Source organism: Pteropus medius, unplaced genomic scaffold (assembly GCF_902729225.1).
Source record: "Pteropus medius unplaced genomic scaffold, Ma_sr-lr_union100, whole genome shotgun sequence".
NCBI lineage: Eukaryota > Metazoa > Chordata > Mammalia > Chiroptera > Pteropodidae > Pteropus > Pteropus medius.
Genome location: NW_024344240.1, coordinates 15,545,180 through 15,689,358, shown reverse-complemented (window position 1 = coordinate 15,689,358; position 144,179 = coordinate 15,545,180). Strand labels below are relative to the sequence as shown.

Sequence of the window (144,179 nt, the reverse complement as noted above, 5' to 3'; positions counted from 1 at the left end):
CATTATATTATATTAATTTTTACAGAGATTAATAATCATGCTTTAATTCTCAAATTGCTATCCTAATAAGTAAATATCATTCTATCTATCTATCTATTTATCCATCATTTCTTTTTTTAGATGGAAATTTAGGTTATTTCCAAGTTTAACAATAAACAATACTGTAATGGACATTTAATGTATAGAATGTATTATTCTCATATTTATAATTTATTTTTTAGGATTCTCAGAAGTGAAATTACTGAATCAGAGTGAGCACATTTTCATGACTTAAAGTGTAGTTGCCAAAGTGCTTTCCAAAAAGAATATAAAAGTTAATGCCAGGAAAATAATTCTACCCCTATTTTAGCTTTATGTAGGATCAGCTCTGCATAGAAGTTGAAATTAAAGCACTTTTTAAGTTGCTTTTGCTTCCTCCACTATTTTGCTCTGGGAAGTAAATTTTATGTATGTTCCACACTGCTTTGTCAAGCCTGTTCTAAATTATTGTTATAGATACAGTTAGTCATCTTGAAATACTTTCTGGAATTAGGTGGAGTATAAATAAATACAAATTATATTCACCAACCAAGCACATGGCAGGTTTCTGAAACTGTTTTAAGAGTTTTATGGGAACATAATCTTTTGGGTGTGTGCACTATACTCTAAATTCCAGTTGGTGAGTAACCTCAGATAAGATCAATTTTTTTCTATAACTCCTTCTGGAGAAACTGCTACTTTATTGTCACAAACAGACAGTGCTCAGTTAGCATTGTATAATAGCACAATGATTTTGAAAAACATATAAAAATAAGTTATCAAAAAATACTAATATTCTTGGGCCCAATAATTTTGCTCTTAAAAATTAATTTTAGAGAAAAATGTTTATTGGAGCTAAATGCTCAAAAACAACGTAAAGATTCAACTGTAGAGAAATGGATATGTAATTCATGGAGAATCGGCTAAATAATAGCAGAAGTGAACATTTATGATGTTTTCCTGCCCAACATCGACAACCTCTTTTTCTAGTAACAATTCTCTAATTAGCCTTTACCAGATCCTGGGCATACAATCAAATCTTTCTAAATGCAGTAGAGATGTCCTGTGCTACATGAAGTGAGGATGTTAAAATGGCACCATTCTTAAAATAGCCAGGGGTAATTGTTATACACATATAGCCAGAAAGATTTTGTCAAATGTATTTCACATGGGGAAAAATGTAAGGATTAAACCTGTGAACAGACATAACCATTCATCCTTTCTGTGTCTTGATTCAACAGCAGTTCAGACCAATATCAAAGAGTATTTGAGCTGAATAAAAAATAAGCTAGAATGGAAGCTTTAAAATTACTTTGGTAGAAACTATGTACTGTTGAGAAATGTAACCCTATTTTCTTATACATTATCAAGGTAAATTTAATATTTATTTAGCATTCATAACAATGTTTTAAAAATAAGTTAAAATGATTATCTATTTATACACATATATATTTCATTATCATAATCAAAAAATAAATAATAACATGCCATAATAATAAAAAATTTTAAAGATGATACATTCTCAGTCAGCTACATTAAATATATTCTCAATTATCGATATTTGATAAAACTTTTTTTTTAACTCTGATTTTCTGAAGGGATTCATTCATTAACAACCCTTCATTTACTCAGTCAGCCAGCATATATTTCCCACTTACTATGTGTAGGTATAACTTTAGGTTGCCTCATTTGTGTGTATTTTCCAATATGTATTCTTCAAAAAGGAAACTGAATTTAATGTTAGTCCAATAAAAATAACTGAGAAGGCAAGACTGCAATAAGAAAATCATACAGACTACTACAAAATCAAAAATTTAAAATTTGGATATTCATTTAAATTCTATGCATGAATATATATGAAATTTGTATATTACCAATGTCTACCACTCTGAAATTTAATTTTTATAAATAGTGCTCAAAGATAAAGGGGAAAATATAACATAAAGAAAACTAAAAATTCAAGAAACACTATAACTCAGGACCACATAAAATAGGGGAAAAAATTATTCCCTCCACCCCCCTCCCCCCAAAAAAGAAATATAGCTATGACAGAAAACAAAAATTAGATTTTATTTGAAATCATACACCACAAAGTGTATTACTGGTCTAAAGTTCACTCATTTCTTTGGAAAATATTTGCAGAAAAGGCAATGGTGTGACTATGCAGAATCCCTCCGGGCATTCATTTCTAATAGATATGACATTTGTGGAAACCAGTGTCCTTGATTTTCATAGGTCCTAGAATAATGTTTACTCCAAAGCCTAAATAATCGCTTTTAATGAAATACTATTCTTGAAAGAAAAGTTTTGTTTGATGTCCCACAGGGAAGACAAACAATGCCTTAGAAAAGAATAAAACCCTTAGATTTGTAATATAATGTCATATGGAAGTGCCGCCTCCCCCAACCCTGCAGAAGCCTTAGCCATGCTTTCTAACACAATCTCCCAGTTTATCCTTCAAAGCTGCTCTTATCTTGGCAATGTTTCTCCAAGCAGCTGTGGGCCTTGCTCTTAGTGACCTCCCCCATCTTCATTACAGACGGTGCATCTTTGACAACGTGCCTAGAAACTTTGGCAAAAGCTCTGTATATTTAGGAGAAGGAGTCAACACATTTCTAGAAGCATAAGAGCCAATTACCTTTGTATCTGAGCACAGGGCAATTAATTGGTAGTAGAGATGGACCAGAATGCACTGAAACAGACAGTAACCTGTGGTTTAGTCCAGTTCAATCCTGCAGAAAGGAGAGAGATAAGAAGCTACTTTATGTGATTAGGGGAAAGAAAAATCCATACTTTCCATATGGGAATTCCTCATGTGTTTTCTTAATGAACACAGAGAGAAGTTGAGAGAGACTTTTAAGCTGTTAAAACTTTTAACATACTCTCTATGGGCCTCAGAGAGTATGAATTTCCTAAATTCATCAGACCATTAAAGACATCAGTTTTTTTCTTTTTCAACAAAGGAAGCGAAGGGATTCTTCCTTACACTATGATTTTGAAAAGCATTAGATTGCAGGATAAATGTTTTGCAATTATGCTGTACAAAAATATATACATATATATTTCTTCTCTTCACTCTAGAAATGATTCTCATTGTAGAAGTTCTAAAAGCTCCTTAAAGGCTAGATAATTTATTGTAATGGAACATACTTATGAATTTGCATTTCATAATAACTGGGAGGTTATATTTTCTCCCAGAAGTTTTATTTATTTCTTCTTTACTTTAAAGGATGCCTTAGCCTCTGAGAAGATTGAATGTTTTTATTTCAACTATAAACTTAAGACAAAACTAAGGAATGTCAAGAGGGGCCCATCCCCTCTCATGCCATTCTTTTTTCAAGATTTTATAAAAAGGGTCTTTTCCTCACCTAAATAACTAAGGTCAAGAGAAGTAAGAGGTCAAATGTCAGATAAGCAGACCAGAACTAGGAGACAAGTTTTGAAAGCAGGATAAGGAATATTTTTCAATGCCCAGGTAATATGAAGTGCAATAAAAGGAGGAAAGGACAAGCAGGCATGGAAGTACAAGGTCCTGAAACCAGAAACAGCAGGGAGCTACACCCTTGGAAATGCAGGGCTACAAATATTTTGTAGATTAGGAGAGAGAGAGAGAGAGCAGAAGAAAGCTGTAGCTATTGTGTTAGCAGAGCCAGGCAGAGATTCATTTAAACAGCTAAACGGATACAAGCACTGGGATTTTTGTTTTTATATATATATTTAGGTATAATTTATTTGAGTGAATTAAGTCAAATGAAGCATTTGTTGAATTCTGACCACTTTCTGCAATACATATATATACATGTTATATAGATACAGTGTATAGTTATAGTACTAGAGAGGAGGCAAACCCTAACATTGTAATGAGCTGGACACTGTTTAACATGTTTAGTCAATAAGTAAATCTCTCTTAAATAGCAATATACTTAGCTTTCTAAAATCCTACTCAAAAATAAAAATTAAATTATTTTTCTTAGGGCCTTGGATTCATTACGGCATAATTAAATATTTATAATAAAATGTATGGAATGTTTTTTCATACAGTAATTAAACAAGATTAAATAGAAATTTAACTTATTATGCTACAAAAAATACCAAACTTTTAGTTTTTAGCTTATTATTTATTTATTGTGGTTGATATTTTAAAATATCAAATTTTATATTTAATAAACTCCAGATAATATCTTTACAATTATTCAAAAAATAAAATGGTGAAAGAAGAAGTCTCAAGAAAATGTTAAAATATTCTGAACTAAATGTAATAAAAATAAAACTGATAAAATTGTGGGATCCAGGAAAAGCAGTACCTAGAGGGAAAATTATAGTGCTGGAAGCATGTATTAGGAAAGGAGAACAATCCAAAATCAGTAATCCAACATTCCAGTTTAGCAAAATAGAAAAAGAAAAGCAATGCAAGCTTAAGGCAAGTAGAAGAGAAATAATAAAAGTTACAATGAAGTCAATGAAATTGAAGAGGAAACCAGTAAAGAAAATTAACAAAAATGTAAGCTGGTTCTCTTCGAAATGACAATAAAATTGATAAACCTCTTTCTAGCCAGGCTAACCAAGAATTAAAAAAGACACAACCTAAGAAATCTCTACACACAAAATCCCAGTTCTAGGAGCTCACTTTTTAAACCAGAAATAGTTAAATGTTCACTTAGGAGTCTTTAACATCATTGAAGTAGGAATGATTACTAAATCAATGTGACAAGACAATCAGATATAGAAGTAAACAGTATTTACTTTTTCTCTGGGTTCATCAAGAAAATAAGAAATATTTTTCTCTTCCCTTTCTAGAAAACAAGTAAGATTTCTGTTTTCCAGAGACTTTTGTTCTGAAATTTAATTCAAAAGAACCTGGATTATTTTAGAAAGGAAAAGGTTTCACAGGGATGAAAGAGAGAGGAATGTCCTGACTTCAGAAGAAGAGGAGATCTCTGGGGACTGAGGTACATCCTGGGAGGGAGCAGTGACTCTAATGTAAGTGAGCCTGGAATGTCTGAGGAACTAAGCCCTAAAATCCAAAGCCTTGGAAGTTCCATAGAAGGTCCAAGAGGCCAAAAATGCACACCATCAGCTGCCTTACAAAAGGCCACACGAGTCTAGGTAATAGGCATGTTTTGAGGTGGTTTAAACCCTATTAACTCTAAGGTGAGGGAGAATGTTTAATGTGATTAAGAAAAATTAAATCAGTTTGTTTTAGAAGTAATTTTTATCTGGAATAACAATGTAACAAAATCCAAACCTATCCTGAAACACCATCCTGCTTCCTTTGGAAAGATTAAGTGTGACCATGAAGTTCTAAGGGCAGAGTGAACAGTATCTTATTGACCAAACTGCAGAATCATAGAACGATGGCACTCAGCAGTTAGAAAAGTGGTTTAGTACATGTTACTAAAGCATTTGATAGAACAGTTGGTAAAGCCATGTTGTTTATTTGGTATATGATAAAAAAATTAAACTCTATCTGGCCAGGCTAACCAAGACTAAAATAATAAAATACAAATTCTAAATGGTACTGAATAAATTCACGATATTAAATGGGAGTGTTGGGAAATAAATAGATAGATCGTTTTCCATACCAAAGCCAATCATGAGATGGTAGAGAAACTCTCTCTCAATCTGAGATCTTAGAACAGAGTGGACCACTGGACAGATGGAAACAACCCATGTTTCCTATATTTCTCTATTAACTTCTAAAAGAAGATGAAATATATGCCCTCTTGTGGTAGGAAGTAAAAGGGGGAAAAGTGTAAAAGATTTTGGAATCTTAATCTATTCCAGAGGTTGAATCTGACATTGAGATATCTGTAGACCAATCAGGTATTCTGTGGGAGAAAATAATTGTTTTTTTTATTCTTGTAACAAAAAAATGCTGAATGAATGATGACTTAGAACAGAGTAGTCTAAAATATACTCATTTCAAAACACTCAATGCAATGTGAATCATTTATTTAGCCAGCAAATCATTATCAATGGCCAATTGCATGCCAGTCACCATTCTACCACCTCTCTCTTTCCCCCTTTCCCATATCTTATCACAATCAAAAAAGTAATATTATAACTACATCTCACTTTGGATGTTCTCCTCTTATAACACATTTACTTTCTAGCATCCATTCCCTGCTTTGGCTAATGCTAATGGCTCTCATTTCCTCAATACTCCTTAGCTGAATTTTGTCTTAACAGGGCATATAAACCAACAGAAATAAGCAGTTTGGAATATATAGTATTTCTAAAGTAGCTATAGAGATCACAATTATATAATACTACAGATAATGTAACAAGAGTAGTAATAACAGTCAAATTACTTTTCTCTGGACTTGGTCATGTTAAAGACTTATTTATACTTTAATTTCATATACTAATATCATCTCAAACAACAATCTAAGTACATAAAGAACTTTGAATCAATTATATCCTATTTAAAAAAAATCTCCAGAACTTTCAGTTGATTGCTTTCTTTGAATGGATTTTTTTTCCCAACAATTCTACTGCCTACCTGGCTAACTGTCTTAGATCTTTACTGCTCCTCAAATTCAAAAGAAGAAGGAGGAAGTGAAAATAATACTCGCTGAGTATCTCAGATATTTCAGGAAAGTGCTAGTCATTTTACATACATGTTTATTATTTAATCCTTTCAACGATTCTACACAATAAGTATAATTTTTCCCATTTTTAAAAGAAGAAAAGGAGATTCTGAGAGGTTATAGAGCTTACCCAAGTTCCACACAACTAGTAGTAGAGCAAAGAGCCAAGATTAAAACCTGTCTCCATGTTTTTTCCAAAACTAAGTACTTTTGCTTTTTCCAAAACTTTCCTTCCTTTCTTTCCTAAATTAAATGATAACACTATTCATTCTATTTCTCAAACTTAAAAATTAGTCATTACCATCCTTCCTATTCCATTATATCTACCCCCTCTTCTCTCCTTCATCAGTCACCAGTTCTTGTCAAGCCCACCATCTTCAAACAGTTCTCATATCTTACCTGTCTGGTCTGTTTCCCTGTGAGTACTGCTTGTGAGACTTTCCCACTGCCTATCAAATACTATCTGGTATTCCTGTAATTGCTCTTTCTCAAAGGGGTTCATTCTCCTTTCTGTTACCAAGGTGATTTCTCTAAAACATGTCATTTCTTCTTCAGCTTAAGTGTACACTGGACCTTTGCCAATGTGCCCCCAGTCTCATTTCCAACCTCACCTCCTGCCCCATAGGACTTCTCACCATTCCTCATGCTCACTCTACTCATGAATTTGCCTTCAACTAAAATACTCTTTTCATTATTCTCTTAGAATCTTTCACCAACATCCTCTTTCCTCTGTAACCTTTCTCAGCCATCTCAACTCTACTTAAACAGAATTTAGTGCTTCATGATTTGTGAGTCTCTGACACTGTGCATACTTCTTTTATAACACTTAACCAATTAGACTATAATTCTTTGTCTACAAGCTTATTTTTCCTCAAGACAGGTACTGAACACATTGTATGGTGTTCTGTAGGTGCTCATATTTATTATATTTTTAAACAGTTTCAGCTATTGTTAAACAGCTAAAATCTCTGCAAAAGCAATTATGTAAATTATAACTTAAATTCAATGCCCTCCTTACAGAGAATCTATTAAAGAGAACATTGCTAAGTGAAATAAGCCAAACAGAAAAAGTTGAAAATCATATGATATTACTTCTTTGTGGAATATAAACCTAAAAGCAAGAAATGAACAGGACAAACAAACAGAGACACATGGACATGGACAATAGACTAGTGGTTACTAGAGAGGAGCGGGGAGGAGGGAAGAGGAGTTAGATGGGGTAAAAGGGGTCAAATACGTGACGATATTAAAGAATTAAAAATAAATAAATAAATTTTTTAAAAAAGGAAAAAAGCAATCACTGAATACTGCAAAGAGTTTTGAAAAACAAAAAGTTATGATCATTGAAGTATTATTTAAATTAGAGGGGATAAATGATTGTGCATAAATGTTTTTTAACATATTTCCTCAAATAACTGTCTGAAAATAACCCTAATCAATGAAGGCACAAAAATTTAGGATTCTGACTTTTATTGAGATCAAGCACTAGACGTTTCAATAAGTTCAGTAATTATAAGAACTTTAAAATTTTAAATCAAATTTCTTCCAGAATGTCCCTTTGTAAGGGGTGTATTAATGAGTCTAAGTTATAAACTCTTGTAATAAATCAAATCATATAGTAGCTGGCAGTAGCATTTCTGTTTTATAGAAAGCATTTAATCCATTTTTAAGAGAGTAAATATATATTAGATAAAGCACATAAAACACTCCATAAATGTTAGACAAATAAGGAAATTAGAGTGTCTTTGTCTAAAAAGAATGGATTAAATTTAAAAGCAAAAGAAAAATGATCACCTAAAATGTTTTAAAATAGTTGTTTAAAATTAAAACTAAGGCATTGAAGGCATACAGATGTTTCTTTATTCAAAAAAAAAAAACTGGCACAGAATTTCTTGGCCTTAAATAAGCATTTTAAAGACATTGCTTAACAGAAACACTCAAACATTCTTATTCAAACAGTAACTGTTTTCCAAACATTAGTTTAAGAAAGAATGCCTCTCTAATGCCTTTCTAGATTTTTTTTTTTTTTGCCTTAGAGTATTTTACTGTTATCAGATCCCCCTCTATCCCCTTCCCCGTGGTCCCCCTGGCCAAATTACATTCATGTTTGGACCCAGGAGAAAATTCTTTCCTCCTAGTAGCTTCCCCTGGCCCTCCCCCGCCATACACGGGGAAGCAGTTAATTGCTCCCCAGGCTGCAGTTCCATTGCACTTTATAGACACCATTATTATACTTGTCATTTTTAATTATCACTGTTTATGGAGCTATCAGTCTTTCTGCTGCTAGACTGATAGCTCCATGCAGACAAGGACCAGTTCTACCGTTAGGCAGCAAGGAACATAACTAAGAACAAACCATTCCAAGGTATCAGTGGAACAGCCGGAAATTGGCGGAACACAAATGAATAGCAGTACTATTCCTGTAATCAAAGAAAAATTATGGCAGTGACTTTATCCTGTCACCATAGCTTATAACTGTAAAAATCCAGGCATTAAAAGAACAGAGGCACTCAATAAATGTTTGCTTAAAATCATTGAAAACCCTAACACCGAACTTTAATGCCCCCAAATATAGGTGGAGGGAGAGGAGAGATATGTAGGAGGAAGTGGGAAAAATATATCTTTTACTAATATATATGCTTAAGAAAGACACAACACAATATACATATGATGTATTATTGAACTGTACACTTGAAACCTATATAATTTTATTAAACAGTGTCACTCCAATAAATTTAATTAAAAAAAGAAAGAAAAATAAAAGATATTACATGTTAATTAATAACCACTTTATTGAAACAGCAATAAAATAACAAAAAATGAAAACAAGGTATTATAAAATCTGATTAAACAGTGAACTTGTATATGCCCCACCCTGAAAGCTTAAAGACTAGAGTATTTCCTTAAAAAATAATGTACAGTTATCCTTAACCTTTAGCAATTTTTCTCAATCTGAAATGGCAGAGGTTTGACATATCCTCCTGAGGAAGAAATATATGTAACCTTCTCAGTTAAAGAGAAAAAAATTGGTTGGTTAAGAAAGTGCTGAGATACTGCTGGGCTCGACAAAGCAAACAATGATTGTGACAGTTGAGACCTCTTCCCAGGGCAGAAAAGGAACCAGTATGTCTTAAAGAACCAGCGAGTGTACCAATTCCTTAGGACAACTATCTTTTTTTGGTTCTGGAATCTTTTGAAAATCTGATGGGAAAAAACACATGATCTGTTTCCCAGAAAAAAGACATATATGCACTTTTTTTTTTTTGTAATGTCATGGGATTCCAGCGTCTCCGGAATCCCCTCCATTCATGTGAGGGTAAAGACCCCTGAGGAAGTCAGAAGCAGCTCCAGTAGAAGCAGCCAGACTGGTGGGCTTTGGAAATAATGAGAGCAATGGTGACTTTCAGAGGCTGGGTGTAATCTTCCAGAGACTGAGTGGGTCCTCTAGCCGTCAAAGAGCAACAGCTGGGAACTGAGCAAGTGGCTGCCAGATGCTAAAAGCATTTGGGGACTCCAAGCCAGAGGCCAATAGGCATAGAGCTACATGAAATGGGCCTAAGGTAGGAGGTTTCAGAGCAGCACTTCCCTGCTCTGGTGATTTGTTTAAATGGGGTTGCCTTGGGACAGTTTCTAGACACATAAATGGGAATGGCTCTTCTTTGCTTTCCCTCTAGGAACTCTCTCTTTGAAGAAACTTAGCAGAGAGTGAGTACAAATCTTTGAAACTAGTGTTTTTATAGTTGAGCATAGCTCTTGTTGCCAATCTCTCGAAAAAGCTAAATAGGTGATTATGTTAGTCAGGGTTCTCCAGAGAGCCAGAATCAATAGGATACATATATGTATACATATACATATAAAGAGATTTATTATAAGGAATTAGCTGATGCAATTAAGGAGGCAGAGAAGTCTCAAAATCTGCATTCCACAAACTAGAGACTCAGGAGAGTCAATGAAATAGTTTGGATTTGAGTCTGAAGGCCTGAGAACCATGATTGCTGATAGTGTAAATTCCAGTCTGAGTTGAACTCCAAGAGCAGGAGGAGACTGATGTCCCAACTCAAAGACAGTCAGGCAAAGGGAGAAAATGATCTCTTACTCAGCCTTTTTGTTCTCTTAAGGCCTTCACCAGATTGGATGAAACCCACCCACATTGAGGAGAGCAATCTGCTTTACTCAGTCTGCCAATTCAAATGTTAATCTTACCTAGAAATACTCTCACATCCAGAATAATGTTTAACCAACTATCTGGGTACACCATGGCCCAGTCAAGTTGACATGTAGAATTAATCAACACAATGACCTCAGATGGAAAGATGACCAAGGAAACTTTTAGGGGAACCCAATCACACCAGAGCAAAACAAAAAAGACTCAAATGTTATTGCTGACTATCATAGATATGGTTAACAAAAGAGGCAAGAGGACATATTGATACTGTTCCTCTCCACCATGAGCAAACTAAAACAACTTAAAAGTGTGAGCTGCTTTTTAGATCTTATCACCAAATATAAGCAAACATATTTTCTTTCTGTATTCCACTTAAGATAAGCTATGTACTGAATGTCTACCAAGAATATATTGCAATGTCTGCCTTGCTGATTGTGCTTTTTACAAAGAGTTGTTTTCTTTTTATTTGTTGTAAGTTTACTTTTGGGGTTGTTATGATAGTTTAGGGGGTTACACAATATTTATCTGGGCAGAAGTGGCCCAATTTTTACAAAAATATGTATGTAATATTCAAACCCACCATATCATAAATACAGAAAAGTAGAAGCTTTTGAAAGAACAAATTTTTCTAAAGCTATTGCGTGTATTTTAAAATGAGATCGAGGGTGATTCTAGAAAAGTATTGAGTGTTTGGTCATTTAAAAATGCATTTATCAGTGATTTTATAGCATTAGATAATCTTGTTTATTCTATAAGTTTCAGGCACCAGAATTTGGTCAACTGGCAGTCATCCATGTTAATGAAGAAGAGTAATTTTAACAACAGAAACAATCTCAAACACAGACAATCTGAAGCATGCTGTATTTTATTTTAGATGCTCTGTATGTCTGAGTTTTGTTTTTCACACCAAACTCCTATGTTTTGCTGACACAGCCCACAGTCTTCTTCGTAATTACATATTAATTGCACAATGGAAGGAACCTTAAAACCCTACTTAATATTTGGATCTTAAATTAAAAGGAAGTCTTATGTAACCCATGAAGTAAATAAATCTTATTTAGTTAATTTAAAATGGAGTATAGACAGTAAGTCCAGCTTAAGAAAATTCTGGTGGCGATCTTTGTAAACTAAGGCCGCTGGGAACTGAAGGAAACAGAAACATCCTCATCCTCTTTACTGTAAGTTTCCTCGCTAGCATCTCCCCAATAACGCCAATGCACTTTGGTCCACTGCCATGCAAGGCTTTAATGGCAGAAGAGAAGAGGATAAGATTTTTAAAAAATAATGATTTAAGAAAAATCCTCTGAGGCTTTTCTCCATTAAGTTCTAAAGACTGGATAAGAAGGGAAAAAGGGAATTGGATTTTCATATCTAATAACTGAATTTATTTTTACGAACTTTCATTATATATCTTTATAGATATTTAATTACCTATTGGGAAACCTCTGATTTAAAAGCTATTAAATTACAGAAAGGTTAGGTGTGGGGAAGGAATGAGCATACACTAGCTGTTAGGGGAAACGCTGAAACGGTCTCCTTAAGCATACTCTTTCTGCTTTCTTTCTCAATCTCTTATTTTTTCGGGTATCTCTTCCTATCCAGTTCTCTCAGCCTAACTCTGATTTTTCAGCTATGAGGTTTTCTTCCCCTGGTAACACCCATATTGTCCCTTTTTGTCATGACTTCTTGTGAGGAAATCCCTCAGTTCCCAAGTTTTCTTTCTCAAAGCCTTCCTCCTCCAAGATTCCCTTTCTAATGTCCACATTTTTTGAGTTTGTGCTCTCTCAGGGTTTCTGCCATTGGGAGCTTGTTTTTTAATTCTGTCTCATCATGGCCCCTCAGGAAGACTTCTCAAGAATCACTTTGCACTTTCTCTCAACTACTGATGAGGTTAAAATGAAGAAAGGGAGACCAGAAAATTAAAGGAGCACAGAAGCAAAAAGGCCAATTAACAGCAAGTTTATTCAGTACCGGCTGTGTATCTCAGGGCAGGGGATAGGTCAAAAGATCCAGAAATCACTTTGACAGAGCAACAGTGGTCATGACTGAGAACCAGGCCATGTCTGTGCCTGGCGCCAGGCCTGTGGCACCATTTATATCTCCCTTTAAGACCCCTGACTCCTGATATAATCACTGATGTAGGCCACGCAGTGTCAGCCACAATTAATATCCACATTTACCTTCCAATCCCGGAACTGGACTATTGACTAGGAACAAAGATTTCTTTTTCCTCAAAGATTAAAAATAAATACGCTTAGTGAATATTATCTATACAGCCCTCACTGTTAGGGCTAGATGATGCTAATATGACTAAGGTAATTTTTAGGTTGATGGCAATAATTTGAAACAGTTAATTTAATCTTCCCAGAAGTATATTTATCTTTAAACTGAAAAGCTCAAGGAGGAGAAAAAAAATTCAGACCTCTAGAATGACTATGGGTTGTGAATTTTTTATTCATGAATCACTGTTACTGAGTGTGGCTTTGTATTTCTTAATCTGAAGAGAATTTTAGAGTATAAAGCAGTGACTAAGAAAAAAAAGATTGAAAAGCAGGCATTGTATCAATGAAGGACTGAATTCCAGGGTGATAGTGGAAAACAACACTGTGACTGATTACAAAGTCAGATTGTTTTTCCATCAAAATTCTCTTTTATGAGATCTGTCAATCAAGTAAACTCCATCTTTTAAAAGTTAGATGACCTCTAAAAGTTCAGTCTGAGTCCAACATTAGTCATCTTTTTCATTGCAACCAAATAGTGGTCGTGAATATCTGAATCAAATTTAATACCCATACCATCACATAGGGTATAATCTTATATAAAATCACTTTTAACAGGATATTTTAAAAGATATTAACTTATAGCATGTACAAGTATGCTATTCAAAATGAGTGCTCTTAAATGTGAGGAATTTTGAAAATGCAATATACTACGACTGACCTGGGAGTATCCAAGTTTGCAAGACTTCCCTTTCCTCTAACACCCAAATAAAAATCATTCAACTCTCCATCTAGCATGATTGCAGATATCCATGTCCCATTAATGTTCCCATTTCTTAATTTTACAGAGAACTTTGGAGAAAACATGTACATTCTACTAGCCACCCTTGGGTGTCACTACCCTTTTCTCGCTCTTTCATAAACCACTTTCTTTACTACAGGCCAACTCATAGAATTCGAGGCCTGCCGACATGCCTTGGAAGAATGTTGTTACCTTCACAGGAGCCTCAGAAGAAGAAATAGCTACACTCAAAGCATGAGCTCAAAACAACTGTGGTCAAAGAACCAATTCACAATTTCCGTCAGCTTCAACGATTAATAAAACTTACTTGAAAATTTAAGTATAAATGAAGGAATGAAAACAATGAAAAAAAAATTGAGATCAGATATCAGTGCTCCTAAATTTCATAGGCTACATCTTTCCATGAGAAGGTCCCTACTTGTAATTTCCCTCCTTCTCCTCTGGTCCTCAAGACTGAGTCTTAGACCTCTGGAAATCAAGGGCTTTCACTATGTCCCTTAACGTCCCTTGTCTCCTGTTCCTATCATCCACCACCCAGAAAAAGGAGTCAGTTAGCCTAACGATATCTCAGAATTGTCTGCTTACTCAATGAATACTATATTTTTCACTATTTAGCACAGAAATTTTTTCTTCTTCGTGCAAATCATTCCCATCAGAAATACTCTGGATTTTGCCTTTTCATAAGCAATAGTCCTGTTAAGGTGATTCTTCCAGACAAAAGGAGAGTCTCCACTGAAAACTGAGTCCTGCTTCTCTCTAACCTCCCCTCACCACAAAATTTATAAATAGTTGCATTTTAAAAAATGTTTTCCCACTGCATGATCGCATCACTGCCGTCTATGAAAAAACCACTATTGGAGCTCAACAGTATTAGACATGCCAATTTTCGAAGAACGAAGGAAGAGAGGAAGAGAAGGAGGGAGGGAGGGAGGGAGAGAGCAAGGTAGGGCAATAGTTCTAGGACTAGAAAAGAAAAAAGGGAAACAAAGCACAGAAGGGACACAATGTCGTGCAAAATACAACTGGGACTTTGATATTCTACATATCATTGGAAAATTGCGGGGTATTGCTTGTATGTGTGTATATGCATGTATGTGGTTATTTTCATTGTGGTTATGATATACTAGGTTAAACCAAATTCAGTAGAGTATTATACATAACAGTGAAACCACATTTTTATGTCTTTAACAACTGTAATTTTAAACAAATGTAAGAAATTCTCACGAATTTCTTTACAATGAAATACCAAAAGCACAGTAATCTTCCTTCTTTTTTCCTTTTTTAGGTTAGAAGCAGAGCCAAGGTCAGCAAGGGAGAGAATTTCTATCCTGATATTCTCCAACTGCTTGCACCAGCTTGCTCATTAGGGTGTAATTCCAAGGCCGTTTCACCTAGCTAACCATCTATCACTGTGTTGCCGACAGGGAATCTGGTCCAAAGTGCTAGAACAGAGGCAAAGCAAACTTGCAGGAGACCTAATATTCCAGTTACTAAACACAGAAAGGAGGTAGAGGAAGGAATCATACCCACACTAAAGGCAACTTAGGATTTTAGTGACCTCCATGTTAAGAAATTAAGCGTCACTATGTTTACAACACACCCTCTATTCCCCATGCCTCCTCCACCAGCCCCAGCTCCTATCCTGGCCACTTTACAGACACTTCACTCTAAATATTTACAAATTAGGAAGAAACAGGAAAAATTTTGATGACTGCTGTATTACCACCCTGGCAAGGATTCCTCCCATGACTAACACTCATAACCATTAGCAGCAGGAATTTCTGTCAGATATAAGCACATAAGAGTTTGATAAGCTCAGATTTTAAAAGTTTGAAACTATAAACATGATTTCATTAAAGATGTCTTCTTATTTGGTAGGACCAGGCACAAATATAAATATGATAATGAGAAGATTTATTTGTAGAAAAGTTTTTCTTTTGCAGTGCTATGTCATACTTATAATCATAGAAATCATAGAATCCTAGAACAAATCCTTGAATCCTAGAAGGATTCTCAATTCTTGGATGAGAAAGTAGGGGGTCAGAGAAGATAAGCTATTTGTGCAAGTCCACCCAAATGGTAAGTGTTATAACTAAAAGTCAGGCCCTCAGATCCCCATGTTAGTACTCTTTTATATGTACCAGTGATCCTCAAATGTTGGTATACCTAAGAACCACCAACAGTGCTCTTCGAAAATGAAAGCTCCTAGGTCTCATCGTCAGAGCATCCTGCTTGGTAGATCAAGAGTGGGACCTGGGAATCTGTATTTCTAATAAGTGCCACCTTGTGATCCAAATGCAAGTGGACCACACTCTGGGAAAATGTACTACACCCATCTGACTGCTGAAAAGGGCACCAAATTTGGCTCACGATATTTATACATAACTTTATTCTGTCTTTGGTTAGCTTATCTCTCTCATTCCTCCCTTCAACAAGCCTATAAGTAGGCTTGTTGAGCAAACTTGTGAGCAAACTATATTTAGACCCTCAATGCATTATAAATTCTATGTAATATTTTGTGTGAGGACAGGTATAAAAAAGAAAGCCTCTCACATAAAGAAGATACCACATATTTTAAAGAATTATACAAGTAATGCGTGAATAAATGTCATTGAAAAATTTAAGCAGTGCAAAAGAATCTAAATTGACAAGTAAAGTTCTGCCTTTATCTATCCCCTAATCTCACTCCTCTATCCAAAGTTCCTCACTGCAACAGTTGGGTATACACCCCTCGGATTTTTCTATGCATTCAGATATATAGATACATAGGTATGTGTGTGCTTTCTGACCTTTTACTTGTGGAACGTTCTGCTTATAAAATGATCTCAGCAATTTTTTTTTCATCATATAAGTGACAGACAATACTGTCACTAGCACAGAAGAAATCAAACTTAAATTGAGGACACCTCGGGATGTGTGACTGCCCTTGATTTTTTAGAGACGAAGACTTCCTGGACCTCACTCACCTCCTCAGATACATTTTGGTCAGTAAGTGGTGTTCCTAAGACATATAAAAAGTATCTGTGAGGGTGCTAAAGGAAGAGGAAAGGGCTGGCAGTCACATCCTGTAAACTCGTGAATACCATTATAGAGTTCTCACGCGAACACAAGGTGCTAAATTAATTCATCTCGTAAACCTTGCATGACTGAGGATTTGTTTCTGTGAAAAGAGTTGCACAGGGTGGGGCCAAGAGTGCAACAGGGGATACTCCTATGCCTTCATATAAAATGTACAGCATTCATTCTGCTTTCTCACCTTCCAGACTTCATAATCCAGCTGTCACCACGAGCACCCAACTAAAATGTCTCTTGAGGTCCTCCGAGACTCCTAATTTCTGAACCTCACTCTTTTAACTTCTACAGCATTTTTTTGGTTCACTATTCATTCTTCTGCAAAAATTCCCCTTCCCTTCTCTCTCTTCTGGTTTTGGTGAAACTGAGTATCTATTCTCCATCTTTACCATTTTCTTTCTACTATTCATACAACTCAGGATTCCATCCTAGGAGTGCTGTTATTCTTGCTCTGTATCCTCTGTCTGATGGAGCTTATAAAATCCCATAGCCTCAGACATGACACTCAAAGCTTCATCTACAGTCCCATTTTACACTAATCTCAGAGTTCACATTCTGGCAACTCAAACAAGGCAAGCCTAACAGCAAACTGATGTGTCCCTCCCCATCTTTCCACCACACCTGTTCCTTACCTCACGCATTACTCATATATAAGTTCCTCTAATTAGAACCTTTATCACCATTCCCATTCCTTCCTTTACTGTATTCCGCTCAACAAATCCTATGGTTTCCACTTCCAAAATATTTGTTCTATCACTTCATCACTGCTCCTGTTGCTACTACCCTTGTCCTCATCATCTCCATTTGGACCAAAGTCATGGCTCCTTAACAGACACTCCCATATGAAATCTCTTTTGTTCCCTCATCGCAAATGTTTTGCACCAAAAACATTCACTTTTCCGAAACATATAACATATATGTCACTCCTTACTTTATAACCTTAAGTGGTTATAAAACCACCTTAAGTGGTTTCCCATAACCTACAGGATATAAATTTAAAATCCTTAAGATACTTTCTAATCCTGTCCCAACCTATATTTCCAGCCTTATCTCTGGTGACAAAAACTCAGCAATTTCCTCGAAATGCCATAAGCTTCCTCGCCTATGTTTTTAACTATGCATTTCCCTCTGCTCAGAGTGAACTCTGTCAACAATTCCTTCAGTATATAAAATAGATGCTTTCTCTTCTGTAAATCCATGCCTGGCTATACATCTCCACAACCTCTTTAAAGACACGCACACCTTTTCCTGTGCTCCCACTTTATATCCACCTTTATCAAGACACTTATCCCAGCATTCATTCACATTTTCCTTCAGGCAACATGTGAGTAAGCATCTATAAAGTATATCATAATAACACACATCATTTCTAAACCCTACTAACCTTAGTAAACCTACTAACCTAGAACTCTGCACCAACTTCCAACATATAGAACAGTGCCTTGTATACAAAAGATTCTCTACAAATGTTTATTGTTAAATGAATGGACAAATGAATGAAGCATATATTTCCAATAAATAATAGCCCTATATGGAAATTATCTTCATCTTATTTCATGCGAAGCTGGCCAATAAAAAGCCATAGCTCTAAAAGCTATCCTCCAGAATTTGTTAATTCATCCTTTTATTTATTCATGTATTCAATAACTACTTACTACCTACTGTTTACCAGGCATGGTTGTAGGTGCCAGGGATACAGCATTGAACAGAACAGACAAAAACCCTGATCTCTTGCAATTTACATTCTAATCGAATAAAACTATAGACAAATATGTAAATAGAATATATGACATTCCAGTCATTGATGAATATTAGGGAGGAATATTAAGCTGAAAAGAGGATAGAGAATGCTGGGAGCATGGTTAAAGTTTTGAGGGAAGACTATTCTAAATAGAGCAGAAATGGCTTATAGTGGCATAATTCTAGTCTATACTCCAAAGATAACTTCTTACAAAATCCAGGGAAATAGGATATCAAAACTAACTTCCCAGTCTCTTTTCAGAAACAAAATAATAGAATATAATAGTGTGGTAAATAAAGAAACCTATAACTCACAAAGATGCTTACAACCTGCCACCACACACTGTGGATTCACAAGGAACAGGAAGCAATGTTGTCAATCTGGGCATGAAGTTAGAAGCTCATACTTCTCTTGGGAGAGCCTCTGGACTTTATGAGAAAGAAAAAGCTTGAAGATTTAGGGCGTTGAGGTAGTTTTGGAGAAGAGGCTTGGGTATGTTATCAGGGACAGGCTTGGAGCTGAACTCTCCAGTCAGGTTGAGGCAGGCTTAGTAGTGTGAAAAAGCAAAAGTAGCTCAGGATTAAGAGTTATAAAATGAAAAATGAAAAGGGCAGTAGGCTTGGGCAGGGTGCTTTTTAAGTTAATATTTAAAATTTTTGCTTTTTATCTCTTTTTCACCCTACACAAGAGACAGAACCCAGTCATAAACTAATTTCATTTCCACGACTTCTGATGTTTTTACATAATTTTATATATACCAATTTTTTAAATTGTGTCAATAATTTTTGTAGTATAAGGCTGATGAGTGTCATTAGAGAATATTATTTCTAGAGATATTTGCATGAGTTTTAGTTACAACTAACAAAAATCATTTGAAAGGAGAGGGAATATTCTAATAAAGAAAATTTTAGTTTCATTCTCTAACAAAGTTCGGACCCTTTAAATACCGTATTTGTGTTATTGACATTCTGAAAAGCTTTTCTGGGCTTCTCTTACCTTATAAGCAATTGGCAGAAATTATCAAAGAGAGTACCATTACTAAAACTGTACTCTAAGGCCAGACTAATAAAGGAATTGGAATGTTAAGGACAACTATTTTTACAGGATTTAGTAAGTGATGAAAACTATAGTCATCATGTTATTTTGGAATCTTTTTTACTATTATTTAGGTTGTAAATTTCTTCTGGAAATGAAATGATATAAATTCACAGATTTAAACACTGAAACCTCCCATTTTAGAATGTGAACCAAAAATATCCTCATAATTCTATATTTCTGAATGTCATCATTTAGAATGATAGATTGCTTCCAGCAAGGCAGAACATTTATCAAGAAAAGAGAGGGAGAGAGGGAGAGAGGGAGAGACAGAGGGACAGAGAGAGAGAGAGAGAGAGAGAGGAAGACTGGAAGATTTTTTTGCAAATTATTTCATTTATCTCATTCCTGAAGCTGGTTTGAAGCAGGCGACTCACTACCAGATGGAGAAATGCTTTCCTTCAGCAATAACCTTTACATATTCCACATCTGTCAAGCTGTAGGCAGAATGAAGAGTCTAATCAAAGGGAGGAGCCAAGATCTTACTAATGACCTAGAAATTCAGCATACCTACCCAGGAGAAAGAAGACAGGAATCACCATATGATGCTTCTTAGGCCCTCTTTTCTCCTCTCTGGCCGATGCTCCAATTTACCTCCACCTGCTTCTGACCTACTCCCACAGAGATTAAAGAATAAAAACAGAGAGGGAGGCCATGGCTCAGATGATTTTCAACGCATTGCCAGCTTTTTCTTGCTGATGATACTGATATATATCACTCAGATGCTTTGCCTGGATTCAGACAACTTCTCACCCAGTCTCTGCCTAAGTCCATGATCCCTGGGCCATGACCCCTGCCTGAGTTATAAATCTATGTGGCAGTACTCCTAGTATGCTGGAGTTGGCCCACACTGGCTCAGGCAAATGGATTGTGAAAATTTCAAAATTTTTGCGAACCTATTGATGTCACTCTGATAGCCTGAAATTGTTCATAATAGAAGTATATACATCGGAAAAATTGGCACATGTTACCTATGGCCCTCTCCTCCCTCAAACCTATCCCCTCCATGCCCCTCATCACTGCTTTTAACCCACTGCCTAGTTTAACTTGTAGAACTTGCATGCTGATTCCTGCTTTATCTAATTTCCACAGAGGTACAGTAAGTTCTCACTTAACATCATCAATAGGTTTTTGGAAGCTATGACTTTAAGAGAAAAGACTTATAATGAAACCAATTTACCATAGGTCAATTGATATAAACAAGAGTTCAGTTCTTATGATCTATTTCTGGTCACAAAATCATCATATGACTGCTAAGTAATGACCCCAAACACTTCTAATATTAAACATTGAAATAAGTGTGAACTACACATACATTTAAGAAAGATTAATAAAAGCAAGATATTCTTTTCCCGCTCACTTATTCCAGTTCAAGGCGGCAGCAGCTGGAGCCTCTCTCAGCAGCTCAGGTAAGAAGACAAGAACCCACCCTGGACAGGATACCCTTCCATCGCAGGGTGCACTGATACACACTCACGCTCACTCACACTGGGACAATTGAGACACTCCAGTTAACTTAGCATGCACATTTTTGAGATGCAGAAGAAAACCAGAGTACACAGAGAAAACCTAAACACACATGCGGAGAATGCAAACTACACACACACAGTAGTGCCAGCACAGAATCAATTTTTTTTTCTCATCAACATTATAATAAAATGACGTTGAATGAAATGATGTTGTTTGAAGACCTGTTGTATCATCATGACCACCTGACCCTTTCTGTCTGCTAAATTCCGAGTCCTGCCCCTTTAAACTTAACCCTCTCCTGCAGTCGTCCATATCTTAGCATGAGAATATACTCTGCCAACCCTGCTTCAGCAGGGTAGGTAAATATTCCTCTTGTCCAAAAGCGTAATCTGGTTTCAGAGTATGAGTGAACTTGAGTATACACAGGTCTGGTCACTAGCTCTTCAACCCTGCCGCCCCATTTCTGATAACACACTGCTCTTCCTCAGCATCTCTCATAAGACAATATGCTATCTGCTTAAGAAAGCACCTTTTGGCAACACAGGTGACCATTTCAAGGAGGAAAAACTGGAAAAGAAATATTTCTTTTCTCTTCCCTCAGTTTCTCCTACACTCTGTTGCCACATTATTTTCCTAAAATACAGATCTTATCATGACATGAATATGCTCAACACCTTTAATAATTCCCCATTAGCTTACCAACTCAAGTTGAACCACATGAGTGTTTGAGATCTGATCTGATCGCAATTTACCTTTCCAATTATACTCCAAGTACTGGCCCTCACGCGGTACTATTCAAGCCACCCTTAACTAGTCCAATTTTCTATAAGCTGGTATTTTTAGCCATTTCTAGTTTTGTATACATGGTTTTCTTCATTTGGAAAGTTCTTTATCCAAGCCAAATTCTAATGTTCAAATTCTATCCTGTTTTCCAGTGCCATCTCAAATAGCCTTTTACCACTAATATTCCTGGTCTTCTCAGACACATGTGATCTATAAGAATGAAATATATATCCATTGAAAGTGATGAGTTGCCCCAAGCAATTCATCTTGGGTTTTTTAGTCATCTTCTTCTTTTTTTTTTTTTAAATAATTCCTTTTGTAATTCTTTTTTTCTGTAGCTTCTATAATTCTTTTAAAACATTTTGCACTTTATGTTATTGCTGCATGTCTTCACTCCTTTATCTGATTTCAAACTTTCTGATTCTTACACATCATATCACCACTCATAACCTAAATTGTAATATTGTTCAAACATTTATGCTTAGTAAGTAACTAGCATTAAATCAGGTTAGAAAACCACAATTTTAGCAAGACATCAAACTGAATATTTCTATAGCAATAAATTAACATGGGCTATATTTGGATTTTTAAATATGCATCATTATTTATGTATTATGTATTTGATGATAATTTATATTAATTGTTCAAATTGTATTATTGTGCATTATGAACATAGATTTATATTTAAATTAACATAAAGTCATTGTTAAAAATATGCTGACAAAATATCATCTAAAAATCGGAAACTAAAATATCTATCATACCATTCAGTAGAGGCATAAAAATTCTACCAAAAATGTAATAAAGTGTCCCATAGATGCTATATATTTTTGTCTTGAAATTTTATTTGTATAACTCTCATACATCTTTTGTTGATTTTTAAAGATTTTGTAATATTATCTTTCAAACTAGCATAGGTGTATATATATATGTAGCATATAAAGAGGGACATAATTAACATGTATAATCTGAGAGGTATTTATATATATGTGTGCATATATATATATACTTATTAATCCAACAGACTAATCAAGGTAATAAACATGTTCATCACATCAGAAGTTTCCCATATATTTTTGTATCCCTCTCACCTACTCTCCACTTGTGTCCCCAGGCAAAAACTGATTTGGTTTTTGCTGCCATAGATTACTTTGCATTTACTAGAAATTTGAATAAATGGAATCACACAGTGCGTACTCTTTTTTCACTGACTTTTTCTACTCCATATTATTACTTTGAGATTCATCCATGTTTTTTGTGTGTATCATTAATTGGTTTCTATTGATTGTAAGCAGTATTCCATTGTATAAATATATAATGGTTTATTTATCTATTTACCTGTTGGAAATTTGGGTTGTTTTCATTATTTGGTTACTACAAATAAAAAAAGCTGAGAACATCTATGCACAAGTCTTTGTACGATATATACCTTAATTTCTCTGAGTGAAATGATTGAATCCTATGAAAAGAGTATCTTTTAAAAAATTTTTGATGGAAATATATATAATTGATGAGTATCTTTCAATTAATACTAATTTTAATATCTTAATGAGAAAGAATAATTAGTACTATACAACAATAGAAAAAATAATGTAAAATTATTTGGAATCCAAAAATACAAAAGTTGGGTATTATTCACTCTTTTGAATTATTAATAACCTACTACCATTATTGGCAAAGATTAAGAATTAAATGTAATTCTACTTAGTTTGAAATCTTCTTATATTAAAGAATCACACAACTGAAATTACTCCAAAACTTGTTTAATTATAAGAGTCATATTGGGGTCTTGTTAAAAATAATTTTTAAAAAGATTCCTGAGCACTTCTTCAGATCTACTGACTCTCCACCTGAAACATTATAACAAATGTCTTAGGTAATTTTGTGGTCATACAGTCTGGAAAATACTAATTTGGTATAACCTCCCTTTTTTTAATAAATGATGAAATGGATTTAGAAAAGTAAAATATTGATGGTTATCAATGAACTTTTCACTATGTTATATTGGTTTATGTCATAGTTTAAGACAGTAGAATAATCCAAGATTTATAAGGTATTATCTCCACGATAAAAACAGATGGCTGTTTTTTACAGAATAGCAAAAAAAAAAAAAAAAAAGTATTACATGAGAACATCAATATTTACTATATGAATCATTTTCAAGAAATTAAGTAAAATTTTGAACTATAAGCATAAAAATATCAATCATATATTTGAAAAACATACCTAAAAATAGTCAACTAAGCAAATAAAAATAACTGCCATGTTTCCTTTTATGACTTATTCTCAGAAGTTACGTAAGTATCCCTTCTGCTGCATTCTATTTTTTGAGGCAGTCATAAAGGCCCACCAAATTTGAAAGATGTGGGGATTGGCAGGGGTCACAGACCCCACCTTTGAGTGGCATGTTGCAAAGGTCTGTAGGATTGAAAACGTTCTTGTAGCCATTTTTTGGAAAATACAATCTACAACCGTAGGGCTTTTATTGAATGTACCTGGGATGACTTTTAACTCATAATACAATTGTAGATATTTTAGTCTCTACAGAAGTATCCAAAAACTAGGCTGAATGCAGCATGAAACTGTAGGTTAATCTAAAAGAGAAATTTAGTTAAATGTATTTTTTAAAATAATGCTTTTAGCATGGTGAAAATGTGTGATTTGGGTTACTCATTTGGTCACATTTAATTGGTCAATAAATGAATGCATACTTTTGATTGTAAAGTATGAGTAAATAAAAGATAGATATAACCACAGCTGTCTGTTTATTACCCAAAAAGCACGCCACACACACATCTATATATAGAGATGTGTGTGCGTATATACACACACAGATACACATACATACACACACACACACACACACATAGTCCTACTAAAGCTAATTCAGAAATGTCATTTTTTGAAGAAACTTTATTTCCCTTTTCTATTTAAGAGTAAGTGGAAGAACAACTTAAGACTACTCAGTGGTTTTCCTATCCATTCGATGGCCTGAGCAGTGGGGTCTGTACATTGGTCTTTAATGGTGGGCTGAGAACTCCCGTCTTCAGAAGGGAACTGCTGAATAGGCACCAGGGCACTTGCAGGTGAGTCTAAAACCTCAGGTTGAATGCTATTAAATTGGGGATCTGGAGCAGTCCATTCACCCTGAAATTACTCCCTAGTCACAGCCCTTGCCGCAGCCGCTTAGTCTTCCTCTCAATCTCTTCAGGATTGTAGAAGTAGAGATCAGGCGTGACCTCCTGGGGGTGTTTGCGGGGAGCTGGCGACGTGCATGCACAAAACTTTGTGGTCCCTCACAAAGAAGTTTGTGGTCCCCCACATCAAGCTCCTTTTTGTTGCATTGTCTATAGCAATGTCCACATAGCGCAGAGGAGAGTCTGTGTTACATAGAGCGATAGCAGGCAGCTCAGCATAAGACATCTCTGTTAGAGGCTGGTGCTCAGCTCTGGGATCAGTAACCACTGGAAGTCTAAGTTGCAGGAAGGCTACCTGGATCTGGTTAGTGATGCCCCGTAGGTGAAGTGGCCAGCAGTGGGAATGGTTTCAATGGCAGCAGCAAACTTTAGCACAGCTTGCTGCCCAGTATTCTTGGATGATATGACTCTGACATCAACTGGGTTTTCAATTGTAACAATGGCACAGGCTGCCAGCAAAAGCTTCTCCCAGGTTCTCTTCACATTAATGAGGTAATGTCATCACTTTTCCTTTTGTAGATACACTTACTGTTGTTCCATTTGGAAGTTAAGGTTGGCGCCACCTAAGTGGGTTCTTGCTGCAAGGAATTTGAGAACATCCTCCTCCGTTTGCAAGACATTAAGGTCTCCTGACACTTACGAGCAGAACTCAGAACAAGGCTCTGTGGTCACCTCTCTGGATAGCACAGAAAAGCAGGAATGTCATTTGTAAAATTTTTAAAAAGCATATCGGTCAATTAAATTGTGGTCATTTTATATATAGTAAACATTTTTAAGAAGATGCATGAAATTCTAGATCTGGAAGAACTTTCAGCTCTTTGCAGGTACACGTCGCTGTCATGGGGTAAATTGTGTCCCCTCAAAATTCATATGTTGAAGCCCTAAATCCCAGTACCAAGAATGTGACTGTATTTGGAGAGAGGGTCTTTAAAAAGTGATTTGATTCAAATGAAGCTAGTAGGATGGGCCATAATCCAATCTCACTGCTGTCCTAATAATAATAAATTCATACACACAAAGAGATGCCAAGAGCATGTATGCACAGGGGGACAGCCATGTGAGGGCACAGCAAGAGGGCAGCCATCTACAAGCCAAGGAGAGAGATCTCAGAAGAAACCAACCTGGCAGACACCGATCTTAGGCTTCCAGTTTCCAGAATTGTGAGAGAATAAATTTCCACTGTTTATGTCACCTAGTCAGTAGTAGTTTTATACCGTAGCCCTGTTAACTAACATAGTCACTCAATCTACTATTTAAATGCACGAATGGAATTAAATATCTCTAATATTTTTCTAAATATTCTATCAAGAGTTTTCTATCCAAAACTTTAATTAAAATGGGCTACAGTCTATTCTCTTAAAGCTTCATGTTTCTCTGAATTTCCTTCCTACACTTGTGCCCCTCTTGCACTCATATCTAAGGTCCTTGTGTGTTTGGGATCTTTTTATAATAAAAGTTCTGAATATATTCAAAGCATGTAATTATCACAATGTCCTAGAAAAAGCATACATATGGTTTAAGATTAGAAGTTTTATTATGAAGTTGGCCTTAAGTTTAAATATCATTTCGGTTATAATTTATCTTTTAAAAAATAAACGAAAAGCAGTGACAGGGTCAGAGCACTTGAGGCTTAAGTTAATAGCTATGAAAGACTTCTGCGGTCCTCTATGATTATGAATACATTGCCCTTTCTGCACAACGACGATGCTACTATTGCTGATCATTAATTAAGCATAAGTTGGTGGGAGAAACAATAACAACAAATACATTTGTTTCAATTACAGAAGAAAAAAATATATTCATACTTTAAAAAAATAAGTTACAAGTATTTGTGTTTACTTACATAAGTATGTCGTTTTCTTTCTGAATATCTGTGTTAGTATATCGATTATGTGAATGAATTAAACCATTTATGAGCTGTATATCCCTGCATAAATTCCTTAATCTAGCCACAGTTCCTTCATCTGTTAAATGCAGCTAATAAAATGCTACCTCCAAAGGACTTAGGTGGAAGTATTAAAAAATAAAACATACGCAAAACCCTTGGCAGAGTGGCTGATACATAGAAAAAGATCAATAAAAGTTCACAACTATAAGCCTTTTACCATAAAGCTTATATGCTGAATTACTCAAAGGCAGATACATCTTAGTTATCTCAGGGCTAGCATCATGTGCTAGAGAGTAGGCCTGCTGTGAGTATTGTAGGTTGAATTAAATTATTCTAGGTTGGACTGAACTAAAACAGTATATCACATGTATGTAATGCTTTGTATTTCTATTACACCCGTCCCTATTATGCAGTATTTTTTTTACACAAGTTTTTTACACATGGTAAATATGCCCCTCGTTTACGCAGACATTTTTATGCGCTATTTCCATTTACACGGTCTCATTTTACGCGGTTCTTTCTTTTTCATTTCCATTACTGGCGATTACTCTTTCTAAAAACCAATAGCTTAATTCAGCAACATACAAAGAACTAATACTAACACACAATTATTAATGATCATCTCATTCATTGGGTGACTACTGATGTTTTTCAGGATTGGTTTTACAAATGTTTTGCTGTAGAAGCTGAAAATTATATGAAACAAAAATGTCTTCTTTTTAAAATACTTTTACTTTTAGATAATTCACCTGATCATCCACACAATTTAGAACATCCAAGTATGAAAGTTGTATATTTGCCACCAAGCACAACCTCCTTGATTCGACCTTTAGATTAAGGCATTATTTTTACATGGAGTTTTAATGATATTTTTAACAAACTTGAAGATATTAATCACTTACAGAAGCCTGGAATAAATACACAATTTTAAGTCCTATCAAGAATATTGCTTTAGCTTTAAGTGATATACAGCCATCAACTTTAAATGCTTGCTGGAAAGCCAATATGGACAGAAGTGGTTGTAACAGGGAATATGGTTCCAACAACTGAAGAGGGATTAACTGACATTATTAATTTATTACATAAATTTCAAGAAGGCTCTGACAATTTGAATGTAGATAATATTAACGAATTACTCGTTCTTCATGAATTAATTGATAATGAATTAATTCACTTAATAGCTGAAGCCCATCCTGCCGATGAATATGGCAGTGACCTTGAACCAGTTTCATTCCCTGCAGAAAATATTTACAAAGCTCTTCAATTGGCCACAAAACTGGAAACTACAATTCTAGATATTGATCTAAACATCCAGCGAGCCTTAAAATTTCAAAAAGACTTTTTAAATGTCGAAGTGAATATCGAAGAATTTATGAAAACTTAGCAAAGATGAGTTGGAAAAAGATCATCCAAAAACATAAACATAAATAATGAAACCGAAGTAGTACTTCCAAATATTTAGATCGATGAAGAGTGACTTCGTGCCCATTAAAAAGAGGTTGGTTGCTTTAGGTTATGTATAGACACTGACAGCAAATAAAATTTATTTATTTTTTTCTGAATTTTCATTAGCAGTTTTTGAGAAAATATGTGAAATAAATATTTTTATGACATATTGGCCTATTTCTTTAGTATATTTTTTTCTATACTGGTGGACTCTTTTCACGCAGTTTTTTTTCGCGTAAAAAAAAAAAAACGTGTGGAACGGGTAATCTACTTAAATAGAGGGACGGGTGTACTTTTTTAAAGTATTTTAATATTGCAAACAAACAAATGTTATCAAATGTTAAAGTGTTTAGCTGGGTAAAATAAACTATATTAAGGTCTCTAAGTCGGTTTGGGCTTATGAGCCCAATGCTTTTACACAATATGTAGTCAGTAATCACGTACTATAAGCAGACGTAGGTATGTTTCAAAGAAAATTTAATAATTTGTTGATATTCCTATTTTCTTTGTTGATCGATTTTTTTTCCCTTAGCTGTTTAGAGGTGATAAATTTGGTTTGTGATCTTAAAAACTTCAAGCTTTCTGAAAAAATGGCAAAAAATTTTTCTAAGTTTTAATTTTCAAGGGTCTGACATCAGTTCAAGGCTCAAAACTGATAGTGGCACGAGTCTACTCAAATTAGCAAAAGTGTGTTCTCTCTGTTCCTCTCTAAATGTTACAGAGAATTTATTATCTCTCTCTCTTTTTTTACATTTAAAGAGTGAAACAATAAGCCAAGGTAGCAACACATCATGAGCTCATAAGAGCAAAGCCTATTTTGATTGCAAGAATGCTCTTATGATTTACCCTAACAGAGAATTTCTAGAAAGATATGCTAGACCCATAGGACAGTACAAATGTGGTGTAATGGGGACGTCACTAGGACAGAATTTAGGAATACAAGTTGCAGGCCCGATTCCCCTACTTAAAGTCATATCATCTCTAATTGATATCACTAAATTTCTCTGCATCTCAGCCTTCTTTTCTGGAAAATGAGGAGTATAATGTGTGTGTGTCCTTTTCCATAAGAATGTGATTATGCTTTAAAAAATGGAGAACACAATTTATTTTTCATTATTAATTTTTTATTATGGTGACATTGGTTAACGAAATCCAGTATATTGTACTGTGTGTTCACTGCCCATTGTTAGATTTCTTTCTGTCACCACGTATTTGAGCCCTTTTATCCCATCTACCTCCCCACTCCCTCCCTACCCTCTGGTAACCACTAGTCTATTGTCCATGTCCATGAGGGAGAACACAATTTAAATATGAGAAATTATTGTCTCATATATTGTCTGCTCTGGCATATAGTTTTCTTCATGAAAGCAAGTATTTCATAAGCCACAGCCACCAGCAGATCTTGTATGATTTCAATAATGTAGTTTTAGAATTAACTGTATGCCTATTGTGTGCCATTTATTGCCTGGCTACTATAAACTAACACTTGAAATAAATTACTGACTAATCTTTAGAATGCCACTACGAGGTAGTCATTTTGATTACAGATCAAAACCACCAAAAGTAACAGTCTCATGTGTTTTGTCCACAAAAGCTCTAGACTGGAGACAGGAAGCATTCTTATTTCTATTTTACAGATGGAGCTTCTGATGCTCAGAGAGGTTGAGTTGCCCAAAATCAAACAGAAGGTTAGTGACAGACATAGGCTCCAACACTGCCTGGACATAAGTATTTGGAACTCCACTTAACCTATGGGGAAACCGAGGCTCAGAGAAGTTAAAGAATCCGTCCTACATTTCCCAGGCAGAAAGTGGTAGAGCCAGGATTTAAACCCAGGTCTGTTGACTGCAAAGTTTCTTTTCAGTACAACACAGTGTAAAAGGAAGCATGTTAGATAAACAAAATGTTCCTCCTTCTTTCATTTAATAAACAGTTGTAAAATAAATCACTTTGTGTTTTACAATTTCCTTGTTTACTTTCTCCTTCCTCTTTGGCTATAAAGCCTCTCTCTGCTCTGCCACCTGATTTAGCTGTCTCCAAAAAAATCAAACTTGTTCTATTTTCTTTCTAGAGAGGAAGATTTATGTAGCATTATACCTTTTTTTCCAGCTCTCCTTTATATTGCTGAGAGTTCAAGGATTACCTTCCTTAACAATGCCAGATCTTTGATGCATTAGATTTAGGAGAACAGTTTCAGCATACAGATGAATTGACAAAAACTCTTTATTGAAGTTCAAATAGGAAAACGTTGTACCACTGCAAATAATCAAGATTTTAGACAACTTTCTTTTTTCACAATGTCCTATGGTGTTGATACTCTTTAGTGAACCTTCTCCCTAGGAAGGCTTCCTTCTTCAAATACCTTCTTTAGGTTCACTGTCGGTGCTTTAATACCTTGACTACTTTATTTCTGTTCAATGAAAACTTTTTAGTTTCTCTTTTTCTAGTTAGCACCATTGGAAACCAGATGAAAGGCAGCTTCTCACTTTGCACTGATAGTTGATCAAGATAAACCGACAAACACAAGGGTTACAGAGATGATATTGTACAAGCTATACTAAGGTCGGGTAACCAGAAACCCAATAAAGAGGATTAGGGGAAAAAATCAGCACAGATAATCTTCAGCTCCCAATGTTTGCCCTGAAAAGACTCAGCACTAGCCTATTTCCTTTGCTCTTCATGAAAGAACCTTGTTCAGCTTTCTGAGCCCTTCATTGTCATGAAATCAGCCATTTGGATCAAAGTCTTTAAGGACATTTTCCACGCTGCGAGTACTGCTTTGAAAGGTGTCTAATTATCCATAGTCCTGATAGCTGCCCAGCATGCCTTAGGACTTGACAAGTTATTTTATACCTCTCAACCACATAACAAAACTCTGCAATGTAAATACTGTATTATAAGAAATTTAACTCTTGTCTTAGCCCATAAATTCTACTATTTTACGAGAAAGAATCATTAAGGGATGCTGTAAAACATAATGGTTAGAAGGATGAGCTTTCAGAGTCACTCAGGCACAGGTTGGCCACTTTCTGGCTCTGTGACCTTGAGTAGTTTACTTAACTACTCTGTGGCTTAGTTTCTTCACCTGTAAAACGCGTAATTGTTACTGCTTCATAGGTGTAAGTGATCATCTTGCTTCTCTTTCTCTAAATAATGACAATGATTAGCACTATCCTATGCATAGATCGTTCTCTAAAAACAAAACAAACAGTAACAGTTATGTAATGAGTATTATGAGGTTTATTGTATAGATTACTATAAATATTAAATAATATATGCAAAGTACTTGGCACTTTGTAAGTGCTCCATAAACTACTATGAACTGACCTCAAGCCAATTTAACATGCACAACTCTTAGGTTGCTTATGGTAGATAACGTAGTCAACAGATTATATTGAAAGCAAATCATAGACCAAATTCTGTAACACATATAGACCAATATATTGACAAATAGACACAACTGAAGTCATACAAAATATTCTTTAAAGCTTGATAAACTCCCAGCTCTTGGTACAGTGAGGTGCTCCCATTAACATCTTGCATGAATTATTTACTCAAAACAAACTCATCTTTAGAAATCCTCCCAGAACAATGGCTGGAACCAGTCTGTTTATGGCTTGTGTTGAGCATCATTTTTACTGCTAAAGGCTGTATTCATGTCTACACTGTATTCATACCTACACTGCTAACAATTTTAGCCAATCCACATATCCTAAAGAGCTTTAATTAAACCAGTTAGAACTCTCTTCTTGCATTAATGATGTCAATCAGTAAGCTACCATTTTCTCCTCTAAAAAAATGATTTGCCAAATAGCATGCTATTAATGAATAATATCTAACATTCTTATTTCTAATATATTTCCAACATTTATAATTAAGCTAGATTTGGATAGTATAGATATGGATAATAGAAGTGCTTGCATTAGTATCCCCATCAGTCTCCAACCTTTTTGGCACCAGCGACCAGCGCTCCTATGAGAATCTAATGCCTGATGATCCGCGGTGGAGCTGAGGCAGTGATGCTAGTGCTGGGCAGAGACTGCAAATACAGATGAAGCTTCGCTCACTGGCCTGCCATTCACCTCCTGCTTTGCTTCCTGGTTTGTAACAGGCCACGGACTGGTACCTGTCCACAGCCTGGGGGTTGGGGAATGTTGCCCTAGAGCATGGAACTTCTAGGTAAAAAGCTAGCTGGCCAGCCCTGGACTGAAATTCTTGGATAGAATGCTTACAGCACCTGGGATGCACATTCAATCAAATCACACACACAACATCACGCTACATAATTTAAGATAAATAAAATATATCATAGCAATAATCCAATTTAAGCATGTATTACATATAAATGAAAAGGAACGTATATATTTAACAATGGTTATGATGACAATCATTTAATTTTCACCTACTGTCTCACTTTGGGTGTAGTCTTCAGAACGAGAAAGTTGATATCTGGGATTTGCCAAGGGAGCCTCCACAGCATGAAATGACAGCTTTGAATGGAAATGGAATAAAGAAAAAGAAAGTGAGTGGGGGTGGCTGGTATACGTGGCTAACGATAACAATGTCTAAGGCTTACTAATCATTCTAAGTTTGGATCTTGAAATTCTGAAAGCTGTCTCTTCCCTCAGGGCCTTCCCTCAAGAATAGGTTGAAAACTGGTCAAGATCCCCATAACCTCTAAAGATGGGGTCATTGCAAACAGTCAGTTTCTAGCTGAGGGAAAACACCGACAATGAGGTACATTGTTAACAAATGTCTTTTATCCAAACTTGATAAGTGGTCTGATGACGCTGAAGGGAGACTTGAAAATCTGCTACTTGTCTAAGCAAGTTGCACATCCACTAAAAGGAAAAACAAAAAAGAAGTATCTATCTACAATGCTATTTCAGACTGTGGAACCCACAATAAAAAGTAATCTGTTCCCTAGCTGCCTTAATGTCAAATCTATTCTTTATCATTCATCGCCACCCCCCAAAAAGAAAGAAAGTCCCAAATATGTGATAGCTTTTCTTCTGTTCTCTGTTTATAATTTTTATAGAAGAGATAGTCAGGGGAGTAGCATTACATCTTGTAACAGAGCTTTATAAAATAGTATATTCGTCTGTCTCTACACTCTTTATTAACTGTGCCATTCAAGAGTTGTACAACAAACTTGTCAATTAAGAAATAAGCCATGCTCTAGAAACTTCTAAGTAATTCATTATAGAACATGTATTTCAAAAGGAGAATAAAAAAAAGAACATTGCCACAGTTGAAGCCACAAATCTCTTTTAAAATCAGTTAAGAGAATAATCTCACTGCCAAAATTACCAACCTAAATTAATTTATCTAATACATATAAAAGTTATGAGACATATATGAAAGCCATAACCAAGAAAATTTTGCAAAAAATGTGCAGATAATATATTTTTAAATGTCATGAAGAAAAAAACCCGTAGTAAAATATATAGAAGTTGTAATATTTCATGTTATTTGAGTATCTAAACTATATATATTCAATAGTCTCCTATATTCTGGGAATATAGAATATTAAAAGCATATTCTCAGAATACATATATCATTTAGAAAATCAATTCCACATTTTCTTCTTCCTGAATACTCTTAAAATCATTGTCTTATTAATAATAAATCTCTCTTTACTATAAACAGGATGGAATATTTATTCTTTAATCTTGATTCCCTGGAAATAGTACTTCTTGTCTAGCCAGAAAGTGTTTTATAAATTAGTTCTGGAGATATGTGTTCTACTCATTCCAATTAGCACCTCTGTGGCCTCAGTTTCTTCATCAGCAGATTAAATGTGTAAACTACATATTATCAAAATTCTCTTCTAGTTTTAAAACTTACATGTTTGTTAAATAGCTATTTCCGAAATCTCTAAGGATTAGGAAGACATAAACAATAATGTTCACATAAATTAAATGGAATAATTATACTTTTTATTTAAAAAAAATTTTGAGTCAAAATATACTTGTTAAACTTTTAGTAGCAAAAAAGTAACATGAAAACATAGGTAACTTATCAAGCCCTATATGTATATTCTCTCTCTAGAATGTTCCCATCAAATTTCCATTTTGTTCTTTCACCCAGCACATTTTGAGCAACATTCTTCTCTCCTTCACTGAGTGAGGGTTCATGTATTACAAATTAATTTTCCCATTAATTATCGACCTAATTAAGGTTATAAGAAATGAGCATCCATTTGCTTCAAAGAGGAAGTGTTATCTGAACCAGGATGTGAAAGACGAAAAGGAAATTTCAGACAGAAAATAGAGGAAAAACTACTCCATGCTAAATGAACAATGTGAACACAGGAACAAAAGTGTCGCAGAGAAAATGTCGAGAAGTCCAATATGGCTCTTTGGAAGGAAATGGCTAGTATAATAGTTGAGTCTAGGGAGCTATAAATATTGTGTCCAAAATATGAAGAGCTTTGGATTTTATTCTCTAGGTACTGAGAATAGAAATACATTTATAGTCAGAGAGGTGGTGTGATTTGAGTTTTATAGGCACTACTGTAATACTGGCAGTGATGTTGAAATGGACGGAAGTATGAAAAAATCAGAGACAGGAGAACCGTTGGTGAATCTGCTGAAATAGGTTAGGTGGGAATCACAAGACTTTGAAGTAGGGCAGTGATGATAGAAATAAATTTGTTTTAAAGAAAGTCATTTTTGATTAATGAATAAATAATAAGAGTTATTTCTGCAAAGTTGAATTAATAGTTTTAAATATAGTGGAAAATTTACTAAGGACCTATTGGATTTTTTTCATTCGAGTTCTTACTAGAGTTTTTAAGTTTATTCCTTTTGAATTTTTTGATAATCTTACATGTTTATTAGGTCATGATGGCTAATACTTTCTTGATTATTTGATAGAGTGTAATGATCTATCTGTATTATAATTATATACATGAAACACTAATTCCTTTCTTTGTCAATAAAATTCTATTTGATATTTGATCAATATTTATTGATGACACTAAATAGAACATTCTGAGTTTATATTAAGAACATTTCTAGAATTTCACACAAGAGTTGAAAAATTTTTTAAAACTCTCTGGTTTAGTATTATACAGGCTCAACTTTCCACAGGAATGTAATTATTTATTATTGATTGAAGGATCTTGAATAAATTAGTTTACCTTGCTTGTCCTCAGTCTTCTTACTTATCAAATGGAAAAATCATCTCCCTTACATGATTGTTTTGAGAAGTTAGAGACATAGTATAAGCTAAGGGCCTAGCCCAATTCCTGCCTTATGTCTGGCATCAGTAATGTAATTAGAACAATATTTAAGAGATTTACTGTGTTCTGCTCACTATACTGCACACTGAAGATAAAATAATAAGTGAGGACAGCAACAGTCAGTGACTTTTATCAAATAATCAAAAAAAATGTGATTTTTTTGGTAAGTGCTAAAAAAGAGAGGGAATTCATACTGTGTTTATAAGAGAAAGGGAGTTGACTGAATCAGAGGTTAGAGGAAACTCACTTGAGGAAGAGAATAGGGGGAATATTGAATTTAATCTAAAGAATGAAAAGATGTTTACTAGGCAAAAGGAGAGGGTTCACCAAAGTGGTCTAAGCAGAAGCTGAAGGAAGGTTCTGACATGGGAGGGAATTATGAGGAACAGAAATAAAGCCCTTGCTTCTGAAGCAGGGAACACAATGTGAGTTGACTGAAGAGTCAGCAAAGGACCAGACCCTGGAGGCCTTGAAGCCTTTGTGAACGTGTTTACTTCTTTATACCAAGAGCAATGGCAAGCCATGAGTTTTCAGCAGAGAAAATTACATGATCAAAGAGTGATCCTTCTCCTTTTCTACCTCCCTCAAAGATAGGAATGGATGGCCTCGCTCTGATTTGGCTCAATCAGACAATATGGGTTTCAATGTGGTGTGTCATTTTTTAAAAGAAGGATACTGAAAACAATGTGTGTTTCTGCAGCCACAGAGTGGTGAAAAACAAGAGATGTTTCATGTCCACAAAACAAGACTTACAAGATTTATTTACTAAATTAAATCTGTTTTTTTTTTTTTACGACAAATGTTAGAACTCAGAAAATAAAACCATCCAAAAAATAGATTAATCTAAAACAGTATGATGGACCAATTAGCATTGAAAGTATGCAAGGAAAGACTAGACAATCATGGAGAGATTTTCTTCCCAATGTTCCAAATGTTGAACTCCCTGCACCCTATAATGGGAGCCTACTATTTCTACCAAAAAAAAAAAAAAATTCCTCATGTCTCCTATCCATTTGGGGCATAGCTCTGCCTCTTGTTCACTTTTGAGTAGCTTGTTTTCCTCTCCTAAGGGACAGGATACTGACTTGTGTCTCCTCTCAAAGGCCTCCCTTAAAAAGAAATGTCTCTCTGACCCACTGGTGATCTCCTAATGAGCTTGCCTACAATCCTTGATTTGCATACTTGCTCTTTCTAATCCCTTTGATATCTGCTTTTATATTCTCTTGACTTGATTTCAAATAACATGATTATATAGCAAAACTGCGGCGCAGCAGTATGAAGGAAACAAAAGATATAGAGTAATGGATGAGAAAATCAGTGATGACATTAATGTAGGTAAAGCCAATGAACTGTGGAGGTGGGAGGAGGAGACAGGGAGAACTGAAAGGGAAAAGAAGGAAAGAGGAAGGGAAAGATGAGCATGAGCATATGCAATCGAAGATGAATATAATAAGTACTGAGATGAATTATTGAGTTGAAGAGAAATTCAGTTTAATTTTCGATAAATCCACCTTCTGCTTTCTTTAAACCTCTAACTTATTAGGCCATTCCTTCCTACTGGTTTCGTAAAATTAGTATGGTTAGATTGATGTTTCCCAAGCTTTAGTAATTCTGTCAACGTCATGGTTTTTGTCATATACACCTTAATTTAGTAGTAGTTACTTATTTAATGTTGTACTTTAAATTGATTGTAAATTGACCCTTTAAACATTTTTTCTAAGAAATAATCAAGTTGTAATGTTTAATGAGCTATCTATATATATATTTATATATATAGCTATCTATATATATATCTATATATATTTATTTATATATATATATATATATATATATATGTAATATATATAACATGTTATACAGAATACATTTTCCCCCCCTCAGGAAAATGTATTTTATTTATTTTATTATTTTATTATTTAAATTTAAATTTATTTATTTTTTTATTTTTTGGTTACATTAGTTAATGAAATCTAATAAGTTTCAGCTGTACATTTTAACAGCAAGGCATATATATATTTACACTGTGTTCACCTCCCATAGTTAGATTTCTTTCTGTCACCACATATTTGACCCCCTTTATCCCGTCTACCACCCCTCTCACCTCTACCCTCTGATAACCACCAGTCTATTGTCTATGTCCATGAGTCCCTGTTTATTTGTCCTGTTCATTTGTTGCTTTTAGATTACTATCCCACATATATGTGATATCATGTGATTTTCAACTTTTTGTGTCTGGCTTACTTTGCTTAGCATGATTATCTCGAAGTCCATCCATGTTGTTGCAAATGGCAGTATTTCATCTCTTCTTATGGTTGAGTAATATACCATTGTATATATGTACCACAGCTTCTTTAGCCAATCATCTCTTGTAGGACACTTCGGTTGCTTCCATGTCCTGGTCACCGTAAATAATGCAGCTGTGAACATCGGTGTGCAAATATCTTTGGATATGAATTTTCAAGTCTTCGGGGCAAATACCCAGTAGAGGGATTATTGGATCATATGGTAGAGCAATTCTTAGTTTTTTGAGGACCCTCCATACTGTTTTCCATAGTGGCTATACCAATTTGCAGTCCCACCAGCAGTGTATGAGGGTTCCTTTTTCTCCACATCCTCTCCAACAAGTATGCATTTTTAAACGACATTTTAATTTAGACTCATTTGATAAAATAAACAAAAATAAACATTTTTTAAAAATGTTCTCTGTGTACCACCTAAAATCATCTTGGGAATCTTTAGGTATGCTAAACCCTTGATCTGAGGTGAGGTCAGAGCCTACAGTAGAATCTGAACTAGAACTAACCTTCCTCAAACTCATTTCTCTTTCTATTAGACCATAATGATACATTTCAGGAGCATAGCTCTTTTGTGCATAATATATATGCAACTTTTTGGAAGACTCTGACAGAGCAACATTACTCCTAAGGGCTGGTTATGTTGTAGCTTTCCTATACTGTCATATTTGCTCTTGTTTTCAGACTTCTTTCCACTTCTGCTTAAAATGGCTCACAGCACTGGTTTGATACGTAAAAGCAATTATTTAATACTCTAAACTTTTCTCTTGGCCCTTTTTTCTTTTTCTTTTTTTTCTTGTGGTCCTTTTTTCAAACATTTATTTTTGTGACTATGGAGGGGGAGGTAGTCTTCTAGCTGGGAGCTTTGAAGCGACTTAGAGGGAAGTGCTTGATGAAGGGTGACAGTGACATACTGAGTCCATGTTTCTATTCCGTGTTCTCCTCACACTTGTTTGCCAGTGATTGTAGTAGAACAATGACCCTCCAAAGATGTCAATATCCTATTCCCTGGAACCTGTGATTATGTTCTGTTATGTGGCAAAGGGGAATTAAGATGGCAGATGACATTAATATTCCTATTCTGCTGACTACAATAGGGAGATAATTCTGCATTATCCAGGTGGGCTCAATGTAATTGCAAGGTGCTTAGAAGTAGAGAAAGGCAGAAAGGAGGGTCAAAGTGGTTTGACTCAACTCACTATTACTGACTTTGGCAATGAAGGAGGCTATGAGCCAAAGAAGTGGACAGCTTCTAGAAGCTGGAAAAAGCAAGAAAAGAAATTCCTCCTAGAGCTTCTACAAGGAATGCATCCCTGCCAATATTCAGCCCATTGAGATCCATCACTGATTTCTGGCCTCCAAACCATAATAAATTTATGTTGCTTTAAGCCATTAAGTTTGCATTAATTGTTACAACAGCAATAGAAAACTAACACATTGAGCTTCAAATTTTATGTAGTTTCTTGTTCTCTTGGCATGTTCATTTTTAACAAAGCAACAGTGAACTAATTATGACAAATTTGGAATCCTACTCTTATTAAAATACCTATTTCCTAAATTTACACATTATTCTTGTTCCAAAAAATTAATAATAATTGTTCCAACAAATTAAGAAAGGTTTTGGAGAATCAATAAAATAAGTATTTTTTTTAAAAGGCTGTATAACCAGGGCTTTGGATTTAAAAAAAAAAAAGCTCTACCATTTACTCATTTACTAGAGTGGTTTGGGAAAACCGATCCCTCTAAGCCTCTGTTTGCTCATCTATAAAATGAGAATAAAAATAGGATCTATTGTATGGGACCTATACAATAGGTTTGGGGAAAAGATTTAAGGAGATAATCTACATAAAGTCCTTAGCATGGCGCCTGGTATGAAATTAAGTGCATTACATAATGGCGTTAGTTATTATTATTATTGTTGTTGCATTATCTTTCTAGTTTCAAAAACTTTCTTAACAAAAAGTATTCCTTTCAGAACACTTGCTGTGTCAGCGAACTGCACGGTTAATAGTCTATCGCTTTTCTTTCAATCTTAATTTCTAAGAGGCAGCAGTGAACCATTCTGAAAAAAAGCATCTCCCTTAGCAGTACTTACTTAATCCTGAGTCAACAATTCTTTTAATTATTAAATATTCATTCACTAAAGTAATCTTTTAAAAAACAGGGTAGGACAATGAATGGCCTAACTAAATCCTAATTAAGTTTTTGTTTTGTTTTTTTAATTTCTCTAAAGAGGAAGGGGTGAATTCTTTGCTAGGCTCCAGTTGAAGTCCTTTCCCGCACCGCCTCTGCACGAAAGAGGGAGTCCCGGCCCTCGCCAACGCGCGAGGTATTTCGTACGTCCGCGGGCGGTGCCAGGTGAGCTCCCGCCGAACTGAGAGGCCAAGGAGGGACAAGCCGCGCCTCGCGCTCAGCGCCAGCAGCGACTGCAGGTTGTTAAGCTGCACCCTCCGCGGCCCGCGCGCTCCCTCATGGCCTCCTGCGGGTGTGCGCCCAGAGCCCCCTGGCTAGGAGACGCGTTAGGCCTGATGTGTCCAACTTCTGGGGCATTCACAGTGCTCTGACCGCTCCCCTTCGTCTCTACCCCTCCTTCCCACTCCAACCCCCCATTCTCTCACGCCCCCAACGCGCCACAGCCCCAACTCGCTTCCCCGGGGCTCCGGAAGGGAAGGAGGCGTGTCCGGAGCAGGCGGGAGGGAGCTATATAAAAGTGCTGGCGGCGCTCTGGCCTGGGCTTCAATCGCCGCCTTGAGCCGGGACGTGGATCGCAGCTGGCAGCACGGGCCGTGGAGTGGGCGCTGCGCTAGGACTGCCCAATGCGTGGACTATCTGCAGCCGCTGCTCGTGCAATATGCTGGAGCTCCAAAACAGCTAAACGGAGTCGCCACACCGCTGCCTGGGCTGGATCACAGCGCAGCCTTTCCTTATGAAGAAGACACAAGTGAGTAGGGCGCGCCCCGAAGCTCTCTGGCTCTCCAAGAAAATCGCGCCCGGAGGCCGGTGCTTCCCGGCACTGGCTACCTGGGCGTGCGGGGCTGTGCCCGCGGGACCAGCCAAGAAGGTGCGGGGAGGCGGGTGTGGCGTGCGAGTCGGAGCCGCCCGGGCCGGGTGAGCCAGACAGAGGAGGAGTGGGAATGAGAGGGAGCTGGTGTCAAGTTTGCAGCCGCAGCCGTTAAGTTTGGAGCTGTCAAGTTGAGAACTGCAGTTTCTGTAAGGAGGAAGGATCTGCTCTTTGGCCGAAGAGTTTAAGTTATCATGGGGAGGCATGTCTTTGCACGGGAGACATTTTCCCGTGGATTCCGGGGTGTTACCGAACAGCTCCCTGTACGCCACACTTGCTCTGCAACCTAGACTTTTGTGCAGCCCCCAAGTGGGCGCGGGGCTCGTGCCGACGCGGGTGCAGCGGCGGGAGCAAATCTCACCCCGAGTTTCTTGGCGGCAGAGCTCGGTGGGGCGGAGAACCTGCCCAGCCAGCCTGGAAATACTTGGCTCCCCGCGGCATTTGCCGGGTTTGAGGCTCTGAGTGAGATCTCTAGAGAGCTCTAGATGGGGTAGTACCTCCACATTTGCACCCACCTTCTTTCATCACAGAAGAGAAAGGTCTTTTTTTTTTTTTTTTAATGGGCACCTCTGATGATAGTTATTGAGGTAATCCCCAGTGCTGCTAAATTGTGCATTATACAGAAAACACTGGGTAAAGCACTGCCCAGGGGTACAATTAGATTTTTTTTTTTCCCTTGAAGCAAATGTGTGTCTTGTTCAGAAAGGGCCGCCACGCTACTCCCTTCCATAGTTCTTTTCGCGGCTGTAGTTGTTGCCTCTTTTCTCCCTTTTGGAATTGTTCTGTGTATCTGCTGCGGGTTGGGTAAGGCTTCTCTTTCACCTCCCCAGAGGTTCTATCCGACATTGCAATTTCTGAAATGTGTTGAAGGGGTAGAAGTGTTTGAGATAAGAGGGAAATTGGAGGTTTGTACAAGTCATCAGTCTAGAATAAAGGCATCCATGTGGTGGAAATGCTTTATTAAATGACCTGCTTCGTATCGTGTTTTAAATAGATGTCTAGGTTTGGGAAATGTACACACTCAAGGAAGTAGGAAGAACTGAGCTGGTTGCACCGTGTGAAAAAGGGCAGGGGAAAGGGGCAGAAAGATTTGTGTAGTTTCTAGGGCAGCAGCCTAAGACAAAGAGGAGCAGAGTGCAGATCCCTCTCTTGCATGCACGTTAGTTTATAGGTAGAGCACTGAATGCCACACTTGGGATCACCACAGTGAACTGTTGAAATGCAAGTGTTAAAGACTTTGGCAACAAAAGAGGAGTTTTAATGTAATTACTTGATTTGTAATAAAGTAATTTGTAACAAAGCTTTCTGCTTTGAGGAATAATAAGCAAGGGCGGGGAACCAATTTCTTGTTACCGTAGCATCTGCCCACTTGCATGGTAGCCGTGAGGGCTGGATGGAGACACCGTTACCTGCTAGTTGAGAAAAAGAGCGTAAACTTTCCTATTTAAACAAGAACACTGGAGACAGATCAGGTTAATAACCAACACTCCAAAGGGGGCGATGTACTGTCATGTCACTTTGAGAGTCAGTAGGATTGATGATCCTTGCACCCTTGCTTTGCGAAACAAATGTGAGCTCTGTAATCTCTTTTACCACTTGTAAGTCGGATTACATGGAATAATTCCATTGAAAACTAGAAAGAGGTCAATCTAGCCTGAAACTCTATGGCATTAGTGACTCACTGCTGCCGACCAGGGACATTTGAGACAGCTAAGTATTTTAGAAATGTGACCTGCTCGGACCAAGTTAAAGTGCAAGCCCTTTGGGGGAACTTGCTGATGTTAAAGGACTTGCAGGCATAGGAGGGCAGTACCCTTGTTGAATGAAGACATTCATTGCCTGGGATCTAATGACCATCAAGGTTTTCTTTAAGGATACTTCTAGCAATTCCACATTCTTGCCATGGAAAAGGGGGATGCAAGAAATAGCATGAAATCAATAAAATAATTGGTGGAGATAGGGGAGGGGGATTAGATTCTCATTCATATTGCTAAATTTTCTAATCTAAAAGTTACAAAGAAATTTTCTGTGCAACTCTGAATGGAGAGTAGCACAAGGAAATCAGATGCTCAGGAGAAAGATGAATCGTCCTACTGAATCTAATATAATCCTTGCCAAGAAGGGAGATCTATCAAATCAATAGTTTAAATGGTCATTTATAAAGATAGCATCAATACCAGAGTTCTATTTTAAGACAAACAGAACTATATTCTCCTGTTACCCAAGATGTAAAATGAGAATTTGATAATAGTAATAATAATAATAACTTGAATTATGCAGCTCTCCAAGAATCAACGGTACACCAGGCATTCTGGCTTGTCAATCAAGCTAAATAAGTGTGAAAATTCCATCAACAGCCACTTGGGGTTTGATAAATGATCCTTTTATTTATTTAGCATGTGTGATGGACTTCAGTATTTGGGAAATAATTACATGGGCAGTAGTCAGTTGTAACAATAAATTTAATCACTTCCACAGGAATGAATGCATTTTGCGTTTTCAGATTTCTGATTGCATTTTATTCATATTGTGTGGATTTACAGTTTCTGAAGGGAATTGTGGCTCTAGTTTAGAGAGAATATCTATTTCAATATATAATCTTTTATTTTCAATATAATACTCTGATACACTAGTATATTAAATAACAATTGGGCAGCATATTTTTGCAAGACTATTTTTTAAAATGCTGTCATTTTAATGGGCCTGACACTATGCTTATTGATGTTGTACTTACATTTTAGTTTTGAGACGGTTTGTACACGTTTTCATGACTGCTGTCAGAAATACTAAGAAAAATTCATCTTGCAAACAGTGTAGAAAAGGCCAACTTAGGAATACATCAGTTTTAATAGAAGCAGCAAATAGAATGCTTGTTAGCTTTTGTTATTCCAAGAAAACAACTCTTTTGACTGTGTGAAGTTCATCTGGGTGATGGATGATGTAATTTTATAGAAAAAAATTAACATTTATGAAAAGAGCATTTTTTCACCTTGTCCTTAAAATCACTCAATTTGGAATGTGTGCTTTGAATAATTCTATTTTGTGTCGCTTTTAATTTATACATTCTGCCAAGATTTTAAAACTCAAGTGCTAAGTCAATTACATTTAACATAACACAAGGAAAATAAGCATATGGAAATCTGAAGGCCTGAGCCAAACCAATTAAAATTGCTAAATTTTATTTATGTCTAACTGCTGATTTGAACAGAGCAAATTGTGAGTCACATTTGTTCTTTAATGATAGGTGATCGAAATGTTTTCATTGCCAGAAATAATAAAGATGAAATAATCTTTTCATCACCATTTGGCTAGTATGAATATTGGAGATCTTACACTTGGTCCATCATTGAAGCCCACTCCATGAGTGCTTCCTCATCCATGTCTAGGGAGCACCTCAGATATAGTGGAAAGATCTTACATTCTAATTCCCATGTTACCAATGTTGAGACAAATAACCATAGGCAAACGGTTAAACTCCTTGGGAATTCTGTTGTGTAACCTTTCCAATGGTTATAAAATATTTATAAAGAGTTTTCTCACACAGTGGTTGTAAGGACTGAAGAAGATTTTATATATATCTTTATCCCAGAAGAGTGGCTTACTGTAGTTATAGTCTGAATATTTTGTCCCTGAGAAGAGAATTGCCTTCCAGCAATTCTCTGACTTAAAACCTAGAGAAAAGCTATTGCACATAAACGATGCTTAACCAAGAAAGCATAAAAGCCAAGTTTCCATAAATCTGAATCTGTGGATTCAGTACCTCCTATTCAGATAGGATGATATCTGTTCATAGGCGATAATGAACACACATCAAACTAGGATTGTGTGAAAACAAAGGCTACATGTGGCATGAAGGATGTTAAATTCTTTAAAGTTTTCTTTAAATGTGAAAAGGAATGAGAGGATTAAAATTGAAAATAGAACTAGAAAATGGAAATATTATCACCATATCTGATTCACTTCCATAGTTGCACACTCTTGCTTTCCAAGTTCCCCTTGTATGATTCTGAGATTTTATTTTAGGCTAGGGACTTAGTCAGCTTCCTATCCCTGGTGTTCTTACACTTGCTCTTCTGAGTGAAGCCATGCATTCATTTCTGTAGAGTGTCTTTATTGTCTTTCCCAGGCAACTGCATTTAACATTTTTTTTTCCAGTATGCAAGTTTGGGAATTTTTTTTTTTTTCTTTTCTTGATTACTTTAATGTTCTCATTTGTAAATCAGGGTGAGATATTTGGAAATAAATTTCTGAGGAATGATCTTTTGTTTTTGTTTTCTAGTACATGAATCACAAGCAGCTACAGGAGACTCTGGTTTTGGTATGTCACCTGTGTAGTCAGAACAATTTATAAAACAAATTGAAGCAACACCAGGATGCTTTGATAGTATATGCTGTTTTCAAGTTTATTTTGTACAGATTTTGTCTCATAGAAACCTTTGATTGTAGCCTTACTCATTTACAGATGCAACAAAATGTTCGTGCCTTTTCACTTAATTATGGGCACACTAAAAACTGTTTACAGGCACTGGGAGTTTGAGAGAATTGTCATTATACTATCTCTATTCTGTCCAGAAAAAAAAGTGATTTCCTTATAATGTCTTACAATTTTCTTATATTTTGGCCTCGTGGTTCTTTTTTTAAGATCATATTATGTGTCATCTAAAGGAAAGCTGTTCTTTATGTAACTCTGTCTTTTGGCTACATTTTACTGTTTTTCTTGGCTGCCACATTGACTTGGATATTAGGGGATGGGGTTCTTTTATTAGATCAGATATTAAGTTGTAGGACTTTGGGAAGGTATTTGAATACCTCCAAAACTCAGTTTTCTCAACTGAGAAAATCTTGAGGGTAGGGCTAGGTGATTTCTGAGTGCCTTCCAGTTCTAAAATTTTCGATTTCTAAGGTACTAGTCAAATAGATGTTGAACCAGATGACATTTAAGCTTCCTTTGGTTCTGAGATTTATGTAACCATTGCTTTGGTGTGAAGACAAATTATAACCATTGTTTTGTAATTATGAATCAGCGAATGGGAGGAGATGGAGATATGAATTTTGACTGCTCTGTACTTTTAGCTTTTTCACCTGGTAATTGATTATGTCTCTATAACAAGAATGGGATTCACACCTTCCTCTTTTAGCAATGTCCATTGATTGTTGAAGAGGATCTTTATTTTTTCTCATCAGATCTGTAAGTTCTCTAAGTGAGGAAAATCATAAGACAAAGTCAGCCAGAGGAGATAAGCTCACAAAAGGTAATGAATGCCTCCCTCTCTTTGCTTTTCTTTTCTGCTCCTGCAGTCTCCAATGTGTGTGCATGCAGTGGCAATGGAGAGAATCTGAACATGTAGTAGAAAGAGCATTAGTGGGGAGAATCAGAGGAATGGGTACTGCACTTGGTTCTGGCTCCAGTGCCAGTCGCTGAGTCTTAGTCTTGGGCAAGTCTTGGGCAAGTCTTGGGCAAGTCACTGAATCTTTGTAGTATCTCTGGATCACACCCTAGAGTTAATCCTCAGAAGATAGTTGGTGGGGGGAGGGTCTGTAGCTGGAAACAGAGACTGGATAAGGAGGGAGCAGCCCTTCTGCCTCAGGGAAAGACAGTTTCTGTGGAAGGCACTTTGTGGAGGATTTTTGCAGGTCCAGTACCATCTTGCTCTGGATTTTTACAAGTCCAATAACTGTCTCTGGAACGTGTCTCACTTACCTCCTTTCCTTAGCTTCTCTCTAGGACTGATATGAGTTGAGAGTTGGGGCAAGCCCAGCTGCAGATTTTCTTTAGTAAGTTAGAAGTCATGACAGCCCTTTTCTTGTTGTCGACATGGGAATATTCAAAGAGCAGCTGGACCTCTCCTCCAGCCCAGAGACCGTGGATTCCTCAGAAAATAGAGCGGTAGCAGTGACAATAATGCTGTTTTCCTCTAGGCATAGGCAGAGTGTAGTGAGCTACCAATGAAAACAGAGTTCAGAATTGAGGCGATGATCCAGACAAAAAAGCAGTAGCTATCTCTTGGTTATCTGGATGCAGGAATTGAACATTCGACTTTACAGGTGTAACTGTTGCCTTGGGGCTTTGAGTGCTGCTGATTAGAATGTGGTCTTTATGGGCACAGTTAGGGTGTTTTTTCTGTGTTCTGGGCACACAGACAGCAGCTCAAAAATTGGGCAGTGGCCTTGCAAAGAATGCCTTTGCTCTCTAAGGCGACCATACAAAAGGGCGCAAAAGACGAGAGCAAGAGCAAAAGCCACTATCAGCACTCACTTGAAAAAGCAAACCTCCGCCTCCTTCACCTTTGCAGAAAGGGCACCCCAAGTGAATAATGGACTCCTGCTGCAGACCTGGGAGGAAAGAGCATAGCAGGGGTGATGTTGCATTTGTCTTGTTTACACATACTCTGTTGCCCTTTCAGGAGCAGAAGTTCATCTTAACAAAAGCCCTGTGGGTGCTTGAAACTTTTGCCTCTTTTTCACCTTGACATTAAATCTCTGAAGCCAAAGACCTTTCTATTTAGTACATCTCATAATTGGCGAGTTTCTCTTAAATGTGCGTGTTTGAGTAAGCCAGGTCACCTCTAAAAATTACAATTTAATAATGGCAGTCTATTGTGAGGGCCCCCCTTGTGCTGAGTTTTCCACTGTTCACTTGGAACCTCTTTCTCAATGTCCTTTTAGACTACTGCCTTGCGAAAACACATAGATTCCTTGATTTCCAAGAGTGTTGCAGAGAAAGTAGGTTGTGTTATAAAGACCTTGCTCCCCTCCTGGCATGTGTTGTCCATATGGATGACTTAAAATTGATATTCACTGCAGAGCTTTAGATCAGAGGGAAGGAGGAGGGGTAGAGGTGTTTCATATAAAATCATTTCTAATGTGATCTAGAAAACCTAAGGATTGCAAAACAAACCTCAGCAGTCACACATCACTACGTTTCTTTGTAAACCTACAATTGAACGCTTCTGAAATAGTCGACACACTAGAGATTTACCTTTTTCGTGACCAACTAAAACCTCTGTGATTGCTCTGGCTGTTTTAGAAAGCTACTCCGGCCCTACCCAGAGATCTCTGTCTGATGTGTTCTTTTAGACTGAGGACTGACTCTAATACACGGCATTCTACTGCTTGTTAGAAATGGTCACAGTGCAGGGGCATGGCTGGTGCTTTCTGCCTCCAGGTCGTCCAAAATGGGCACCGAAATGCATGGATGATAAAGGAGTTAAAAAACATTCATATAGGGAGGTATTAGCATAATGTTTTTAATATTGGATGAAATTCTATGTAGAAAAGTACAGAACTACAAAGTAGGGTTTTATACATTGTTTTTACAACAAATTATAAACATAAAAAAAAAATTCTTAACCCTTGCCCAAGAAAGTATTTTTAAAACTTCAGTACGTTTGTTTATAATGTACCGTAGCCATAGTACTCTGTATCTTTACAGTACTTATAAAATAGTGGACTTATTTTTTGTCCCCATTTGAAACTTAAATCTTTTTTATTGTTAAAACAATTCAATAGACTTTTAAATCTCAAATGATTTGACCATTTATTGTTCTACTTCTGCACAAATGTCACACATAAATAATTCACCTTGAAGAAATGAAATTTACTGAAGTAAATAGGTATGTGTCCAAACCTAACATTTAAATGTATAGCCATTTTAAAAAACTTTCATCATTGTTTTATAAAATCATATCACCCTGATAATAAAATCATGCCAGAGTGGCACTCAGTAGAAAACAGTACCAAGATTAATTAATTCGTAGAACTTTTCTTCTGGGAGGTAGGTATGATTTTTTTAAGTCCCATTTTACAAATGAAGAAACTCAGATATGGTCTTTCCCCTGCCAACTCCAAGTGTTTATTGCCAAGATTAGCACCCAAAAAGATTTAGCTAGCACAGCCACAGTGCATTAGTGTGGCTTATTCCGTACCTCAAAGATACATATTCTGTTTACAGGAACATTGGATCAAAAACAAATGCAATTCAGATATTAAAAACAGCTGCCAGTAATAGAATTTAGACAACAAAAATTTTATGATTCTAGTTGCCTAGCAGAGTGGTTCGTATTAGATACTCAATATGTTATGGAAGAAATAAATTCCTGATTTAGGTTATTAGGTGCTGATACATTTTTTAGAAGCTTTTAAAATTATTTATTTATTTATAAACAGAAGGCAAATTTTAACTTACCATACTGGGTCTGTTATACACACAAATGTGTTTGGTTGATGCTTTGTTCACCACTCACAGCATTATTTTCAGTGAATGTGCAACATCATTTACTAAGCAAAACAAAACTGGAAGCCGTGTGAGAAAACAAAATATTGGATTGCATTATAGATCAAATGTAGTATTGGTTCTGCCATGTACTAGCTATGTGACCTTCAATAAGTGTTTCTCTCTGAACTTTACTTTCCCAATCTTTAAAATGGATGGAGAAATAACTACCTATTCGTAGTGTGGATTTGATGATGAAGTCACATCGACGAAGGGCACAGTGACTTGCATTTAGTAAATAATCATTTCCTCCTCTGCTAGAACAGTGAATCATGAAACATTACAGCAGATAAACAGGCTGTAAGAAATAAATTCATTGTTAGCAATTCCTGCCTTTGGCTCTAGGGCTTGCATGAATAAATGAATTAAAAGAATCCTTCGAGATTAATACCTTAACTGACTTATTTATATGTTATCTACCTTCTTTAACACTCATAAATACTCTTAGCAAATTAAACAAATTTTCCCCCAATTTTATCTCCTTTACCTTTCTTCTTTCTGTGAAAGGAAATAGCTATTCAAAATAGGCCAAAAGACAAGCAGCCTAAGAAAAAGAGCAGCATATTGAATAAGGAAATAATAAGACTAGTTAATGTTAATACTATCTGTTGATTACTCACCACAGATGAGGCACCATGCCACAAACTGCACAAGTATATCTCATTTGATTCTAGCAAAAAAAAATTTTATAAAGTAGATACTATTGTCGATATCATTCTTTTTTTTTTTTAACAAATAAGGAACCTAAAGTTCAGAGAGATTAAGAAAATTTGCCCAAGATTAAAAGGAAAAAAAAAAATGCAAGTAAATGGAAAAGCTTGGATTTTAAGCCAAGGCTGTTGAGTTGTAAAATCTAAATTCCACTTAACCGCTTTACTAGAATGCACCGTGTTTAGGAATACATACATACATAATCTGTATGGCTTGAGTTTTGTTTTTCTTTTTAACTTGTGTATGTAGAGATGATGGTTTTAGTCCTATACAGGAAAGACTGAGGCAGGCAGAGCTGAGTTTCTGGGGAGTGACAGGTTGCTTCTGACCCAGGTTCCTCAGTCCTATCCTGGAGTGTAAATGGTTGGGAGGAACAGTAACACATACACAAGTCAGGGAGCCTGGGCCTGGTCACCAGCCTCTCCCTACTCGGGCTACTTAGTTGTCAAATGACCGTTGTGAAGGAGGCCCCTTATAAACTGTAAAAAAATGCCACTCTATGGAATTAAGAATTACTGCCAAAACCTTGATGTTTTTTGAATAAAAATGGTACTTTTGTTGGCAGAAGGCAGGTTTTAAAATATTTTAACATTGTTTCAAAATAATTTCTTGGAGAAAAAAGATGCTTCAGGGATCACTTTAATCAATTTGCCCTGACCCTATTTTCATGCTGTTTTCAATGATGATGTTGAGTGTCTGTGAGCATATTAGAAAACTATTTAATAACGATGTCTTTATGTTTACATGTCTGGCTTTTAAAACTACCAGCTATTTAAGTTATGACCTTAGCTTTGCTATTCCTTGTCTCCAACTGCATGAATAGTGAAAATTCATTTTCTGTATTGACGCTATGATTTTTTAAACAAATGACTGTTGGAGTGCCCTTGTCAGCAGCATTGCTCGTAACTTATCAGTTTAGTGGAAATGAAAGTGTTAGCTAAAAAGTCCTGGTATCATCTCAATGCAGGTGTAGGGGATAACACAGCAGACGTGATGAACCTGAACATCAGTTCTGAGTCAATCGGTTTTCATATATTATCTAATCTAATCTTTGTAGTCTTCTGACTATGTCTATTACCCTTATTACCCCCATTATATATATGAAAGTTAGACAGCGTCTTCCATTCGCTCAGCCCAAAATCCTCTCAGCCTCAGTTTCCCCATCTGCCAAACATGGAGAGCAATAGTACATTTCTCAGAGGTGGTTATGAAGACTAAATGAAATAATCCTCAAAAGGCTCTTAGTCCAGTGCTTGGCACATGAGAAATACTAAATAAACAGTTACTGTTATCATTAGCATTAAGCAAGGGGTAAACTTGTCAATAGCGATGACTCCTTACTTAATGAAAGTGACTTTAATTGTAAAGTCTTTACTGTCAGAATGAAAGGGAAAGCTGAAGCAATTTATCCAAATAACCGAGGCTTCAAATTCACTTTAGTCCTGAATAATTTGTTTTCATTTCCTACTATAACAAAAACTGAAAAAGAGCTAAATGTGTATAATTGTAATCACAAGATAGTTTACCTAGAGCAAAGTTACTTCTTTCTATTGTGTACCCAAGGTCACAGAGCTAGTACGTGGTAGAGCTGGCTTCTGAACCAGACGATCTGGGACCAGAGCCTACACTCCTAAACTCTAAGCTTTACCTGGAACTGGGGGGGCCGAACATGAGGCCTTCCCATGAGTTGGTGAGTGATTCCTACTTTTTCCTATCTGGGAGAAATCGTTTTTAGCATCCACAGAAATATAGCCACTTGTCAAAGGAGAATGGAAAGAGCATGGCTTTTGTGTCAAAAGCAGCTAGGTTTTACCTCTGGCTCTTGACTCTAGTTTGCCAAGAGATTTTAGGCAAATTATTTAACTTTGCTTAACCTTTTCTTACCTGAATTTCCACTTCTGTAAAATGGAATAATAATACTTTCCAGTTTTTCTCCCTCCCTCTTTCTCCTCCCTTTTCCTTCTCCCCCGCTCCTTTTCTTGTTCCTTCTCATACCTTTTTAACCTAGAAATAATATACTGTATACTTACTTTGTGATTGGCACTCACAGATTTGTACTATCATTAAAAAGTATTTCTGACTTTTTTTTTATTGTGAAGAGATGTTTATTGACTTGTTCAGTATAATACACAGTATAGAAAACTCAAAATAAAACCCGTGATATAAATGTCACTATAATTACATAATAATTCTTGTTTTCATTAAAGTTTGTTGATAAAATTATTGACAAATTTGTATTCTTGATCAATGTTCAGGAAGAGTAGATGGTAGTATTTTCAAACTTAACACATGATTTCCAGCTATACTACTAAGCCCTAAATTGTATTTGTGTAAAGCGTTTGACCTGTTGGCCTCTATAGACACTCAAAGGAGCTTGGACTTTGGAATTAGAATGTAGCTGAAGCCCCAGCTGTTATTCACCAAGACCATGTGCATGTTATTTACTTTTTTTTTCTAGGCCCCAGTGTTTTCATATGTATAATGAGGTAATGAGGATAATAGACATAGTCAGAAGAATACAAAGATTAAATTAGATAATATATGAAAACCGACTGACCTAGAACTGATGTTCGATAACTCGTATCTCTGATCTTTAGATACTGGCATTGAGCTATGCCAGCAGATAGATCAGTATGCATGAAGCTGTCTACTTGTCAGTCTGTTGCATTTGTTTGATGGTTGTAATAATTTAAAACCTGTGGTCATTGAAAAGCCTAGAGAGATTATGGGTGGTTATGGGAAATGGGGTTGTGTAACCATGAACTGAGATTAGTGAAGGGTCTGAATCGAGGTCAGCATTGCCCTTTGAAACAAAGGATGCAGAAACACATCTTGGCTGCCTTACAAGTAATTGATAGAGCAGTGCTCTAGAGATTGGGTGGTTCCAGTTAAAGGTCATAGTATTATTCTAAGCCTTGAGTAATGAAAAATTGAAACTTTCTAAATACATGAAAGCTTCTTGTTTCTTAATATTTTCCAAAATGAGTCTCAAACTGCTTTATATATGGTATGTGTTAATAGCTTTGCAGACTCATAGATCTGGACTCACCTCTTCAAATTGAATGACTTTAAGTCACTTAATTCTTTTAACATTCTGATTTTCTCGTTTGTAAAATGAGGTTTATAATAGTATCCACCTCCTGTTTTTAAGGATTAAACGAGCCAATAAATACATGAGAAGGATTAGTACCATGCTAGATACCTAGAAAACCTAGGTAAATGCCTAGGTGCTGTCAAGCAAAATTCGTTTTCCTATTCACAGTTTTTTGTTTGTTTGGGGGTGGGAAGCGAGCATGTGTTGAATTTAATTAAATGTGTAGGATCAGCAGTTTGGGATTGTTTTCATTATGAATTCAGGTTTTATTTTCTTATGGGTGATTGTGTTTAGAGTCTAAAGACTTGACTATCCAGGTTAATCTTCAAGTAAATTTTATATCAATCAAGACAGATGCCAAATTACCAAGCATTCCATTCTGTGACAGAACAGTAAACTGTTATGTTCCTTTTGATGGAGTACTGACTTATTCAAAGCACTTTGAAAGACAGAAAACAGCTCCTGTTTTCTGACATTGTATAATTTGAAGTCTGTTTCTAGAAGTTTCTTGACTGAATCTTTGACTCTTGCTACATCAACAATTAAGTTACCAACCCAGAAATATATGAAGTAATTTTGAGTTCCGTTCAGAGTAGGATCTAACTTGAACAAAGACGGTAAAACCAAGAAGTATAATATCCTTTAAATATTGAAAAAGAAAAAAAAAAATAAGTCCATTCTTTTAAGGCCCAAAGGAAAATGGGACAGAATCACTGGCATGGGTTATTTTTATAGTTGCTGAGGAGAAGAGCTGGATTACAAAGAGATAGGTCTGCATCTTTCCCTGAAAATGTGTGCCCTGGAATTTGAGGGGTGATGCCGGAAAGTCTGAAGAAGAACTTGCTGACAACACATGTTCTAGATTAATCTGTGTGGTGTTGATACATGGTTTTAGTCCCCATGAGGACGTTTATTTCATTATCCAACAAAACGAATAGTGAATTCTGTAATTTTAAAGATTCTCTCTAATGCATACAATCTAGAGTTATAATGGAATTTGACCATGTAACTACCATAGTTAAAATCCTCCAGTGACTGCATTGCCTGCAGTATAAAGTCCAAACCCTCAACAGTTATACAAAGTTGTCTGTGATTTGGTTAGTGCTCATGTCCACCACTCCCTGAATGGTAAATTTCATTGCAATGTCACCTAACTATGAGCAGTGGTACAGTGACATACCCACCACACTGCCCTTAGTCTCAAGGGCCCTAACAGCCTCTCCAGTTGTCCAGCCAAGATGGTTCTTCCTCTTGGAAGCCCTCCTTAATATCTGTTTTCCCTTCTTCCTCGCCGCTACTCCCTCTGTTTACTGATCTTACCTCTGCTCCTATAGCATTGAAAAATTCTATACTTAAAACATACTGAAATTATCTTTTTACTTACCTGGCTAAATTGCCTTATGTTGTCATCCCCAGCTGGTGGCACAGCTACAAAATCTTGGTAAAGATCTTCTGAACCGAATTATGAGTTAATGAATCATGCCAGATGTATTTTTGACTGAATCTTTTACTGTCAACATTCCAAACGTTTATCAGCATTCTAAGCATGGATCTGGGTACTTAGCAATTTTATGCCTACTGACCTCAGTTGATATTTGGGGTGACAGCAAGGAGAATGATTTGGAAGGTAGGAGGAGCTTTAGAACCTTACTATTATGCATTGATGTCGATAAGAAATAAATATAACTGTGCATGCAGTTCAAATACAATTCTGTTGGAGAGAGAGAGAAATGATAAATGAGCCGCTTGGGTTACAGCAGAGAGTGGAGACCGGGGATTCAAAAGAGATGAGGGTGGAACAAGTTGCTGGCCATCTCTAAGGAAATAACACAGTGGTTGAATGGTAAGTGCCAGTTGGTGCTTGCTAATTCACGATGTGTAAAGGGTTTATGAGCCAGAAAGATTTTAGGACATAGTACTATCGATGATGATAAAGACAGTGCTGGTTCCAGTGCTCATTTGATGTGCCAGGTCTTGAGCTAAGTGTATTACACCCTTTACTTACCCTAATTTTCTCCACCCGTGAGGGTGGCAGTGCCATTATTCCATTTTATGAAAGAGGAAAGTGGGCTTAGAGAGGTTGAACAAGTTGCTCAGCATTTTACAACTAGTCAGCCTTAAACCTGATCCGTGTGCCCACCTCAATCCCTTGCTTGATGAGGTCATCTTCCTTTTTAAAATTTTTGCCTAGATAAGATGATTTTCTTGATACATATATAGTACATGGGTTCTTCCTCTCCAGCTCACCCACCTTAAGATGCTTCCTTTCATATTTTCTTTCCACCATTTGTGTAGGATAATAGTTAGGCAGTGCAATGGAGAAGGACAGCATGTTGTGTAGTTTTGGATACTGATGTGTATAATCTTCAGAAAGTGATGAAAGACAGTTATGACAATATGAGAAGTTTTACAGCCCAATCTGGATGGCATTTATGGATTTAAGACAGATGTGGTTAAGAAATGTAGCCAAAATGAAGTTTTGGTACTTAAGATGAAAGGTATATTTAAATGTGGTGGAGGAAAGTTTGAGGATTAACAAGAAATGATGTTTTCATATTTCACTTGTGAAGCCACTATGTTAGTGACCCAAGGCAATAATACTACTGCTTTATAATACACTGCTCTAAAGTAACATTATATAGAGATTGTATTTTTTACAAAAGTCAGTTAAAAACTTATAAAACTCTTTTGAGCCAAGTTTTCAAAGTTATGATATTATTTTATAGTTATGCAACCTTGTAGTATGACCTATTTTATTAATTTTTTTTTTTTTTTCAAAAAATGAGGCGAGCTTCTTGGTTTTGAGTATATAACTGAAAGGTTCATATTTCTGGAAAACACCAAACATCAAGAAAGAATGACCTAGAGGTGGGCAAGTTTCAATTACATACTGTGTTGTAGGTCATGGTCAGGAGTTCACACTTCATTGTAGATGTATTGGAAAGGCATTCGGAATTTTACGCAGGCAGTGATTTTTATATTCCTAGAAGACCATACTGTTAGTATAAGTAGAAGCATAAAGGCGAAGGCTCTTTAGAGGGTCCTTGCAGTCTTCCAAGCAGGAGTGAGGGAGCTTAGTATTGATGAGATGGACAGAAGTGAATGTTTCAGGATTTATTTTGCTCTTAGAACTGATAGGACTTGACAGACGTAGACTGGATGTGGAAATAGGGGAATGGAAAGAATCAAGGATGGTGTCCTGATTTTTGGCTTGAACCTTCACACTTCCAGTCTGGAAATGACATTACTAGGGATGCTTGTTCTAGGTATGGTTGAAAGGACACCAGTGCTAAGTGTAGTGCTAGTTGTCAGGTACTACACCAAGTGCCTTAACATACATAACTCTGTTGAGACCTCAATAAGGCTGTGAGGTGGGTTCTGTTACTGTGCACATGTTATAGGTGAGGAAACTAAAGTACAGGAAGATGAAATAACTTTCCAGAGGTCACAAGGCTAGTCAGCGGCAGAACAGAGATAAAAACTTGGGCAGCCTGATTCAAGACTCATTGCCTCCCGACCCCCCACTCAATACTGCTTCTCTGGGCACGAGTTAAACACACTGTGTTTTCTAAAGCTGTTTTGGATTTATTACTAAAGCTAAAGTTGACTTTTGAAACTCTGCAGTTGAGGTTAACATTCACTCATTGCCCAAACAGTTTGGCCTCACTTTTGCACCAGGTGGAGATGAGCCTGCCTGCTTTGGGGGACCCGACCGAATCCAGGATCAGGGGCCAGTTTCATAACCTGTTTTCATCACTTTCCCGTACTGATCTTGAATCTATGGAATTGTGACATTTGTTGTTAGTCGACAATGAAAGGATTAGTAATGATGATAAAATAATAACTGTAGCATTAGCAAGTCATGTCATGACCTGTAATGTGCCATTCCTGTTGTAGGTGCCTTATATAACATTGTCATATTTCATCTTTTCAAAAATCCAAAGAAATAATATTCCACAAGAGGCTCAGAGAGGCTCAGAGAGGCTCCATAATTTGTTTGCGGTTTCGGCGTGAGACAGAGCCAGAACTTGAATCTGTGTCTTACTTTCCTGACGTTCTTGTATTCTAAACATTTTCTCTTTCATAAGCAACGACCTTGGCATTTTATTGTGTTTCAGGTGTTAGGTAATCCAGAGAAACATGTCCTGGGTGTATAAACGGGAACTGCTTTTCTGTGCTTCAAGAGTAGAATTGCATTAACAGTCCCATGGATTGCCAATTAAAAATTGCTCTTAAAAATATTTAACATGGTCCTCATTTTACAATTTGAATTTTGAAAGTTTAGACTAACCCTTATGAGAAATAAACACTTAGTAACTTGGGTTCTTTTCTCCTAGTATTGCTGAAGGTTTAGTTGCAGAAAATACAATCCACTTTAGCTAGTTTAAGCAGAATGAGATATATTGAAATGTATTTGATGGCTTATAAAACCACTGGGAGGGCTAGAGGAATAGGCTGAGTTTCCAGAACACTGTCATCTAGAACCCAGTTAAGTCCACTGCTGTCTGTAAAGTTGCTACAGCTAGTACAGGAAGCTGTGACTGCTACTGCTTGCATGGTCTCACTGCCCCCACTACCACCCAAGAAAATGCTGGTTCTGATGCCCATTCAGTGTACCAGGTCCTGAGCTACGTGTATTACACACTTTATTTCTCCTTATTTTCTCCACCTATGAGGGTGGCAGTGCCATTATTCCATTTTATGAAAGAGGAAGGTGGGCTTAGAGAGGTTGAACAAGTTGCTCAGCATTTTACAACTAGTCAGCCTTAAACCTGACCCGTGTGCGCCCCCTAATCCCTTGCTTGGTACTTACTAGTGCTGGGATCATCCTCCTGTTTTTTTTTTTTTTTTTTTTTGCCTAGATAAGATGATTTTCTTGCTATATAATATTGAATGAGACAGTTATAAGTATAGTACATGGATTCTTCCTCTCCAGCTCACCCACCTTTAAGATGCCTCCCTTCATATTTTCTTTCCACAGTTTTTATGAGTTAATAGTTAGGCAGTGCAATGGAGAAGGACAACATGTTGTGTAGTTTTGGGTACTGATGTGTATTTAATATATATCTAGAAAGTGATGACGGACAGATATGACAGAAGTTTTAGATGGTCCCATCTGGATGGCATTTATGGATTTAAGACAGATGTGGTTAAGAAATGTGGCCAAAATGATGTTTTGGTACTTAAGATCAAAGGTATATTAAATGTGGTAAAGAAAGTTGGAAGAGGATTAACAAGAAATGATGTTTTCATATTTCACTTGTGATTAGAATTCACAAATTTCATCTGAGATTAGAAGCTACCAAAGCAATAATAGTACTATTTTACAATACACTGCTCTAAAGTAACATTAGAGATTTTATATCCTTAAAACAATTCATTTGGGGGATACTCTTGTTGCCAAGTTTTCCAAGTTCTGACATTTTTAAATTTATTATTTTTTTTAAATTAGGTAATGTTCTTGGGTTGGTTGTAGAACTGAAAGATTAATATATTTGAAACCTATACCACTTTTCAAGTTTTAAATAATAGTATTTCACAGATATCAAAGTCTCATCTCCTGCCTCAATTTGTAAACAAAAGCTCCAGAATGTACCATAAATGAGAACAGGAGATAACATACAAAGATTAAGCAATGAAGTAGATATGTAAAATGGTTTGTGCAGATTGGACACTTAATTCATACAGCAGCTGAAACATATCTTTTAAATTTCATTTAGCTGGATTCACTGCTCACAAGGTCCTCTCTTCATTTCCTGAGGAAGTCGATCCCTATTCTCCTATATGGTGAGAGAATCTCTTTGCTATCCAAGTGGTCTCCCTGTTTACATTTATTTCTCCATCCTCATTTGATTCCTCAGTAAAGCAGCTGGTTTGAAAAGATGCCGAAAGGATTGTCACGAGATGGTTACCTATTCAACCCTCTTTTCTGCCCCAAGAAGAAAGTTCCTTTTTTTTTCTTTAGCATTACTTAGAGTAAGGACTTGAGGGTTTAGCAGTAGTCCTCAACCTTTTTGGCACCAGGAACCAGTGCTTCTATGACAATCTAATGCCTGATGATCTGAGGTAGAGCTGAGGCAGTGATGCTAGTGCTGGGGAGCGGCTGCAAATACAGATGAAGCTCACCTCCTGCCGTGTGGCCTGGTTCCTAACAGGCCTCCACGGACTAGTACCAGTCTGTGACTCGGTGGTTGGGGACCCCTGGTTTAAGATACATTTTTTCATATTCTTTTTTTTGATTTTTAAACTAGGAAACATAATTGATAATCTTCCTGAGTCATCTTTGAGGAAGAATTTCAAAACACAATATAGTTTACATTTACTTTGAAGATTAACTCAGCACCTTTTTAAAAAAATAAAAATAAAAAGTGCGATTCCAGTACTCATATCCTGATACATTGTAAAACGTCTTCTCCATTTTGTTGTTGTTGTGCTTCTTCCTTTCTCTACTGATTTTGGAGTTTCCTCCTATGTGGTGGTATTATAGAGAATGCTAAGCAAAACTCCATGATATCCATGGAAAACTGGAATTAAAAAAACAAGTCATGTGAGAGGGAGCAGCAATACTATGCCTGTATTACCTTGAAGAGAAGGTAGCTGTTTTTATTTTTTATTCAAACTAGAAACGATCTGGATGACATAAAGGATTTAGTTCTATGAGTATTTTTTTTTCTTTTCGCCTGCTCTAGTAGGGATGACAGATCAGAGTCAACCAATGCTTTGGGAAGAGATAAGATTAGCATTTAAAAGCTTAATCTATGTCATCACTTCTGAACATGTTTGCTTTCAAGTGAAATAATATTCCTTGTATATGATTCAGTGCCGAATCAGTGTGAGTAATTTTTTTTATGAATGGCTGCTTTTAGAAAGTTTGATGGATTAGAGCTCATTGAAGAGACAGAAATGTACAATTGCATATTATACTGAATTCTAAACTACAGACTTGTAGACTTCTCAGAGACTTCCATTGTATGTACTTGTAGGAAAGTATCTACTTTGTACTTACTGTAGGAAAATATTACATTATTATTATTTTTTTTTAAATATGCTCCTGTAGAGTCAACAAAGTAAAGTAATTCCACATTATCTAGTTCCTTAAGAAAGGCATATTTGGGGCAGCATTTTGGCTTATTATCGCACTTTGGCTGCATCTGCTAGGAGAGGTATTTTCCACTGGTTGTTTATTCATTAAAAATTGTTTCTTGAGCATTTAGTACAAGCAAGGCACTGCCTAGATGCTTGAGATACAATAGTGAGCAAAAACAGTTATATTGTTCCTATTCTTCCTGGAGCTTATAGTCTATCTCTCTTTTTATTTAATTTAATTTTATTATTAGTTTCAAGTATACAGTACATTGGTTAGACATTTATATAGTTTATGAAACGATCTCCCTGATTATTTCTGGTTTTATATCCTAATTTTCCATTTTCATGGAGCTAGAGAGGTATTTAAAGGTACAAAGAAAATGGTTAAAAATTGAAACAGAAGCATTTATGTAATCTCACATTTGGATAATTAAGAGAATATTGCATTATTACACTTGACATCGTTAGGATTTAGCAGTTATTAGAACCAAGAGTGAGATGTATGACAGTAGTTTATACCCAACTGATGACAAAACTCTTAAGTTTATCCTCCATTCATTCGTTTAAAAAAGATTTCTGAGAGGCTTCTCTGTGCTTGGCACTGCTCTACCCATTATGGGCAAAACAGTGAGGAACTGAAAGTACCTGCCTTATGATGCTCAAACTCAAGTGCAGGAGACAGATAAAAAGCAAAACTGGTGGGTGATGTTGCAATTCCATTGTCGGAATATGGACACCATCTGCTGAGGATCACGCGTTATCCAGACTTCATCTGTGCCCATTTCATATAACTGAGTTTATTCTCTTTTCAAACAATTTAGAACTTGCTACCACCATGGTCTACACTGTGTAAAAGGGAGTTTGATTGTAGGAGCATTTTTGTGGGTATTTTAGTAGCAGTTTGTAACACATGCAATTCACAGATGTGAAAGAGCGTGTACTAGGAGTTAGGAGCAGTTTAGCTGCTAGAGATAAGAATGATGAACCAGAGTAATATAACTCACCCTTACATCGCTTACATTCTTGTCAGAAGGGACAGATGATTAAAGAGTAAACTAATTGGGCTATCAAGGTAATTCTGAAAATTTCTGATGAAAAGTGCTTCAGTTGAAATAAAACTGAGATATGAATGTTGAAGCTACTTTGGTTACCTGTGAAAGTTTCTCTGGGAAAGTGATATTTGAACTGAATCCTGAATCAAGAGAAGGGCTTGCCTTTTGCAGAGCTTGTTAGTACCAAGTGCAAGGGGCTTAAGGCAGGAATGCGTTTCAGATGCTTCAGGGACAGAAAGGAGGCCAGAGTGGTTGGAGTACGGTGTGGAGATGGGCAGGTCGTGCGTTACATACTGTACTGACTTGTAGGCCGTTGTCAGGAGTTCACACTTCATTGTAGGTGTATTGGAAAGGCATTCAGAATTTTACACAGGCAGTGGTTTTTATATTCCTAGAAGACCATACTGTTAGTATAAGTAGAAGCATAAAGGCAAAGGCTCTTTAGAGAGTCCTTGCAGTCTTCCAGGCAGGAGTGAGGGAGCTTAGTTTTGAGATAGAACAAAGTGAATGTTTCAAGATTTATTTTGCTCTTAGAACTGATAGGACTTGACAGACGCAGACTGGATGTGGAAATAGGGGAATGGAAAGAATCAAGGATGGTGTCCTGATTTTTGACTTGAACCTTCATACTTCCAGTCTGGAAATGACATTACTAGGGATGCTTGTTCTAGGTATGGTTGAAAAGACACCAGTGCTAAGTGTAGCAGACATCCGTGAGGGTGTGCTAGTTGTCAGGTACTACACCAAGTGCCTTAACATACATAACTCTGTTGAGATCTCAATAAGGCTGTGAGGTGGGTTCTGTTACTGTGCACATGTTATAGGTGAGGAAACTAAAGTACAGGAAGATGAAATAACTTTCCAGAGGTCACAAGGCTAGTCAGCGGCAGAACAGAGATAAAACCTTAGGCAGCCTGATTCAAGACTCATTGCCTCCTGACCCCCCACTCAATACTGCTTCTCTGGGCACGAGTTAAACACACTGTGTTTTCTAAAGCTGTTTTGGATTTATTACTAAAGCTAAAGTTGACTTTTGAAACTCTGCAGTTGAGGTTAACATTCACCCGTTGCCCAAACAGTTTGGCCTCACTTTTGCACCAGGTGGAGATGAGCTTGCCTGCTTTGGGGGAGCCGACCCAATCCAGGCTCAGGGGCCAGTTTCATAACCTGTTTTCATCACTTTCCCGTACTGATCTTGAATCTATGGAATTGTGACATTTGTTGTTAGTCGACAATGAAAGGATTAGTAATGATGATAAAATAATAACTGTAGCATTAGCAAGTCATGTCATGACCTGTAATGTGCCATTCCTGTTGTAGGTGCCTTATATAACATTGTCATATTTCATCTTTTCAAAAATCCAAAGAAATAATATTCCACAAGAGGCTCAGAGAGGCTCAGAGAGGCTCCATAATTTGTTTGTGGTTTCGGCGTGAGACAGAGCCAGAACTTGAATCTGTGTCTTACTTTCCTGACGTTCTTGTATTCTAAACATTTTCTCTTTCATAAGCAACGACCTTGGCATTTTATTGTGTTTCAGGTGTTAGGTAATCCAGAGAAACATGTCCTGGGTGTATAAACGGGAACTGCTTTTCTGTGCTTCAAGAGTAGAATTGCATTAACATTCCCATGGATTGCCAATTAAAAATTGCTCTTAAAAATATTTAACGTGGTCCTCATTTTACAATTTGAATTTTGAAAGTTTAGACTAACCTTTATGAGAAATAAACACTTAGTAACTTGGGTTCTTTTCTCCTAGTATTGCTGAAGGTTTAGTTGCAGAAAATACAATCCACTTTAGCTAGTTTAAGCAGAATGAGATATATCGAAATGTATTTGATGGCTTATAAAACCACTGGGAGGGCTAGAGGAATAGGCTGAGTTTCCAGAACACTGTCATCTAGAACCCAGTTAAGTCCACTGCTGTCTGTAAAGTTGCTACAGCTAGGACGCTGTGACTGCTAATTGCATGGTCTTGTTGCCCCTACTACCAACCACCTAACCTGGCAAAATGCATTTTCAGCCTCCATCTTCTCATGTCAAGGATTTCCTTCTCTTGTCAAACCTGCAGAGTTGTGCCTGACTGACAAAACCTGTTACATCTGCAACTGTAACTAACTGCAAAGGAGTTGGAAAAATGGAGATTTTAGTTTTGCAGCCACTGCAGTACAGAAGGGTTTGGAATGGGAATTGCAAGAGCCAATTTACAGGATACTTCCACACTCACTACATTTAACTTTTCTTTTTTCAAGTTCCTCTAACTTAGGAGCATCTAATGTGTAGCCCTTTAACCAAATGCAACTTTGTATATACCTTTTTAGATATTTTTATTTGTTTTCCCTATTGATATGGCACCCATGAACGAGTAGAGCCTAAAAGAAAACCTGTCTCAGACTTTAAAGAGTAAGAATCACATGACAGGCTTGTTAAAAGTGTACGTTCCAGAGATGTATCTTCAGAAAATTGAATACTACTCACTCTGATGCCCAGGAATCTGCGTTCTAAGTAAACGTCTCTGATGGTTACACTTTGATTTAAAAGTAAGGCAGTCAGCTGCCCTTGTTGCAGTCAGTGAACCTTCCACAAAAGGGGGGAACATTTCAATAGTTTATTCTGTTTAACCAAAGGCAGTTGGTATGTCCAGCATACATTGCATAATTTGTATATATTTGAAATGGAGCTTGTCATCAGATGTGATAAAGAAAATGATTAAGATTGTGAGTGCTCTTTGAGCTCATGCTTAATTTAACCCCACTTGTTTTGATGCTATTTGGAAACAGTTAAAGCCTAGGACATAGATTTATTTTAATGTGATCAGGTACCCAGATAGGAAAAAAACTTCATTGGAGATTTCCTAAACTGCTTCCTGGGATTAAGTTTTCTTAAAATTTAAAGGCCCTATGAGACCAGACATGTCAGACTCATAGTAGCTGATCTGACAAGACATCTGAGCATATTTAATTACAGCCATAGGGGAAAATACACAAGAAGTCCTAGGAAGTTCAGTCCAAATGCAGCACATAGCATCAGATAGCAGCTGCAGCCCTACACTCATTTTTCATATCTCAATTGTTTGGAATGCAAAAGATTTTACAGAATTTGAAGAAATACAGAGCTTTTGATTTTGATGAAATTACACTTTCAGGAGTGAGTCACGTAGTTTGAAGAGTATAAATCATGATTTATGTTTTCGTAGCTGATTTTGGAAAGCTTGTCATGGTGCTTCAATTTTAAGAGCAACTATTTGACGTAATAGTGAACAGTGCTATCCAAAAAAGAACCAGTGTCCGTAAAGTGTTGAAGATGGGTATGTGAATTTAAGAACTGTCATGAATTTTTTTTTTTTTTGTGGGATGTGTGTGTGTGTGTGTGTGTGGCATGCGGTGTGCGCAGTGTGTGTGTGTGTGTGTGTGTGTGTGTGTGTTCCTATACTTGGCCAGTGCTGGTGGCCTCTCTTATTTCTTTGAAAATGTATACTTATAGCAAAAGGAACTGGCAACATATATGTAAATCTAGGTTCAATATTGAACTAGCATCCACAAGTTTCTAGACTTACTCAGTTTGTTACATAGCATCATCTTCATAAAACTGTTTAGAATTAGTCATCGACTGGCATTTCTGAAATACAGAGGATTATACTGTTTAGGGGGATGTTTTCTCTCTCTCTGCTCTTATATAAATGCTAAAGACCTGTACTTATAATGTTACCATTATTTCGAAGGCAATAATCTCTACTGCTGGCACAAATGCTTATTCTATCATGTATGTCTCTTATCGAAAATAATAGCAAAACTTGAGCACCTAGGCCCTTGATTCTAGCCTGAGGTAGAAGTTATTTGTAACTATCTTTACATAATTGCAAAGCCTCTGAGCTCACATGGCTCTCATTAACTACAAATGAGTTGTCTTCATGAACAGACCATTTAAGAAAGAGGAAGGCTTAATCATTTTAGCACGACCCTTTCAGAGCTACTTTCCCTTCTACCAAGACTGAAGTTAACTTTCTAGCCATTCCAGATATTATTCGCTGTCTTCTTCCTTTTCCATTTACCCCTGTGATCCATCCACTATAGTCTGACTCACTCCATGGAAACTGTCACCATCAAGGTCAATTCCATTAGGTGCTCTTCAACAACCATCAGGTTGACATCATTTAGTGCTTATTTTATTGGTCATATTATCCCTTTTGTACGTTCTTTTCCACTGGCCACAGTACCTCACGATCAACTGATTTGCCTCTCTTGTATTTGGCTTCTCATTCTCTAATCCTCTTTGCAGATAGTTCTTTCTCCTCCTGGTGTGGTGGTGGTGGTTTTCTTCAGGGTTTTTGGTGATCACTTCCATTTGCCAGCTTCCACCTCTCCTCCTGAAAATCCTGGCTCAGTGAATAGCACCACTTTTTTCCCGTCCCCCAAACCGGAACCTGGAAGTCATTTGTGGACTCCTTCTTTTTTATCCCACTCAATTTCTGTCAGTCACCCAAGTCCTTCCATTCTACTTTCATATTCTCTTGAACTTGTCTGTTTCTCTCTATTCCCACTGCCACTGCTTAGTTGGGGCTCTCCTCATGTCAATTCTGGGGGTCTGCAGTGACCTCCTAACTGGCCTCAGGCTTGTTGCCTCCCCACAGTCTGTCCTTCATTCTGATTCCCGATAAACCTTTAAAAAATGAATCAGCTCTTGATACTCCCCTACTTAAAGTCTTTCAGGAGCTCCCCAGTGCCTGTAAGATAAAATCCAAGTCAATTAGCAAAATTGAGAGGGCCTCTGTATATTTCTTTAGCCTTATATGTTATTGTTTATTCTTTGTAACTCATTTTTCAATGATATTATAAACATGAAGTTTTGTGGAAATGCTTGTTCCTTCACTTCTCTGGGCATCTGCTACTTCCTTTGTCAGGGGTCTTTACCCCAGTTCCCTTTGATCTGGCTACTTCCTACTTAACCTTTGAAGAAGATATCCTCTCCTCCCAGGAGCTATCTCTGAGCCCCTCCTGCAATTTCCTACCCCCCACTCGCCACCAAAGTCAGGTTTAGCTGTCTCTCCAGAGCCTTCCCCCTCTCACTGCTGTGGTTTCTAATAATTTGAACTTCCAGAGGCCAAAGACTATTATCTTCTATGTCTTTATCTTCTGTACTTATCAGGTACTTCATACATGTTCGTTGAATTAATAAGTAGCTCCTCTTAAAAGTCTGAAAGCACTCAATTTTTTTTTTATCAGAAAGAAAACTTACCACTCTATTTTCTGGGTTTCTCCCCTCCCTCTAGCTATACGATTTTCTTAAAGCTACAGCAAAGTGTAACTCAATTTACCTGGACTACTTGTTTACCTAGCCTATTAATAACGTGGCATTGTGGGTTCAGTTAGAAACTGAGTTAGATAAAAAGACCTATATGCCTTCCATAGCATAGGCATTTTAAATAAAATTAAGTAGTTCATTAAATATAAATGAAATCGGTTTTATTTCTGACTGGTCCAGTAGTTTTCCTTCCAGAATAGCATAGTTCTTGGTTTAAACCCAGCCTGGGGATTTACTAGCAGATTAGCCATGAGGAAGTTATTAATCTCTTTGAATTCTGTTTTACTCACCAGCAAAATGTGATAATAATAACCATCTGGTTGAGGGGAAGGTTATATGAAATGATACCTGCGAACTGCTCATCTTATATGTGACCCTTAGTGGGAATCGGTCTGCATGGGTGATTTCTCCTTTAAATAGCATTTACATTTTAGGGTAAGGACTGACTATATTATAGGGTGATTTTCCTATAGACTGAATATCTTGAGATTCTTAAATTCCCCTTTTACATTAAAACCATTGTCTGCCTTTTTAAATTAAGTAATTTCTTCCTAGGATGTTCAGTTTTTGTTATATGAGCATATTCACCACATATTTTAGTGATTATCCATATTTTAAAATATTTTTATTTCATTTCTTCACAAAAGAATCTACATGAAAAGAGGTGAAAGAGTATCTTCACGAGATTTTACTGTACCAATTTGGACTTAAGGTTGTTTGAGTTTCACTTAGCTATGCTGTTAACATCTATTTTCCTGGTAGCAATACAGTTTAAAAAAGAAAAAAAAAATCTGTTTTCTTTGCACCTTTAAGATTACTGAACAATCACTAGAGAAGAGTCTGTGTAGGAGGATTAGGTATCTTCTCTATAATGTTTAATGGTAAATTAAAAATAAAAAGCCTGAAAGAAGAGGTCATGTAGATTATGGTTATTGACATTGAACAAGAATCTGTTGTTGGTTTCCTTCAAGATTATTTTTGAAGGATATGGTTCATATGACCTCAGAAGACCTGAACTCAGGACTAATTATTATACCTGTATCTTGGTAACTTGCTTTCCTGGCTCTGGGTAGCCGAGCCAATTGGCTCTCTTCCAAAGCACATTTGGGCTACAAGGGAACTGCCTGCTTCACTAGCTGGCATTTGAGATTAAAGAGAAGATGGATGTTGTTTTTGGCAGCAGCTGCTGTTTTGTTCGGGGCAGTCTTAGTACCATTTTGTAGATGTGCATAAAGAAAATGAGTTGCCCAGACACTTCACTACCTTTTTGACTTTGAGGGATCTGTAATATGGACTCTGGCAATGCTTATTTTACAGTCTCTTGTCGCACTTATAGAGAGAAAAGTTTTTTGTTTTTTGTTTTTTTTCCAAGTTTAGAAGATTGGAATCTTGTGGTTTCTTGAACAGCATATGTTTTCCTGATGGTCTTGGGCTGCACACATGTTAATTTCCAGCAAAGGAAAGCAGTCTGGAAAGTCACTTCTGTGTTATAACACATGTTCAGATCAAGTAAATAGTTTGCTTTAGGAGGCTTTGCCAGCTCCTTTTCCTGGCATGTGGCTTTTTAGTATAAGGAAGACTCTTATGTTCAAGAAAAACTGATGATTCCACTGGGGTCTGTCTGCTGAGATTTATTCTCACAAAAATGAGATTTAGGTAAGACCTTTGCCTTCAGGGTCTCCAGCCTCATCTTCTGGTAACTTCTCCTTCCTCCTTTAAATACCTTTCCAGTATTATCTGTCCCTTTTAAAATCTCCTCCCAGAAAAAGACCTTGCTATATCGGTCATTCACAATTTAGTATGAATTTCAGTCACTATTACTTCCCTCTACTAGGACTGTTTCTGTTGCATAGTTCTAACAGTGCGTACAGATTTCTCAAGTTTTTCATTAGGTTAATAATTTGAAGTCAACATTTAGCAATGTAAGTGTTATTGGTATTTTGTGCGTTGTAGGGAGTTTGGGGGACACTTGACAAAACATCTCTAAGTTAAAAAGAAAACATAACAAAACTAGAACTGCCGACAATAAGATTAGCTTAGTGTCTGTGCAGTGAAAGGTTATCATGGAATAAAAGGTTATCATACAATGAGCGTGACCTAGAGAGAAAAGTTGTATGATGCTAAAACAAAGTAACCAAAGAAAAATGTCATGCAGAAGCAGAGGCTGATACAGAAAAAAACAGTGAAGCGGTTACCCAAATGGAAATGATACATTTTAGAGCAGAAGTCCCAAACACAGGGACATTTTGCCTCAACTTTCTATCTCTAATAGGGTGTGTGTATGCACACACACCCACACATTTAGACACCTGTATACCCTTGTTGGAGTTTTCAGAAGTTAGAGAAAGAGGAAGAGAGAAAACAAAGATATATTTTGTTGATATATTAGAACATCTCAATTGGAAGTTAATTGTCTATTAAGAGAAGCTACTCTAGACAGAGTTGAGAACTAAGAAATAAATTGAAAAGGCATCTGAAGTGAAAGTTAACATCAAAATACCCATGTACTAAAGGTAATAATACTCTTTTTTTTCCATGGAGGCTTGACTCTATAAAGTCCTTTCTCCGTTTTATTCAAATGGTTTTGGAGCACTTGTTTCTCTGGTTTCTTAGCAATCCAAAACCCATAAACCACACAGCAAATAATTGCATAGCACCTGCAGTTTGAAAAGTTTTCATTTGATTCTCATCACCATTCCACAAAGTGGGTGAGGGAAAAATTATTCTTATTCTCATTCGAGAGACTTATAAACAGCTAGGCGGAGAGATTAATTGGCTTGTTTGAGGTCACACTGTAAGGGGCTCAGAGGTTTTCTGGATACATGTTCTGTACTCTGCCATCACACCACTGGTTTTCAAAACTCTTTTATTTTTTTACTTTCTTGTCCTTGGAAACCTTTGTTCAAACAAAATCTTACCCAGAAGCATGAACAAATAAAACAGAAAAAAAGCTGAGCTGCTTTGCTTAAAGCAGGGGTCGGGGGCCCAGAATACTGACAGGGAAGTTTATTTTCCTGACCAGGAACAGCTTGAATATTGAGCTCTGCTTTATTTTCCTATTGCTGCCATGACAAATTATCACAAATTTAGTGACTTAAAGCAATACAAGTTTATTATATTACAGTTTTGGAGATTCAGAAGTCCAAAATGGGGTTTACTGAGCTTAAATCAAGGTATCTAGAGGACTATGTTCTTTTCTGAAGCCTTTATCTAAGGGAGACTGTTTTCTTACCCTTTTATAGCTCCTAGAAGCAACTTGCATTCCTCAACTCCTGGCCTCTTTCCTTTCTCTTATGGGCCAGTGATGGCAAGTCAAGTTCTTATCATGTCACATCTTTCCGACCCTTTTTCCATCATTGCATTTCTCTGACCAGAGTTGGGAAAGGTTCTCTTTCTTAAGAACCCAGCTGATTAGATTGGACTTAGAGAACCCAGGAGAATTGCTCCATGTCCAGGTCCTTAACTTAATCACATCTGCAAAGTCCATTTTGCCATATAAGGCAATATATTCACAAGTTCCAAGAATTAGGACGTGGCCATCTTTTTTGCCATTATTCTGCCTACCATTAGCACCCATGATGGATCACGTATTATGTTTGTCATCGAGACTTTTGAGGCTAGCAATAGGCATGTTAGCAGTAACAATATATTGCATGTGTGACTGTCTGGGATAAACAGGTAAACTGAGAATGAAACTGACAAAAACTAAAATAAAAATTAAAAAAAAACCAGTCATTTAAACAAGTACAGTATTTTGGAGCTACTTGGAAGAGGGCAGTCGCAACTATGTAACTAAGATGCTTTTCCCCCCAGATTTATTGTGGCATGATTGACAAATAGAAATTATATTGAAGGTGTACAATGTGATGTTTTATGCATCTATTGTGAAATTTATCATAATCTAACATATCCAGCACCTCACAGAGTGACCGCGCGCACGTGTGTGTGTGTTGAGAACTTTTGAGATCTACTCTTAGCAAATTTCAAGTATATAATAACAGGATTAATTACAGTCACTATGCTGCACATTAGGTCTCCAGAACGTATTCATCTTATAACTGAAAGTTTGGATCATTTGATTAATATCTTCTCTTTTCCCTCATTCCCCAGCCTGTGGTAACCACCATTCTGTTCTGTTCTGTTACTTTGAGTTCTACTTTTTTTTTTTTTTTTAAGATTCTACATATAGGTGAGATCGTGCAATATTTGTCTTTCTGTGTCTGGCTTATTTCTCTTAGTCTTCGCTTTACATGATGAACCTGAATCATCAAAGAAAAGCAGACTTTAAAATTTCAACCCACTGAAATCAGGGAAGCGTGTGTACTATATATTATAAAGATTTCTGTATAGAATAATCACTACTGAAAAATTACTCTTCCATATAAAGAAGTTCTGCATTTCAGCCCTCTCCCAAGACTACCGATAAAAGAAGTGTTGCTGCTGCTCTGCAGACTTCTCAGAACATTTCTCCTCTGCTCCTCAGTCCTCATGTTGACTTATGCCAGAGTGAGTTGTCGAATTTTACGAAAGGTGAATATTCCTCACCAGTAGCAAAGTATATACAGAATTAAATTAAAATATGAGTTTATTTAATAGCTTTAAAATAAAGTGTTTCAAGAAATATAGGTTTGTCTGCAATATTTGAATATATTAAGAGATTTAATTTTAGCCTTGATCAAATAGGTTCCTATACCAAGAGCAAAATCATATTTTTACAGATGTTTATATACAACTGATGCAAAAAATAATATTGATACTGCCCTCTACTTGAGTGCTAGATCTCACCCCTTCTTGCCTTCTCAAGGACATTGCTCAAGGAGTTCCCTCTCTTTTGACCCACATCGCCAGTTGTGGCCTCCCCATGGATCATCCCCACAAGGCGTGTGGACATCCTGGTATTTCTACCATCTTACACCCCCGCCCTGCAACACACACATCCAATTCCTTGCTAGCATCCTACTTTGTTTTTAATCATTTCTCTCTTTTGAAGGACAATTCTTTAAAATATTTGTCTGTATTCCCTGTTTATAATTAGTCTTCTCTCATGTTCTCTTAAACCCACTCCAGAATAGCTTTTTCCCATAACTGCTTTAATAAAAATGTTTTTCTTAATGTCACCAATGACCTCTATTCTGCTAAATCCTGATCATTTCTCAGTCCTCATCTTACTTGACTTATTATGAGTATTTGACATAGTTTAACCTCCTTCTCTTTAAGGTACATTTAAAAAACAAAACAAAACTTGGTTTCTTCTACTTTTTTGGCCTCTCTGTCAAGCTCCTTTGTGAGGTTTCAATCTTTAACCAGACTTGTTAAGGTTAGAGCACTGGAGGACTCGGTCCTTTGTTCTTTTTACTATTTGTACTCACTCCTTTGGTGGTCTCACATACTCTTCTGCTTAAAATTCCAGTTATATATCAAAGGCTATCAGATGTATATATCCAGCCCTAACTTCCCTCCTTAATCTAGATTCAAATATCCTGATCTAATCATCACTGGAAATCTCAAAGATGTTTCCAACTTTGCACACTCAAAACTTAACTCCTGATCTGTCCTTTGCCCTGCAAACCTTCTCTACCCTCAGCCTTCTCCATATCGGTTGATGACAACTCTATCCTTCTAGTTGCACAGGCCAAAATCCTTGAAAGAGTCATCTTTGACTCTTTCAGATCACATTCTAACTGTCAGAAAATTCTACTGTCTCAGCCTTCAGGAGACAGCCAGAATATAACCACTCTGGTCAGTGCACTGCTACTAACCTTTTTGGCTTAGATTAGAGCAGTAGCCCCTAATCGGTCTCTTTGTTTCTGCCTCTTATTAACCTAAAGTCTGTTCTGGCCACATTCATCAAAGTAAACTTTTTTAAGACTTTATTTTTTTAGATCAGTTGTAGGTTCACAGCAAAATCAGAAATTTCCCACATGCCTCCTGCCCCAACATGTGCTTAGGCTCTCCCATTATCAACATCCCCCAGCAACTGATGACCCTACACTGATGTGACGATCACACTCAATGTGATTGATGAACCTACACTGACACATCTTAACCACCCAAAGTCCATAGTTAACATTAGAGTTTATTCTTGGTGTTGTACATTCTGTGAGTTTGGACAAATGTATAATGACATGTATCCATCATTTTAGTATCATACAGAATATTTTTACTGCCATAAAATTCTCCGTGCTCTGCCTATTTATCCCGCCCCCTCCAACTCCTGAAATCTCTGATATTTTTACTGTTTTCATAATTTTACCTTTTCCAGAATGTCAGAGTAGTTGGAATCTTAAGTATGTAGCCTTTTCAGAGTGGCTTCTTTCATTTAGTAATATGCATTTAAGTTTCCTCCGTATGTTTTTATATCTTGATAGCTCATTTCTTTCTAGTGCTGAATAATATTCAGTTGTCTGGATGCACTATATTTTATCCATTTATCTCCTGAAGGACATCTTGGTTGCTTCCAAGTTTTGTTAATTATGAGTAAGTTGCTAAAAAATCAGTGTGCCAGTTTTTGTGTGGACACAAGTTTTCAGCTCCTTGGGGTAGATATCAAGGAGCGTAATTGCTGGATTATGTGGTACGTGTATGGTATGCGTTTTGTAAGAAACTACCAGTCTTTTTCAAAAAATTTAAAATATATTTATATCTCCCCTCTGCTCAAAATCTCGCAATAGATCCTGTTTCATTAGTAACAAAAATCAAAAGTCCATATGATGGAGTATAAGACCCTACACGATCTGGCCTCTCCATTCTCTCTCTGCCAAGCAGGAGTGGAGGGAGGGGAGTGGTTACTCTTGCTGTTTTTAAAATAAAGCAGATTCCTTTAATAGACCTTCGAACCTCTGCACCAGCTTTTTCTCTTTCTGCAGTACTCTTCCCACAGATAGCTGTGTGGATCACTCCCCTAGCTCTATCCAATTTTTGATAAAATATTGCCTTCTCAATGAGACACCATCAAACATCACCCTGTTTACAATTTCAAGCTGTTTCTCCACACATTATAGTCTCTTTCTGGAAAGAAAGAGATCATAGCTAGTTCTGTGGCCTTTTCTGTACACTCAGGATGCCCTGGGGATCTGACCCTCTCTGCAGTCCTCCTTGCAACAAGAACTCAAGCAGTTTGTAAGAGAATTAGCTTTACTTCAAGAGAATCCTGCCGAAGTTTCTAGGTAGCAGAACTAACACCTGTATGTACTTTATTTTTAAGACTGGTACTGGTGGGAGGTAGCTGTGATGGAGAATGAAAGGAAGTTCATCACGTGCCCCTGAGGGGCTACTCAATTAGTAAGATATAAGCCCCTAAAGTGGTCCTGCCCACCCAACATCATCTGTCATTACCACACCCATCCCAAGTATGCAGCAACATGTGGACATTAGAAACTGCCTGGGAGTCATGAGACCTCTGCTGTACTGGTGCTTTGCATGCTCTTTTGTCACGTGTCGCATCCTTTCTTAAAGCTCAGTGGTACACTTGGTGCTGGATGACGCCTCCAGTGCCTCCTGAGTGTGATTGTCAATTTGAACCTAAGACCACCACTGCTAGTAGAGCAGGATAGGCATTTATAATCCCAATTTCTTTTGCTTTGATCTAATTTTTCTTTTTTCCATGGCACTTAGCAGCTTTTGACATTCTGTACAATCTAGTTACTTATGTTTATTGGCTATGGTCTGCCTTCCCTCGCTAGAAGGTAAGCCTCATGATGGCAGGAATTTTTGCCCCCCTTCCCACTTTTTTTTTTTTTTTTTTACTGATATATCCCAGACATCTAGAATAGTGCCTGGCATACACTAGATAGTAAATATTTTCTGAATGAACGAGTGAGTGAACAAATGTTTGTTTAATATTTCTTCAGTGCCAAGCATAGGGCATGGAGAAGAGAAGTAACAGAATTTCTGCCTTTATATTTCTTGGAGCTTAGAATATGAGTATGGTTGTTAATGAGATTGGCCACTTACAAAGATCCTTAGGGAGGATTCCCAAGTCATATCACAAAAGAGAGTTTTGCAGAAATGTATTTCAAGGTTGGAGGGGGGTGGGACGTGGTGGAGTTAGGTAGCAATGACAATATAAAAGAAAGCTTGAGTTTATTTTTTTAAATTTTTAAAAAAATTATTGAGGCGACATTGGTTAATGAAATCAAATAGGTTTCAAGAAAGCTTGAATTTAATCAATTATATTTACATACATGAAAGAAGACTGTTATTAGAGGAGATTTTATATGTTGGCATTGCCCGAAAAGAAAAACCCCCAACACAGAAATCCTTCACACAATTTAATCTTCATTTTGGTCCAAAGGAGGCAGAGCTATGCAGAGTGTGATCCCACAGAGCTCAAAGTAGCCTTAAACAAAGTTAAGCAGGGTTACCGGTAAAAGATCACAGTAGAAAAACAACAAAAGCGTTTTAATTTTTTTTTTATAAGCCATTACTACCTTTGTAGGTATCATTGTAGTCTTAGAAATTTTAGTAAATGATAATCATCATTTGGTGTAGTATCTAGTTAGCTTGCAGATAGTAATTTAAAATAATAATCTAGTTCCTTTTAATACACGGCTAGCTACATAAGTAGGAAAGATTTCTAGCATGGGCAGATGGGCTTTTGTGTAATTTAAAGATGCCAAAGACAGATGTTAACTTATAAAAAATCTCTTACATTTTAAAATACATTTACATCCCCATTCCTATGCTCATGCTGTTTATTTTTTCCTGGACTTATCTCCCTGCCATATCAACTCTTGCAAACTCCTCCTTGTCCTCCAAAATCTACCCAGAGTCACATTTTCTTCTCTGGCTTTTCTTGGCACTGTCTTCCAACCACAGATTTCCCCACTTAAGATTAATTGATTAATTGTTTCCTCCTTTGTGTTCCTAAATCATTTATCACTGGTGTGGGTGTGATTTATTCACCTGCCTCCGAGTTTCAAGGGCATATTCATCACCTTTGTTTTCTCTAGTGACTGGCACAGTCCCTGTCTCATGATACATGTTCAATAAGTAGATATTTAGTTTGAAGTATGGGACTGTTTTTATCCTGGTCACTGATTCATCCAGCAAGTATTTATTAAGGGCATTTTATGTACAAGGTGCTGTGTCATATATTGTAAAGATACCAAAAATATCAGTTGCCTAATTTCTTAAAAACCTAAATATAATGTAATAAAACATAAGTCATGCATAAAAGTAACTATAATACATGGTTGAAAGCGTTATTTTCAAAGAGGTGTGCATGCGCACACACGTGTGTATGTGTGTGTGTGTGAGGTTCCTTTATACTAGGGTTCAAGAATGTTGTCTTATTGACTAAGGATATATTTTTCCTTCTTAAATAGCTAAAAAGCTGTGATTCAAAACTATGTTTGGTTTTTTTTTGATGTCTCACAAATTACATTAAATTCTATCCTAGGTCTAAAAATATCTCTCTCTTCCTCACTTTATCTTGATGTACTGTTATAGATTATTATATTAAAGCACTGCTCAAGGTTATGCTGCTACTTGCCAAAGAGTCCACATTTAAAGTAGAGAAAGTTTCATTTGGTGCCTTAAGGTATGAATTTAATGCATTCCCTAGTTTTGAGAAAACACCTTAAGTGATAAATCCTTTGCATGTTGCTGCAACTTCATTCCTAATTGCCATTAGGAAACTGGCTATAGAAAGCTTTTGACAGAAGTTAACAATAATGTCATTGAAATGAAAGATCCAAACCATATTTAATGGAGAATTTTTTAAAACTTTGGTAAGCATAGTTTGAATGCTCAGCATTTAATTGTATTTAAGCCAGTAGCATTAAAAAGAAAAAAAAAAAATGGTAGATTGCATTTTCCACATTAAGGCACAAGATGTTAATAGTTTAAGTGAATATGAACTTTAATTGATGGTCACCAGCAATTTTTCTCTTTTTATTTAGACTTGGATTATCACTTGCATTTATCTTCAATTGCTCCTATTTAATCCCCTCGTCAAAACTACAGGGATCTGCACGAACCGCATCACTGATGATGTGAAAGACGTTACAAAATTGGTGAGTAAGGAATGCTTTCAATAGTTGTGACTCTTTTTCTTGTGCCTTTTGAAAAAGCTTTTTTTTTTTTTTGGCCTCAAATTGGTAATTTTCTAAGACAAGGAAAGAAATTACTGAGGTATCTAAGGGACTTCTAGAGAGAGCAGGTAGGGAGATATTTAAAGTCATAGAGGATCTGTTGGTAAAATTGGCCCATGGCACACCACTGCAGTGATTTTGTTTCTTTGCTGGTATTTTCATCTCATTCATAGGCAGTGAAGGACACTGGAGAGTTCTCTATGTGCCGATGTGCCAGCTATAGCTTGTTCCCCATTACCTCTTCAGTGGGTTTCGCAGCATGTCTTATTTCCCCTCCACATGCCTTCCTACTCTTCTTTAACAAGCCTAACAAAAAGAGAGCTGAGATGGCCATCCTCCCCTTTCCAACAGCTCGAAGACATGTGAGTGTGTGTTTGCTCCCTCAGTGAATGTAGTTGGACAAGTCATTTGTTGCTCAAATGTTGACCAGACTCATCTCCCACATTTGCCACATTGGAACTCTTTCCTTAGCAAGGGCCATTTCACACTGGTGCCGTAAGTCACTACTGCCGTAAGTCATGCCATGCTCTTCTTAAAATGCAGACCAGAGAGAGAGAGAGAGAGAGGGCATAATGCAACATCTGGAATGCATTGTTCCCAACTCTTGTCATCTAGGGAAGATTTTCCATGCTCATTTGTGCTACAGAGTATGATTCCAGGATGAACAAAGCTTGAGAGGCATTTTTTATAAGCTCCTGGTTCAAAATAGCCAAGTGGCACTCACTTATTTGAATATTATGTAGGGAACAGAGGTGATGCGAGATTAGGAATGATGGAAAACGGGGGTAGTAACATGTAGAAAGAAAGAAAAATATATATGTTGAGATCTTTATCTTTCCTACTCTTGATATACATTTCCCGGTTTATATTTTTATTGTTGGTTCATAGCTGAACTTCAAAACAAATTTAATGCTACGGTCCGAGGCGTATTGCTTAGCCTCAGTGCAGAATTAGTAACACACAAGCACCCACCCACCAGCCCCCCCCTCCCAATTTATGAAGATTCCTCAGAAGGACACCCAGAGGCTACAAGTTTAAAAATATTCTCTGATGCAATACCTGAAGATGTATTAACATGTTTTATCTGAGGGGCTGGTGACCAAAGCAGTGCAACAGATGCCTACTGTGTGTCCGACTAGATATTGGGTATTAGGATGGGAATGAAGGGGAAGTATTTTTTTAAAAAGCATAGATCATGGTCCTCTTTTTTAATTTGCTTATTAGTTTGTGACCCAAGAAACTATATTAAAAAGAAAATATATGTTTATATTCTAAATTTTTTATCAGTAGAAGGCACTCTTTAAATGTCAGTTCGATGAATGAAAGAAATAAGGATGTACTCCACCAGGTCTGAGAATTGTAGTCACCTGTGGCGCTTATTAAAATTACAGGTGTCTGGGCCATACTGATTCGATAGGTCTGAGGAAGGACTCCAGGCATCTACATTTTTAAGATATTTCTGAAAGGAAGTTTAAGATCTATTGCTCTAGATGGTGTATTCTGTCAAACTTTAGAAACCGAAGTGTTTTGACTCTGATTTAATCTCAGTTGTTTTTATGAGTAGTTTTATATATGTCGTACAAATTTATATGGATGTCAGATTAATATGAGTCCCCAAAATATGTTAAAGTAGATCACAGTTGGGTAATGAGAACTCTCATGGAGCTGTTGGTATAACTGTGGAGCTGAGAATGAGCTGGGGCAATCTGCAGTGGTCCTGGGGAGCAAATTTCAAATACGTGGTCATTGAATCACAGTTGGAAGATGATGGTGCACCTGACCACAGGCAGCATATTCAAGATTAATGTAATATTTAAGAAAAATTACCTGTAGGCATTATTTTTTGCTAAGTGTTTTAGTAATACTACTTCATGACTACAACTACCTGTGAAATGTCAAATGCATATTTTCAAGTGGTGTAAGTAGATACTATAAGCATTTTCCAAGATTTTTCATTTTGTCTTTAACCATCCCCCTGTTTTTCGTCTGTTACTTATCAGTTGATACAATGAAAAATGGCAAGAAGCACTGAAGAGAAAGAAGCACCTACAAAAGTTGCTTATTAATATTGGTACTAAAATATAGTTCCTTGCCCTAAGGGCAAATATGAAATTATTAAACTGAAAAAAGGTTTGTTTTTCCTCCCTTCCAGCAACTGACTCAGGGGGAAACCTTTTAATTTCAAGAGTTCATCTAATGAAATTAGCATGTTTATTCAGATTTGTGGGGGAAAAAATGAAGTTAGTAAAAAAATTAGATGCAGAAGATCACTTCTAATTGAATAAAGACCTACATAATGCATAGCCTTTATTTCATTGAGTAGTAGGCAATAGAAAAATATAAAATAATTTCTGATCTCAGAGTGAAAGTCATCTCTGTGAATATATGAATGCATATCACTAACACCACTAAAAACAACACATAAATGGATACCATTTTACAAATGTCATGGTATAACATAGGACTCGACCTGTGCTAATATGTTGGTTAAGAGAATGGATTTTGGAATCAGGCAGACCTGAATTTTAATTCCTAGCTCTTTGATCTTGGATAAGTAACTACCTTTCTAAATCTCACTTCCTACTTCCTAATTTTTTGGTATAGATTAAATAAGAGAATTCATATATAATTTTTTTAACCACAGTTATCATATAACCTCTTTATGCCTCAGTTTCTTCATCAGTATAATTGATTAATAGTACTTAACCTTGTAGAGAGATTACAAGGATTAAATAAATTAATGGAACAGTGCTAGAAACATAGCGCATACCTGCTGTTAGCCATAAATATTGGTAGTAATGGTGGGCTCATAGGATACTGGAGCTGAGAGGGATTTCAAGACAAACTATTTTATAAATAAAAAAAACCGAGACCCAAGAGTGGTGAAGCTGAGCTCCTAGTCCCATTACCAGTGCTGTGTCTTCTAAAACAGTAATTTTCAAACAGGTCCTAGAGCCCACCCAGCTGCTCTGCTTTTACATGTATCTAGGTTTCCAAATAAGAGTTGAGTTTATTGAAAGCCACTGCTTGAGAACCATCCAATGTCATCTCTTAGAGTACTTATTAAAAGTACAGCTGTCAGGGCCCCCACAATCCTACCTCAAAAATGCTAAGTCTCAACTTGTAGAAATGGGGTGGAGGGACCCTAGTGTTTCTGACCTGCATCCCAGATGATAATTATTTGCACAGAAGTGCCAGGACTGCTGAGGCCATAATACTTATAATGTTGGGGTTTTTTCCAGGTTTGGAAAGAAGCTGTACCTAGGAATACCAGGTGCTGTAGGCTTTAAAAAAAAAAAAGGAAAAAAAAAGAAGCTGTGTTCCCATCCTTAGACTAAAATTCATTAATTTCACTAATTCAAACAGCCACATGAGTGACTTTTGAGTTTTATGGGCCTAGATCATTACAGCCTCTCTCTAAAGGACAGTGGGGGAGAGCACCTTGAAGTCTCTAGGAGTACACGATGTTTGAATCCCAGCTCTGCTATTACCTTGCTGTGTGACCTTGGATAAATAAATCTCAATCTTTCCAGGATTCCATTTCTGGTTTTTAAAATGAAGAACAAGGACATGATCAATAGTTCTTAGTCCAGAATTCGTAAACATCAATGCCTTGTAAAATGGAATTCCAAATTATGCCTATGTGTGCCTGCCTATAGTACATTTCTGAGAAGAAGGTGCCTATCTTTCATCTGCTTCCTGGAGAAGTCTGTCACCCCCACTCCCTGAAAAGATAAGAACTACTAAATTAAATAACTTTAGAGGCCCTTTTAGCTCTGAAATTCTTTTATTCCATAACAGTACTTCTTAAGGTTTCATATTTTGGAATAATTCAGTCATGTCTTGACTAACAGAGGTTGTATAGAATGAGAGGAATTTGCTTGGTACATTTTATTTGAGAGAAAGAAAGTGGATTGATAGTACATTTTTGCCTTGCGCTCACACTAATTTCTTCAGCTGAAATCATTCCTTCGCAGGCTCTGCCACTTCCTCCTTTGCGTTAGATGGCAACTCTTACTGTGCCCACAAACTTTAAGTTGGTTTGCTTGGGATGATTGTTATGTTACAGAAGCACATGACTTATGACTTTAGACTTTAATGTCATTTATTTTTTTTTTTAATTTCTTCTTGGACACTTTGTCCTGCCCCTATAATCCCCATGGTTTTCATTTGAAATCCTTCTGGCATGTTTACTCAGCATAATCGTTCATCTATTTATGGAACATATTGCTTTGTTTCTAAAAAATGTTGCAAGACTTGTTTTAAATGGCAAACTCAGACCTACCTAAAAAAGGGTCAAGTATCTGGGAACAGAATGAATCAAACTTCTAGAACTTGCATCTAGATGACAGTTAGGCTGCAGCTTATAATGTTGTAACTGTTAATGTAAGGAGGAGTCCAAATATTGAAATAGTTCAAATTAATTTCCATTTTTCTTTTTCCTGTTGTTCACTTCGTTTGTGGTGATGTTCTTCCTTCATCTGGGGAAATTCAATTAAATGTGTTTGTTGCTTTTTAAAAACCTTTTAGACTTCAAATTTATATTGAGTAATTATTTGTTTTTCTCAAAAAAATGCTTTTACAAGGCAGATGGCTGTCCCAGCTCCATCTTGTAAATGTGAAACTACTCTGTCTTTTCAAGGTCAGGGTCCATAATATCAGTAGAATAGAGTAAAACTCAGAAATTCTTGGTTTTCCTGGTTTTGTGATAGGCACTTTAAGTAGGTTATGTTAATATTATATCACTCTTGGAGTTTAACATAATGGGAGATTATAAAAATATCCTCATATAACAAATTTTCACAGTTTGAATGGACAGTTTTGAATAATTTTAAATTATATTCTTTTTCAAATATAGTTTTCTTCAAGTAGAATTACCACTGCATTAAAATGGAGGATTGGATTTTCCGAGTCTTTCCGTTTTCTAGATGAACTCTAAGCTTTTCTAAGCAAATCATCTCTTTAAAAGCAGAAGTCTCCCAGAATGTCTGACCCTTGAAGCACAATGTTTTCGCAGTTGGAAGGTTTTGAAAGTTTATTTTTATTCATTTGCAATACTTAGCATTTTAATTTCTGCTCTAATGGCCAGTAGAAATTTCTCTATTTAAAGCAAAATTTAGGACTATTAGTATTCAAAGAAAGGACAGAAGTGTATTGGAAATAGTATTTGTGAAAACTGACAACTAGATGGCTTGTTATATTACCAAGCATGTTAATCTTATCATAAAGAAAACATTGCTTGTTCTTTCTTTATGGAATAAACCACTATGTGCTATGTCTTCTACTCTTTGACTTGTAAAAAGCAGTAGCTATTGTGTGAATATCCAGGTAACATGCCAACCCTAGAAGATAAATTCTTTAATCCCCAGTTTTTTAGGAAGCTGAGGCTTAGCGATGGTGAGCAACTTGACCATCCTCGCTTGGAAATACAAAGCTGAAGAGAGGTTTGAACTCATGTCTCTGGAGCATAAGAACCCAGGTCTTAATTGAAGATGTAAATGTCAACTGCAGTTTAAGAATTATCATTGTAACCTCTTGAATTTTATTTCCTAGGTAGTAATCTTATGATTAGAAAGCAATTATGTTGTAGAAGTTCAATCAGTACTACTTAATCGTAATCATCATCGTAAGGTGTTTCTGTGAAATAGATAAAAAATGTTTATTTCTTCTTTTTGAAAGAAGATAAGGGTCATCTAACTTTTTTAAGATATTCTTCACTGAGGAAAGATAACCCAGAAAAGTCTTGTGACGTTGTCATCTAATATTTAATTTTTTAATCCTCAGCTGAGCTATTATTAAAAACAAAAAGAAAACCCGGATACCTTTAAAAACTAAAGATAATTGACCAGGTTACTTAGATTTTTAGTCAATATTAAAAGGAGATCACTTATAAGGAGAAGTAAAAAAGCAAAAACTTTCTCCTATGTTATTTTTGAAGACTGAACAACCAGCTTTTCACGAAGCTGTTGTACATGAGTGAACTGAAATTTAAATACAAGAGTACAGGGATTTTCCCCTTCTACAACAGTGATTCTTAAACTTCTCTAGATCTGATGAGACTCTGAAAACTGAACTCTTTCCCCAGAATATTTCACATGTGCACCACATTTTATGTACAGTGTCAAGGAAATCATGAGTTACTTCTACAGCATTTTGATTCTTACCTAGAACTTGGGAGTGTCTCACCAACGACGTCTAAGCAACCACTGATTTCAAGACGTTTGAGGATCTCGATGACATTTGAATCATGAGATCCAAAGTTTTTTTTAGATCCACGATCTAGAAAGTTAAATATTCTGACCTTGAGTTCTTTTTCTCCCGAGTCCAGGTACCTGCAGGGTATGGTATGCAGCCCATGCCTGTGTGACTGGCAAAGACTTTTTCTTGGCCAATATCAGCCTTTTCTCATGCTCCCTCCCTCCCCATGCCACTGATACGATCAATTCTTAAGACATCCAAAGATAGTAAATGGGCCCAACTAATAAAGTGAGCCCATCCTCAAGTAACCTGTTTTAGGAGTTTTACACGTTTTACAATCTGGCATGGTATGGTATTGACATCTTTGTACTCCAAACTACAAAGCTCGGTAGGATAATTTGGCCTTTAGTAAAATTTTCCATCAGTTAAGTTCCATTTTATTTATTTATTTTTGCCCTGGACCTTTTTTACTAGAGTAGATTTGTTTTCAAAATCTGTAGCCTTGGTTACTTATCCACTTAACCTACCAACAGGATACTTTCCTAAAATCTAAACCGTGTTTCTGCTCTTTTCAGCTTCCAGTCTCTGTATCTACTGAACGCTGTTCATAACTTTTCTACTCGTCTTCTAAACTGCTCCCTATCACTCGTTGTTTTCTCCTGGCTCCAATCCATCCTTCCAGACTAATCTTCCTAACTTACAAGTCAGTTCCCTCTTAAACTAAACATTCAGTATGGTGCTCCTGCTTAACACGAGAAAAATAATAGACTGGATTTTTAGTAATTATCTCGTTTACTCCCTTCATTTTACAGACAAGGAGTAGAAGTTCCACAGAGAGAAAGAGATGTACCTAAGACAGAAGTGACTTGCTGTAGGGCTCTGGTGGTAGAACTGCTCCCACTGACTTCACTGCGTCCCCTTGGGCCTCCTTAGCCCAACATTCAGGTCCCTCTCTACTGTGGCTTTCCTGGAATATTTCTTACCTCTTTTCTTAAGGAGCCTGATTTTTCTGTCCTTGGTCTCCCAAAGGTACCATGCGCTTTCCCATTTTGTCTTTGCATATGACCCTTCCTCCCTAGGCTAATGTCTCACTCCTTTGCAATTAATAATAAACTCATAGTCATTCACATGCCATGCTGAAGCACTAAGTATTTTAATGTTATTTAATTCTCCTTTAGTCTTTAAAAATCCACTAGCTAGATTCTCTTATGTTTTCATTTTACACACGTGGAAACTGAAGCTAAAGTAGGTTAAATTAGCCACCCAAGATCTCCAAGTCAGTGTGTGGCAGGGCCTGCATTTAACCTGAGCTGTGTGTTGCCAGAACTTGTGCTCTGACTCTTAACAGCAAACTAACTACCTCAAAGGAACATTTTGGAAGTTCCAGGCCAAAGGCTCCCTCTGCTCTATCAGACTTTCCACAGTGATCAGTATCCATCACAGAAGCTGAATTTATCACAAGGTTATCTGTGCTTTCAAAATGCTATTTAACATGCCATAAGTGCTTACAAAGTAATATAATTCATGAACTGACCATAAAAATCTACAACCTCACTTCCTAAGTTCTCTTCCAAATGTAATTGGAAAGGAACCAATGCAAGGCAAGAAAGTAATGAAGGGGAAAGAGACTGCTCTGTAGATAACTGTGCTGAGACCAGCACAGATCTTACCTCCACCAGGAACTCCTGATACCTGTGACCTTGAGATGACAGTCAGCCTCTCTGAGCCTCCATGTCTTCATCTGTAAAGTAGGCTTAATGGTATATATCTTGTGGGATTGTGGTAGAGACCATATGTTAAAACTTCTTATAAATTGTAAAGCATTTTTCAAGAATAGTTCTGGTTTTCAGTCCCATTAGAAATTAAATATCAATAAATCAGTTTAATGCAGTAATTATTTTATTATATACCCCCTCAGTGGTAAGGTGTGGAGATTTCAGTGTATTGGTCAGAAAACTTTTTGTAAGGTTTCTTTGACTTCTTTGAACCACTTTTTTACATAAATTAATAAAATGGAATTGACCAGCATATCCCTTACAGTTTCTCTGCTCTTTAGGTGTATGTAGTCAGATCCTAAGTTTTCTGAATACTGATTTGATCAATTTTATATTTCTTTTTTGATTATGTAAGTTAAGCTTAAAAGAGGGCTGGATTGTCAAGCAGTTTGTGTTCAGAAGAAGTGCCACTTCTTGCCATGTTTCTCCATGTGGAATGGCTTTAATTTACATGGTTGGTTCATAATAAAATAGAATGTTGCTGCTCAGTCTGATTCCAGCCTTGACACCTGAAAAGGTGTTAGTTGTGTCTTTGCCACCAAGGCTTACATAAAATGAATGAGTCATTTTGTATGTCAAATACGAAGATCCAAAAGACAAAAGAAATTATGGAAGCATGGTGAGAAGTTTGAGAGGACGAAAGTTAAGTGTAAAGAGCAAGAATATAACCTCTAAATTAAAAATAAAAAATACCACTTTCTGTGGCAGCCCAGACACGTTTTCAATAAGTGGCAAAGATTCTACTATTTTATTAATTCATTGAGGATGGCATGAGGAGGGATGATGGTAAGCCTCATGAGTGGAAAATGCCCAGGATGAGTATGCAGAGAGGAGGTGGAAACAAAATGGAGTTAAGAGGCAAGGGAGGCTCTGCTGTCAGAGATCTGAGTTCTAGTGCAGACTTAACACAAAGTAGCTGTGTGACCTTGGTCAAGTTCCTTCACCTCTTTGTACCTCATTCATCTGTTAATCAGAGATGATATGTCACAGGGATCTGAAGACTGGGTGCGATCATACAACGTAAGCTCTTAATGAACACAGTGCCTGGCCCATAGTAGATATTTGGTGTTAGGCTCGAGGCTGAGATGAGTGAGTGTGAGGTGGCACTGCTAGGGGCAGAATGGGAGTGAACACAGTGGGTTCAGTTACTGCCTTGACTTCCCTTTGACTACTTATTTTCAATCCGTGGTTGGCAATCAATATATGCAAAGGGCTGACCAGCAGTTATACGTGGATTTTCAACCCTGCAGGGGCTAGCATTCCTAATCCCCGCGTTGTTCAAGGGTCAGCTGTATTTACTTATTATGCCTTTGTCTGGATTATTTTCTCACCAAATTGTTCTCAGATTCTAGAAGCTGTTGGCAAGGTCAAGAGGAAACATGGATTGTGTTATGGGAGAATTGTCAGAGATGACCTAGTTCAGCAAACACGCACAAGATCCTAGCTTACTATGGGGAAGAGTAAAGTTTTTAGAGACAGGAAGAAAGGAAGATAAGTCTGCAAAAGCAGACTTTTACATTGTACATTCTTTGAAGACCCAGTGTGGGCTAAATCAGTTGTTGGCTATATTATTCAGATGGGAATTTTAACAGTGCCAGAAGGCTGGGGTGAAAGAGTTGGTGCTGTATGTAGGAAAGGATTTGAAGAACCTAGAACTCTGTATGCCTTGAAGTCTCAGTATGGATTGAGTGTTTATGATGTGTTTGCCACATTCAGTTATCTCAGTTTATGACTATTTGACATGAGTCCTTGGACTCCATTTTATAGATAAGAGAAACCAAAGTACAGAGTTTAGATTTGTTTTAAATTTCCTGGTTCCAAATAAAGTTAATTGTTCAATTTTTGCCACAATGACTGATAAAAGTGTGATAGATATATTTTTAAACCCTTTAAAAGAAACCAGGTAAACATTTGAGGCATCTCAAATGTTTCTTCCTAGGTAAGCGGATTAAATTATATCACAGAACTGAGTTTTTCTAAATTATTTAAATTATAAAGCATCTTTATTTCACAAGTAGCATTGTTCTTTTGAAGTTTCACAGACCCTTTTTCCCAAGAACAATATAGAACAGTAGTTCTCAAACTTGAGCACTCATCATTTTGAGTAAGATTCCGTAGGTCTGGTGTGGCTTGAGAATTTGCATTTCTAACAGGTTCCCTGGTGATGTCGACGTTATTTATCACTTTGAGAACCACTGACAAGAAAAATATATTGTATTCCTGATCCTGCGGAGGAACAAGTAGTAAAATAGTCCTGGAAGGGAATTCTAAGACCACAGATGGCAATCGAAGTTCATTCAGATCATGTTTCTAAAGCTCTGTAGGTTATGTACTTAGCCACCCATAACTGAATTTGGAGTTCAAAAGATTTGCATCATCACCTACTTTATTTTTAGAGATTGCTTTGATTACAAAGGAAATCAAGAATGAAAAATTACTATATATGTAAATATTAAAATTCCATGGTAATTTAAAAACATAACAGGTTTGTATGTGTTTTTCTTCAAGACACAGAAAACAGTATGATTAGGTGATATATATGGATTTTCTTACAGTCTTATTTTTCCTTTTTTTGTTCTCTGTAGGTGGCAAATCTTCCAAAAGACTATAAGATAACCCTCAAATATGTCCCCGGAATGGACATTTTGGTATGTAATCTGTACATTTCTGAGTTTCATTTTAGTAGCTGATAAGAGATGAGGTGATCGTGTTAACATAGGAAATTAGCTGTCATTTAGGTATTTGCTAATTGTCAGAATTTGAAGAAGGTATCTTTGGAATTTGACTTACATAGTTTTATTCCTCAAACAACTGCTAAATTTTAGTCATGGATGAACATTTCAGAACTTGTGTCCTAGATCTGTACTCCTAAAGTGACTAAGATCATCTTCCTTGGAGCTTGCCACAAATTTCTCTTTTTGCTTTAGTCTCTCCCCAACAAGACTTGACTGTAAAATTACGTAAATTCTTTTTTATATCTGAAAAGGTCCTGTATAAAAGTCTCTTTCCAATTTAACTTGAACACAAAATATTTTATCTCAGAATTTATTAGCTTTGTGATAGATTCTTAGAATCTTACAATAAAAACACGAGGTTATGATTATAAATACTTTATTAGTGCAACCAAGAAATCATTTTTCTAATTACCTATTAGATTCATATATGAAGAAATATTTCAAGCATGGGGAATAATGTAATGCCTGTGTACCCATCACATAGCTTGTCAGACCTTATCACTATGCGATATTTGCTTCAAATATATTTTTTTTAATAACGAAACATTATAAATATAGCAAAATCCCCTGGATGCCCCTTTCCTATCTCCAGTAGTCCCTACGTTGTCTCTTAGGGACGTATTTATCTCTTAGAAACAAATATTCTGAGCTGGAATTTTTCATTTCAAAGCATGATTTTAGGACTTGGCATGAAGATAGCCTCCCCCGAAGTCGCGTAGAGCAAAACAGCACACAGTAACCCTCATGCTCTTATACTTTTATTGCAAACTGTGCATCTATACATAAGAGTATATTTTTGCATATTTTCATATCTTATGTTAATGCCACTATACTTCATATACTACTTTGCAACTTGCTCATATTTTGTAACATGCCTTTGGCATATAACATGTTGCTCCATGTTGATTCATTTTCACTACTATATTGTATTAATTTCAAACCATTCGGGTTACCCTACTCTGGAAGTTGACATCTTCCTTAATTTACCACTTACTATACATCTACCTTGTGCAGGTTGTCTTAGGCTTTGAGTGATATTGTGGATGAGTCCATCAAAATTATTACCAGTTTAAGTGTGCTTAAGCACATCACTGAGTGCTTGTGCTTAAAAAGTCTTTCAAAGACTATAAGGTTATTTCAAGAGAATGTCAGAGGCATAATTCTTTTCATTAGTTCATGCTCTAAGGCTTATTTTACTTTGAACATGTTATCTTCCTGTCGAACCAGTTATCTTGAAGTCTAGCTCTGTTTTACTGGATTAGGGAGAGTTCTCTGGAAATAGGAATGTAAAATTATAGCCTGAAAGTTAATTAATCATTCGTTCACTCAGGCAGCAAGTATTTGTTTAGGAAAAGCTATGGAAATAGCACTTCACCACACACTTTAAGAAACAAACACATGTCAATTTAAAAACTTCAGTAATACCTGGGGAGAAATTATTTGGTGTTTATCAAAATGATTTCACATATTTATCTCCTTGGATGGTTAGCAAAACCCTGTGAGGAAGGCAGGATAGATAGCTAAGGTAACTCCTAGCCTACAAATGATACTGATACACAGAGGTTTACAACTCTTCTCCCCCTCCCCCAAGTAATTTTGCCCAAGGTTGTATAACTAGAGAATGACAGTCTTACAAAGAAACCCAGGCCATGTGACTTAACCCTGGGTTACAGAATGTGGTTATCTAAATAATTACACTTGCATGGGGAAAAATATTCTAGTGAAGCATCTAAGTAATAAAGGCACACCCTGCTCTGGATTGTGGAAGCACTTTAGGCCTCCGATTGCCAAATTCACTCAAAGTAATCATGCAGCTCTTTGAAAAACAAGTGTTAAATTGAAAATAATAAAATAGATTATTGTGTGCTGATATAATCACAGATTGTGCCAAATCACAGATTTCAGTATTGACTGGTGATAGCAAGAGCCAAGCTTGTAAAAATAAAGCCGATTCATTGCCACACGTTTTTTTCTTGTTTCTGTAATTGAGAAAAGTCCACTATTATTTGATCTTGGCAAATCGTCCTGGCACAACTGGAGTAACTCTGTTCTTGGCTACCACAATTGGCAAGAAAAACAAGCGCATGCATATGGCTTTGGGCAGAAACATGGTCTAAAGCTTTGTTTTACCTTCATTTTAAAATGGTAGTTTCTGCCAAGATCAGAGGAGTTTCCCAGTGGACCGGCCCCTAGTTATTTGTCAGTGGTCAGAGTCCCAGCTGCTTTATCTTTTGTCTTTAAAATATAAACGGTAGAGTGGGAATCAAAATGGGTACCAGAAAAATTCTCTGAGGCCAAAGCAATAAAATTCTGCCTGAGGCCCTGGGCAGAAGAAAGTTCTAGAAGAGAATACACTATGTTTTACTTTTTGTTTTAAAAATCAGATAAATACTCCTGAAAAAGAAAGGCTACTTTTCTAAGGGCTTTCTTAGAAAATTACCTAGCAGGTTCTTTTTCTCAAATAGTAGGGTGTAATCAAACAGTTGATATTTAAATCTAAGGATAATTACCAATTCTGTTTAAACTCTTTGAAGCTATAATATTGCCAGACTCTTAAGATTTTTTAAGCTCCTAACCTAAAAAAAATCCTAAACATTTCTGAGCCTTTCCATTTACTAGTAATGTCATCGTAGAAAGAACAGAAATTGAACTGCTGAGTTTGTGCTACACGTCTGCAGTCGTTTTCATGTCAATAAAATGACAAACTATGAGTTGCTTATGGTATTTGAGTAAAAAATTCTTTATCAGTTTTTAATTAAAGTTAAATTATATGTTTTAACTATTTGGAAATAATTTCAAACTTACAGAAAAGCTGTACAATACCCACTTACTTTTTAATCTAGATTCATCTAACATTGCCTTGTTTGCTTTACTAGATGCTTGCTTTCCTTGTGCACATGTGTTTATTATTTTCTAAACCCCTTAAGACATCTCTGTTTACTCCTAAATACTTCAGTGTGTATTTCCTCAGTAAATGATTTTCTCTTACACAACCACAGTGTGGTTGTCAGCTTCATTAAGTTTAGGAATAACTGAAATACTTAAATCTACTAGCTGTATTTCAGTTTTATCAACTCTTTTTGTTTGTTTTTGGCACTTCTTCAAGCACAAGAACCAATCTAGGATCAAGATTTGCATTTTTATATCAACCGTGATAGGCAGACTAATGTTTCCTCAAAGATGTCTTATGCTCTTAATATAATACCTGACATGGCAAAAGGGACTTTGAAGATGTAATTAAGGATTTTGAGATGGGGAAAGTATTCCGGATGATCCAGGTGGACCCAGTCTCCTCCCGTGAATCTTTATAAGAGGGAAGGCAGGAGTGTCAGAGCCAGAGAGAGGGGTTTGTAGATATTATATTGCTGGCTTTGAAAAGGAGGAAGGGGACAGAAGCCTCTGGAAAAGGCAAGGAAAGGGATTCTCCTGTAGAGACTCTAAATGAAACATAGCACCATTGAACGCCTTGACCTAATAAGACCTGTTTTGGACTCCTGACCTCAAGAACCGTAAAATAATAAAATTGTGCTTTTCTAAGTCCACTTAAAAAATTAGTTTGTGGAAACTAATTCATCATGTCTCTTTAGTCTCCTTTAAGAGTTCCTCAGACTTTCTTTGTATTTATGATAGTGAAATTTTTAGTAATGTAGCCCTCCCCTTTAAATAAAGCGTTTTCTCTTCGAAACATTTGATGTTTCTTAATGGTTATATTCATTATGCATTCCAAGCTTCTAAACTAAATAAATGATATTCCTCAGGTTATCACATCCAGAGGCACACGATGTCTAAATTCTCATCCTGGTGCTGTTCTGACCACCTGGTTAAGGTGTTCCACTGTTTCTGTATTTACTTATTAGCAGCTAAGAAGCAGCCTTTGGGGAGATACTTTCAGACCATGTACAATTCCTCATCAAAGTTCCGCCCACAGATTTCACATCTATTGATGATTCTTACCTGGACCAGTCTTTACTCCCTGAGGTACAAATTTGGCCTGAACAGAACCCACAAGATTATTATGAGGAGGTGAATGCCTGTCACTCATCACACAATGTCTGCACCTCAACATTATTATCTTCTTTTAGATAGGTGTGCATTTCATAAAAGGTCTTAGGTGTAAGAGGTGTGTCATGCAATTTTGAGGAATCATGGTTTCCTTCACGGTTTCCTTAAACCTTCAGAAGGTTATACTACTTTGATTGAGTCATTTCCAGATTCAAGAACTCTCATTGTTCCTAATGACAGAAGGCTGATAGCCAGATTTCTGAATCTGATATTCCTGACTCTCCACAGTCTTGCCTCACCCTAACCACCTCATCTTAATACTTGTTATTCCCCAATACAGACCCCCCCACCCTAGCCAGGTGCGTTCCTCCTTCTAAAATCACCATGCTTATTCTTAGCTCCAAGACTGTTTAGTTCTACCTCATTTTGCCAGGGATGCCCTTTCCTCTCCTGTTTACTCATCCAAATTCTACCAGCGGAATCACACAATATTTTGGGGCTAAAAACATCTTAATGGACATCTCCTCCAAGGTCAGTTTAAAATCCCTCTTTCTTACAAGGCTATTTACTGTTGTTCCAGACCTGCTGTTTCTTTCTTGTATCATTGCAAAAATTGACATCACTCCTTACAGTGCTTCTGCTTGGCGCTGGGGAGTGCCAAGTGCTCAGCAATACCATGTGGTGTCTCCTCTGTGGACCTTACCTTTTAGTTCATTATCTCAGAAGTTCTATAGAATCAGTACAGAAACTATTCATTTTGGGTACCTGATCATATACTACTTACATAGCTGTTTAAAATTGTACATGTTATGTATTTGTCTCAGGGTATTGTTGTAAAGAGATAGGAAAACTCTGAGATACACTATACATACAATAAACGTCAGATGTCATCATTATTGTTTTGTTATATTTTCTCTTTTTACTGTATTTTATTTATCTAAAGATTAGGGATTAAATCTGTCCCTTGTATTTCCTCACCATTCAAGTAGGTAGTAGCTATTCAAGAACTACTTACCAGTCAGCATTTAACTGTTGGCAAAAAAGGTCTGATTTTCAAATGTTGGAAGAGCTCATCTTGTTTGAGACTCCCTTGTTTCTTACTAACAGTAATGAACTTAAATTTGACAACAGGAAGTCCCATTATTCTAAGGATACTGAAAAATAGCATTCCAGTCAAGGGCAAGGATGCAGGTAGGCCTCATAAAAGGACTCCAGCCAGGATTGGAAAGCTACTGACTTTGTCTTTCCTCATCTCTAAATCTGTGCCTCATTCTGTTCTGTCTGTTTCAGTCACCTGGTGGAATGTAACTGTCTCAGAGCTTTCAGATTTTCAGGTTACAGTTTTGGACCTGCTCAGAGACTAATTATTAGTTCCTATCACCACTACCAGTTTTGGGAAATGACTTTCTGATTGGCCCATCTGGCTCAGGTAGTCTACCACTGTTCAATCATCTGTGGCCGCAAGGCAATTTCACTAGTTCTAAGTATGGATTCCGAGGGTTGACTCTGGAGTACTTCCTAAAGAAATAGAAACCAGACAGGTAGACACTGTACTCATCTATTTCTACCTCCCATATAATAACATTTCTTAAAAGGGTACGTCTAAAATGTTAGCTAAATTAATAGAATATAGCATCGAATGGTATTTTTAAGTGGCTCTTTCATGTGTTTAAACTAGAGGGCCCATCTTACTAAGTGATTATATTAAGATGCTGTTCAGAACATCTAGACCATTACTTTCTTGATAGAAATACAACAGAAGCCATATATGTAATCTTGAATTGTCCAGTAGCTACATTTAAAAAAAAAAAAAACCTAAAAAAGAACAGGTGGAATTAAGTATAATAAATTTTATCTAGTCCAGTGTATCTAAAATGTTATCATTTCACCTTACAATTGATATAAAATTATTAATGGAATAGTTTACATTTTTTATATTTGAAACCTGGGTATTTCATACCTACAGCATATTCCAGTTCAGACACTAAAATTTCATCAGAAATACTCCATATTTAGTCCCATTTTCATGAAGTTTACAATTGAAAATCCAGATTCACGTACCTAGCTCATTTAAACATACTTAAAAGTTTTCTAATCACTAAATCAAATATCGATTTTAAAATTTAAACAAATCGAAGTTAAGTAAAATTAAAATTTTAGTTCTTCAGTCACACTAGCCACATTTTAAGTAATAAGTAGCCACAGTTGGCTAATGGCCCTCATGTTGACTAGCAAAGATTAGACAGATCCCTTTATTTCACAGATAGAGAAACTGAAGCTCTAAATAGATTAACTAACTTGTCTAAAATCACAAAGTGTGTTAACAGAGTTGAGACTGGAAAATAAGCCTCTAGTTCATCATTGCTGCCCTCACCTCCCCATGCGTTTTCTTCTTCACTGTGCTATTTTGTGTCTGGCTCGGGGACCATTTATAGACCTGCCCTGGGAAACAACACATATTTATAGTGTTTGGGCTGATTACCATCTGAATCAGATTGAGGTTTCTACATCACTTTAATTCAAACAAGAAAATGCGATGTTAGAATGCCTAAAATGAACACTGAAAACCCAGTTGTTTAGAGAAAGGACTAAAATAAATCACAACAAAACCCAGCTCATCCAGAAGGGAGTTAAGATTTTGGAGAATATACACTAGTGATGTGAGCACACGGTATTTTGCAGAGTGCTTTTATAGGAATGTTTTAAATTTGCCTGTCCATGGAATGTTTGAGAGAGGCAGAGGATTGTCCTCTTTCTAGTCCTAAGAGTAAAAAACAGGAGAAGAGAGTTCATTAATGGCAATTGACATTTGCTGTTTGGTTGTGATGATTGCTCAGAGAAATTTGCTTTCATCAGTAGAATTCTAGATTCATTGAAATGAGACAAAAGGAGTCATTTCCATTCTCAGAGATCTCTTAATTGAGCCTAAAGAAGGACCAGTGCATTTGGCTCAGATATGAGACCACAAGAATCATGGTGAACCCGGCAGAAAAAAATACTCATTGATGAAAGAACTAGGCGAGTACTGGAGAGTGTTGGTTCCTCATGTTTCTTTGTTTAAATGTGCGGGTAACCTTTTCACTGCTCTAAGCCTTTGTTTTCCCATTTATGAAATTGGTGGGACTGAACCATATGGTGTTCAGTATCCCTTCCAGATCTAAACTATTGTGATTCTAATGGCATGGCTCTAGATTCTTTTGATTTGCTCAGCTGGAGGTAAATGCTGGAAGCACAAGAGGAATGAAAGGAATGCTTTGTGCCCTGGGCATTCTTACCTCTAATTCTGGCAAGACTGAGGTTTGACACACATTAAAGAAAACAAAACAGAAACATTCAAACTGGGTGGTAATGCTGGTAATTAGATTAGTTGAATTAGAAGACTGGGCCAATACTTTCTGTTACTATTCCTCAGAGGCCTCAGAGTATGAGCCAGTGCTTTTGTCTCTCAGAATCGCTAATGGATATTTTACCTCAACTCCTTTGTAGGGAACTACCGTAGGACCACTAAGGAAGCACACAGGTTTCTGTAGGAATAATACCAAATGGAAAGTGGTGCCAAGTGCATCCACGGGGAAATGTTATACAGCAGGTCTTTGAATTTCATTTGATGTTGTTTCATTATTATAATGTTGATGAGATGCCATAGAACTTAACCCTGGTTAAATATAAATGTAAGTGTAAATAAAAAATATATATAAAAATAAATATAAGCTAATTAGCCTATATTATAATTGGTTTCATTATATTTCATTTCTCTTAAAGTCACAGAACCTATTAACAATGTTAAGTGAGGACTTACTGTAGTATATCTTGCCCACATTTAGTTTCTAATTCCATAAAGCTTATAGTGACTGTTCTTAGAGATTCTCTCTGCATCTAAGACCAATGCAGAATAATGTATCAGATTCTTTCAACTAATAAACCAGAACAGTTTCTTGAATGAAGCAGAATGAGGAACAGGAGAATGCATGCTAGATATAGGAATTCCCCAAAATGTTTTCAAAGCACACAATTTATTTCAGCCTGGGTCTCGAATTTACCAATTCTGGGACAGCAGAGGTGTTATATCACACATCTTATGAAATTTTTATATCATCTATTTTATATGTAGTTTTAGAACATGCATGGTTATTTTCATTGTTGGTCTTCAAAAGTGTTCATGTACCTAGTTATGTTTAGAATGCTTTTAATTATACTAGCTATTATATCTTTTATTCAATCAATTAGTTCAATCATTAATTTGGTGCTCGTGGCACTTTAAAATCCCTTAGAAAGTTTACAGTTTTAAACCAGATCTTCAGTGGTAGGAGCGTGCTAGCCAGTCAAGGATATTGATTCAATAGCATTGATTCAATTAGCATTCTAGAATGACACGTTTTAAATATAGAGGAATATAAAGGATATATTGTCTCAGTAGTCCTAGCTACAGCTGCTGTAATTAATCTAGAAAATGTAAGACAGAAGCTACCAAGAAAGAAGGTAAGAAATTTGAGAGTATGGAGTTAAGGAAAACCCAGACAAGTTTTCTCTTTCAAAGCAAGGACTATATATCTTTTTGTATGTATATATATATAGGGGTGAATAAAACTAAATTATATGTACTTCAGGAATTTGAAAGGTATTCATTATGTCACCACTTTGACTGTGGCTTTATCAGATTTCCTAATCCTTCACATTCTTCTAGTGAAATAAAGAACATTACATCTTATATTCTTCTATTGAATGTTTGAGTTAATATTTACACAGAACTATTTAAATTTAAAATGGTCTCTGAAAGATAAGAAATATTGTCCATAGTTACCGTTATTAAGGCAAAGGGAAAATAAAATACATTTGTGAACTTCACAACCTTTAATCATCCATTTCCTGATCATAATCTTGGAAGAGCTGAAAAACAGACAAACCTCCTATCATCTCACACATGAAATATTTAGTTTACCATGTTGTGTTCTCTTTGCAAATCATTGGCTATATTTAATTAAAAAGAAAATACAAAACTGCTTGACGTTCTAGTCAAAACTGGTTTCCTCTCTTGCAGGCAGACAAGTCAGAACTGGCTAATATTTAATATTATTTGTTTACCTCAGTTTTATCTTTAATAAATCCAAGAACCTTAAAGAGCTAAAATATAACTATTTAAACAAATTAATGAAAATATAGAACTTTGAATTTATTATAGTGTCTTTCCCAAGGAAATTATGGCAAGAATGAATAATGAATGAAATACAATTACAGAACTTTGAGAAATATATTTTTCAGCAGTATAGTCCAGAAGTTCATACCACAGCTATGAATGAATTGTTCATTACTTTAAAAGGACAGATATTGGGCTAGGATTAGATTATGAAAGTTGCACGATTTAACTATAAGAAATTACAGGTTTAACTTTGAAAATTGTACTAGAAAGAGTTGATTGCCTGTATCGTTCTTGATAGGTATGTGTGGGTGTAGTTATAGCTAAATTAGAACTTGAATGCAGAATATAAACATGGAGTTCAGTTGAAAATAGAAATAAATAGAATTGTCAACAAGAAGTGGAGTTCCCAGTTTAAAAATAAGATACATATAAACAAAATATTTTTTACTTTTACCACAAAAAAGTAGAGGAAAAAGAACCTGTTTATTTAAAGCAAGACCATAGTAACAAAAGGAATACCCTAGTTCAATTCAAAATAAGAGAATTTAATTTTGGTTTTTCCATGTCGGAAGATCCAGGAAAAGGATAGCTAGACAAATGTACTCAAAGAGTGGAGCAAGGAAAAAGTTTGAGATTAATACATGGATTCTGCTTGCCACAGAAAAATTTGCAGTTACAATAGAATTAACTATTTGGTGAAGGCTCTTCTACCATGTAAATGCTATTTAAACTGTATTTATAGTATGTGCTGTATTCCATATTCTAGGAAATCGGCCCTTGGTTGATGAGTTTAATGCAATGGCCTAATTAAATTAATTTCCACTGGAGAGTTGTTTATTCTGCTATCTAAAGCTAGAGCCAACAATCCTAAAAGTTTTGAATGCCTCTGGGAATTAGAGCTTAACTATCTGTAGATAAACAAGTTTCTTTTGGCTGTATTATATTAAAACTGTTCTGTTAAATGAATATAAGATGGCCCCTTTGTATTTAGAATAAATGTAGAATAAATAAATTATTTGACTTTTCCCCACTTTGTTGGTAAGTAGATAGTGGTTTGATTCATTTTACATGGCATCATGTAAACAGTTACTCTCTATGACTGCAGTACAACAGATGTTATATTAAATTATTTAAGATCTTAATAAGCCAAGTCAATTAGCTGTCCGTAATAATTGTCTTATTTTTCTCACTGTAATGTATTAGAGTTTAAAAAAATAAATCAGAGCCTCTACTGAAAAGATAATGTTAATATATTATCTTTTTAGTATAATATATCATACTAAACATAGAGTTGCGTGTAGTGCCAGATGGGCTCTAGAATAATTGGGAAGATCACTTCATGGATTGTATAAATGTCTAACTTTTTAAAATTTAAAATAAAACTAAAAAAAGAATTACCTTTTTCCATTGGGGTTTTCTGAGAATTGATGAGAAAAAGCTGTGAAGTTTTTTTGGTGACTTATTAAAATATTTTTTATATATACAAACTTATGACCAATTACATTTTAAGTAATATCACATTATTTAAAAAATATTAAACTCCATCCTAATATTCTGAGAAGCTCTTCCTAATAATCTAAACCTTTATTGATCCACAGCCATTTATAGCAGGGGTCAGCAACTATATCCCACAGGCCAGATCCAGTCCAGTGCCTGATTTTGTATGGCCAGCCAGCCGAGATTGATTTTTACATATGAGCATTTGGAGTCTATTTGATGATAGAAAATGCTGACTTTGAACTCCATCTAAGCAAAATGTTGACCCAAAATAAAGAATTCCATTTTCTTGTTAGCAGACCATATTACAAAATAAATTCAGTTATTATGCAAAATAAATTCTATTCAAATATTATTACATTTTTAGTTTTGTAATAAAAATTTTGTGGAAATTTGTTTTCTCTTGTGTAAACATATGCAAACATAATATCCTTGATTTTTACCTCCTGGCATGCAAAGCCTAAAATATTTACTGTCTGGCTTTTTACATAAAATATGGTCCCCTGAGTGTATTTTTTATCATTCATTCATTTTTGATTCACTCATGCATCAGTTCAGCAAATAGTTTCTGAGCAAATCTCACATGCCAGACACTGTTCCTAGGCACACCATGAGGAAAAAGATTTTATAAAAATACTGCCCTCGTGAAACTTACATTCAAATTATATACATTATCTCCTCACAATTACCTTATTCTGTTATTCCCATTCTAGAGATAGGCAAAGTGAGGTTCAGAGAATTTATGCAGCTTACTATACATAGTCTCTCAGCTGAATTAAACACAGTTATGCCTGATTCTAAGACTTGAGCTTTTAGCTAGTAAACAGGGCTGGCATCATGGACTGGCTTCATGGGCAGGATTCCTTGCTTGGTTTAATGCTCTCCTGTCACCATCTTGAAATTCTTAATCCTTTTTGAACAAGTTCTGAATGATAAATATATTTTTATTTTGACCTTGGCCCCACAAATTACATAGCTGGTCCTTCCTACTAAGATAAAACTGCTTCTCTCTCAGACCACATTTCAGCCAGGTTTTTTTTTTTTTTTTTTTTTTGGTAACATACACATGAATTCATCTATGAAGGAGGCTTGAAATTGATCAAACACTTTAGAAAAATAGCTGTTGTTAATCTATCATTTCATATTCCAGTTCAATATTTATTGAAGAATAAATATTCTTCAATAGAATTAAATTCCATTAATATCTGGACCTTGTCAAGGGTAAGAGTTGGCTCTTTCTTGTCTTAATTTACTTCTACGGAAGAGCAAAACCTTTACCATCAGCACTTTCCTCTGATGTATATACATTTGTAAATTTTGAAACAGATGTTAGAGCTGAGTTAAACAAAACACAAGAACTGAACTGTGCTGATATAAGGCACTCCTTTGTCTGGCAGGTCAGTGATGGCAACGTTGATGTCTTTGAAGGGTGATCCAGGTTTACTGTACTTAAAATAAATGCTTTATCTTCCTTGCTTTCCATTTCTTGCAGCCTAGTCATTGTTGGATAAATGAAATGGTGGAACAATTGTCAGTCAGCTTGACTGATCTTCTGGACAAGTTTTCAAAAATTTCTGAAGGCTTGAGTAATTATTCTATCATAGACAAACTTGGGAAAATAGTGGATGACCTTGTGGAGTGCATGGAAGGACACACATTCGAGGTAACTTTGTATTCACTGGAAAGGCTTTTTACTATTCTTTTCAAAACCTATGCTGATTGAGAGTGGGGATGCCTTTATGTGTGCTATTTTTAATGTATAAGCATTTAATTTAAAAATATTTTGAAAGATGAGCACAGAAATAGGTGTTTGTAGTTACACCACAATGTTGAAATGTACATTGACTTAAATGTCACTTACAAAATTGACAATACGAAAATTGATTCGCACAATAATGTAAAAACAGCCCTAACTTTATCTTTATTTCATAAGTGAATGAAATTATCATACCTTTCCTATTAGGTTTCAAATGTTCTTTTACCTTTAAATGTAAAATTGTCAACAATGAACACTTACACTTGACCTCTTAGCCACAGGAATCATGTCATAACAAAGAAGTGCATTTTAACATCCCCAAGTCATTTTATGGTTAGGTGTTACCAACTTCAGAATGTGGGCATGGCAATGATTTGGATTCTAAGCATATTTTAATCACTAGAGATTAAGTATGAGGTGTAAGAGTTCAGATCCTGACTCTGTCAGTAATTTGCTATGTGAATTTAACCCCTCTGTACTTACCTTCTTTATGCCTAAAATGGAACAATGACAGTATCCATCTGACAGAGTTGACATTAGATGATTTCTGATGAGTGCTTTAGCACCGTGTCTGACAAAGAAAATATTAATAAATTTATTATTATTATTATTATTATATTTTATTATTACCATATCTATAGAATAGGTATTGAGAGACCTGCTTTGGCATAGCCAAAGTTCACAAGCCAAAGTTTAGCCTATAGGCCTTCTGGAAGTTTAAACCTAAGATTTTAAATATGATTCTGTACTGTAATATTCACATACTTCCTCCCCATCAAAATTCCAGTTACTCTTTAAGACCCAACATCAGTCCCATTTATGTTCTCCAGTCTCAGAATTCTTATTATGCTAATAACCTGATCACTATATTTATTTACTATTATTTTACATTCTAATTTCTAAGTCATAATGTATCTTACAATCAATGACATCTTAGAGTTAACATCTCTTTTTGTATTGTATTGCTACAAATAGTGTGCTGATGGCATCAATAAGAAGTAGAGGTCACAAAACAGAAGGTATATTAGATAAGGTGTCATGATGGAAATATTATATGCATTGAGACTTGAAAGATGAGTTAAGTGTTCAGTAAATGGCAATGTCAGGAAGAAAATTCCAAATGCCAAAGAATGTGCTTTTAGTGATTGTGACCTTGGGCTGGAACCTAGGAGATTGATCCCAGTGTTTTTCAGTTGTTTCAGAGATTAAGTATATATATATATATAGCACCTAGAAGAGTATATAGTAAGTGCTACATATGTGTTAACTCTTACTATCGCCTGATTTTCTTTGTAGATAATCATGCATTTATGAATTCCTAAAAATACAGCTTTGATTTACTTTTTGGGGGGACTTTATAGAAATTAATGATACTTTTTATTTTTTGTAACTTGCTTCATTCACTCAGCAATATGTTTATAAGATTTATCCACTTTGATGCATATAGCTGTGGTTAATTTTTTACTGGTCATAGAATATTCCAGTGATTCAGTATACCATCATTTATTAAACTACTCTTCTGTTGATTGATGTCAGCATTTATAAACAACTGCTGCTAAAAACTTTTTTGTATGTCTCATGGTGCATAAGTGCAAAAGCTTCACTCTAGTGAAGTATTTACTTAGGAATGGAATTCCTGGGTCACAAGATGGGCATATGTCCAGCTTTACTAGATAATATCAAATGTGCCAATTTACATCATTTCACCAGGGTATGAGTCCTCTTAGCTCCATCCGTGTCCTTGCCAATATTTCACATCATCAGACTTTAATTTTTGCTATTTAGAGGCTGTGTTATAGAGGATTTAAAAAAAATAATAATGATGATGATTTTAATGAGCATCTTTAAAAAGCAATGCCTCTAATTGTCGTTAGGATTATTTTATTGGTATAACACTGTAATTCACATTACTCACCCCCACTGCCTCCCCTATTCCTTTTATCCTGAGTTGAGCCTCAGACTGAACTGGATGGGATCACTACCCTGCTGTGTCAGTTTGAATTATGTATGTTAAAACAGTTGTCTAAGAGTGTTCTACTTGAATCTTTGAAGGACATAGTATATTACTTTGACATCAGTTAAATCTGTAGACGGTTTGAAAAATGTAATTCTATTTTTTTCTTCTAGAATATAAAAAAGTCACCTAAGAGCCTAGAATCCAAGCTATTTACTCCTGAAGAATTCTTTAGAATTTTTAATAGATCCATCGATGCCTTCAAGGACTTGGATATGGTGTCATCTAAAACTAGTGAATGTTTGGTTTCTTCAACATTAAGTCCTGAAAAAGGTAAGACGTATACACATTTCTAATTTAAATGTTAAAAGCAGGTTTGAGTCTTATATATGTAGGTAAGAATCTACCTCTGACTCAAATATATATGTTTAGAGAAAGATATATGTGTATTATGTCTAATATAAAAGCAAATATCAATAACATGAAAGAAATGAATGGTTGTAGATTTGTTGTTTTTCAAGCCAAAACAACCCTCATGATTTTCAAATGAAAGAAGTACATGTGAGTAAACAATAAATGAGATAGTCACTCATATTTTTTATCTGATATTTGCTAGTAATGTACAATTGTTACTCCTCACCCATCTTCTTAATGTCCCCTTCTCAAATCTTTTCCTAAAGGATCTAACTCTGAGTGATGAATTCTGACCTTCACTAGTTACTCTGTATTGACTTTTCCCCTCACTGGTTCCCTATAATACAAAATCTTAATTTCATTGCTTTTTTAAAAAAATTACCAATTACTAACAATTTGTGTAATTTACATTTATCATGTGTAGGCAATGAATTTTTGTTCTGTAAGGTGACTATTGTGAATTTCTTAATAAAAATAGAACAGCAGCAAGACCCAGTATGAAATAAATAGGATCTGAATCTAGATTCGAGAAGTAGACATTGAAAGTACTCTGGTATTGCACTTGGCCTTTTGGGGACACTGTAACTTATGTAAATTGCCATGCAACACTGACACATTATTGCTTTCTATTTAGATTCCAGAGTCAGTGTCACAAAACCATTTATGTTACCCCCTGTTGCAGCCAGCTCCCTTAGGAATGACAGCAGTAGCAGTAATAGTAAGTACACATATCTGATTTAATGCATGCATAGCTCCAGTTAGCATCTATAGGAGTATTGCATGGGCTTTAAAGGAAATTTTTACAATTATCACTGTTAATAACGTTCTATTACTGTTCTGCCTGTTATAGCCTCCCTGAGAATTAAATATTAGATTTGTAGAGTTGGGTTTCTCTCAAGTTTGAGGTAATGGTTAGAGAATTGGGCCAATAAATTTTTTGCTAGGGTTATTTTAAATAAGGCATGTAATTACATTTAGAAATATTATTTAAGCTTTCTTTTATCGTTGACTTAAACTATATCCCATTTAGAATTTGCCTGACAAAAATGGAATAGTAAAGTGAAAAGTACAAATGCTGATTGTATGGAATTCCAGGGATATTTTAATTTTTGTGTATATCACCATTTAGTATTGTGTGTTTGGAAATTTGATGATTTTGTTATTTTTACTATAAAATTATATGTTGGAAGAGAATATGCTTCTTTCCTTGAAATTTATGTCCACGCTGGCCAAGAACCCAGTTTCTTGGAAGCCTAATGTCCTCTTTTTAAATCTAGGCAAAGGTTATTACAAAGATCATTGGATTTACTAAATATTCTGACTTTCCAGTTTCATGGAAACTGTTAAGAGGAAAAAATTCATCCTGTGATCATGGCTAAGAAAGTCATCCCTTAAGGCTTAGTAATGGGGGAATGTCCTATGTTCAGGGACCTAGAAGACCTGTAAAAAGGAGGAATCAATTTATTACAAATCCACTATATCAGTTCTGCAATTTGGAAATTTTAAAAAAAGAACCTCTAATATCCAATTTGTTGTGGAATTTTTGCCATTAAAACCTAACCTGAACTGAGATGAGGCTACTTATAGTCTTTGTCCCTCTAAAATTATTTATACATTTCACTACAGAAATATTAATGTGTTTGATTTCAGGGTGCTACACAGATGTGAGGATATTAAACAATATATAATATCTGTAGGACAGAACCTTCTAAAATCTAAAATTCTGAATTACATAACTCTTCAGAGCTGATAAGTTTTGTAAAGGGACAGTGTGTGTTGTGTTAGTCAATAAACATCTTTTCAAAGAAGCAACTTTTAGCTTCTTAAATTCTGTTTATATTTTATTGACTACTAATCTTTATTATTTCCTACATTCTACTTTGGGTTTAATTTTTTCAACTTGTTCTAGCTTCTTAAGGTCTTAAGGTGGAAAAATTAGATCATTGATTTTAATCCATTCTTTTCTAATATAAGTAACTTAAAGGTATAAATTTCCTTGTAAGCAGCTTTAGCTGTATCTCACACATGTTGTGTTTCTATGATCATTTCTTTAAAAAGATTTTTAAATTCTTCCTGTGATTACTTTTTTGATTCATGGGTTGTTAGATATCTAAAAATGTGTTTTTTTCTAGATATCTTACTGTTACTGGTTTCTAAAATAATTCTATTTTTAGAGAACATACATTGCAATCTTTTGAAATTCGAGACTTATTTTGTGTGTATTATTCAGATATCAGGTGTAGCATTCTCAGATTTGATCAAAGTGGTTGATAGTGTTATTCATATCTTCTATATCCTTATTAAATTTTGGGGGGTCTAATTTTTTTATCACTTAGAGAAATTAGAAATCTTTCCTTTTGATTGTGGACTTGGCCATTTTTCCTTTTTAAAGTACATCTCTGGTAGACAGGATATAGTTGATTCTCGCTATTTTATTTAGTCCTTTTAACTTGACTGTTTCATCTATTTATATTTAATACAATTATTGGTATGGTTGGATATAGGTTTTCCATTTTGTTATTGTTTGCTGTTTGCCATATTTTTTTATTGACCTTCTGTACCTCCTTCTAGCTCTCTTTGTGGTTAAATTGTGTGTATGTGTTCTATTTTAATTACTTGGTTGGATTTTTAACAGCACCTCTTGACATCATTTTGTGATTGCTTTAGGAATTACATACAATTAATTTGTGATTTAGGAATTGCATACATCTTAATTTGTGACATCATTTTGTGATTGCTTTAGGAATTACATACATCTTAATTTGTAACATTTTACTTAGAATTGATATTGTAGCACTTCAAAATATATACATAAGAACCTTGAAACAAGATCGTGTCACTTACCCACAACCATTTTTGTGCTGTGGTTGACATATTCGTGAAGTCATGAACTCCACAATACAGTCTTTAAATTATTGCTTTAAGTCATTATTGTCTTTTATATTTCCCCACATATTTATTTCTTATTCTCTTCCTTGCCTTTTGTAAATCAAGTTTCCATCTAGTGCTCATTCCTTTCAGGCTGAAGAACCTCCTGTAGCATTTCTTGTTAGTGCACATCTGGCATTATTTTTTTTTCTTTTAATTGAAATGTGTCTTTATTTTATCTTCAGTATTGCAAGTACTTTTTACTAGATATGGAATTCTAGGTTAACAGAATTTTTTTCTTTCATTTCAAAATGTTACTCAGTCCTCCTGCTTCTCTTGTTTCTGACAAAAAGGCAGCCAACATTTGTATTACGTTTTTCCTCTGTGCTGGGTAATTTTTCCCCCGCCTTCTTTCAGAATTTTCTTCTGTTTAGCAGTTTAACTAAGATGTGCCTAGGAATGGTTTATTTTGTATTCATCATTTTTGTTGTTTGTCAGGCTTCTGGGATAAGTTTATTTCCTCCAAATTTGGGGGAAATTTGGCCATAACTTTTTCAATTTTTTTTTTCATTCTCTCATCTCTCTTTCTGAGACACTAATCGCATATTTTGGGCAGTTTGATATTGTGTCACGAATCATGGAGCCTTTGTTAAGTTTTTTTTTTTCTTTATTTTTCCAACCTCTCTTCTCTGTATTCTTCAAAATGAGTAATTTCTACATATCCATTTTCAAGTTCTCTGACTCTCTTCTGTCATCACTAATCTGCTAAATTTTTATCTGGTAAATTTTTTTTTTTTTTTTTTGCTATTTAAAAGTTTTTTAATTGGGAATTTATTATTTTTTTTAGAGCAGTTTAAGTTTCACAGCAAAATTGAGGGGAAGAAGGTACAGAGATTTCTCACATACCACTGCCCTCACACATGCATAGCCTCCCCCATTATCAGCATCCCCCGCCAGAGTGGTACGTTTGTTACAATTGAAGCTACATGGACATACCGTATTCACCAAAGTCCGGAGTGTACACAGGGTTCACTCTTGGTGTACATTCTGTGGGTTTTGATGCAGTGCAGCTTTTCATTTCTAAGTTTGTACTTTGTGTTATAGAATTTCCATTTGATTATTTTTATATTTTTCTGAGATTTTACTCTGTATATTCATTACTATATTTTCTTTTTTGGCCCTTGGATATAGTTATAATAGCTACTCTACAGTTCTTGTCTCCTAATTCGAACATGTAGGTTATCTCAGAGTTGTTTCCTATTGACTGATTTTTTTTTTCTCCCTGACTATGGATCACGTTTCCCTTTAGATGACTAGTAATTTTTAAATATATACTGGATATTATGGATACTGTGTTATTGAATATCTACATTTTGTAGCATTCCTTTAGAGACTGTTCAGTTTTGTTCCAATGGCAGTTCAATTACAGTTGGACCCACTTATCTGTGGTTTTTGCTTTCTGTGGTTTCGGTTACCCATAATCAACTGTGGTCTGAAAATAGTAAATGAAAAAATTCCAGAAATAAACAATTCATAAATTTTAAATTGTATGCTATTCTGAGTAGTGTCATTTAATCTTTCACCATCCCACTTGATCCCACAGGGACATGAATCATCCCTTTGTCTGGTGTGTCTACCTGCCTGTAAAGTCATGTAGTAGCTGTCTTGATTATTACACCAGTTATCAGAGAGAGAGAAAGTGAGAGAGATGACACTCACATAACTTTGATTATAGTATATTGTTATAATTATTCTGTTTCATTATGTTGTTAATCTCTTACTGTGTCTAGCTTATAAACTTTATTATAGGTGTGTTTGTATAGGAAAAAGCAGTACATATAGGGTTTGGTACTATCCACGGTTTCAGACATGCACTGGGGGTCTTGGAATGTATCCCCTGTGGATAAGGAGAGACTACTGTACTGGCAGATCAGCTTTATTTTTCTTTCTAGTCTTGTTTTTAAGCTTCTTTAGAGGGAACTGGAAGAATAACCTTATTCCAAAGCATGGAATACTTTCTGAGATATCTCTTGAGTGCCTAGGAAATCTCTCCATTCTTGCTCATCAGAACTCTTTCGTCTCTGAAAGACACCTAGGGTCTCTGACAAAGTCATAGCTTCTCAGGCATCGTTCATGTTGGGTTTCGTGAAATCTCTTTCTGTGAGTGTACAGCTTATTATTTGACCAGTGACTTAAGGAGGCTCCTCTGGAAATTTCTCTGCATGGCTCCTTCCCTGCCTCACAAACTCCTGCTATGTCAGCAACCCTGAACTTCAGTCTGATGCCCTGTCCCAGTGAGAGAGACAACTGAGCCTTACTTGGGTTCTATATTCCATGACTGTCTGAAGGTGCCTCCTAGCCAGAAAGTCAGGATAATCGTGGGACTCACCATGTATATTATCAGGAATTACACTCTTGTGCTGCCTGTTGGCTAGTGTCAGAAAATAGTTGCCTCATGTAATTTGTCTAGTATAATTATTTAAGTTGGGAATGCAGAACTGCTGCCATCATGGTTGGAAGCAAAAGTCTTTTCTATTTACTTTAGAAGACAAACTGAATGCAGAATACATATTCAGGTCTGTGCCTCTGAGTCCGAAGGTACTTTTTAAGTTGTAGAATGAGTGGCCAGTCTTCTTTTTCGTTTTGCTTCTTTTTTTCTTTATTGTAAAAAATATGAGTCTTGCACAATAATCAGCTTTTGACCTGGTGCTGTCACTTGTGAATATGTCACTTAGGTATCCATGCACGAGACTAGCTCTTATGAAGTCTGCATTCTCATAAGAGAAACAGACATAAATGAAATTCTCAGTATTTTGTTATATTTATATATGTATTTATATATGTAACACATATATAAATATATATAATACATAAATAACCCCCACATTATTCAAGAGTCAACTATATATTATAGTATGTATAATAATGGAAGTATGTTAGTGTTTTTAATTATAGCATGGAGGAGAAAAGACTGTTTTGGAAATAGGGTCAGGGAAGTTTGAAGAAAGCATGCTAGTTTCAAGGATAACACCCAAAAAGTGGCCATGCTAGCCAGAGGAACAGGGCATATGAAAGAATAGTCCAGAGATATGAGTGTCCTCTCTGTAGTCTGCAAGGGAGAATTCAAGTTAAATGGAGTTGTATTTTCAAAGTGATAGTAACATCTTTTGTACTAGGCTAAATGGATATTTAAAAATGTTTGTTTGAGATCTCTGCAGACAGTATTTAAATAAAATAGAAGGAGATCCTTACTTTGACATTACCGTACACATCTTCAAGAAGTACAGTCTGAGTCAGATTGCCTTGGACTTATATCTCATCTGTTGGCTAGCTGTGTGACCTTGGGCCAGCTACTTAATCTCTCTGGACTCCCCAGTTAAATGAAGGATAATGTCTCCTTCATAGGGTTTCTGTGAGTTTTAAATGTTAGCACGTGTACTTGGAGCAGCGCTTAATGTGTAATATGTGTTCATCATTCATTATTAAAACAATTGGATGCGCCGATGCTGTGGTTTGGTAATTGTGGCAAGCCCGTGGTGAGCTTTGGATCTGAATCCAGGAGCCCGCACCAAGCTGCATGTTTTCTAAGCACCAAGAAATCTGTGTTCACAGCCATGGTGCCCATAAACAGACTGACTCTAAAAAGGAGTTCGGCAAATTTGTAGCACAGTGTTGTGTGTTCTGTATTTATACAGGTGTTGGGCATTATTAGTCAAGCCAAACAAGTCAGTTCCCATGAATTTTGGAGAGTGGATGGTTTTCATAATAATGGGATACAATTGATTTAACAACAAGCCAGGAATTTGGGATTACTCAAATCCTGTCCAGATGAGCTCCCTTGCTCTACAAAGTTTCTTTGGACAATCTTTACATAAAAGCAAAGTTCTGTTACTGGTTTGGGCTTTGGACCCAAATATCTTTCATATTGGCCTTGAAGCATATAATTCAAATCTCATTGGTCCTTGGTGTTCATAGCAGCAGTAGCAAGTATTGGGAGTCGTGCCCTGGAGGTGCAAGCAAGCCCTTTCTGATAACGTCATTTCTTCTTTCCCTGCAAGAGAGATGGCAGTATCTCATTGGAGAGAACCAATGGCCTGGCCATTAAGCCATTTGAATTCACAAGAGAAATAACAAACATGAAGAAACACTGACTTCTGTAGGAGGTGAAGCTCTGTTCTTGTGGTCCCCTTCTCCTCACAGCCTTTACCAGGCTGCTCCCTTCCAATGTCCTGCAGGAAGACTGCTGCTGTATGTTAGTTGGTTTCCAGGACTTTGTTTGGGGCCATAGTCCTGGCGGGTGAAACTTTCAAAGTGAGAAAAAAGCCACAGTATTCTGGGTGAGGTGAACTTTCCTTAGGTTCTTCCGCCAGCAGGGCTTTTTTCGAAATACCTCCCTTTGGAGCTTGTCCTAGCTGAGAAAGATTTTGAGTGGGGGATCCCAGAATACCTCACTCTCTAGTAAGCTCCTTCTGCTTTGGGCTAGTAAGTGTGGTCTTTCCTCCGGTCTGAATAGTGCAATTCAAGAGTTGGTCTTTAGATAAAACAGGAAGAACAGGGTGTTTGGCTGTCTAGATTCCCGGGCATCTGACTTACCCAAACATAGGTAATGGAGTTCTTCGTAGCACCATACTAGCTCCTCGGTTTTCCACTGGGGTCTGGGGCCAGAACATCATAGCTTCCTTTGTTTTGTCTGTAAACATTGGTTAGGGCCCCTCAAGGAGGTTACCTGGTCAAATCTATCAAAACTACACCAGCAATCCCAGTAGATAGTGTGGGCCACAGCAGGTTGGCTATTAAGGAAAATTTAAATGTGTTACTGGAATACAGGTACAAACATATCCACCTCTCACTACCTCCCTAACATACACACATGCCGTGAGCACACACACAAATATTATTAGAGCTACTTGGGAAACGTACAAGTCATAAAATTAGTGAATTTTCTGTTCTCAGTTTACAAATGGTGGGGAAATAGGCAATTCCTGTTCTCACTATATATAGTAAATAAGATTTGTTTCTTCCCTCTTAAGTTAAATCTATGAGTTTTTTCCTTGTAAATGTTGATACACATACAGTGACTCCGTTCTTTTATATTATATACTTTTGGTACTTTATATGTTAAATAGGTGACTGTAAGCTGACAGTAACTCGAATATCATTGTAAAATATCATAGCCCAAAGTGGTTACTTTCTCTTGGATTAGTTTACATTTTGATCATAGAATTGTTGAAAATGTATAATTTCTAAATTTATTACATCTTTGAAAGAAAACTGAAAGTTTAACGCTTCCAAATGGGCACAGGTGTCCATGTTCCCAAACAACTTAGTTGTTTCTCGTCAGGAAGCAAAAATCTGTCAAAATGTTAAGCTTCGTGTTCGGAGGAAGAGACCCTGCGAGAGATGTGCTTTGTTTAAATTATGAATCATTATGCTTCTCATGGAAGAGCAAGGCAAGAACAAGGAAGGTGTTCCAAGCTAATGTCACATGTCTTCTCTTGCACTGTTACTTATTTAGAGTAAGCAATGTGGAGACACTGGTGCTTTCAACCATTTTTTTTAATGTCCAGTAGTCTCTTTCCAAAATAAAAAGTCTGAAAAATCAAAACTTCAGTTCATTGCACAATGTCAGTTACTACCTAACGTCCAGTAAATGTACATTGAAGATGCAATGAGGAAACATCATGATTCTAGGCATAAGGTACCCAAAAGTAATCTAACCACGATGTGTATGTAATGACTTAATATTGGGGGCAGACCAGATAAAGCTTAATGCATGCAGACCTTGATGTGAATTACAAAATGTCATCTTTAAAATTGCTTGGCAAGATGTCAAGAATGAGAAAGTGAAAAGATATTAGATGATAAAGGCATAGAAGATAGATTTGCTTGGTAGTATGAATCATTCCTCCCCCACACCCCACCCCAGGAATATGTCAAGTCTGTATTCCTTATGCATCAACATTAACCAAATCAAATCTCCTCTATCTATGGGGTTTCTTTTTTTAACGTATTTGCATTTTGGAGACTACATGGGTTTGTATTGCAATTCCAGAACAATACTCAGCAGAAAAATCAGTGGTTTAAATATTTTAAACAGAGATAGGTCAAAAGCACGTTACAGAAACAGGAACAACCGCAACATAAGAGCAAAACCTCTAGCATGGATATGCTGTGTTCACCACAGTACTCTTTAAATTACAGGGAAGACCTCAAATTCCATTGGAAACTCCAGCTTACAGTGGGCAGCAATGGTCTTGCCAGCATTCTTTTCTCTTGTAATTGGGTTTGGTTTTGGAGCCTTATACTGGAAGGTAAGTGTTCCTGATTTTTTTCCTTGACAAAAACTTTCTGAACTCTATTTATTTGTTCTTACTATATTTATGTAAATGATTAACAAACGAAGTGCTTTTTTCTGAGAAAAGATCTTACCAAGAAAAGAATAAAATCGATTAAGTCTGACCTTAACTCATTCTCAACAAAATTTAAATCTTAGGAAGGTTTCTCCCCATTCCTTATTATGCTTTGGAGACAACTCCTGTAGCTGAGAATGCACACTGAAGAAACGGCACCTGGTTTTAATAGCTTGACCTAAATATAAAAAGAAAGAAAATATGCTGCAAACATATGATGTGCTTAAAACCAAACAGAAGTGCCATTTGTATTATATGCTATTTTGGATTTCTACCTTTTGTTCTCTTCTTATTGTAGCCTATCTAAAATTTTAAGGTGTGCTAAATCATTGGTGACTCTGTTTTTGGAAATGTATTTTGCACGTGATCATTATTTAAATCTTTCAGTTTCTTTACTACATTTTTACCTCCAACATCCTAAAAGTGTTGTGTCGATAATACCATGCATTTTTCATAATTTCTTATTGGAAAACTATTTTTGCATGCTGAAGAAAACAGTTATTGGATTTACTGACATAAAAGATAAAAGTGGAGACCACTTACCTCTTAAATATGTTTACAATATATATTATTGTTGTTCTTTTTCCAGAAGAAACAATCAAATCCTACAAGGACAGTTGAAAATATACAGATTAATGAAGAGGATAATGAGATAAGGTATTTTGTTTCACTAAATGTGTGCATGAGTAACCCTGACATTGCCATTTCACACACTGCGCACATGCTCATAATGTCTTTAAGAAGTTGTTCTCTCTCATAATGACAGCTTCCAACCACTGTCTTCAAAGTCTTTATCCACATTTCTGACCTCTCACCTCTCTCTTCAATCCTATGCCTCCATTAACCTATAGAATACCTTCACAGTCCTTCTTAAGGAAGCAGAAGGGTACTTTATTTCTTTATCTCTGTAAGCAGAATCTTGGTCAGACTCCTAGTCCAGGAACTCAGTAGACACGTTTGCTTATTTTCCTTCTTTTCCACACTATCACCAGGATATACCTATTCCTCTCTTGGAGTCTCTTACTTAGCTTAGCACTTTCTTTGGCAGTAGTGGTTATCTTCATCGGTATCTCTATTATGTTTTGGTTGAGTTGCTGCCACAGAATCTTTCTTTTCCTTCGTCCTTCTAGATTCTACCTTTGTCTCATTTTCCCTTTAACCCTCGTTCATAATATCACTTCCTAGTCAAGATATTTTCTGTGATTGGTCTCTTATATACTGAATACATTTGACTTCATTCTAGTTTTCAGAACCTTAACTTTCCCCAACCCTATTCAGTATTTTCTCCAAAATAAAATATAAAAATTGTTTTAAGATACCTTTCCATTTACCGTAGCTGACCCTGATCACATTTTTACCTTGCCATATCGCCCCAGTACTAATACTTTGATTTGACATTGTTACAATGTTCATTTGGCATGTTACTTTCTCTCATATTATGCCTGTGTATACATATTCACATATTAAGTTCATATAAACATTTTTATTATATGTATGTGCATGTGCATAGAGAATTTGAAAAACTACTTGGGTGACTGTTGAGGCAGATAGACTTCTCTCTTCCTTATAATAACACATATGAAGGCAAGCTTCCCACTCAATTTTGTAATCTTTCGCTACTGTATTTATAGAAGAACCGCCTTTACAATGTCCAGATCATGATGTACTTTAGAATCTCTGTCCAAAAGCAAATAAGCATTTTTCTTGTTTTTCAGTATGTTGCAAGAAAAAGAGAGAGAGTTTCAAGAAGTGTAATTGTGGCTTGTATCAACACTGTTACTTTTGTACGTTGGTAAGTTCTTAGAATTTAAGCTGAGAGATTTAACAAGAACTGTGTAGCATCTTAGATGCTAAAATATAAAAACAAAATTTATTAAGACTTCTATTAAGCTGCCGTCAGTATGTTAACGGGACAAGTGATACATAATTGAATTGTGCATGGCTAATTCATTGTGTTTTCTCAAATTTTGGAAGGTACAGCAAGCAGTGTTAGTCCTGATAAGTGGACTTGTCTTTTATGGGAGATATAACAAAAATTAACAGTTGAGTATTTACTGTGTATTAGGCCAGAAGATAAAAGATACAAAGAGAATAGAGTCAATTAGGACTAAAATAAAATATTATTAATAGAGAAAGAATAAATAAAACCAATTTCAATTAGGTGTCACTACTGTAACATGATAGAAAAAGTATTTCACAGATGCTGAAAATGAGTGAAAACTGAAGACATGCCCCTGCCATTTTAAGAAGGAGAAAAGGTCAGAATATCTTACAGTCAGGAGAGGTAAATTGTCAAGGTAAAGTGCCACCCGCCACATGACTATTCATTATTGTGCCTCATGAGTCCAGAGCCTGGGACACAATGCATATAACCAGTGACACATATGTGATTGTGTGGCTCTGTGGAGGGCTTGTGGGAGAAAGGCAAGTGAGGAAACATGACCAATAGGCACCGATGTTCATATCTCCTCTCCCAGCTCCCAGTCTCCAAGTACTGTTGGGGGAGCGCCCTGAATGGCAGGAATCTGATCCAATATCCATTCGTGCTCTTCTCATGTCCACTTCTGCTAACTGGCTGTTAATTGTGTTATGCCCGTGGAATCCCACACACATGTATTACCGTGGGGTCTGAGTGTTCTCGCATCTGCCTAACAGTTCAGTTCTTCTCCACACTCCCTCCTGGTCAGAGGATCACTTACTCTCCTAGATTGCTGTGTATACGGTCAGTGGTGATCTCTCCCTTTTCCTGACAGGTCACTGTCCTTCCAGCTTCTACTTCTGACCCAGATTCAGAAACTTCCCAGGAAAACTGGGTCACAACAGCCTCTTGCCTCCTCCAGGAGTGCTCACTTTTATAGTTAGAGGACATTTTTCAACAACCCAAAATAACATGATACAATAATTATATTGCATATTTCTCTAACACTTTAACCCTGCTACTGCATAGACTTCATTTTTCATGCCCTTTAATCATGCCCTTAATCACTGTGTCCAAAGCATGAATCCTAGCTTCTCTCCGGGCTCATTTTTTCTATCAAATAACGTAAATAATACACCCTTCACTCAACCCTTAATATTTTCTGGAGCCACATTCCCCAAGCTGACATCATTGTTTTTTCCTAGAAACTTATTTCTCTGCCCTTCAACCCCAACACAAGCTTCACAATATCTTCCCTATTGCCATTTCGGTTCCCTTAAGCCAGGCATCCACAAATCACACATTAAATAGTTAATCAAGTTTTAGAGGCTCAGGTAATTGTCCTCTGTTGTTTGGTTTTGGATTGCATGACTGGGATCCTGTTTTGGCACACAGGTCTTTTTAATCGTGTGTTTTTTAATTGTGACATTTGTCCTGTAAGAGTTAGAGAGTAGATTATGATGGGATAACCCAGGGTACTTGTTTAAGACACAATGAGATGACGTTTTAAAGCAACTGTAGTCAAGCAACTTATTCATATGTCTTCTAGTTAGGGAACATTTGAGGATGGGAACTGAGTTTGTCTGGTTCTTGCTGTATCTCCTCATAAGCAGCTCACCTGTTGCATGTGCATCGTAGGCTCTCGGTTAATGTTTGTTGTAGGAACAACTCAATGAATTAACAAACCCCAAATGAAAGATTAACTAAGTGGTAAGAAGATAGTTAGATCTGCTGTATAACATGCCTGTAGGTAATGCTATATTGTGTACTTAAAAATGTATTGAGAATAGATCTCACATTAAGTGTTCTTGCCTCAATAAAGAAATTGTTAAAAATCTTTTAAGAAGTGAAATAGGGTTTATTTTAATCTTGTGTGTGCATATGTGTGTTTAATTTGCTGATTTTGGTCAGTAGGACAGTAAAATGCACAGCAAGGGAAAATACAGTCATATGGATGATGACATTTATTTTTTTTAAATACAAAATATTATTCATGTATAAAACAAAAGTAGGCAGACAGGTTGGAGAAGAAGCCCTGAATTGTTTAGAGATAAACTCATCACACATCAGGTAGTCAGTGTAAAATGGATGAAGAAATGACTTTCTCCTTCATGAAGTACCTTACCCATCATCTCTGCAAGGCTCTCTCAAGACTCAAGTCAGATACCATAACCTCTAAGACGCTGACTTCCCAAATGAAATCTCTCTTTATGGCCTTCTAACTATGTTTCATATTATATTTCATGTGACATATAATATTCATAAAATACTCATAAAATAAAAACGTGATGTTAATAGGACATCACAGTTACTCGAGAGACATTTTGTGTCCTCTTCTAAACTATAAACTCTTATAAAGCAAGATTTGTTTCTGAATTTCATTTTGGAATCCCACCAAACTATATAGCTTATACTTTGCGCATGTAAATGATGAATAAATATTTGTTGAATAAGTATCTCAGTATTGTAATAATGTGAGAATAAAATTTATGGAAATAAAAAAACAAAGTAGACTTGCGCATGTAGAATTCAAATGCTTAAGATAGGAAAAAGGAAGAAAACTCATTGTCATGAATCTGCAGACCCTAAAGTCAAAATGTGAATCATTTGTAATTTATTGAGTGCCCATTGTATAGAGTAAAGCCTTTTGTATGGCTCTGTACCAACACATGTTTAAAACTTCTAAGGAATTTTTAAATATAATTTGGGGAAGGGGATGTGGTAGAAGGAAAGGGAAAGATTTGGGAGAGCAGACTATGACATGGTAGGAGAGGTAATCTGCTGAAAAATAAGAATAACAGTAGTAGAAAGTACCAAGATAGAAATGAAATGTGGACTTGTAATTATATATTTAAAAATTAGTCATAATTTGGATTACATTTACTTTCTTGGTTAAGGGAAAATACAGGGAATGACTCAGGTTTGTGGCAAGGACTTCTCACTGACGTGGAAGTTTCACTAACTAAATTAAATCAGGACAAATATTGGAACACTAGAATAGAAAACACGTGGAATGGTTAATTCTCCAATGGAAATAACCTATACTTGGAAAATGAAGAGGAGAGTTTTTTATTTTAAATACAAGGAAAGAACATAGAAAGAATGTAAGATAATGAACTAGAAACAAAAGAAAGTGCCTGTAAGCCAAAATATACTAAGGCTGTGTTTATTTGACAAACATGAACATATAAGAGAAGTTAAAAATCCACTTGGTTAACTAACTGAAACTAAGTACCCATATGTAGCATCCCACAAGAAGTTTTCATTTATTGGGTTATGTGTAGCACAGTTTAAGGGAAAGAAATAAAATAGAGTTTATTATAGGAAAATTATGCTCTTCATTCTTCCCACAAACTCTAGTAGGTGCCTTGTTACATGCAAAGCTTAATACAACCTAGTTGTATCCTCCAACTGCTTATGGCTTATAAAAGGAAATAGGACATATGCATAATAACCTATTTTGAAAAGGAAACCAGAAGTTTTCAACGTTTAAAAAGCAACAAAAGTTGCTCACAAGGAAAATGCAGTAAGATGAGAGAAAAGACCACTGCTTAGGGTTATACAGATGGTCCCGCGCCATGGTTCTAGATAATGGTATGGTGGCATCCCTTAGAATTGTGCAGTGCACACCCATATACAGTTGCCGTATTTGACAAAAGGAGCTGGTATTTGACTAGCTATAGGACAAAAGCTTCTTTGTGTAGGCGATAGAAGTGGCACTTGTACTGAGGTAGATGCTGGATGATTGGTAGTTATATTAGCAGTAGGGAAGGGATAATCCAGATACTGCAGATAGCATAAACTAAGTCCAGGAGGCAAAAAGTACATACTGTGTTCCAGTCAATTTGTACAGTTGGACTCTAGTGAAGATCACACAAAGAGTTAACACACTAAGAAGAAAGGGTGGCAGTCAGTGTGAAAAATCCCAAATGTAGGACTCACACTCTGTTGAGCAACACAAGATGTTAGAAGGTTCAGAAAAGATGTGAGTGATACAGTCAGAGCAATTTTAGGGAAGTTATCAGATGGTGTTGAGGTCAGATAAACGGGAGAGGTGAAGTGGAGTTAGAAAGTCTCCTTAGGAACCCAATCTCCCAAACAGATGTGAGGGAATAAGGACCTGAACTCAGGTCAGAGCCATGGAAAGCATGGGCCATTTTGGAGACATTGCAGTGAAAGAATCAACAAATTCTAGTTACCGATGGGATGTGAGGCTCAACATTACAGGAAATACTCACGGGTGATTTGGAGCCTTCGGGACTAACCAGATTGCAGTTCCATTAACATAGAAGGAGCTGTTAGTAAATATTGACCAGTGGCCAGATATGTGAGACAGGAAATCAGAAACAGTGAGGGCTGCAAATAATAGATTTGGGATTTGGGAGTCATCTACAAAGAATTTTAATTGGGACCTTGGTAGAAGAACTGCATAGTCAACTGAGAAGGCCCAGTTTGGTTGACAGTAAATAGCATGAGTTTGTACACAGTTATCAGTGTTTATTAACCTACCCATCACGGTAAGAGTAGAGAATAGTTCTTATTACAATTAGGCTGGTGGAGATAATTTTAAAAAGAAACACAACCTGGAAGTTTCCTGTAGATCTGAGCTAAGACAAAACAATCGATTCTAGGGTTGGAATACAGATGAGTGTGAGTCAAGCTTGGTCATTTAGCACAAGGATATGGCAATGATTGGTTGTCAGATGGCAAGATCTGTGACTCTTTACCAGCTAGTTCCTCAGAATTTTTGGAGCTTTGGAGTTTTTGTTTTTTGTAGACATATTGTGGTGCAGAGGTTTAGAAGGTATCAGACTTGGGTTCACGTCTTGGCTCTGCAACTTAACAAGCTGTAAGTTCCTGAATGAGTCAGTTGTCTTTTAAGCCCTGGTTTTTCAAATACAATGAGTGGATAATAATATTCACCTTGCCTATTTCATGGGGTTGTTGGCAAAAATCCAAGGTGTCATTATAAAAATTACAGTTTTGTTCTATAGGAAAACAGTTGTTAGCAAAGAAAATAAACTTAAAAGCTAAATGATTCATAAGGACAAAATCAGAAATAGCTTTCTAATCTTGCTTTGCTATGTTTGATTAAGTTTAGAATTTTAAATTATCTGTAGCTTTAAAAAATATCTCTTTGCTTCTCTATGACTAGCTTTTGCTTTTCTAACTAAGCTTTATTTTTAAAATATCTGCTATGTATTTTGGATTTCTGAAGTTTCTTCTTAATGCATCTTAATTTTCCTTCAGGATTTAATTTTGCTTCCCTAAATGCAGGTTCTCTAGTTCCTAGAGTTCTCTGTTTGATAAATCATCATGTAATATGTTTTTTAGTATATCACATTTAGAAAGACTGGAAAAAATATTGTACTTCTTGTCACTCAAAATATGGTATTTTATACATAACCTGTGTAATGATCTCAAATATTTTAAAACTAGTGCTCTGTGATTCTAGGATTGATAAATAAGGAAAAGGTTAGGAGAAAAATAGTGAGTAGAGAAGAAAAGGCAAAAATGCTCATTTGTTTAGGGATCATGACTAAAGATAGTGTGAAGATACTGTCTATAATAAAAAATAGATAAGGAAGTACAAATACTTCACTTGAAAGTTGCAAAATCTGAAAGCTAAGTCCAAAGCTCAGTAATTTAACACCAGCACAGAAAAACTAAAACAAAGTCTGGCTTTCGTGTTTCAACAAGTACAATAAGCCGTGCCGAGGCCAAATGAACCTCCCAGAGGCTTTGTCAGGATGTGGTGCCAGGATTTGTCTTTCTTTTTTTGGCTGACAGTATTGAAGGAGATCTTGCCGCTGCTATTTCCTCAGCTGGAAGGAGTGCTTGCTTGCTGGAAGCCGGGTAGGCAGTCCAGATACAGGTGCCGCTCGGTGGCCAGGAGGCCACCTGTTAGTGGCCTCCGACCAGTTTCTTCATCTGTCCCAGATATCTCTTTCATGCTCCTCCATCTCTCTCCACTCTCTAGACACTGCCTTTGTCCTTCAAACCTTGTCCCCTAACCACCTGTCTGCTACCTTTTCATAGCCTTGTTAGAGAAATTCAAGGCTACATAGGTTGATAACCCTCTTATCGCAAATGGAGATCATCTGTGGTATACTCGGGGGATATGAAAACCACAGGGTCTTCATTCATCCATTCTTACGTTCAAAAAATATTTATTGAGTATCCGTTTTGTGCCAGGCACTGTTCTAGATGTTGGAGTATGATAGTAAGTAAAAAAAAAAGACACAGCCTTGTGTCCTCCTCATGGAGCTTACATTCTAATGGGAGCAGACAGTCAATAAAGAGTAAGATCATTTCAGATAATGTTTACTGTTACCAGGGAGATCATAGCGAGTGCATGATCATTGCATCTAGGAAAACATTTGTCAGGTTCTTTTAGGCTGTGTAAGTGAAGCATACATTATAAGTCTGTTACTAATTCTGTAGTCATATTAATTCAGCCGTTGAGAATGAAAAAGCAGAAAGCAGATATGCCATAATCTCTCTTTTTGTCTTTCCTCTCTAGGCGGGTAACAGTTCATGTTTGCTTCATAAATGAAGCAGCTTTACACAAATTCGTATTCTGTCTGGAGCGACAGACCACGTCTTTATCTGTTCTTGCTACCCATGACTCTATATGGATGATTCAGAAATTAGAACAAAGTGTTTTACTGTGAAACTGGCACTGAATTAATCATCTATAAAGAAGAATTTGCGTGGAGCAGGACTCTGTTTTAAGGACCTGGGGACTTGTAGTCTCATTTAGAACCTGCAACTGATGTTGGAAGAGAAAGCACGTGTCCCAGACTACATTCACCATTTTGCATGCCTCCAGAAGTGTCTAATTGCTGAAAAGCCACATTGTTTTATTTTCAGTTACAACCTGCAGTTTGTAGTTATCTTGGTCTCTTCAAGTACAGTTCAACCTGGATAGTCGGGATAATAATTTGTCTCAAAGGGATCTAGAAAAATTTAAAAAACAAAAACTCAGTAGCATCAGCCACTGTACATATAGAAGGCAGTGGGAAAAAATGATTGGAGTAGGCATCATGTCAGCCTGTAGCTGCTGATTAATGATATGGGTCTGATCTTGGCCTCTTCCTGACATAAACCATGCTCACGCATATCCCACCAGACAAGTGGACATGGCTGGCTGGATCTATCCAAGCAGGGGAGCCAGTACTACATTCGAACAGTGATGCCTTTGCAGAGGGGAGACTCTCCGAGAGAGTCATCACCTGAAGAAGCTATGAACACTGAACAACAGGACGGCCGCAGTGGAGGACATATGGCACCCCTGGTGAGGTCGGCCTTTTCTCCTGACCACTGTAGAGTATGTAAATCATGCTCGCAAAGTTTATTACCAAGTGTTTATATTCTAAAACTATTACGGAGTTATGCAAAGGGACTTAGGAGAAATTGCTAAACGTATGAAGGTCCCATTTTCAATTCCCACATGGGATAGAATAAAAATAAATTATGATATTTAGTATCTAAGGTTAGAAAATCACACCCACATGCTGACATGGGTGTTGAAACCTAGGTTACTTGGCTTTTACAAGAATGCAAGGAATCAGGAAACTCTTCTTATTTATAAAGTATAATCATCATTATCTGTTTAAAGGGTCCATTTATTTAAAATCAGGCACTCTATATCCATTAAGGTTTATGAATTAAAAATAAAAAGAGTTTTGTGTAGTTATGCATGTCAATTTGCTATTTAAAAGGTATGACAGCGTTTGTCATATAAGAGTGCATTTGGCGGGAATTCCCAAGGTAGACATTGGCACTTTTTTAAGCTAGAACTCGTAAGACATTATGTGAATTTCCTTTGCCAGTTTTGTTTATGGTCAAAGGAACATCTGACAAAAGTCAAATGATTTCTTATGGCTTAGTTTGATGAAGATTCTTTTAGTATATCACAGACATACACATAAAGGCGTCCAAAGCTTTCCATTGTAACTTAATCCGCATGATAACATTATTGCCATGTACTACCACCATCAGATGACCATTTTCAACATAGTGATAAAAAAGGACCAGAAAAACTAAGTGCTAGCTTTCCTTTGATTTCAAAAGTCTTAAGAATTTCTAGTGTATTTGGATTTTAGTTTATGTTCAAAGCTAATTCAAATACAGCTTCAATATGTGGCCTTTGCTCTTCTTTGTACCAAAGAGCCCACGTGATTTCTAGGATCCCTTCCTTCTCTAAAGTGCTGTGGTTCTTCAAACACTAGTCATTTCTCTAAGATACAACCCCAGTGCTTTAGGAAGCTACGTTAACTTATTGAGGCCCTCCAATATCCAATCCATCTAGTGGTACAATTGATTAGTAATAAAACTAGAAATCAGTTTAACTGATGAAAGGAACTGTCTCAGTCATGTGACACTGATCGTTTTGAGGAAAATAGACATAGATTAATGAGTTATGTGCATAGGTCATGAGTAGATTGAGAAGTCTGATACTTAATAGTTTGATTTGTTTCACCAATGGTTTCGATTTTCTTAGGCATGTGAAAATGCTGTTTAATGAACTTGAGAGTACAATAAATGTACTTTTGTTCTCAAGGCTAGTAGCTGGATTTTACACTCATGGACATAGTCCTAATCAATAGAGTTAAATAAACAAATTCAGCAAGTTATGAAATCTGGCATAGTAGGTGAGAGGAGATATATTCTGCCTAATTAAATGTATTTGTTTATTACGTGGATTACCAGGTTTTAAAATACTGAAGTTCCATAAAAATGCATGAACAATAGAAAAGTGCTGAACATTATTTTGGATGCTAGCTGCTTGGGCATTAATTGTCATATCTGCTTTAAGATAAAATATACACATATATCTTTATTTTATCCTATTGTGTTCTGAATATCCTTCTTCATAAATCAGTATTTCAAAATTGCCTTTTGAAATAATCTCAGAAGTCCGAAGATTTTAAATTATGCTGAAAGCTTGTACCTCTTTGGTAGAATCCAACTCTGCAAAGAAGCTGACTCTGTGATAATTGGTTTCTGCCCAGTGATATCGAACTGTTCCTGAATTTCGTATTATAATCTAATGGGTTTACCACACTGCCACTTTTTAATGAGTCACAAACCAATTTTTTTTTAAAAAATATGATAATAGAATAAGTAACCTATCCTCTTAAGAAAGGATTAAGTATGTGAAAAGTGAAAACCTATGAAAAACTACGTGCCCATAATAAAGTGTTGGTTTTTAGTAAGAAACATATTTCATTGAGTATTAAAGTACTTCGGAGAAACTGTGGCATATTTTGGAACTCTTAATTCAATTGGAATTAAATTACCAAAAAAAAAAAAACTATTCAGAATTCACGGATATTTCTTAATGTTTTTCTGCAGCTAGGTTTTGGTTTAAAATGTAATTTCAGTATAGGGCTTTTAGCCATTCCATATCTATGCTTCTTTAACTAAAATATATCTTTCGAAAAGGCAGTTTGGCATAGTGGGATAGATGGTAGGAAAAACTGTCAGTCTCCACGCTGCTATTAACTGATATCGGTAACTCACCTCCCCTTTGGGTCTCAGTTTTTTATTTATCTGTATTATGAACTCAGAGGTCACACCTTAGGTATGAGAACTATTGATACATGACTGACAAAGAAGATAAAATAGAACTGAAACTATCCCATGCAAGATATCCAACATTGATCTCTGTGACTAAGCAATTTGAACATAAAAAGTCAGTCATTGCTGTTCTTGTTTTTAATGTAAATAGAGTCCATTAGTAAAAGTGAAATTAAGTCTCATGTTGAGTGAATTGGATAACCATTTACACAAAAAGATGGCTTTTATCTTTGCTTAAATATAAACATTTTTGGATCACTTCCGAAGAATTAAAACCACCAATACTACATTTTAGTCATTGTAGTCAGAAAGAGATACTATGTGTGTAGCATTTGGAAATGCACCAAATTAAGCACTTAAATGCTCTCATTTTATTAAAAGCTAAGAGCAGAAAATGTAAGATGCTCATAAAGTTTTTTTGAATGCCAAAAGATAATTTAGAATCCATTTGGAAAGGAGTAATTCATAAATTACATTTTAAATTGGAAAGTGGGATAAGAACTTTAAAACAAGCCAGCTTGTCTTTGAAACAATATTATTTTGAAATTGGCGTTAAAATATAAATATTCAGACTGAAATTCTAATTAGTTCATTTGTGGTATCTGATCACATAATGTATGTTGCTGCTTTTCATTGACAAGTCTGGAAATGCCTTTGTAAAGATAAAATAATAGTACTTTCGTTTCCTAACAAGGTATTGTTTTAGAAATAACCCATATTAAAATGGCTATTCATGATCCGAAAATGTTTTCTAAGCACTGTAAATTTATTTATAATGGCCATCTCCAACTACATCCTTATGATGTTTTTTAAAATAAAATTGTTTAAGCTAAAATCCATAGTATTTTCAGTTACTTGATTTCTGAGGTATAAGACTCACTAAATAAAAATTTCCAATCAAAATATCCTGTTCTCATATAATTCTAAGGATTAATGTATGATTAAAGTCTCCCACTTGCCACTATTTTTTAAATCAATGGACTTAAAAAATATTCAGATGTTTAGATGGATGCAGAGATATACTGTTCAGACAGATTGGAGTTTGCGTATTGTAATGTAAATGTATGTCAACACTATTCTAAATAGTTTTATTATGACTGAAGTTTAAGTAAAAAAGGTTGTAAAATGTGATGTGTATGTGTATATACTGTATGTGTACTTTTTAAAATAGGTATATGTCCTGACCTTTTTTATACAGGTTTGAATTTGAAATTACATTATATATACATATACTTTATTGTTCTAAATAAAGAATTTTATGCACTCATAAATTTGCCCTGTCATTTGATATTTAAGATTATCACACATGTTCACAACACAGTTGTGCATTTAAGCTAAAATCAAAATTTTCCATGGAAACTTTGTTATTAGTCTAGATTTTGTTATAATATGGACACAATAAATATTGGTCACTAAAATAGGTAAGATAATCAAGAAAGATAAAGTTGAATTAACACATTATTTTATCTCAAGTGGTTTCTAATTTAGTTGGGGAAAAGATATGAAAACCACTGTAATCTGCATAAAGCCACACTGAAGTAACTGCTTAAGTGCAAAACTAAGGTCCAGTAATGTGCTTTTAGGGCATGCAGGAAGGAGAAATGGGTACAGACTAGGGAAGATCATGGAGAAGTTGGTGTCTAGGCTAACAAATTTTGAAAGAGGAGAACTATGCCTCTTCTGGACAGCAGAAGTTCTCGAAAGCAGGAACTTAGAAAATTTCTCAGCTTATTTCATCAAATCAAAGCGGTGTTTCCTGAGCATATAATGCATAATGAAATTTACAGAGAGATGAGACCAGAGCCTTGAATGCCACACGAGGAGGGCAGAAATTATTCTTAGGGATCATGAGAAGTCATTGTGTTTTTCTAAGAGGAGAGGCGAGATCAAACACCATTATGGCTTATGTGGCCTAGCCCTAGACGACAAAGTAATCGTGCTTAAAACTTGGTTGGTATTTGACTAAGTCTTAAGACCAAGTCCCCCAGTTTTATTACACCTACTGTTTCTTTAAAATTTCTTTGCTGATTTCTCGCTCTGCTCACCTCCTCTGCTAACTTCCACCAATATAAGCCTAGACAACTCTAATAGCCTCCTAACTGATCATGCTCTTCCACTATTTAGCCCTGTTTCAATCAGTTCCTCACATTGAATGACTATATAGAGAGCGAATTGAGACACCTGATATTTTTCTCTAGTGCAAACACTTAATTGGTTTCTCATTATTTTTAGAATAAAACCCAAACTTCTCAACATGGCTTCCAAGGCCCTCAATTCATCTCATAATTTTTTTTTTTTTTTTGGTGCTAATTGTTTTTCCCTTTAAGCCATAAACAACACAAAGACTAAAACCAAGAATATTTATACTACCACATTCCCAAATTTAATACAAATAAGATATGGATGGAATTGAAAGAAAATTTGATCTTGGAACTTTTTCCTATGGACATTTTGAAACACAGTTGAGTAGAATAGCATGGGTTTGAACTGCACAGGTCCACTTACACATGGATTTTTTTTTTTTTTTTTTTTTTTTTAATGTACAGTTAGCCCTTTCTATCCCTGGGTATTATATCCATGGATTCAACCAACCATGGATTGAAGTATTTTCGACCCACGGTTAGGAATCAGTGGATATAGAGGGTTGACGGTATGCTTTATTCTACATTTTATATAAGAGACTTGAGCATCCACAGATTTTGATATCTGTGAGATATCCTGGAACCAATCCCCTGTGGATAATGAGGGACAAATGTCATTAAGTTTTTTGGGAGTCAAAGTTATATTCAGGTTTTTGACTTCCTGTGAATCAGTACCTGAATCCCCGAGTTGTTCAAGGGTCAACTGTATATGACAAAGTAAACAGTAGTATAATCCCCATGTAACCTTACTTAACTCCTAAATGATCTTGTTTTATCTAAGCTTCTTTTCTATATCCTTTATCCACTCCCCTTTTCATATTATTTTTAGGCAAATATCTAAAAATATTTGATATATTTGTAAATATATGTGTCTCTCTAAATTATAACATTTAAAACATAACCACAATACCCTTGTCACGCCTAAGTAAAACTAACAATAATTCCTTAATACCAAAGGATAGGTATTTACATTTTAATTGTCTTACGTCATTGTACATTGTAGTATTGTACTACAGTAGTGTATAAAATAAAGGTAAAAGACGTCCTTCAGTATTAAAGTTAGTTTCTGCCAAGAGGTAAATAAGGCTATTTCTTGTTAACCTCCAGATTTTTTTTGCATGTGCCAACTATGTGTGTGTGTGTGTGTGTGTGTATGTGTGGTTGTGTGTGTGTTCAAAATTCTGCCCTTCCAAGTCCTTGAAATTTTCTCCTAGTGAACCAGTCCCTGACACCATTCTTGCCCCTCAGTCTGATGGCCATCCTGTAGACTTTGTCATCACCCATAACTGCATCCCATCCCCATCCTAATGCCATGAAGTATCTCTCTGACTACCACTTATATCTTTCCAGTTTACTCCTTCATGGACCTCAAAACCAATAATCTTTTAACTCATTGGGCCTGTCAATCTATTGATTCTAGCATTTTCTAACTGTCAACCATTGATGTCCCCTCTCCTCTCCTGACACAGGTTAAAATCCACGGTGCAACATTATAATCATTCTCTTAAACCTTGAGAGAATGATTATAAACACCTTCTTCTCCCTTGATCCTTCTCACTTCCTAATATTTGCTTGGTAAACTACACCCCTGCTCAAATCTAATTTTCCACCCACTGTCTACACTTTGTATGGCTAAACATGGCTAGACCATAATACACTGCCATGCCTATTCGTTTCTCTGTAAATTCCTTCCCACGAACTTCAAGTTGATCCTAATGCTGGCAACAGTTGTATTTCCTGAGTCTATTCACTTTCCCATTCTCATAGCTGACTACTCATACATTATTTTTTTCTCACAAACCACCCACTTCATTCCCCATTCTCACTCCTAGCTGATAATCTTGATTGCTATTTCACTTTGAGAACTGAAAAAAATAAAAGAGAGCTTTCAAAGACTTCTAGTCTTTAGAGGCTGATTTTCTGAGAAGCTAAAGAAGCCAAAACTCTGGACCTGTCACTTGTAGAGGTTCTTTATAAGTCCCAAGAGGGGATCCAGCAATATGTTCCTGTGATCGTATAGTTTTATAAACTTTGCAGCTACTTCTATTTATCTTTAAGGTATTAGCAGACGTTTTGGCATGGGAATAGCTTTCAGCAACACTCCCACTGACAACCGTGCCAATTCACTAGGGCACCATCACCCAAAGGTGCGTGGCCAGAGGCTGGATCATAATGCAAACAAGTCCAATGGACCTGGCACCAGAAGTGTATGGGTAATGGAAGAGAAACATGGTTTGAAATAAATGGACAAAGCCAGTTTGTAGAAAATTCTCAAAACCATCAGTTACCTGGTGTGTAAAATTGTAGGTGAAGGATTCAGGTTTCATTAATGCCTTGTCAAAACATAAAATACTCAGTAATGTGGAGTACATAATTTTAAACAAACCATTTTTTTTCCTCTTAACGTTGAGGAAACAATAGAATTTAACAAAATGGTTGTATTTATAGAACCAGAAAATTTGTATGTAAGAACACATATTTTAGGCTTCTGGTTTTAGTACTGGTTTTGAAAATCTATAATGTTGCATATCCACCATTATAGTATCATACAGAATTGTTTCAGTGTCCTAAAAAAAAAAATCCATTGTGTTTTAGGTATTTAGCATTCCTCCCCTCCCTCTGAACCTCTGAAAAGCACTAATTTTTTATTACCTTTAAAATTTTTGTATTTTCCAGAATGTTATATAATTGAAACCTTACAGTACATAGCCTTTTGAGACTGGCGTCTTTCACTTAGCAGTATGTATTCAAGATCCATCTATGTCTTTCATGGCTTGATAGTTCATTTCTTTTTATCACTGAATAATATTCCATTGTATGGATGGGTCACAATTTGTTTATCCATTCACCTATTATGACATCTTGGTTGTTTCCAGTTTGAGGTGATTATGAATTAAACTGCTATAAACATTTATTTGTGTGTGGACATAAGTTTTCATATCAGTTGGGTAAATACCTAGGAGCACTATTGCTAGACTGTATTGTAAGAGTATGCTAAGATTTGTAAGAAACTGCTAAACCATCTTCTAAAGTGGATGTACCGTTTTGCGTTCTCAGCAGCTCTGAATAAGAAGATCTGCGGCTCCACATCCTTGCCAGCAATTTATTGTCATTTTAGGGAGTGGATTTTGGCTATTCTGGTAGGCTGGTAATGGTATATAATTACTGTTTTAATTTGCAGTTTCCTAATGACAAATGATGTTGAACATCTTTTGATATGCTTATTTACCATCTGCATATCTTCTTTGGCAAGGTATCTGTTCAAATTTCTTGTCCATTTCTAAATTGGACTTTTTTTTATTGTTGAATTTTAAGAGTTCTTTGTATATTTTAGATACAAGTCATATGTCAGGTATGTGTTTTGCACATATTTTCTACCAGTCTGTGGTTTGTCTTTTCATCCTCTTAGAGTTTTTCACAGAGCAGCTGTATTTTTTAAAAATGCGTAAGAACACAGAGTATGCATCTTCCTCAGTGCATTCCTTTAATCTAATCAGAATAAAAGCCTCCACAATACCTGAAATTGGTGATTACTTTGGTATTTTGCAACTGTTACATACTTTTTTTCAAGTTCTTCTTGTTGATAGTTTATTTTAAACACACACAAACTTGGACTTTCTAAAGAGATTCTGTGTAACAAGATGCTCTCCCAGTATAAAGCTGTTGGATATGACTTTTTGAAGACTTCTAACATATATATATATTAAAGGCTCAAACAGTCAAAACACATGAGAAGAAAAAAGTTAATAAAATTCAGATATGTTATTAAACTCCAATTTGGAAAAATGTTTTGGAATGGTTTATTAAAAAAACTGAGAAATTACCAACTCCTATTTGAACATACAAAATAGATATAAAAGATCTTGTTCTGTCATTTTTGTGTTTATTAAAGAACTGAGAAACTACTTAAATAAAAAATAGATATGAAACAACGTCAATAAATATGAGTGAAGAAATAAATTTAAATTACTCTGTTACATAAACAAAAAATATCACATTAAAAGCAGTAAAAGAAAATGTAAATATGCTATTATTTATCTTAGAAATTGGAAAGTATTATGAAGATAATGATGTAAATCTTTGCTTATATCTAAAATACGGAATGTTAAATCATAAAATAATTATCTATGGGGGGAGGAGATAATTGACTCCTATGGGATGAAAGAAGCTAAACTCTGAATAAATTAATTTTTTAGATTAGCTTTAGGAACCATGTTTGGCCCCTAATTTTTACAATCCAACTAGAAAAAGGATATGAAGCAATTCAGGAAATTAAAACTCTGGCTAGATAATAATAATAAAAGTTTGGTTTTTAAGGCGTGATAATGGTATTACTATATATTAAATTCTTCAGCTTAGATTGTCATAACAAAATACTGAGAGGCTTGAACAACAGAAATTTATTTTCCCATATTTCTGGAAGCTAGAAGTCTGAGATCAGGGTGCCAGCACGGTCAGAGTATGGAGAAGGAAGGCTGTCTTCCTGATTTGCAGACCATTGCTCTTTGGCTGTATGCTTACATAACCCCTTTTTTCTGTGTGCATGGAGAGAGAGAAGAACAATCTCTCTGGTGTCTCTTCTCATAGGGTACTAATTTCGTCATATGACCCTACCCTCATGACCTAATCTAATTCTAGATACCTCCCAAAGGCCCCATTTTCAACTATGATCACATTAGAAGTTAGGACTTCTACATGTGAATTTTGGAGAAATACATTCAGTCCATAACATATATTTTTTAAAAGATTCTTTAATCTCTTAGAGATGTTAAAATACCTACAAGTGAAATCTTATGAAAATTTAGAATAATTCAGTGGTGGCAGAGCAGTATGGATGAAACAAGAATGTTTATGAGTTGATGTTTATTGTTATTATTCTTGAATGATATGTGAATTTTTATTTTTATTTTTATTGTGTAATTTTTTCCTATTTTGTATATGTTTTAAATTTTCCATAATGAAAAAGTTAAAAATGTAAAATTCATGAGATAATTTCATTATGTATGTGCATGTATTTCTTTTCATTTTGATCTCATTGTTTTACCTCCTCATGTCACTGATGATTTTTGGCTTCTCATTAACACTTTATGCAATCAGTTTTAGATATAGCTTGAATTCCAGAAAAGTATTATTTTCATCCTAAGAAGATTTTATTAGTTTCCAGAGGCAGCTAGGGACACTAGCAGTTCCAAATTTCCTTAATCTAGGGTTTCTGAACCTCAGCACTACTAACATTGTTAACTGAAAAAAATTTTTATGAGGATTAACCTGTGTATTTTATGATTATTGATAGCGTCCCTGGTCTCTACCCACTAGGTGCCAGTAGCACCTCCCCCTGCCCACCTCCAATATAACAATAAAAGAAAATCTCAGATATGGCCAAATACCCTCTGAACAGCAAAATCAGCCCTCTTACCACTGATTGCCTTAATCTAATCAGGAATTGAGACCTTTTAAACAAAATCTGGGTCCCTAGGATGGTCTACCTATTTCTTTTCACTGTAGTACACTTTCAGGGACCCAACTCAAGGCTTGGGTTTTTTTGTTTGTTTGTTTTTGTTTTTTTAACCAGGGCTCAACTCCTTGGAAAGCCTTGAGGCCAATGTCTGCTCACCAGCCCTGAGAATTTGTTGAAAGTTCTACCTTTTAGCTGGCAGTTCTATTATCAGTAGATGTCCCTAAGGAAAGGATATCTTGGAATGCTTTGCATATCTCTCTGAGTTTTCTTTGTTAGTACTCTAGTACTTTGGAGGGAAAAAAAGTATATATACACACACACATATACATATATACACATATATATATGTACACATATACATATATATAATGTACATATATATAAAAAAAGCGATTTTAGTTTCTATCTCATTCTGAGATAAACTCACTCAAGCATGGTATTTATGTTGGGACATAAAGTCTCTAGAATTTTAATCTCAGGTAAAAGTAAATAATGTATGTAATTAAACATACTCATGTAATCATATAATGTAAAGTATTTGTCATTTAAAATATTTTAAAATGTGTTAACACTTATTCTAAAAGCTTTTAGAAAGTAATCTTAAAGACTACTGTTTAAAAATAACTCACTATTTATAACTCTTTAGATGTGTGATGGTAAAAACTATAAAATAAATTATCTTCCTCTACTTATGCACAGTTGTTTTTTAATTTAATGTTGGGCACTGCTCTGCTTAAGCTCTGGAAGAGTTTCTTTTGGGGGGAAAAAATGGAGTAGAGAATGAAACATTTGTATGTAGCTTATAATATTCTGAAGGACAACTTTACATTCTACGCAATAATGTCATTAAATGTGTCACTTCAAAGATAGAAAGTTAAGTTTTCTAAGACAAATAGATACACTTATTTATTTAAAAAGCACATGAATTTTGAAATATACATAATAATAGTTCAAACTTTATATATCTCAACTTTATCTGGTATATGTAGTTTATTGAAATATCAGAAGAGCTGAATTTTCTTTTTTTTAACTAAACCATTCATTTTGGACTGTAAGTATATCTAAAAAGCTTTAAAATGCAATGACTGTATTTCTCTCAGAGCAAAAGCCAGATTTCTTTAATGGCTTCTGTGGCTTGCCTTCTTGACCCCTACTTGAACTTACCTCCCTACCACTTTCCTTTTTGCTCACTCTACACTAGTCGCACTGCACTCCTCAGATGTTCTAAACACACTCCCATCTTGCGACTTTTGCACTGGCTGTACCCTCTGCTTGGAATAGTCCTGCTTTGTATATCCAGCCATGGGTTTTACTCCCTCACCTCTTCAAAGCTTTGCTCAAATATCACCTTCTCAGTGAAGCTCAACCTATATACCCTATTTAAATTAGCAGCTCATCCCCTTCTACTCTCAGGACTCAGACCAATTTAGTGTGTTCTGAATTTTTTTTTCATAGCACTTATCTCCTATAATACAGAGGTTCTTAAACTTAGTTCATGCTCTTAGTCTCTCAATAATATTTTCATAGCAACTCTGGCCAAAAGAAATATCTAACAATTCCCTTTATTAAATAGTTAGGGCCAAACAACTGAATAAATATTTATGTCCTAACGACTTAATAACCACTTGAAATAAATAATACATATAAGTCAAAAGAAAATAACATTTATGTTTCATTCTTAATTAATCTTAATTACTTACTAATGAGATGTGTGTGCCTGTGGGGCCTTGAATGGCTTGTCAACACTTAGAATCATAATGGACAACACGACCTTCCTTTCCTGATGCACACTGATTTTTATGCAATATTTTCTTGTTATCACAACAACCACTGAAAAGCTGACTTTGAAAAGATATGTCACCAAAATTTAGAATGATCTAATGTTAAAATTTCACGCTACCTCAGCTAGTAATTTGTATATTGTCTGATAGATATTGACTTGAAAATTTAGATAAACTCACATCATCTCAATAATTTTGCTGTAGTATCTTAGGGTGCCTTGACACACAGTTTGGGAACCATGGCTCTAACACAGTATATAATTATTAATTAGATCTTCTCTACCACCATCCCTCATGATTGAATGTACTTGGGTATAGAAATTTGTATCTGTTTTGTTCTCTGCTTTATTCCACATAACTTCAATAATCCTGGCATATGTAGGTTTTTAGCACACATTTGTGGCATAAATGACTATTGGTCATTTATATTTCTTTCTCTGTGAACTCTCTGTTTATATATTTGCCAATTTTTTTTCAGGTGTTATCTTTTTATTGTTTTATGAATTTATTTTTGCATATATAGGAAATTAGCTTTTTGCTTATTTTATGTTTCAGCAGTTTGTCTTTTTTCTTTTGACATTTTAATACTTTTGCTGCCTACATACTTTAAATTTTTATATAGTCAATTCTGTCATTTTCTTTTTTTTATAGCCTGTAGGCAATATTTTATGTTTAAACTGACTTTACACATTTCATGACACTAAATAAAAAGATTATATCCAAACTTTTTCTAATTCATTAGAGTTTCTTTTACATTATTATTATCATTAATTATTAATCGTTATTTTACCAAGAATTTAGTGGGGCTCCAAGATAGAAATACGGCTTGATTTTCATCTAAATGGCTAGCTGCTGTCTTAATACTGCCTATTAAATCATTGATCTTTCTCTACTGCTTTGAAATAACAGCTTTGTCACACATTAAATCCCCATGTGTATTTGGACTCTATTTCTAAAACTGTCAATTCTATTTTATCTGTCATTTTGTTTCTTCTCAAGCACCAACCCTTTGACTTTCTGTGATCTTGAAAATTGTTTTTAGTTTTGTTTCATAAATTAATGAATTTTTAATTTGGGGAAGCATAAAATATTACCCTTTGAAACTATTCTTTAAAAGTTAATTTCAACAAAACAACTTGGCAAAAATTAGAAATCACAATCCAAAAAAGATCTAAACAAAAGTTCTCCAGGAGACTTCTTTTTTATCCATTCAACTATTTATCACAGTTCCGGACATATTGTAGGCACACAGAATTTCAATGAATCAAATACTTTCTGACACTAGAAAAAGGGCAGCATGAATGAACTTCTTATACATAAAGTACAGTAAAGACTAGTAATGACTGGATTTTCTATACACAACCAGCAATCTGGTCAGTAATCCTGTCATGATCTTTTAAACTCAAAGACAGTGCTGTCATGAATTGCTATCTTGCTCTCAGTGAATACTCCAAAAACTTACAATATGTAATTAGAAACATTAAGCAAAATATTAATAACCTCTTATTTTAATGATATTTTGAATGGATTTTCTCATAGCAACATATTCGATATAAAACATTCCAACTAAAGTATGAAACATCACAGCTAAAGAGCACCATTATCCTCTAAAGACTCACAAAGCCTATACGCATCTACTTGAATTCAAAGATATACACATATATACACAAAGAATTCAAGGTAAGTTTTGGCAACTTAGCTTATATAAATTACCTTATGTAAATAAACATTCAAAATGTTAAGACTGGCTTAAAAGGGTTTCAGTAATTTCAACAGCCAGCTCAAGTGCTCTCATGAGTAATTATATCTCCTTTTTGCCTGTCACTCTCTAGAAGTCCATTAGAAGCAAGGAAGAACTAAAAATACAAATTAGAAAGTTTTTTTTTTTCTTTCATACATATGGGAGACATGGGCTCTTTGCCAACAACAAATACAAGGACAATTTTCTTCACTCTTGGCAATGTCACACCCTTTCTTGAGTTGATAAAAAAATATTCCTTGGAGACCAACCATAACAGTCCCTCTTATTTATAACGAATAGCAAACAGATTAAATGTATAATAGGGCAAATTGACCAATTAAGGTTAAAAGCGTAGGAACAGAAAGGTACTATGTACAGATCAAATTTAAATAACTATATCCCAAGCACCCATTTTTTAGGCCCCAATTTCTGATTCTTGCTTGAAACCATTTATTCTGTGGCATGAGACTGTTTAAGACTAACTAACTGCATTATGTATATTATTTTATTCCTAAAGTTATTATTGAAAGGTCTAGGGCATTCATACTATTGAAAATATAATTCTGTCTGCACAATCAGGTGGAAGCATTTCCAACTTCTATAGAAAATGGACAAAGCTGGTATGTTTCCTGTGCCAATTAGCAGTTTTGCTGAGCAAGAAGGAAGTGTGTCTAAAGGTGCCTGAATGAGAACCCAGCAAGCTCAGTATTTGAATGAGAACAACTCAGCAAGCTTTCTTGGGCTTTTGGCACCCACGGAGGCCACAGTAAAGAGTTCCCAGGAAGGTCATCCAATTTCAATGAGCCAGAGGAATTATGTGGGAGGAGAGCAGTTGTGTGGCTTTTTCCTTTCAGCACATGTCCGGGGAAGACATTTGCCAGTGCTTGGCACCATAGGGCTTATAAATATTTTCCAGCTGAACTTGTGAATACAGCTTTTCAAACACCAGACAAATGATGGTGCAAAAGAATAAATTCAGAGAAACCTAGGAGTTGTCTGAAAATTCATTGAAGTTGCAAATTTGTATCTGGAAGTAACACACATGCCTTAAACGATTTGATTTAGATTCAAGGGACAAGTTTATTTAACTATGGGATACTTATCTGATGGTTAGTTTATGCCATGTGGGAAATGACTAACTTTCCAATGTTTCAGCAATACCTTAATTTTAATGGAGACAGACAGCATTATTGTATAGTTGATATCATTTTAGATATTTAATTAATATACTTGATTAAACTAGAATTCTGTACTCCCTTAGATCTTAATTTGTTTAAAAATATACGGACAAATTATTTTTTATTTTAAAACTGTACCCTATTTTTATTTACCTATGTGCAAGTTTGTTTAACTTCTCTCTCTCTCTCTTTTTCCTTTTCTACACTGTACTGCTTTTATCAATTTAGTGTTGCTCTTCTATGAAATTAAGCTTAATGTAATCTTCTCAGACTGCATTTGATATATACACTTCTCTTATGCTTGATGAAAAAAATGGAACTAATTCAGTAAATATACGATTGCTCTTTAAATCTTTCAAACACTGACAAGACACAAGCACATTAAGATAAACAAGCTATAGTTTTTGCAATCAAAAGAAGAAGAGATGCCAGAGATAAACAAAAGAACTAATAATTATATAGTGTGCTAAATATTTCCCCAAAGTTTATTCTAAATCCAGTGACCAGAATGAGCCTTTAAGAAGAGAAGTCAGATCCTATCAGTTCTCTGCTCTGTATTCAGATGGCTTGGCTTACATGGTCTTTTATGATCTGGCCTCCATTTTTAACTTGACTACCCTCTACTATTGTTCTCATCCTCCTTCACTCCTATTCCATCACACTGATGTTCTTGCTCTCAATGATACACTGACACTGAACATAACATATACATTACTGCCTTCTCCCCCACCTCAGATATCCCCCTACTTTGTTCCTCTTTTAAATCTTTGCTGAAATTCCTCCCTTTTAGTGAGACTGTCCCTGACAATCTTATTTTACATTGCAGTCTCTTCCTAGCACTATCTCCTTTTCTGAGTTTTATTTATCTCCATAATACTTTATATCCTTCCACACTTTAAGATTTTATTGATTAGTTTCTGTATTACTCTCTAGAATATAAACTCTGTGAGGATGAGACTTCTGTCAACTTGCTTATTTCTGTGTTAACAGTGCCTATAAAAGAATCTGGTACATACAAAATGCTCAATAAATATGAATGACTGCTAGAAGAACAAAATACAGTGGGAGAATAAAAGCCAAAATGATTGTTGCTCATGGGATAATGACAGAGATTATGACATTTAGCTTGCCTTCAAAGAAAAATATATTTTTCCAATTAAAGAACTGGGGGGTAGAGAGTGTCCTAATCATGGACAACAGAGTATCAGAATGTTTTGAATAGCTAGTAATAGAAAATCTGACTCAGAATGGTTTAGTCAATGGCAAAACACATTGACTCATACAACTGGAGGTCTTGACCCAAATAGGCTTCATAATTGCTTTGTTCAGTTGTTCCGGCTTTCTTTCTCTATGGTACCGCATCTTTTGGAGTGGCTTTGTCCTCAGGCTGGCTTCCTTTATCAGAGCAAAACTGCTGTAATGCTATCAAGATTCAAATCCTTGAACTGACCACACACCGGGACACAGAGATAGCCTCAACAAATATAAGAGGGTTGAAATCATACCAACCATGTTCTCTGATCATATGCTTTAAAATTAGAGATCAACTGCAAAAAGAAAGCAGGAAGAACCACAAACACATGGAGATTAAACAACATACTACTGAAGAATAACTAGGTCAGAGAAGAAATAAAAAAAGAAGTCAAGAGATACATAGAAATGAATGATAATGATAGTACAACATATCAAAACTTTTGGGACACTGCAAAAGCGATCATAAGAGGAAAGGTCAGACATATCATTACAGGCCTACCTCCAAAAATAAGAACGAGCCCAAGTAAACAACCTAACGCTTCATCTTAAAAAACTAGAAAAAGAAAGAACAAATGAAGCCTAGTCAGCAGAAGGAAAGAAATCATCAAAATTAGAACAGAAATAAATGAAATTGAAAAGAAAACAATAGAAAAAATAAATGCAACAAAGAGCTGGTTCTTTAAGAAGGTTAATTAAATTGACAAATCCCTGGCTAGACTCACTAAAGAAAAAAGAGAAAGGACACAAATAAACAAAATGAGGGATAAAAGAGGGGAAATTATGACAGACACTGCAGAAATACAAAGGACCATACAAAAATACTATGAAACAGTATATAACACCAAATTTAATAACCTAGAAGAAATGGACCAGTACTTAGAAAAATACAACCTTCCTAGGCTAAATTAAGAAGAACTGGAAAATCTAAATAGGTCGCAGGGAAATTAAAACAATCATCGAAATCTACCAGAAAGTAAAAGTTCAAGACCAGATGGCTTCACTAGTGAATTCTACCAAACTTTCAAAGAAGATTTAATACTTATTCTCCTCAAATTCTTCCAAAAAATCAAAGAGGAGGCAATACTTCCCAACTCATTTTATGAGGCCAATATTACCCTGATACCAAAACCTGGTAAAGATAACACGCAAAAAAGAAAACTGCAAACCAATATCTCTTGTGAACACAGATGCAAAAATCGTAAATAAGATACTAGCAAACCGAATACAGCTACATATTAAAAAGATTATATGCCATGATCAAGTGGGCTTCATCCCATAGTCATGGGGATGGTTCAACATATGCAAATAGATTAATGCGATATATCACATAAACAAATTAAAAAATAAGAATCACATGATCATATCAATAGTTGCAGAAAAAGCCTTTGACAAGATACAGCATCCATTTATGATCGAAACACTTAACAAAATCAGTATAGAAGGAAAATACCTTAATATAAAAAAGGCTATATATAACAAGCTCTCAGCCAACATTATACTTAATGGTGAAAAACTAAAAACTTCCAAGATCAGGAACAAGGCAAGGCTGTCCACTATTGCCAGTGTTATTCAGTATAACATTGGAGGTCCTAGCGAGTTCAATCAGGCAAGAGAAAGACATAAAAGGCATCCAAATAGGAAATGAAGAAGTCAAATTGTCACTATTTGTGGATGACATGATTCTCTACATAGAAAACCCAAATTACTAGAAACAATACTAGACATTACTAGAAACAATAAGCAAATACAGTAAAGTTTCTGGATACAAAAATCAATGTTCAAAAATCCATAGCGTTCCTATACTCTAATAATGAAGTGTCAGAAAAAGAAGTGAAAAAAATAATTCCTTTCTCAATAGTGACAAAAAGAATAAAATATCTAGAAATAAATCTAATGAAACATGTGAAGGACCTATATAATGAAAACTACAAGACCCTATTAAAAAAAATTGAAGAAGATACAAGGAAATGGAAAGATATTCTGTGTTCTTGAATTGGAAAAATCAACGTAGTTAAAATGACCTTATTACCTAAAGCATTATATAGATTTAATGCAATCTCCATCAAAATCCTATCAGCACTTTTTAAAGAAATGGAACAAAAAATCATCAGATTTATATGGACGCTCAAAAGACCCCAAATTGCCAAAGCCATCCTGATAAAAAAGAATGAGGCTGGAGGCATCACTCTGCCCAACTTCGAATTATACTACAAAGCGACAGTAATCAAAACGGCATGGTATTGGCAGAAAAGTAGACACACGGACCAGTGGAACAGAATCGAGAGTTCAGAAGTAAACCCATATTTATATGGGCAAATCATTTTTGACAAAAACGCCAAAAACATACAGTGGAGAAAGGAAAGCTTCTTCAATAAATGGTGCTGGGAAAACGGGAAGGCCACCTGTAAAAGAATGAAACTAGACCGTTGTTTATCACCATACACCAAAATTAACTCAAAATGGATTAAAGACCTGAATATAAGACCTGAAACAATAAAATGCATAGAAGAAAACGTAGGAACTCAACTCAAGGACCTTGGACTTAAAGAGGATTTTATGAATTTGACCTCAAAGGCAAGGGAAGTAAAAGCTAAAATAAATGAAGGGGACTACATCAAACTAAAAAGCTTCTGCTCAGCAAAAGTAACTGTCAATAAGATAAAGAGACAACCATCTGAATGGGAAACATATTTGCAAGCAACGCCTCCAATAAGGGACTAATATCCAAAATATACAAAGAATTCATACGACTCAATAGTAATAAAAAAACAAATGATCCAATCAAAAAATGGGCAGAGGACTTGAACAGACATTTCTCCCTAGAGAACATACAAATGGCCAACAAATATATGAAAATATGTTCAACATCGCTAGCTATTAGAGAAATACAAATCAAAACCGCAATGAGATACCATCTCACATCTGTTAGAATAGCTATAATCAAGAGGACAAGTAATAACAAATCCTGGAGCAGATGCAGAGGAAAAGGAACCCTCGTACACTGCTGGTGGGACTGCAAATTGGTATAGCCACTATGGAAAACAGTATGGAGGTTCCTGAACAAACTAAGACTTGATCTGCCATATGATCCAGCAATCACTCTACTGGATATTTACCCCAAAGACTTGAAAATCCATATCCAAAAAGATATTTGCACACCGATGCTCATAGCAGCATTATTCACAGTGGCCAGGACATGGAAGCAACCGAAGTATCCTATGGTAGATGATTGGTTAAAGAAGCTGTGGTACATATATACAATGGAATATTACTCAGCCATAAGAAGAGATGAAATTCTGCCATTTGCAACAACATGGATGGACCTTGAGATAATCATATTAAGCAAAATGAGCCAGACAGAAAAAGTTGAAAATCACATGATATCACTTATACGTGAGATATAAACTTAAAAGCAACAAATGAACAGGACAAACAAACAGAGACTCATGGACATAGACAATGGACTAGTGGTTACCAGAGGGTAGTGGGGAGAGTGAAGGGGAGTGGTAGACAGGGAAAAAATAAATTAATTAAAAAAATAAAAATGGGCAAAGGAAAAAGAATAATTCAAATCCTCGTATTACAATATTCAGAGATAAGAAGAAAGCTCTCAGAAGAGTGGGTGTCCTTCTTTCTCAGACCTAAACCTCTTCTTAAATCAGTTACTTTGGCCATTAATATGCCATAGACTAATTGAGTTAAACCTGATTTATATGAATTGTTCAAAATGACAAGTAGAAATGGATTATCATGTTTGAATGAAAGTAATCAGGGCCACTTCTGAACCTGGATATAGAGCCATTTTCCCTCCAAGTCCATGATTACTACTGAGAGGTTTGTTGGGAAACCATTATAATATCCATAATAAACAATAAGTGCAAACATAAACACGAGGTCTTAGGAGGATGTTTAAAGAAAAATGGAGGGAGTTGACTCTAGAAAGGGTAAGTTGAGCCAAATGAGTTAGGGCCCTGAATAACTGAATAAAGATTAGACATTATCAAGGAGCTGCTAAAAAGCCACTGAAGTTTTTTAAAACAAGAAAGCATCATGATAAGATTACTGATTTTTCCTTTGGTATTTTGAGTACTTTAGAAAAATAATTCTGAAGACAATATCAAAAACTAGATTGGTAACATTTGTAGGAATAAAAGTCATCTAAGATGTTACTGTAACAGTCCATGGCAGCATGACAGTTCAAAGTGAGGCTAAGAGGAAGAAACTCAATTGGAGAGGTATTTTTCACATAATATCAGTAAAACTTAAAAATTAACTAGGCAATGGTGATAAATAAAAGACATAAAGACGACTTCAGGGTCTATAATTTGGAGGACTAGAATGTATAATGGTTTCTACAAATTAAAAAAAAAAAAGATCCAGGCTTAAGACTATATTGGAGAAGAAGGTTAAGAAGAAATCCTGCAAGGGTTTGAATAAAGAACACTATGGGAGAATTAGAAAATAGTAGAACCAATTCTTTCTCAGAGACAGAAAGAATAGTGGATTTTTATTGTGTTTTGACTGCAGAACATTCAGTTTCCCTACTTCACACCACCCTGAGTCTCTTGGGGGAAGTACTACTTCTGCATTGGTTATAGTTTGAGGGCTGTGTGATTGGAAACCTTGCTTCCACTTAGCCAATTTCTGTAACTCACACTAAGTCACTTGGACACTATTCCTGAAAGTTTATTGGTGGGCAGAGTGACAAGAGGCTAGAAACAACTGGATTCACCCCAGAGGTCAGGCCTGGAACACAAAGATGTTTTTGTCATCAAAGATACTTTTATAATTCTCTCTGAGGCTTCCTTGGTTTCTGCAAATTTCCAACTCCATATCCCCAGGATTCTTTTTGATACTATAATCTCACACTATCCTTCTAGTAAATTCCATTTTTCTTCCAGAGAGCCATTTGTGTCATTCTAGCCAAAGAACTTTGGCTGATACAAAAGGGATAGAGAAACATGATAAATGAAGACTGTGTTACAGAGAGTAAATAGTAAATTTAAGGGTATTCCTATAAGACATACAAACTCTAGGTTACATAAAACTAGGTTATCATTTTTTGTGAATCAGGAACTTGAGAAGAACCATATTTTTTTTAAAAAAAAATATGTTTTGCTTTTTAAATTGTTACTGAAAATAATACGTAAGTGACTAAGAATGAGCAAAAGAATTTATCTCATTGAGAATAATTAATAGAGCCCAACCAAAATCATTATGCAATTTTCTTTAATAGTGTTAGAAATCCTGGAACAAAGTTAGAGGAAAGAATCAGTAGAGTGAGCTAGATTTAGGGATTAATGGAGTATACACTCTCCTAAATAGTCAAGAGAGTAAGAGAATTAAGTGGGTTGATGAGTATATACTTGACATGATGAACCCTGAGATTCTGACTGGGTAGGGAGCTTCCTAGATCATATATATGGGATTAGTTGAAATCAGTTAACAGCTTCACCTGTAAGGGATGTGGTAAGGATAGGATTCAAGGCTGAACAATTCCAGGAAGAATATTTATCCAGATGCCTATAGGTAGCACAGACCAAGGGAAACCCCAGTCTATAATCCAAGATGTAAAATAAAGTTAGAACCCTAAGTGCAATGCTGAGCTGTAAGCTCAGAGGGTAATAAAAATACCATAAATGTGAAAATTAATGTTAATTTCAGAAATCTGGGAGAATTGGAACAGATTGAAGTATGGTGTAACAAATTTGGAGGATGTTTATAGCATTGATAGTGGGTCTGATAAGCAGAAAATGAAGTTTAGACTCTAATATACTGGAAGCTAATAATAACTAAATTGGGAAAAGGGTAGATAGCAATAAAATCAAAAAGCAAACACTACAGTTGAGGATAGAAGAGGTGGAGAGCTTGTTTGAGAGAGAAATCTGTGTAGATAACCATGTGAGTGGTTAGAAGTGAAGGTTATTAATGTAAAGTAGATCAAGGAAATTGACCTAGAGTATTAAATGAGTCATACACATAGAAATTAATTATGGTGTTGGAAACTATTAAAAGGAAGGGTAAAAAAAATAGTGTCAATATCCTTGATAAAAAAAAGAAAAAGTTACTGACAGGTCAATGATGAAGGAACAGACTGGGAGATGATAGCCAAGAGAGAAGTGATTGAAACTGGATAGCATCTAGACTACTAGCTCAAAAGGACTGTACTAAGAACACTGACTTTCTTGTAACTGTGTCTGTCCTCACTATGTCTTTCCTGTCCTTTCTTGGATCTTCAGGTCAACCTTATCTTCCTGAAATGAAAGAAATATTTTCTCATATGAGACCCACATTATCATCATTGTCAAACAAGCATTTTTTAGACAAACAGGTTCCTGTGGCAGGGTTAGATTAATCATCAAAAGTTTTCCCCCAAGGGCTTAGGAGACCGTGAGGAAGACATTGAGTTTGCTGGCCTGAGAGATGGCCATGGAGGAAGGTGGTAAAGCCCCTATGATAGGTACAGCAAAGGTGCTGGACATAGGAGCTGCGTGAAGGGGACAGGAACCTTGGCTGTGATGTCTGTGATGAGGATAACTAGTATTTTGAATGCATAACTCAAAGCTTCATGGGGAAAATATGCTTTATATAAATAATTTTTTTGATGAATCATAGTAATAAAGAACATGGACTTGAGATCAGACAAATCTTGATTAAAATATTGGCTCTGCTCACTTAATAATTGTGTAACCTTGATCAAATTCTTTACCTCTCTGAGCCTGTTTCATCATATTTCCAATTGCTAACAATACTCCTTCATTATATAATTAATCTATACACATAAAATAAAACAAATAATTCTTCTCTCACTAGGTATGTTCGGGATGTGAGCAGGCTGTTGAGCACAGAGTGAGTACTCATGGAATGGCAGCTTAAAACAAAAATTTAATCAAGTAGATCTAAGTAGCTTTGTGTTTCTAATTCCTATTTCTTTTCTATCTTAACCTCATATTTTTCAAAATATCTTCTAATCTACTTTGTCCTCATTCTTTTTTTTTTGACCTGACTCATTCAACCTGTGGCCACATTTTCAGTTGAAAATGTGTCCTTCATCTGACCCTCACTATCTCTAATGTAATTTCCTCCAGTCCATTCTATCTCACCCCTATACCTGCCCTAGCCCACTCTGTTCCAGACCCTTGCTTTTTCTAAAACATTACAAATACCCTCTCCTCTCAGACTATTTGATTTTGCTCTTCCCTTCTCCTGAAATGTACTTTTGAAGATGCTTGGAAGTCCAGCTCCAAAACTTCAAATGTGATTCTCCTGAAATGTCATATTCTCCCCCACAAAGCTTTTTCTTACCAACCTATATAAAGGAGCATACTTGCCTCATTCATTCCCTTCCCTGCTGTTCTCCCCCTGTAACACTTATCATTACCAGACATTATAAGTTTATTTATATATTATCTATCTTCTCCACTAGATGGTAAATACCATGAGGGTAGAGAATTTGTCTATTTTTATTAATTTATTCCCTAGTGCCCAGAACACCACCATGCATATAGTAGACACCCAGTAAATGTTAGTTCTAATTTATGATTCTTTTCTTAATTGGACTAGATAGATAAGATCAATTTCCAAAAGAAAATCAACCTCCTGTATTAGGGCTGCTATAACAAAATATCATAGACTGGGTGGCTTATGTATAATAGAAATTCATTTCCCACAGTTCTGGA

At 35.8% G+C, this 144,179-nt stretch overlaps 1 protein-coding gene across 3 annotated transcripts; it reads left to right on the top strand.

Moving 5' to 3' along the window:
• Positions 1–40,706: 40,706 nt before the first annotated feature.
• On the top strand, positions 40,707–124,218 carry KITLG (KIT ligand). 3 transcript variants are annotated; one of them, XM_039869009.1, is made up of 11 exons: positions 40,716–40,967; positions 58,885–58,951; positions 76,507–76,620; positions 87,257–87,319; positions 99,535–99,705; positions 101,926–102,085; positions 102,801–102,884; positions 111,236–111,345; positions 112,034–112,101; positions 113,160–113,236; positions 119,886–124,218. In XM_039869009.1, exons 2-10 carry the CDS (start codon positions 58,949–58,951, stop codon positions 113,197–113,199), a joined length of 813 nt encoding a protein of 270 aa, XP_039724943.1. In that variant the 5' UTR covers positions 40,716–40,967; positions 58,885–58,948; the 3' UTR covers positions 113,200–113,236; positions 119,886–124,218. The 3 variants fall into 3 exon arrangements, with proteins under 3 accessions (XP_039724945.1, XP_039724943.1, XP_039724942.1); XM_039869008.1 differs by lacking the exon at positions 58,885–58,951 and having other exon boundaries at positions 40,722–40,967; XM_039869011.1 differs by lacking the exons at positions 58,885–58,951; positions 102,801–102,884 and having other exon boundaries at positions 40,707–40,967.
• The last annotated feature ends 19,961 nt before the right edge of the window (positions 124,219–144,179 follow it).

Coding starts and splice junctions, on each gene's coding strand:
- KITLG (XM_039869008.1), top strand. Junction 102,086..102,800: donor AACATTAAGTCCTGAAAAAG/GTAAGACGTATA, acceptor CTTTCTATTTAG/ATTCCAGAGTCAGTGTCACA. Junction 111,346..112,033: donor TTGGAGCCTTATACTGGAAG/GTAAGTGTTCCT, acceptor TTCTTTTTCCAG/AAGAAACAATCAAATCCTAC.